We start from the raw sequence: 144,179 nt of genomic DNA on the forward strand, positions 1-144,179 counted from the left end.
GTTGCGTTTGCGTGTGTGTGTGTGTGTGTGTGTGTGTGTTATAAATGTATGTATATGTATATTATGTTATTACTTTGTACCACCCATAAAATTCGCTTTGCCAGTATTCACCTGGCTGGTAATTGATCAAGTACAAATTGTGATAGTGAATCTACTACCAGCCATAGGTCACAGTTACAATAGTCGATCAATCATAAAGTCGTCTCTTATTATTGAAAATCTCGAACAACTATACATTGTACACAAAAACAATATATGAATTATATCCCCTCTCACGATTCGTTAGTATTACAGTAAAATTATCATCTTCATCACTATCATCATCATCGTCATAAACATCATCATCATCAGTGTTTTTTTTTTTTATTTTCCATTTTACTTCGTTTTAAATTGAAACAGTTGGATCGTATTTAGAAAATAGAAAACAAAAAAAAAAAAAAAAATACAATCGTCTGCCGATCAACGCAGTATTCCAATAAATAACAGTTTTAATTTTTGCGATTCTTTTTTGTTTTTTTTTTTTCTTTTTTTTTAAATATAATAGTGTATCGTATATATACACATGTGTACGTATATATTCGTTTTTCGTCATCGCGATTTAAACGTTCGTCGTTTTACCGATCCAGATTGGGGTAAAAGTCAAATACGGAAAAAAAAAAAAACACCGGGGGACGAGAAAAACGATACAGAAGAGGTATTGATTATATTTTCCAAACCATACTAAAATCTCCATTTCTCATTATTCTATGCGAATATAACCCTTTTCATTGAAGAAAAAATCAATAAATAACAAACTGACAACGGGAACGAAAATTAAAAATTGATTGATCAACGAACATCCCTTCGGCGCTATTAAAGTAAACCGCAATACTTTTCGAAATTACGTACAAAGACTCTCGAATATATGATCATATATTTATAGAACTGAGGGACAATAAACGCGTTGAAAAGAAAAAAAAAAGAAATCTTTCTTTTTTTTTTTTTTTTTTTTTACGCGTACGGTTTTCTTTGCTTTGTCGCTGCTGTCTGCGACATCTAAAATATATACATATATATATATACACATACCGGCATATATATATATACACATAAATATCTATTCCGTACGCGTGTATATTTGTATAGTTTCTTCTTTCATTTTTTGTCCTATTCCTTACGTCGTACTCGACGTCGTACGATGTATTCAACACCGTTTACAAATATTTGATGGAATGGTTCGTGCTTTTGTGTTGTTTGTTTTTTTTTTTTTTATTTCTCGTTTTCAATGTTTTCGTATTCGTTACCAACAAAGTTTTTTGCGTCTCCTGCTTTTTCGTCTTTGTCGTCGTCGTCGTCGTCGTCGTCGTCGTTGTTACGTTCGTGGGAATATAATGTTATTGGACACGTGTAGGTCTACGTAAATCATTATAATTAAATCATTCCGGCATTATTATAAATATATATGTGTGTATACGAGTATATGTGTTTGTATATGTATATATCTACATACATACGTATACATAGACATGTGAATTTTATACATGTATATATACATATATATGTATAATAATAACAATAATAATAATAATAATAATAATAATAATTCTTTCTCTATATATCATTATTGCATGAAATAGTCTGGATGATCTGAATCCTTTTCAAACCTCTTCGCTTCCTCTTGCATGCTCTCCTTGATTTTCAGTATGGCAGCCGACTCGGTCTGATCCTGCGAACCAACCAACACCAGGCCGGTTACACGTAAGGTCAGGCAAACCCATTGACAGGGCACCTTACCAAATATGCGCAGCGTTCCACCAAGATTTCGAAACGAATTGTTATTGTTCATTTTTTTTTTCAATTTCATCTTTTCAACAAAAAAAATCACGATTTTCCCTAAAATCGGGAAAAAATTCAACGCAAGCTCGACAAAGGTTTACGAATTTTTTTTATCTTTTACTCGTTTTGATTTTTTATTTTTATTTATTTTTTATTTTTTTTTTTTTTTTTCTGCCGCGACAGAGGTGCAAATAAAAACGAAACTTTCGAGACGACGTAGAGTATCGTGTCGTGCTAAAAAAAAAATTTCCACCGACGTTTCAGCGTGGATCAATCGCGTGCTGATTTTATTTTTTATCTGTCTCGATTGTTATTGTCATTTTCTTTTTTTTTTTTTTTTTTATTTTCCTTCCAAACGTTCAACTCAATTCAATGAAATGTACTCTGTCAAAATCTTATGTTCGAATCTTGGGGAGAATGCTGGCTGGCATACGCGTAGCGTAGTGTGGTGGTGCGTTGGTGGGGCTACGTTGGGTCACGAAACAATATAAAGGTAGTAGCAGTGGTGAAATTGGGTTGGTGAAAAACAAAAAAAAAATTATCATGTATCGGGATTTCAATTTTCCAGGGTGCTCTGACCCACAACACATGGACGTTAAAACTGTGAGAGGCTTTTCTTTGTATTGTATACGCCGCACCGTTATTGAATGGTGTACTAATTAATATAAAACTTGAATACCGCGTGTGAAAACAAAAATACTTGTCATAATTTTTCAATTTTTTTTTTCTTTTTTTTTTTGTGTTTGAAAAAAAGTGAAAAGTGAAAAGAGAAAAAAAATAAACAAAAAATAAATTAAACGAATTCAGGTAAAAAAAAAAAGAAAAAAAAAAAAATAGCGAAAATCAAATGAATTGGAAACAAAACGAAGTATCACGAAAGCAAACAATCAAAAACACCTGCCCCCCACACCCACGCACACTTCGCTAAACTCGATTATAATGTATGTATTTTTTTTTTTTTTTTTTTGCGTTTATCAATTATTGTTTTTCATCTACATAATTTTTTCTTTTTTTCTTTTCTTTTGTGAACGCATTTTTCATCAATCACTTCCACACGCATCCATGTGCTACAGGTCAGTACAGGCTAGTACTATATAGCTACCATATATTTAGTTTTCCTTTCTTTTTTTTTTTTTCTTTTGGACAATATAGATATTTTTCATATATTTTTGTACTTTCGTATTGCATACCGTTTATGCTCGTTTGTCTTCGACTGAATCGCAATATTGTATCATGTGTCGAAAATATGTTACAGATCGAGTGTTTCGTGTCTGTCTACAATACAATATTATAGTACAAGTAAGCAGATACATCGGTAACGTGCACGAAGTGCGGACAGAACGAAAATCGAAGAAATTCTAATTGAAATAAAGGTGAAGAGGAAGAAATTTCGAATGTTCAAAAATCAACGACAATTTTTTCAAGTTGGCTGAAATATGTTTTTTGTTTTTTTTTTTTTTTCTTTTCTTAAAGAAAATTTACACAGCGATGTTAAGAACGAAACAGCGAAACACCCGTTCCGATAAACCGAATGAAAACCACGAACCGAGGGAACAACAAACGCTACAGAAAAAAAAAGAAAAAAAAAAGATGGTATGAAAAAAAAAAACATGACCAGCAAGAAAAACGATAGATATATATATACCGGCAGCCAGCACCCTGCGGGTTATTACAAATAAAAACAAAACGCAATATATCTCAGTGTAACATGATTACATTTATTGTCTCGATCTCCCTGGCATATATAGGCATATATATTATTATATGTCATCAGGCGTATGTAGCTTACAACGTGGGAGTATTGGAGAGTATACCATTTAAATAAAATACTATGTAAGATACGTTTACGTTACAAGATGTGCCACGATATTATTGAATTTTCCAACTACTCCGCGACTTTTTTTTTTTTTTTTTCTTTTTTTTTTTCCTTCCACCACTTCGTTGTTCACGTTTACTTTCAACGATAATATGGATCGAAAATGATTTCCACATCGCGTCGATTCGCTTCTTTTAACCGAACGTTGGGTCAGCCTCGACGAAAAAAAAAATAGAAAAAAACAATTTGTAAAATAACGTTACAACGTTCGGCAGCTTTATATTCATCAATATATCGTCCAAGGACAGATTGTGAGGAATAAGATTAATAAATGAGTAAAACGAAGGATGAAAATAAAAATAATGAATAAATAAAAGTAATTAGAAATGTCAACAAAGTCACATTAATCGTTTCTCCTTATTCCCCTCCCCCCCCCCCCCCCCCCCCCTCTGTCTATATATATACATGTATATATATATATCTTTCTCTCACTCTCTCAGTCTCTCCCTTCCTCGCTTTGTCTCTCATCATTTCCCGTTCCGTTTGGATAATATTTTCTCCACCGCTCATCAACGATGAGTTGAAAAATTTATTCTTACTACATCACGGTCAATACGAGTAAACAAACATGAAGCGAAGCGCGGTAAGGGAATAAAAAAAAAAATTTAAATAAAAACATAAGAAGACGCCATCGACAATATCGAGAGAGAATGGAAATCTTGGAACGTAAGCGTACCTTTTTTTTTTTTTTTTTTTTTTTTTTCATCGTGTACATTCGAACTGAACATGATAAAATTATGTTTCGCTATAAGAGAATCGTCATAATAGGAGATATTACGGTGATGTACCTTCGAGTACATTTTTTTTTTTTTTTCTTTCTTTTCTTTATCAAGTATCTTTTAAGTAAAAGTAACTAACAGCAGCACAGCATAGTCTGGTACTGACCTATAACCAACGGCAATAACATACATGTATACACATAGTATATATAATAATAATATACACATAATAATATGTATATACAAATATATATATATATATATATATATATATATATATATATATATATATATATATATATATATATATATATATATTCGTGAATTCCATACGTTTATAAAAGGAGAAAAAAAAAAAATTATGCTCCACGTGAAAAAAAAAAAAAAAAAAATGAACATATATTCAATAAGATTTATAGATAAAAAAGAATATTCCAGAATTCGTTGCGATTGAATTGATTTGCGGAAATTCTTTTTTAAATATACTCATCTACACATGTATTTTATAATAAAATATATCGTATATCATTCCTCAATATCTCTCTCCCCATTCCTATTGTATGCATCAATCAAGATTATTACTTTTTTTCTTTTTTTTTTTTTCTTGTTTATCATCTCACTCACTCACAGTATAATATATATTATATACCATAGGTTCAGTACTGCTCGTATCGCCTGGCAGGCGTAAAGAATGCACATCCTTGCCTTGTTATTTAATCAATACAAAAATATTTCTTCTTTGCTCCGTATTCTCTTTCGTCAAACATTTTTATGCACATATACACGCGTATATAAATAACACATATTTATACACGCGTGTAGGTATGTATAAAAAAAAAATATATATATATATATACACATACAATATTCTTTCACATATCTCCCAATAAAAGATACAATCCATCCAATAGTTTTGCCAACTTCTTTCGTAGTATTTTTTCTTTTTTTTTTCTAATTTCGTCTTTTCCCTTTATCCAAGCGTACGAATCGATCTTGGCCGTTTGAGACTTTTAATGATATATTGTATATATGTATATATGCCCGCACTATGAGTATAATTCGAACATCATGTTCCATCATACCATGTGTAAACAGGCGACGTAACAATGCGAGAATTATGAAAAAAAAATCGAAATTAGGCAAGAGTCACGGACACATACGCCTCTATGCATCGTGCATACGGTATCATATTCTTTATCTTTTCCACCATTTCCATTCCACGTGTATTCTACTCTGAGTAAAAAGGAGTACAAAAACAATTTACAGCAGGAATCGTTTCACAGAAATTCGGACGGAGAAGACGTAAAGATGAAACCGTAGCGAACATGTGAGGAAGAAATTTGTTGTAAAAAAAAAAAAAAAAAAAAAAAAAAATCCTTTTTTTTTCTCGCAAATCGGGAAATCACGGAAAGATTAATATATCATTTGCGGATAGAAACTTGGTACAGATATACGTTATTAAAATAACAATAATAGCAGTAATAATCATAATATAATAATGATAGTAGTAGCAGTGAATAGTAATAATATTATTGATGGATTTGCCATCATATGACGAATCTTCCGACCATCGATTATCGTCGCAATTCTTGCAATATATCATACATATATATATACAAACATGTATGTATAGGTAGTGATAAAAATATGTAACCGTCGTCGTAGTCGCCGCTTAAATTATGTACAAAATATTATTTCGAATTGAGCAATTTTAAACACCAAAAAACCACCCGTATTTATTATTATTATTATTGTTATTATTATTGTTATCATCATCATCATCATCATCATCATCATTATTAGTATTATTATTATTACTACTACTACTACTACTATTAATATTATTATTATTATTGTTGTTGTTGCTGTACCACGCGAGTTTTAAGTAAAAATAGGCTGCATCAGAGTGTTTACGCGTATTTAGTTATGCGCTGCGTATTGTGCATGTTATATTTATGTATATATCTACAACTTATATTACGGGTGAAACAGTGGAAAGAAAAAATAAAAATAAAATAATACCTACAACCATGTAACCTAATATGAAAAAGTGGCCATATTTTTCTTACGACATTTGCATCGCGTGGATAAAAGGGCGAGGGGGGGGGGGGGGGGGGGGGGGGGAGGAGGGATGAAAAAGTTTGAATCAAGTTCCGCTTCGCACCTGAATATTTCTCCGTTCCGACGATAACATGCCCGAAGCGTTGCCAACGAAGAGAAAAAAAAAAAAAATGGAAACAAAAATTGTACCTCCTCCGTATCAGGTTACGTTATAACTTTAAAATGTTGCCGAAATCAGACTTTATGATGCAAAATTGATAATCACTGACAAAGAAGCGAGTATACGAAATGAAAATTAATGATAATAATAAAATATATTAAAAAAAATAAAAAATAATACGTCGATCACATGTTTAGGAAATTGTGCGTTTGTTTATAACAATATTTTAAACCGCGCGGTATTTATCGTGAGCTAATATTTATATATACACATTACATATTATAAATATTATATATGCAGATGAGCAATTGAATGGAGGGACTCGTTAAATACATGAGTTTCAGTATATATATATACTGTATATATATATAAAAACGAGATATTGTTTTTGGGTATGATGTGAGAAAAAAAGGGGGGGGTGGGAAAAAATTATGCGATCAAAAGATTTTAGCACAGGATGCGAGGAGAATTTAACGGGAAACCCGTGACGTGGGATAAAAAAAGTGTACATAATTGAATAAATAACGTGCAGAAAAAGGTTTATAAATGAGTCGATATTGGTTAGAATATCTCACAATCTGATATTAACGAAAATTGAAAAGGAAAAGAGATGAAATAGTATATTGTGTACCGAATATTGCGAATACGCGAGGCGTAAAAAAATTTGAGGTTAGGTTGAAGCATGGTGCAAGGAAACAAGGTGTGTTCTCGCGCGTCACTGCCGCTTTGACCATTGAGAACGTGCCCTAAGGGACGTCACTTATATTCAACTATAATTGTTGTCACGTCACGTGGGGGCTATCACGTGACTTTGTTATCGCGGACATCTTGTTTCCTTACACGATGAGTTGAAGCGTTGAAAAATGTCCACTCGTATATAACTACACTTGGATAGAGGATGGCCTAAGATGTTTGACACGCTGGCGATTTGGCAGCCATCTTATAGAGGCACGATCTATTTTATGCGCGGGAGATTTAAACATGAGAACTCTTTGTGACAGTTACACATCCGATTTGATTAATGAATTTATTCAATTTCATTGATAATAGGAATCCAAACCGCGGTTGGACTCGTTGACATGGCGACAACATTTGACAATTTACGAAAATGACGTCACACGTGTCGTTGGACCTACAAAATGGCGGCGATTTTACTGTTTCATATTGCACCGCGCTGGGCAGCGCGATTCTCTATCTAGCGTAGCTATATATCAGTGAAAATGTCAGATTTACTCCACAACATCTGTCTGCGAATGCGCAGAATCACTTTGCCATTGTAGAAACGGGTACTTTGTGTACGCGGAACATGTATGAAGAAAAACACGTAAAACGTGCTCGCGTTACATAAAAAAAAAAAAATAAATAAATAAATAAATAAATCAACTCACGAAGCGAAGTAATTGCCGTAACGGACCGAGAAAGTGAAGAATGAAAAGTAAATGAAATATTCGAACATACGTTGAACAGGTAAGAAATTGAAAAGATGGATCCGCGAACGAATATGATAAAAAAAATAATAATATATATGTATATATGTCGTTTAGAATAGACAGGTTAACGTTTGTAAGAAAAAAACAGCCTTTTTAGTATAAAATAATTTAAGCACCGTCTATCTCTCCGTCTCGCCCCCCTCCCCGCCTATCGCTCTCTCAATTTCGCTCTCTCCCTCTCTCTCTCTCTCTCTCTCTCTCTCTCTCTCTCTCTCTCTCTCTCTCTCTATAACCATTAGTAGGTAAATTCTCAAATAAATACGAATCAAGATTATGATTAATAATATCATCGATAATAATGGTAAGAATAATAGTATTCTAATGACAGTAATAATAATAATAATAATAATAATAATAATAATAATAATAATAATAATAATAATAGCAATAGTAACAGCAATGATAATATAATAACTAAAGCGACAAATCGTTGACGGTAAATATTATGCGATTATGTTAAGATCCGTATGATATATATGTAACGAAACGAGTGCGAGAGAGAAGAAGAAATAACATAATACAAAATGGAGATGAAAATTCGAGGAAAAAAATATTCAATAAGATAATAATCGTATTATTTATATTAGATATCTATAGGTACTTTTGCAACCTTTCTGAGTATTCAATGCAGCGAAAGCAATTGTTTTATTACACGTACACACACGCATACACACATGTATGTGCGTATTTATGCCTGTAGTATTTTTTTTTTTTTTTTTTTTTTTTTTATGGCGGGATGCAGTAGTTAATTAATTAAGAAAAAGTAATATAAATATCATTGTCATTTTCAAGTCTTATATTATCTAACTGTATGTATATATACTAATTGTAAGTAACCAAGATTGACACGATTGAAAGTCAGTCGACCGATTAACGGAGCGTAATATTTGCGTGATGGTACGATGAACAAAATCTCGTGAGAGTAAAAGTGGAGAGCGTAGAATAAAAAAAAAAAAAAGAAAAAGAAAAGAAAATAGGAAAATAAATGCATGAACGTGATTTGTATCAATCTTTCGAATAAATTTATACCGATCAAGTCTAGTACCGATATTTCGACAATATATGAAAGCTAAATGCGCACGTGCCGATTAAATAATTCATAACGATTTCAAATTCGTGACGATACGTATGAGTAGAAACTTCCTAATCAAATGACTATATATATATATATATATATATATATATATACACCTTGCAAAGTACAATAATATGATTAGATGCAGCTGCCGTGAAAAAATTCCGTAAATTTTATGAAGGTTAGAGTATTTTTATTCTTTTTTTTTTTTTTTTAGGCGTTGCGATTCGCGCAGAAAAGAATTTGAAACAAAAAAATAAAAAATAATACAAAGACAATATAAAAAAAAAAGTAGAGAATAATAAGATGCAGAATGAAAAAAAATTAGCGTATATACAAATAAATCATTTGCAAAAATCAAATAATACACTCCGTTGCTCGGAGGAAAGAAATCAAATCGAATTAAGTAACCCAACCAAATGTTTTTATGCATATATACATATATACATACATACATGTATATATATATTATTATATATATGTATATATATATATATGTATATATGAATACGTTTCCTTAAAAATAAAATCTCGACTTATTCCTTCTTTTTTTTTTTCGTTTTCTTTTCTTGTAATCATAAAACTATATAGATATTAGACGTACATCTAAGGGCAAGCATTTATCAGGTAGCACCTTCTCAAGATGAGTATACAGAAATATATATCTATATACATGTATATGTATATACATATATGTATTATATACACGTGTCGTCGTTGTATTATCACTTCCGGTATATCGAAAATAAATCCCTGGTCGTATTGACGACGCATGTTTAGTTCGTTTGTTCATTCTCCTCCATCATATTTATTCACACGTGTGCGGACACAACTCGGCAACTTCTCTCGTCAAATTATATTGTGATTCCTAACCTCGTCGGTTTTTCAGTTCTTTCTTTTTTACTTTGTTTTTTTCTTGTTTTTTTTTTTTTTTTTTTTTGTTTTGTAATTTGATAATTTTTTATTTTTTTTTTCTCTCTGTTATTCTTTCAACGATTGATGGGGGGATCGGTTATGTTACGGACGTATATGCAAAAGATACGCGTAATTTGAACATGAGATCGACGTTGGCAAGAGGAGAGGTAAAGCGTCGAGGAAGAGATGAAAAAAAATTAAGATAATGGTAAATAAAAATAAGAAAAAAAAAAAAAAAGGCTTCCGACAGAAAGCAAAATACAACATGTACCAATTATATGTAAACCCATACATATACATATGCATATATATATATATATATATATATATATATATATATAGATATTATACACGTGTATATGTACATATATGTACGTATGCATGTATAAATATGATATAATTAGGTACTAGAAAACAAAGAAAGAAAATGGAGCAACGACGCGACTGTTTTTGTTTTTTTTTTGTTTTTCCGTATCACTACATAGAGTCGTTAAAGAACCTGCTGATATTACTCACATTCTCGCCTGGGCCACCAAAACCGCCGAGATTGTAATCGCCCATCCCACTTCCGCTATCCTCTCGCGGTGTTCCCGGACCGCCGTTTGCCGGACTGTTCTTCATGCCGTCCATACCGTCACCGTTCAATACCGGGCCCATTGTGTTGGGACCAATGGGACCCATAGGTCCGCCTTCGGGTCCACCGCCCATTGAGAAATCCTTTAAAACGTCAAACAAGAAGCACGTGAAACAAGTCGTTTGCATGAGGTTTGAGGACGCTCCTCGATTTGGTTTCGGAAGCAAACAAAAGAGAAGAGAAGAAAAGAAAAGAGAAAAAAAAAAAAAACGGTAAGAGTTCATTCAATTAAAAATGTGCACAAGGCGAACAATGATTCCAGTCACAAATTTTTCACACGTATAAATGAACAATTAGAACTTTTGAATGGATAACGAAAATTTGCTGTCTCGCTGTGCTTTGCTACTAATCAAACATGTAAAAAAAATAACAATTTCCCGGTCCAAATTAATTAAGAGCGACCCTAAATTGACATCTGATTGGTTTGTTTGGGCGTTCGAGTAAGCGGATGTCGAGGATTATTTCCTGGAAGAATAATCGAGGAGCTTACACCAGGCATGTTTCCTCCCGGCACGGGTTTCATCATCGTGTACATATTTTCACCACCGCTGTTACTGCTGTCTTGCGGACTCGGCATTATCGGTGTACCTGGTCCCGGGGGACCCGATGATCCCGGTGGACCCCCGTAATTTCCAGGTGATGACGACGAGTAGTTCATCGGCTGCGTAAGTGAGAAATCGTAAGGTGCGGGATAATGGAAGCGTCGATAAAAAAAAGTCACTCGTGGACCCAAAGTGGCGACATCACGAAAGCGCGAATTCCGTGTTCGCCAGAGCAAAGCCCTGATATTATATTGAATAATATATTGTTGGACATTAAGATGTTACGGGACGTATATTCCCAATCAAAAGTGAGTCTCGGTGAGAATATTGAACACTTCGCGATTAGATAAGAATCAGAAAAAATTCAATCATAATTTGTTTAATATCATATACGATACGAAGGATCATTTCGTGAATCTATGTTTTCCTATGAGATTTAGAATCCTTGTGAAAAACACGGTGCGAGCCTTGTTTGTTGGTGATGCCTACTTTTCAAAAATACGTGTATTATTTGAAATAAGTCTACCGAGAATTGTTTTCCGGTCAGATCCTGTGTTAAAATCACAGATTCGACATTCTTTCTTTGCAGTATTAAACCGGTGACTTGGCCGATGGTTTTGTACGTGTAAAGATGTAATTGTCAGTTTTGATGTATTTGAATTTAAACATGTTCTACTTTTAATGATTTCGTGACGATGCCACCGCAGGGATGCATCGAGTGCGCTGTTCGGTCCGAATCAATTAGTTCTTTTTGGTGTGTTTGTTTCTTTGTCGTTTTTATATTGAAGGGATATTGCTCTAACCTAATTGAACTTGATTCACCTTCATCGAACTTGTTCGGTATTTATTTCGTGATTTATTATTTGGGGAATTGTTTTGATTGGATTGCACACCTGATGCATGGTTCTTAGAGGTTAGTTGACCATGAATCGAAAACTCGTGTCAATTTTACTGCAAGACAGTCGTACATTGAGTAGTTGTAGAATCATTGAATTCTGAGGCTACAAAGATTTCTGAAAGAATACAAAAAAATAAAATATACCAATCTCACAAACAAGAACTTATTGTCGGATATCGATACTTCGTATCAAGTCGCCAAAGTGGTGAAAATTTAAAGAATTGAATTCGAATCTAGAAGATTTTTAACCGTTTCCCATCGATTCGAAATAAAATATCGATATCGAAGCTTTTGCTTGTAACTCCGGAATTTTCTGCTTACATTTTGTTTTCGATATTTTCAGGAAGATTTTCGCAGCTCGCGAATATAATAATAATTTGATAAATACTCAATGACCGACCATTTCGCAATAGAATTAGTCAAAAGTATGAAAAAAGTCTGTCCCCCAATTTACCGTTGACGTGTTCGGTTGCCACTGTGGCCTTCCGCCCGGTCCAGCCATGCTCATTGGTGGCATTCCTGGACCGCCGGGACCTCCTGGTCCCAAACTGCTGTTGGGCGGCGGGCCTCGCATGCTGGGTCCGTAACTTCCAGGTCCCATGGGTCCCATGCCAGGACCGCGAGGTGGGTTCATTCGCGGATTCATCGGATTCATGCCTGGAGGTCCTAAATAGAAACGAGAAACTTGGTGAAAACGCTAGGCGATAGAATTGTCGGGTAAAACAATTTTTACACAGATTATATACACACATATATATATATATTGAAAATATATATGAGAACTGTAAGGTAGGGCTAATTTTGTTATATACGATAGGCATATGCGTATAGGTATACATATACGTATTACGTGCATACAGAACGTAACGACAAAATTTTTGTCGGTTATTTTTCTTTTTTTGTTTTTTTTTTTTTCTTCATCATTTTCTCAAGCCAAGCAGCGAGAAGGAAATTCATAACGGAACCCAGAAACTTGTGTGTACTAAATTGTATAAAAAAAAAAAAGTTCGTACTACGTAATTTACTACATAGAAGACTGCACGCGATTTTTACAGATTGTAGAAATCTTCTCGAGCATCATTAAAATATGGTTTTCGTTTTCATCGTATTTGGCTTCTGATCATCGTTATTGACGAGTTTTACACCTAATTTTGTTCCAGGGACGTATTATTATGCGTATACCCATACGTGGACACAGGTATAAGTAACGCTAAGACTACATCACATTCATTCTACTATATAAATATATTAATTATTCTCATATACATTAGATGAGAAAGACTGTGTGTGCAACGTATGTATGAGAATTTTTTTTTTTTTTTTTTTTTTTCTATTTTCTGTACGCACGTACGTCGCATACAAGATGCGTTCCGAAATTAGCTCCCAGCTATGAAGACAATCTTTTGTCTCTTTTACGCTGCCGAGTCAGCGATTAAGCTCTGTCTTTGTCCTAGGGAATTTTCAACGCTGCCAGCTAGTTTCGTAACGCATCCAAAATGGCGCGTAATTTGAACACAGAGAATCGCAACTGTACATATATGAGTAATAATATACATATATGTATACGAGCGATAAGAGATAGAAGACATAGAATCGAGTTTCAGGACGTATAAGATATTATGCATGTATATTTACTCAGCAAAAGCGATCAACAACTGCAGCAAGAATGTTCAATATTTTTTTCCTTTTTTTTTTTTTTTTTTTTTTTTTACGTAAGTATTCCAATTCTTTTTCCTTATCCGCACGACTTTGATGTTATTTATTATCATTATTATTATTACTATTATCATTCTACTTCTTCAGGCTTTTACCTGCAATATTACCGCTTTGACACGAACGAAGCAAGTTACCGGTTAGTATGCACGGTAAGTTTTATGTACTGTTCTAAATTCCATTATTTTACGTTGCAACGTTCGACTAGGTATACATATAGGTAAACAACGACGGAAGATCACTTTTGTATCGTGTGAGCAACACGTTATCGAGCAGTTAAAATTTCCACTCGATTAAAACGCACGACTATAAGTGTATGCTTGTAAATGATAAATTATTACCGACGTATCATGCAATGTGACAATGCCGTTCGTTAATCGTACGTCGTTGATGAAATATATGTAATTGTTTCTTGTTTTAAATTGTCTTCGCTTTATTTTCTTTTATCGTGTTAGTAAAAAAAAAAAAAAAAAGAAAAAAATATTTTCAAGCTTGATGAAAATAAATTTACGAAAAAGATAATAAACAACAACGGTTAACAAGAAGACCTACATGCTGGAGATGAGAATGCCGGAGGCAGAAGCAATGGGGACTTTTGTGTTGTAAATAATTTATTTGTATCAATTTTTTCTCTCTTCATCTTCTTCTTCTGTAATTACGTGTATTTGATCGCAACACTCGCGGCTTTACGAACGAAATTATAGAGAGAAAACATAGAAAAAAACAATACCAAACGCTTTTTTAGAATTTCCGTTTGTTCTTTTTTTTTTTTTTTTTTTTGTTCTAGCCGTAATATCATTTCGGCTATTTTAAATCCTCATTGCGATTAAAAAACAAAGCTGTGCGATTTTGCTCCACGGGGATAAATTCCTTATGTACATAAATATGTGTACGCATATAAATGCATGCACATACATTATATGTGTGTGCGTGTGTTTCTGTTTGTTCTGTGTTTGTATGTTTGTATAATGTAACGTGAAAAAAAAAACCAGAATAATAATAATAATAATAACAATAATAATAATTAGTAAGGGAAAAAAAAGTGAATAAATGAAATATAAATGAGTATAAAAGAAAAAATAATAATAATAATAATATACACAACACATGGATGTATGTGTATAGTGAAAATATGAGAACAGAAACTAATTATGCTTGACTAAGTCATGTGAGTGTGATTTTTGTCGCTGGCTTTGCTTCCTACCTTGCCACCCTACAAACTCTCCAGCTTCGCCTGAGGAACACAAGAGCACACATTAGTATGGCAAGTAGGTAAAAAGGTCAGGTATTGATGATGATAAGCCTAATTACAGAAAAACATTGCGGCGCAAAAGATCGTTGATAAAAATTATTTTACTTTGATCAATTCATTCTCGACTTTCGACTGAAATTTCGTTGTCAATCCTTGTTTACTACGTTGGTGAAAACAACTTTGACGATGCGAAACAAAGGTGAATGAAAAATTCAGGTGAGAAAATTTTTTAACAACATTTTCTTCTACATTGTCGAACAATTCAGTTGCGCCGCCGTCGGTAATTAGACGATTCAAAAAACCAATCCAACGCACTCCACGTCACGGTGATGCAAAATCCAGATTTTTTTTTTTTTTTTTTTTTTTTTCCACCTCTCGTTTTTTGGCTACAACCACTATGATTATAAATATTATGATATTGTTATCGTTAATAATGAATTATCTTTGTTTTTTTTCCATCTATATTCATTTTTTTTCCATTACTTAATTATTGCTGTGTGCGATCGTTATTTGTTTTTCCAATATTTCTTCTGTTATTGTTTCATTTTGTATGATTTTTCGTTTATCACGTACACACATGCATCTACGTAATTCTTGTCTTGAAACGATCTTGGTTTCGCGACGACATGGAACGAAGAAGAAGAAAAAATAAAAAAAAAAAAAAAAAAAAGGTAAGACGAAGATGAAGAAAAACAACTGCACAATTTGGAAAACATCGTGTAATTAAAACTCACCTTGTCTTGACGGATCCATGTTATTCGGCATCATTGGTTGTCCAGGAGGCTGGAGAAGGATAAGAAAGAGAAGAAAAAAATCAATATCTTCCAGAGAACGTTTTTCCACTCGACTTTATCATTGTTATTATTTTTAGTATTGTCGTTATCACGGTTTGTAAATAAAATTCACAACTCACCCCATTGAAATCGTTTGCCATTTGTGGCATGCGAACGCTGGGCCGAGGTCCAGCAGGATATCTTGGTCCCATGAACTGAAATTCGAAATAGTAAAATAAGTTAGAAATATCCGTCCGTAGGTTCGGGAATTTTTCAAAATAACTTTCTTCGTATTTTCGCAATATTTTAAACACTGTTCGACAAAGAAATTCTATAACTTGAATTGAGGATAGGAGATCGAATAAAACTCACAACGGGTTTGGCTTTGTGTTAAAAAATTATTTGTAACAACTCCTCTACCCGTGAAAACCGAGAGAACGAAAAAAAAAAAAAATAAAATAAAAACAAATTGGAAAAAAGAATCGAAAACCGTAATTGAAATAAAATGAAATATATGTCGATGATCATGACGATGCGGAATATCGTCGCCGTAAATTTCGACTTCAAATTTGTTTCTCTAATTTTCATAACTCGTTGATTTGCGCGAGTAAGGTAAAAGCCGCGTGTGATTTATTAGTGATTGTCACCGTATTTTTCGTTCAACGTTGTTTTCATTCTGTTGTTATTCACGTGTATGTACATGAATGATGAGTATAAACATAAGTATAGTATAAGGTTAATAATGCACAAACTGTATGAACGATTAGCACTCCCGAAACGTATAAGTATATAATATATATACATATGTATGTAATAGTACAGGATTAGTGTAAGACAGACAAACCAGACAAAAACAAAAACGCCGAAACAATGAAGAGATGGTAATTTGACGGGGAGACACATGAAAAAAATTAATAACTATACGCAAACGAACGAATTAATTTGCGGAGGTTACAATAAATGATGCGTGAGTGATTTATAATATGTTTAATGACGAACATTACAAACAACCAGTGCAAAGATTTGTGTATAAATCTATAAAAAAAAAAATAATAAAAAAGACAAAAAAATATAGAATAATGGAAGCGGTTGAAAAGGATTTATCAACGCCTTACCTTAAGAACTCTGCTGATAAATGTTCTGGCCTATTTTTAGAATGTCTGCATGATTTTTCCGACGATATTACGAATGTTAAAATGAAAAATGATCTGTTTAAATTGTGAATACGTTTTTGAAAATCTACAGTAATTAATCCGACGCTATGAACCGATGCCAATAATATGTAGATAGAAGAATTTGTGTGTGCTCAAAATGATGGTGAAAGAGATTTGATTTCATTGATCCCTGAAACTGATATTTTCTCCAGAGAAACTATTCAAGCAGCTTACCTCAAGATTCGTTGATCACATCGTGGATTGTTGAAAGATTGTTACGTACACGTAAATCGAGGAAGAACGACGTGTTTCGTTCTTTTTGAGTTTAAAGAAAAAAAAAAGTCGGAGAAAGAAGTAGCAAAAAATTAACAAACAAGCAAATGCTTCACACTATAAAGAATCAAAACGATCGTGAATCAAAATTTATCTTTCTACGCTGATTCCATGATGAAATAAAGCACGTCGATATCATCAATTTCATCTCAGTTTTCAAGACTTTGATGTCAGTATTTTTAGCGTAATAGAATATGCGGAAATATAAAGACTATGAGGTGGCACATGATGCATTATAATACAAGTTAGACACAGAGAAATGAACGAGTATGATGAATCGTGTCGAATGAAAGCTTACCTGGGTGGACATCATCTGCGAGTGTGGGGGCGGGGGTGGCTGGGGGTGCTGAGGAGATGGCTGTGATGAGGGGTGTGTGGGCGGAGATGGTCGCATTGTCGAGTTGTTCTGCAACAAGCAACGCAAACAACATGGACATGTAGCGACATTGCGATTTCACAGGCAACAGCTATTTTTTTTTTCCTTTTTTTTTTTTTGGTTCTTTCTATATATATGATTAATATATATATATATATATATATGGATGTATATAATGTAGACTAGAAGGCACGATAGATATATGTATATAACAAATATATGCATGTGTAAGACTAGTAACAGTTATTATGCATCAGGATATTTGATTCTGGGTAGTGATGTAACGAATATAAGTTTTCATGTATTCGCAAATGCGAATATTTATCATCGACATTTTTGAATCTGGCGCCATTTCTCTGCACCTAAAAGTTGACGATTGATCGACTGACAGACGCACCGTAACAAGTAGCACGCCTTAGGTTAGAGCCGTTTGCATCTTATTCCGGAAATTGCCGAGCTGATGCGAACCAAGCCGATGGTTTGTTTGATTATTTAACGACAAATTAATGACAGAAAGGAAATTAATTTTGGCGTTAGAATTTCATTGGAACGAGAAGACGAACTTTTGTAATAAAAGTTCATTATAAAACCAATGTTTTTGGTCTCGTTTAATATTACTTTCACAATTTTTATAAGCTGAATATGAAGTATTTGTGACAATCACATTCACAAAATATTCGCAAGATTTGTGCCAAGGCGGATGCGAATATTGGTTACATCACTAATTTTGGATAACGCTGCGTGTATTTAAAAGAAGGATTATCGTCATTCTTGCATTTTTTTTCTTCTTTCTTTATGTATTCGTAGAATTGATCTTTTTCAAGCAACGCGACATGGTAGAAAAAAGATTTCGAAGTATATATCATTCAAGCTTGTCAAGAGATGGACGTTTTTGCGAAACCAGACACACTGAAAAAAATATTAAATCCGTAAACTATGGCGTGTGTGTGTATTTTTTTTTTTTTTTTTTCATAATCAGACTAGTGATTCCAAGACAGTTTTTTTCCAGTATGTGCTATCTATGACCATGAATCAGTAATTTAAATACACTGTATCTGCGCGCCATTAAATATTGGTACGCCATGGACGTTAAATTGACGAGTGGATATTAACTAATCTACATTTTAGATGCAGGCTCTGACGTTAAAAAGATAAGCCACATATTCCCAACCAAAGGTAAAATTTGTTGTTTGTTTAGATTTTTTTTTCACTGAAATTTAGACTTTATTTGATTTAAATTAGAAATTTTACGCAATGGTTTTGAATATTTTGGCGTCAAAGAGAACTCTAAACTTTTATAGGGGTATTCTAGCATCTAATAACAGACAAAATTTTGCCGGCGTGAAATTCTCCTACAGTTTATAGATTTGCTGAGCGTATAATATAATGAGTATAGAAAAATGAAACATATACATGTATATATGTAGTGATGAATGTAACGAACATAAAAAATCGATACAGTAAGGAAGAATTCGTAGACACATAATATGTATATATGTATGGACAAATAAAAAAAACTAAACACAATGGTGAAATGGTACACGAATGCACATACAAAAGTTAGACACATAGCAGAGGTACAAATAAGTACATTTAAATATTAAATACAATGTATAGAGACAAGCATAGCATAAAATGTTTGTTTAGAGTATCATGTGTGTGTGTGTGCGTGTGTGAATTTAACGTGCAGTGTAAAGTATCAAATTAATTGCCGATTTGTTTCAACGAAATTTCCAGCATCACGACTGATCAGCGTTTTAAAGCGCTTTGTTTTGGATTATTGTTCAAAAAACAAAAATAGAACCGATGAGTAATTGATTTTCGCTACGAGCGACTGGATCGACTTTTATCTTTTTCATTATTAACAGATGAATATAAATGTCATGTTATACGAATGCGTGTATTATCGTGTGTAATGCATATATGAAAATAAAAACGTCGTGCAGTTTGTCTAATATTTTATGACAACAACTAGATAGAACTGTGTTAAATTGTGTACACTATACATTCTTTTACAATAATTATTTATTCAATGAACAGATTCGGCGTGTGTGTGGAATTTTTTTATTATTATATCTCCCGCGGTTATTTCGAATTATTAATTTTTACTTTTGTCCTCATCTGAAGTTGCACGACAATTTCGGTTATATGTAGATTTTATAGAACGCGAGAATGTTTAACGCGTTTTTCCGTGCGTGTGTTCCGTACACGAAGTACCCGTATCTATGACGGTAGAGCAAGTCTGCGAATGCGCATGCGCGGAGTACTGGAAAGACCAATTTTAAGTCCTAGGAGTTAAAAGTGGTACTTTCTGTACTCCGCGCATGCGCCGTCGCGAACAAATCCGACATTACGCGACCCTGTCTTCAATTTCGTGCTTCGTGAAAAAACGAGCAACATACTTTTGTCACATAAAGAATCGCGTGAAACAAGGAGGCAGCGGTCTTTTCGCCTCGCGGATTTGCAGTATTCATCTTTGGCTCACCTACGACTCGTATTGCAAACTCACCGAGTTTTCCTGCTTGTTACACAATATGCTATTACGATGTAATGTAGTGACGCTACGGAAATGATAACACGGATAGTTACATCGTATGTATGTGGAAAGAAAAAAGGTAACCGAAACGATGTAAATAAAGATTAAGAACGAAGGTAATAAGAAAAATCGGTTACAGGTATCCGGAGAGGAAAAATGAACTTACTGGGAAAAATCCTGGGGGCATCGGGCCACCAGGCATGCCGTCGTTGGGCGGCATCTGACCGAGCGGAGAGGGCGCTGCGCCAGCATTCTGGAACGATTTATTAAGAAGTTCGGCATGGTGAACGATGATGGTAGAGCATCTCACGAACGAAATGAATTTTGCGATAATGAATAAAGAATTTCAGAGTGAGATCTGTGCCGACTGGGATACTTACGTGTGCAATGCCGTTCACGCCGTAACCGCTGTTAACGAATCCCTGTGTGTGAAAAGAAACAAAAGTATTAGTGACGAATAATTGACAAAGGCATGCTGGTATGCTAGTATCTTTTCTATCGTCTACGACTCGAATTCGTTCGAACGTTACGAGTTTTCGAATTTACCAACGAACGGAATGATGTATCGAGATTTTCATAAAAGTGAATAACGTTTCGTCGTTTATATGTATAACTTTTACTAACGTAATCGTGAAAAGCTTTGGCCTCGCTGCTATGTTCACACGTTTCGCGTCTCTCTGGTGCGGCGCAATACAGGTCCCAGAAAACACTGAAACAATAAATAAGTGATTTGCAATTTGTTAATGAAACGTCGGTTGGAGGAATGAAAAAAGTTTTGTAAGAAAACTGGCGATTTAATTGAATTCGTAGACTCACCACCACCAGGAGTGTAAGAATCCGGGAGGTTCTCCAAGGGTGATGTTCTTTTCCCATCGAATCTAGAACGAGAGAACGTTTATTATATGAAAATAAAATTTTGTATTTCTTGTATTTTTGACGCTACGTCGTATTTTAATACAGATGAAAATTTACCTCCGAAAGGAATGTCTGTGCAGCTTTTTGTGCTCCAACATGAAGGAGGTATTCGTAGACGTAAAGTGCGAGCCTGGAACAAAATCTCTAATCAAGCATTGCTCGAGGTTCACGATGCACGATGAAAAAATCTCATTATCGGATCTTGCTGTGAATGCAGGATAAATGATCAGAAGAAGGAATATAAGCACTAAATAAATACTCGTCAAATTTATTGTTTTCGACAATCACGATAATGACGTTGGTTTCGTATGATTATACGTTTAACAAAATTAACAAAAACTGTAAGTCGTTAGAATAAGTCTGTACGAGTGGTGAACATACATGCGTATCTTAAATAATACAGACCAAACTAAAAATCGCAACACCTTCTGCGTTGCAGGAGAAATCGAATCCTGCATATCTCGACGCAACATTCGACTTTGATAAATCGAAGGGTGTAAAAGTTCGGTTTGTAGAACGCAAAATAGAATGTAAACTTGTTAGTATAATGTGTAAAATTAGATCACGCGTCTCTCTCTCTCTCTCGCTCACTCTCTCATTCTTCATTCGTATATACCCGCGGCGTGTGCGTGTGTGTATGCATTAATACGCGCATGTGTGTATAATAAACAAAAGTGGACTTGTATTAAAGCATGTAAGCATGTAGAATCGTAGCCTTGATATTAATTTCTGATTTTTATCAGGTACCTGAAGAAAACTAAAACATTGTAGAAAATTTTTATAAAAATAATGTTATCGCCATTCGTCAACGTTCAAGGAGGGTGGGGGGCGATGGGTCGGAGCACGAGAAAATCCATCGGCTAAAACTCCAGCCTTAAACCGCGCCACGGCAGGACCGTCGTAATGGCATGTATATATCTCCAAATATCAAAGTCCACGTACTTCAAACGCAAACAAAAAAAAAAGACTCAACAGCCCCATTGTATACGCAATTCTGAACACAAACACTTCAACGCATTTTCATTTGAGGCATAAATACAGTAATGGCATGGTTTCTATGAAATCGCATTAGTAAATTCGGAGAATCCGTGCCATTTCTTTGTTTCTGACTCGAATGAAAATGGATGGTAGTGTTTTTGTTCAGAATTGTGTACAGAATGGGACCTTTAAGCTGTTTCAGATAAGTGGACCTCGATATTTCAAGATGTGTACGTGGACTTCGAAATCGACCAGGACACCATCTTAATAGGTAAAATTTAAGGAAAAATTGAAAGAAAAAAAAAGAGAAATACGTCTACAGTAAAACAGTGATTATTGTCAGAATAATTGTACACAGGAGGAACGAAAACGATGCTTAGAAGCAACAGACAGCAACAACAAAATACGGAGAAGCAGAGAAAAAAAAATGGCGGCTTAAGAGATAAAGAAAATACCTACTTTTCACGAGCCTGACCGTCCGAGGGTACAGTTGAACCTTTACCTTTCGCGTACATGTTCAGTTGTTGCGTGGCCGAGTTATTCTCGAATTTTCAGACAATTGAAATACAGGAAATATCGGCGGAGTACCGAACAGACTTCAACTGGTAACGAACAAAGTATTTTATAAACTCGAAGAAGTCCTGTGTAGTGAACGACCGACGATCGAATGTACTTCCGTCCCTATTTATTATATATATATGCGTATACGCGTATGTACAACATCTATGTATACATATATATATGTGCGTGTGTGTGTGTGTGTGTATATCTCTGTAGGTTTTACGATCAGTCACGGTATACAAGCCGATGATACTCGACTGTGTGGTTTTCACATAACGCGTAAGTCAACACTGGATTGATCCTTATATTTGACCGCTGGATTTGGGGCCGCTGATGGTGTTGCTGCTGGTGATAGTGACGGTGCTGTTCCCGCTGCTGCATGACTCTGGCCGAGCAACGCTCGCGATCTCTTCAACCCAGTGGCGCGTCATGCTAGAAATTCGGTCCCTTGTTTCTCTGGTGGGTGTCCGTTATTATTCAAAACTGTTCCCGGGTGTCGCGGGGCCTCCTCGGTATAACTTTCCGCTAAGCGATGTTGTGCCCGCGACAATTCATTACAGTAGTACATAAATACATACTACAATACATAAGTACAGTACTACGTGCACGTATTTTCACTCTGATATAACTCGGCGATTGTGTGTCACACACGCGCATCGAACAATATACATACACCTACTGTATTTACACCGTAGCACCGAATTTATCCATCCGCTTCTTCGCTCATTTTAATATCAATATGCGTATTTCGGAGCTCCGAGTCGCGAGTTCCCGTGTTTTGTTAACCGTTAATATAACCACGTCTGTTTGTCTGTCGGTCTACCGTCGCTCACTCTCCTTACTACTCGACGGTCTAGTCTATACCATGGATTCTAAAGTTGCTCAGTTCACCCCGTCGCTCGACGTTATACGTACGACTCGCAGCCGCGTCATTCGGCACACGTACACTCTTGCCTTCGGGTAACGACCACACGCTCAAACGGGGGGCCAGCAGTGTCGTACACGTACACCTAGCGAGCAAGCGCAAAGAGCTACGCGCACACAAACCAACCCAGCCTAGCACTACCTGAGCGATAAGCAGCTGCGCATAAACGGGGGGTGCCGTTACCCTCGTTTACAGTTAAGTACGTCCTCGCGACAAGCTCCCTTCGACCATTACCGAGAACTCCGTTCTGACCCAGCGTAGTTTCGATTTAGCGAGAAAACCGATCGGCGATAAATTCGCAGAGTCTTTACCCGGTCTTGTCTTCTCGCCTATATTCTTGCCGCTCCCGAGACAATCCGAATAACATTTTTCCGTCCACGTGTGTCGAAAAATTTTAACACCGACAATTTTTACCGGGCCCCCAGATACGCGCCCTGCTCGTCGAGCCTTGTCACGCCCCTGAAGCTTGAGGGGCATTGGAAATCGGCCTGCACACAAAGGTACAGTCACTACCCACACATCTCCGTACTTACCGGCGCGGGTACGGGGTGGGGGTTCGATTTCGTCCGAGCCCAGCCGGAGCCAGCCGAAGTTGAATAGTCGGTATAAAAGAGGGGAAGAACTGTGCGGTACTACTGCCGTGCCTGTGGCTGTGCAGCTTCCCCGTTTTGTAAATTCTTCATCGAGGTAGAAATGACGACGAATGTTATTGGAGTAACTACAAATGGAAAAGCCCGATTTCCATGAAAATTTGGAATTTATTAATTCTTCCTGGGCCCCCATTGGAGGAAATATTTTCACCTGCGAACTTATAAGCGTCGGTTTTTTTTCACGAGCCTCTCGACGTTCAGCTCAACGCCGTAGTTGTCTTCGATGCTGTTCTTCTCATGTCAACTTCCACCCGTCAATAAAGAACGACGTCCGTCAATCCGTGTGCCCAACTGCGTCTGTGTACTGTGCAGCCACGCCACATAACAACGCTCGGCACACTTATAATACCCGTTTTGTTATACATACCGTCGTTCGACGACCGCTCTCTTGACGAACGTTCCGAACGATCGGTCAAAATGTCCCAGGGAACATGACGCCGATCAATGTGCAATTGTGCAGTATCCGACCTTCTCAATTGTACGATATTTCTATCTATGTAGGTTCTATTTCGAGATTAGAACGCATCGGTGAGATTAGCGAACAGGATGAGCTTGAAAATAGTAAAAGTACCCGTAGGTTTCGAGTCGGGAAGGGCTATTTTTTTTTTAATCGTAAATTCAGACTGTCTGACTGTTGCAAAATTTGGACATGAAACTTTGATGCGAGATTCTACCAGCTACGTGATAAGGCTTCCTTTGTCTACAATGCGCAAACACGTGTGTGAATAAGATATTGGCCGAGGAATCCTCGCTGCTCTCGAAAAAGCCTCGCCTTCAAGGATACATTGGACAGAATGAATTTCGGTGTATGTAAAATGGCACCGACAGCGTTATCAAGCGTAAAGATAGAGACAATGAAGGGTATTGGGTGTTGAGCTGCGAGCCGTTCAGCCCGTCTCGCCGCAGTTGGTAAGCTGTGCTACTTTCGCGGCCATGTTTGACGATCGTAATGTCTAAGTGCTGAGCTCTGCCCTCTCCACAAGGATATTCTGGGCTTCGATATATTACGTTGGAAAGTTTTTCTCTGACTTAGCCAGTTGCTCGCCGTTACGTTATTTGTACTCTTTCAATGCCCCTGTTTCTGTTTACATACTTGAATATATTTTTCAGCTGCAAAAGTAATACACTATTCCTGAAAGGTGACTCTGGAGATGGAACCTCCGATAGAAGCTGACACTAAAAGCGACATCTCGAGTTGAAGCAGCGCGGCGTATCGACGTTGACTCTGAACTCCGTTGGTAGGTACAAACATCCACCCACCCGTACAGATTTCTATTATATCGTGATTCCACAGCCACTTTGCAAATTTGGAGCTGTTTTTTGTTTTGTGTTTCCCCGGTCTTTCTTCTTCTTGAAGTCGTTTTCGTTTTCACAAGGTCGCAAGTCGCGTGTCATCATTTCTGGCCATGGATGGAATCGGTACTGTCACGTGGGAAACCTTTATCAAAGATGCTCAAGCTTTGTTAAAGGTTTCCGACAGGATTCACGATGATTGGGAACTCGTCGGCGATCAGGTGATGAAAAAAAAGAATTTAGATAAAAACTTGATATTATACAAATGTGAACAACTGTTAAGTATTTCTTGTACTTCGGAATACGTAATTAAGCACTAAAACTTAAACATTTGAGTTTCTTACACCGATAATCAATCAGCGTTTTAACGATTACCGATCGTCACGAAGGGCGCACCCGGAATGGCGTACCTTTCACGCCAAGTGAAAACGTACGTCCCGTGCGAATATCCAATCGACGAGCCACCAACTGGTACCGACAAAGATTATTGGGCTAAAAACTTGGACGCCAGGTTGGCCAAGGACCCTTTTGAGGCGGCTTCGAAAGACGAGAGGCCGCTGATCACACTTCACCACGTTCTGTGGTCCATGAGTTATAGCGTACCAGTACTTTACTTCAATGGATGGAAGTCTGGTGAGGAGAAAAATTTTCCATTACTAATATATTTCCCCCATCCCTCGGGCGTACTCGGCGCTGTCGCTTAATTTTCACTATCGCTGATTCGTACGTACCTGCAGGGTCATGGTGCTGTCACGATTCGAAAGCAGCCTACGCACTTGACGTTGAATGTTTAGAGCGGATGTAGGTTAGCATTGAAAGAGGAAGGAAAATACGGTGGAAGAGCTGGCGTTGGTTTGCTAGGCGAGTCCCCCGGTAGAAGCTTCGGTCGTAGAAGCCCTCTTAAAAAACAAACGAGAGTCACATTAGCGCGAGCTTTTTGTCGGACAATATCAGCTAAGCTCGTACGCTCTTTTGTTTCTGGCTTTTACTCTCCGCCTCACTCACCGGTTTTCCGGGAGTCCTCTCCCCTGATCGCTGTCTCCGTTTTAGCCTCGTTCAGAGAAAGAGGCTGCCAGATCGAACGAGCAATCAGCCAACGGACGCCTCGCAATCCCGCTCTTGGGTGCGATTAAGGCCGATGCAAGTGGCAACCACGTTGAGTATTCTTTGGTTCAAACGGATTTCGATTTCTCGCACCCTCCGGCTGTGCTGGCGTTCGTTGCTCAAAACTTTACTTCGGCCTCGGTTATCCTGGAATTGGTTCGAAAACTCTACAACAACCGTTCTCATATCCATGCATCCCATATACCGCCCGAGATAGTCTCGAGGGATTACTCGAGGCACCGGTAGCCCTCAGCACAGGCCTGACGCAGCGCTTTTGACGAATTGGGTCAGCGCATATTTCACGGAAAAAAAGTCACCCTATGACTTCCTCGAAATGTTTTGATCGCCTGAAGTACTACCTCGTAGTTAAGGAGACTTATCAGGGTTCCAGACTCGTCTTACACCCGTAGAAAAACCCAAAGAATATACATATATATACATATATATACATATATATATATATATATATATATTTTTTTTTGTGTTAAACAGATTTCGCGGGCTGCAATCCGGTCAGCGCCGAGGTCGCACAGAAATTAATAAGCAACAACAACCTGTGTTACTCGGAATTATCCCAGGCAATTCATCCGATCTTAGGAACTCCATTTCTCCAATTGCATCCGTGCGGGTCTCAAGATCTCTTGAGGCATGTGTGGAAAAGGTAGGATACCTTTTATTAATTTGGTTTAGTTATTACGCAGGCATTTATTTAATAATTATTTTGTTCGTGATCCTGGAATATTTGAATAGCAACAACAAGCTTGTAAGTTGGCTGAGTGTGGCCGCGCCTGCAGCGTTGCAGCTGAAACTTCATGAGGATTATTACAAACTGACGATCGCAGACGAGTCACGTGAGCCGGAGGTCATGTATGAAGCTTATTAGCGATCCGTGATAACGACATCATTGGCGATGGCAGAATCAGGGCTGGCATTATTTGTATTGAAATAAATTTTACACTTAACTTAAAAAGTGACTCTCGTTATTCCATCCCTGTACACATCTCCATGTACCAGACGCCGAGCTATCGGGGTCCTGAGTTGAATCAATATTAAAGCGAGTAGGCAGCCGAGATAGGTATTGATAAAAAATACTAGCATTGCGTGTCCCTCGCTGAACGCGGTTCGGCTGCAATCCGCGTTCGAAAATTACAATACAAATTGGACGTCGATGCAGCGACGCGAATCACGTGAATATCGGCCACCCTCCGAGTCAATTTTCAGCGTAATATGCATGGTTGTCTATTCCAATTATCGGTCGACAATAGTGAATCTCATCGATTCGGGGGTACGTAATGTGCCTAGTGGTCGTTATTGGCATGTGGAAATCGATAATTGATATTACCCTCTCGGTACCGGTCGTGATTTACCGGAAAATTAGCAAGAGGAGGGGATGGATTGGCTTCTTAGATACCGCTGAGAGTTAATCAGGATTTCAGTGAAAATGGTGACGAGGATGGAATGAGAGAGATCCGGTTGCTATGGTAACTCAGTTTGTTGCGCCGCGACCCTACCGTCTGGCGAAAAAGGACGGAAAAGGCCGCGCCTCCATGTTACACCCCGAGATGGGGGGAAAATACCGAAAATACATTGTTGGATGTTGAAAAATCACCAGATTTTGACAGAATTTCCTCGACAGCTACGGTCGAGTATGGATCATCGTCTCCTGGAGTCCACCTATGAACATCTAAGCATTCATGTATTTATAGCACTATCTCAGGTGCCTATCCTGAAATTGAGCAATTGAGTACGATTATGGTAATTGGCACTTGAACATTGCAATTTGCTCCAAACGTACGAGTGTCGCTCGTACCCGACAAAAATATGACTCAGAATCTCTGCAGACTAGTCGAAGTTCATTCCAGAAAAAAAAATCTTGCAGTGATCCGTGCTGCAATCAGCCAAAATGAAATTTTTACTGAATCAGGAGGATATAGATGCTCGGTAATGAACATTGAACCTTGGGGATGAAATACAAATCACCGAGAACAACGTATCTGAACATCCTCTGTCACTCATGTTTCTTACATCGAGCCCAGTTTTATTTACGGTCACAGCCCGTCGGGGACCTCTGAGCGAAATTAAAAATGGCGGGAAAAAAATCTGCGGGGAATAGCGAAGGTCTGCGAGGGCTGCTCGTGGTCCGTCGTACTCATGATCGGAGCTCCAGCCCACACCACACATCCAACTGCTTGCGCGGCGCGCACAACCGCATTACCTCGTCTCTTGGTAGTCCGACTCCTGTCCCACGATCAGTGTTCATCGTCGCGTGGCACACAGAGTTGCGCCACAAGTGGTGGAGGCAGGTTCCCGCCAGGTGTTACGTCGATTTGAACGGTTCAAAGACGTACGCGACCCTAGCCATCAAAAACACAGTGCTTTGTTGTTTTCAATTACCCGCTGCAGCTTTATTCCCCAGTACGTTGAATAATCGAGGAATTGTTATTCGCTCGTCTATTATTGCGCAGAAGAGAAGAAAGGCGGTGTGAGAGAGTAGGAGAGAGGGCGAAAGAGAGAGATAAAGCGGAGAAACATTAAGAGGGAGAGGGGTAGAGAAAGCAAGAAAAGGAGAATAAGAGATTGTGGTTTGAGGAGTGCTTGATCGATGAGATTCTCTTGAGCTTACAATTGTTGAAGAATATTTGACGTCCCTGATGATAAAAGCCACGAGTGGATATAGTTGAAAAGTTTTAAGGGATTCGGTTCAATCGACGAGGAAGGACGTTCGAATCGGTAGATGAAGGGATATTTCTTGGATATCAGCGATGATACAATACGGCTGAAAAAAAAAACTTCATTAAGCATCTAAAAAACGGCTTGTTACCAGCTGAGGTGAGCTCAATAAATCACCATGACATAGTCCCATCAAAATCATGCATGAAATCGCACGGCCAATTGTTCAAAAGTCAAAACAACAACGCTTTTGTCCAGAATATTATCCATTGTATATTCATCCTGTTCCCTGCTTTTTGTTATGAATGTTCACGGGCAATCAGTATTTCATACCCGTTTCCCGTCGATCGATTGATTGAAATTAAGTTCGTATAAGCAAGATGTGACGTGAATATACCTCGCGATCTTTACATGCCGGGATTGTTTGGAAAAGAATTTGGAAGCCTCGTTTATAAGGGAAGCAAGTAATTCAATGGAAAGACTTTCTCTAAAAATCGATCCTAAGCGTTTCACAGCGCGCACGCAATCACGTGTTTTATATTAATTCCTCTGCTTTTGTACGCACACGTGTCTCTTAGTGATGTGTACGCCTTATCTTTGCATGTGCAAAAGTATTTACATGTTCAGAAGTTATAAACATTCATCGGTCCCGTGATAATCGACCGTCAGATCTTCTTTCCGGTACATGGTGCCATTTCGAAAAATTTTACCACGCGCAAACATGTGGTGTGGATTTTATTTTCCTTCCAACCCCACGCTCATCACTCACTGATCATTCCTGATGAATGATAGCGGATCAAAGTCTGGCTCGATATAGGTGAGGTTTACAATGGAGGTAATTAATGGCTGTACAGTGGTTTCAGTGGATATTATGGACACGGACAGGAAGCTATCGTAGGGGAGATCGTGTAATATGGTATGTGCCGGGCACATATCGTGAAGCGCTGTAACCTATGTACCACCCAAGGTGGCACAGATTGAAAGCTCCCTATCATCAACACACATCCTCTGTCGAGTGCGAACACTAGCTACTTGCCGCAACTGGGCTTCCACCGGTTGTTCAGATCGACCCGCTACATTGATCAGCGCATCTACCAATTGACCCGGCCAACTTCCGGTCTACCTCTCAACTGTTGGAAAAAACGGGCTACAGAACTCGGGGGATTTTCATTATCTGCTGCGTCTTTTGTGTCAACTATGGAAGTCGCCTCAGAATTGTGAGTACATTTTTTATAAAGTTTCAGCATTCATTTTTCACCAAAGCTTTCGTTCTGCGTGTTCTCGCTTTTTGCTTTGAACCACCATAAAGAAAGACTCTTTATTGCATAACCACTAACAATACATACATTTAGTAGTACACAGTATACATACACATTGTATATGTATACATATATATCCTGACGGAGGTACCATAAGAAAATCACCCGTATTCAGGGGTCGATTTAAAAACTATCCATAACTATATACACTTGCCCAAATAACATTAAAAACTAAAAATAAACTTATTTCCAATTAAACCTTTAGTCTTCTCGTGAATAACAAAACTGATTTGTATACATTTCAATTTATTCAAGTGTTTCCTTCTAACAATTTTTTCCCTCTAACTGCATTTACTTCATTACGATATAATGTTTTATGATCCATTATTTTAGTTTTTCCTTTGATAGTATGCAATTTTTTACTCTTCAATATTTAAAGTTTCTCTTCTTTTGTCTTTGAGAACTCATTATCAGTTATATATCAATATAATCAAATATCAGTTCTGAAGTATACTATAAGCGTCGCTCGCTGCCTTTGTACTCAAATTTATTTAGCTACTTTACTTCAACTCAGAACGATGACGGACAATTTATGAAAGCATTTAGGTACGGCCAATCTTTCGGATTAATCCTCGCGCAAGGAAGATGTCTGTTAGGCTAATTGAACAAGTCACCATAATTATTGTTCAACCGTCTCGAATGGATAATTCCCAAATATTCTTGACTCATTGTCTGTATCCGATGGATCTTGTATCGAGGAACAAGAAAATTTTCGTTTTTCGCACTATTTGAATTCTTACTTCGGTTTACCGTGATTATTTTCCACTGTATGTTCAGACCTCGATCAAGGATTCAATGAACATCCCTAAAGTAGGGACCCAAATTATCAAACGCTTGCTGGTTGTGATGATTCGCTTCTTCATTTGCTAGTTGGAGTAATCATGATCAAGCAAAAGCGAAACGAAATGACAGTCGGGTCAGACGTGGGCGAGTTGGTTACGGCCGTTTGTTGTTATACCATCTTAACGCACGTACGCGCGGTCAGCACAACCTATTATATGTACTACAAACTGTACGTTATGTTCAGAGAACAACCCAATATCATGCCGAATGAAAACTCAAAGAGGAGTGTCTCTTCCATCTTCAGCTTTCATCTTGATAACATTTTTATTTTCCCCGAGATGACCTCACGGTAAATTGCCTCGCAGAATGGGCGACGCTTGATATACATACATAGATATATATCTGTATAAATATACATTTTATCCATATATCCGTTCCCATGGAGGAAGTACGAAGAACATCGATTACTTTTAGTTGCTTACTTTGCTTGCTCTTTTAACCGTCGAGTCTGTTGTTGTTGTTTTTTATTTTTTTTTTTTTTATTTTTTCTTTGGTTCTTTTATCGTTCTTTCTTTATAATATCATATATCAATCAAAAAGAACTTTTGTCGTTAGCCAAAGTTACGTAAATTGTTTCTGATCTCTTTTTCTCCCGCGCAGAAACATTGATTCTTGTCGTTGAAATTGAGTAGAACAACTTTGCTCGATTCGTTGGATTTTAAATCTTGCCTAAATCTTCTGGTTCTGATCACCTGATGCGACGCGACAACTGATCAGGATAATCATTGAAAATAAAAAATTCATTTATTGTATTGTGATGTATGAAGAATTCAAAGAATTGGAATCATTTTCTTTTCATCGTGATGGCATTGGCTGTGGTCGATTGTTTCTTCTTCCTTCTTTGTTCCAACTTTCAATTAGGTCTTGAATTCATGAACCCATTCATGAGAATACCTTCGAGAGTATATAGACGCGTTTGTTCAACCAATTTCTCCCATTGTTCGACTCTCCACAATGTGAACGCTCGATAACTGGATATATCCTCTAATTATTGTTATTGACGGGCAACATAATTTCTTTGACGTGCCATTTGAACCGTGCTAATTTCCAACCGATTGTAATGAAAACGATGGGGGGTGATGGTGGTGGTGGTTATTTTGCAGCTCATGTCACCGATCATTAAGGCGTTTAACGTCATTTTGTCCAGTCAGAATGCGTACAACTCAACGGAAAACATCCTTTATCACAAGTGATAAAGTGATCGACAAAATGAACAAATTGATTTCGAGATTGTCTCTATGCGACTTCCAGCTCCCAGAATATTTTTACTGCTGTGATTGAATTCCACTTCAGTGAGTACTTGGACGACGTCAACCGATGTCGCAGACAAGTGCAGTTTCATCAAAATCGCACTCTGCATATGGCACGCAACGTGTATCGCATCTGTTACTTGATGAGTCTATATCGTCACAGTGTACTCGGTATATGAATAGGTACGTACACGTGAAATGTGCTGCATAGAGAGCATTCGTGGTTCGTTTATTCTCCGCGACGAATTTTAATTGGAGTTCCTTCTGACGCTCTCCATTCATCGCGCTCATCGCCTTAAGCCGCACGTATCGCCTTCAATCCTAGGCCATTGTGAAAGAACTATTCACATACACATCGATCGACGCGATGGCGTTGATGATAATCCCTTTTTACTTTCCTTCTTTTCCACTTCACCTTCATTACCAACCACCTTGCGAAGAGGTTTTGTAGTGACAATTCAACGACGACATATAGTACAACTCATTATAGGTCATCGTCAGATCACCTCGAAGCTTCTGAATATACGTATAATTGTACCTATTGTGCCAAAAATAAAGAGGAAGACGCGAAGCGCACAGTAATTGCAGATTCAATGCGTTCGGCATCGTGCTGGGAATGGCGATGTACACGAAAGGGTGTGACATGCACGGACGAGCTGCGGCCAACACGTGTGGAGACGATGTACCGAGGGGCGAAACTGCGGGCGGGGATATTCATATCCTGTTTGGAACATGCGTATATCCACCGCGTGTGTACGCACGAGCTGATACCACGAGTTACACATGTACCGTCAGTAAAACTGCTTGTTAATGCTCGGCGAACTTGTCAAATGTCAACCGTCGTCATCATATCGCATTTTCCGCCTCTGTGCACAGCGCGCATCCAGTCCAGAGCAGCGTTGGCCATTAGGAGACACCCTCAAAAAAAAGTCTTCACAATCCATTTCACTGTCCATTCCAATCCATCGAATTCTTCTTCGTTTCGAGTCGTTGGGTCTGTTGCACGTATCGACCGACGAACACGGAGTTAACACTTTTCGATGGTGATCAACACGTAGTTCGAAAAATGAATTTTCTCCTCTGATATGACGTATGGACACACTTTTCACACGATGAATCTATCCCAATGAAACCCGCGGTAACATGTAATTAAGTGCATTTATTTGACGCAGATCGCCGCTGTCGGATGCGGAAAAGCAAGGGCGGATCGGGACTGGGAGGACATCGTACTACCCCCAAACACCGAACAAACGACCGCCGAACCGACGGCAGCAAACGAAAAACTGCCTGAAGCACAACGCCCTTACGATACTGACGGTCCTCGGTGTGGTTGGTGGTATAATTTTGGGCCTGGTTCTGAGGAATGCACGCAGCACAAATTGGCCTTCCCGTGACATAATGTACGTCAACTACATAGGCGAACTGTTCCTACGAATGCTGAAGAGTTTAATCCTGCCGCTGATCATGGCCAGTCTGATCTCGGCTATTGGTTCGCTGGACTTGTCTTTGAGCGGGAAGATCGGGGCGCGAGCGATCGTTTACTACATGGTTACAACCGTCAGTGCAGTTATCACGGGTTTGTGTCTTACGATCAACTGTCCAGATCCAAAAAAACAAAAAAATCGAGGTTTCCAAGATCCTAGAATGGTGCTACCTTTAAGCTAACGCAGTTTCTTTGGCGCAGGTATCATTCTCGTCATATCCATTCACCCCGGACGCGGCGACGAGTCGAACATCGAACGAGCCGGAGTTTCGAGAAACGTGACAACCGTTGACACGCTCATGGATCTGGCGAGGAACATGTTTCCACCGAACTTGGTCCAGGCCTGCATATCGCAGTATCGTACAGTACTTAAGCCCGAAGCCAACGACACGAACGGTGAGCGTATATTCGTCGTTAGTCATCAACCGGCGACGATCAGTCGTAGCAATCAGTACTTATTCACTCCAATGCTCCTCATTCTCCCCAGCCAACATTCTGACCTGGAAGATCGAGCACGAATACGCCGCCGGTACGAATATACTGGGTCTCGTTGTATTTTCCACTGTGCTCGGTATCACTCTTGGTAAAATGGGACCTGACGGTCGACCTCTACTCCGTTTCTTCGAGGCTTTGTCATCGGCAATGATGATCATCACAAACTGGGTGATTTGGTAAAAGGCCTTCAGCATATTTTATCGCTGGTCTGAACGCCTTCCGTTCTAATGAAACTCAATAATCACCGCGTCATCCGGCAGGGTTTCGCCAATCGGAGTGTTGTTCCTGGTCTCATCGAAGCTCCTGGAAATGAAATCCTTCGAGGTGATAATCGGCCAGCTTGGAATGTACTTCATGACGGTGCTCGTGGGCCTCTTCATCCACGGATTCATCATCCTTCCGCTGATCTACTTTCTCGTTACGCGACGCAACCCCTTCTCCTACGTTTCGAACATGGCTCAGGCCTTGGCAACGGCCTTTGGAACCTCGTCCAGTTCCGCCACACTTCCGGTCGCGATTGGCTGCCTGGAGGACAGGAACGGCATAGACCCTCGAGTGGCGCGTTTCGTCATGCCGATCGGGGCGACGATAAACATGGACGGAACGGCCCTCTACGAGGCTGTAGCCGCAATTTTCATAGCTCAAGTCCGCAACGTGAATCTCTCCTTTGGTCAGCTGGTGGCAGTCAGGTAATCGATGTCACTGCGCTGACTATTTCACTGACTGACGAATCCTTCGCCACTGTTTCAGCATCACGGCAACCGCCGCCAGCATCGGCGCAGCCGGCATTCCGCAGGCTGGTTTGGTCACCATGGTCATGGTCCTGGACACGGTTGGACTGCCGGCCAAAGATGTCACGTTGATCATCGCGGTGGATTGGCTGCTGTAAGGATACATCCTGATATGGTGTCCAATGGTCCTGAAAATGTCCTTGAATTTTGCCTGTCCTTCAAAAGTCCTGTAAGCTCTTGGGATTCATGGTGTCCGTTAAAAAAATCCGTAACAAATCGAAGGACATTTCCAGGATGATTTCAGGTTATTCAAGGACATTAGAAATAGAGTATTTCCAAGACCCAAGAAAAATTCAAGGACAGTTTATTCCACTTGAACACTACCTTTCACCAGTTCAATGACTTTATTGTTTTCTCACGCTTTTCAGGGATCGTTTTCGGACGACAATTAACGTGATGGGAGACTCACTCGGTGCTGGAATAGTAAATTTCCTGAGTCGCAACGAGCTGCGAAATCCATCGCGGGATTTACAGCCGAAAAATGGTGCTGATCATAATACGACGCCGATATGAAGAGGTCGTATTTGAATTATCGAACTTGCGGAGCGTCGACGGTGAGAAAAAAAATTTGATGCCGTCTACTGCAAAGACGACAATACACAAGTCAACATGTATATAATATAAGCTTGTTGGCGGGTATTTCGAGTGCATATTATATATGAATAAATATACATATATACATATATATATATGTTACACGTTAAGTTTAACTGTTCTAATTTACGCTATATACATACATATACATATACATGTATGTATGTGTGTGTATACATAACACGATATTAGGTATTCATCTTGTGATAATTTATCAATTATTATATATTAAAAGATACGAAACATTGCTCACACGTCTCAAAATTATGGTTATACGCAGCTCTGTGTGACAACAGAGCCGTACACAAGTCATTATTAATGCCATACGTAAAGTAGATTTACATTAGTCATAGAATTACTAGTTAGAAAGGTGTCGTTTCGCTCTCTCTCTCTCCCTGTCTTTTTCTCTCTCTGTTTCCATTCGGACAAGAAGGATAATTCGCTTTTTTCCTAACATTTCTGTAAATCTTCCGAATTAATTCGAGTATCGGTACAACTATACAGACATTGTCATTCATTATATCAAATCGAAAACTATCCAAACGCAAGAAAGTTTTAAGACCAATTTGAATAAGATCATCAAGAATGTAAAATCAAAGAGTTTTCAACATAGATAGAAGTTACTAGAACAGTTTTGGACCAAATTCTCTTTAAACGTATTTCCCGATAGGCGTGGATTTTAGTGAAAGAAGCTTTATCGAAAGGCGTGATTGCTGGAAAGATGCGATAACGGAAAAAAAACAAAAAAAAAAAAAGAAAGCAATAAACCGGAAATTTGGGTAGGAAACATTAGATACAAAAGAGATGTAAATATTTCCGACCCGTGAAATTTATTCTCTGAATTGATTGTTCTTTGACACGAGATATGTGTTCTACGTAGAGAAAGATTTTACGACATTATGCAATAATTACCGTTTACGATAAAGCTACATGTATATTTACTGCTCGAGATCTTCGTTAAGATTTTCAGAGTCTAAGTAAAAATTTAGGTGACATTTAATATTTGGTTGCCTCGTGCCATATGTAGAAATTGTAAATTTTAGGTAAGAAATTCGACACAAATATGTCAATTTCATCTGTAGTTGATTCTGCGGAATTTTACAATTCATTCTTATCCAACAGATCGACTTCGATACCGCAATAATTGGCTGTTGAAGACAATGAAGTCGCGCAGTGTTGGAAAATGATTAGAAAAGAAAAAAAAAAATTTTAAATACGATTTATAAATTAATCTTTATGTAATGTGTGTAAGAAAATTTTGCAGTGAAGAAACGCTTCCAAATTTATTCCAGGGGCCTGATGACGAAATGTGCTCTCTATAATAATTATAACCGTACTATAGTAATAATAGTTATATCGATATATAACGAAACTATGTATTATAATATTACGTAAACGATTGTTCATTGATAGGTATAACTGTTAATTGTTCAATTTTAATAATAAATATTATAATAAATTATATAACAGAAACTTAATATATAATATATAAAAAAAAAATATATATATATACTTGTCATATTTACGATTATTGAAATTATTATTACTGTTACTGTATGCATGTATATTATATGGCGGAATAAAAAAATATGAATAATATATATATATATGTATATATCATTCGTTTACAATTATATGTATACATGTATCTGTGTGCAATACATGTATACCACGCATTACGCCGAAATAGCAAAAGTATAAAATTAACGGTATCTAGATTTTTTGTTTGACGAATTTTCTAAGTAAATAAAGAAAAGAGTATTTCGATTTATCGATCTATAGATACGCTATTTCAATCAAACAGAAGGATAACTCTCGCAAATGAGGGAAGGAAATTTTTGTCTGGTATTCAGGGTTGGAATTTTGGGGATGAAAATATGTAAGATGGAACAAAGCTGAAACCCGTAATAATTTCCAAGGCTTTGCGTGTGCCGGCGATCAGGCGGACATATATTCATACACAACGCCTAATTGGATAAACAATCGAGAAAGTATGCGTACAACGACGTTATTATTGGGTTCAAATTGATTTCGGTCTAGCTACGATAAATTCCTAAGAGCCGAAGGGCGCAATAATTGCGAGTCCCGTGAAATACTTTCGCGATTAAATTTCGCAACGGGATATGAATGATTCGTTGATTCGTATGAGGTAAAATTGAGGATCGGTTGAATAAGATTGAAAAAATTTTACAAAATTTAAATACACGGTGTTTTGAAATTGGCATTATACATGTAATGTTTTTCGATTTTTTTCTATACGAATAGCCACGATTCGATTCATGCTTATCTACTCGTGTCTATTTTTTCTCTCGATTAGCTTAATCTCTTCAATTATGATCTCACTTTCGTTTGCACTTCTCTTTAGAAGCTTTATGCCATGATGCGAAACACTCTGGTAGCTACGAAAGTCCTCGCAGAATGACCCTCGAGTACAGGGAATAGGATCAAGGATGCTTGCGGGACCCTGAAACCAATTCTCTGAATCGTTTTGAAATTGATGTTGACCAAAAAAAAATTTAAAAAAAAAAAAAAACGACGAAACTTATTGGAATTACTTCTAATCATTCAGACATTTTCAAAAACCGATGTCTCGTACAATTCGTCTTTCGTCATTTTATTTTCGCATATTTCGAAATTTCGATACATCAGCCATTCGAAATATTAAACCCTTCCAAGTTTTGATCACCGCCCGTAATTTATACCCAACAATATATCAATTACGTTAAACTCGTCATCAATCTACGGTGTATTGTAAAATTTCTTTAAACGAAGCAATAAAACTAATACTCACTTACTTACCGTGATATCTTCGTAAGAGATTTCAACTTTATTCATTTAAAAAACTTGTTTTCTCATCTTTTTGTTTCGTTCCAATTCGTCGACCGTTTTTTTTTTTTTTTTTTGTTTTTTTTGCCACCTTCTAATTATATGCTTTTCTCCCGCGCATCGTACTCCGCAATAAAAATCACACCTTCTTATTGTTATATCCGACAAGGAAAAGAGCCGGCTGGTGTTGTTGTTGTGCACATGCGCTCTGAATGACGGAATATTTCCGCGCTTCTCCTAATGGCGGTCGAGGTTTCCGTGCTTGTCGAAAGGGGATGCCAGTACGGGACGTTTTTTTGTCGTCCCCCCCCAGAGACAAAATAGCCGTATATTCAATTTTCTCCGCCGGGCTTATAATGACCACTGCGTATCGACACGTGGCTCATTACAGGCGACCGTTGTTACCGTTTTCTGTTCACGCCAATTGACACCTTACACGGACGTTGTTGTTTGTCAGAGGTCAGTTGTAAAAAAATCGTGCCGCGTTTACCGGGCAAAATAGACGGAGAATTGACTGATGAAAGAAAGGCTCAATACCATTGATAATAATGATGATAATAATAAGAGTAATAACAATAAGGTTAACGATTAATTAAGACGCGGTAAGACTGAAAATATACAACCGGAGAAATGGAAGATCGAAGAAATGTGACAACAGCTGTACGTTTTGAAGAGTATTTGGTCACTTGGAAATTGTCTACAATCATGCCTCACTTTACGGTAAGTAATTAGGTGCGCGTGATAAACTTATATTTATATACGCGGTTTACATCGTACAATTTTTTATTTTTTTTTCTTTCCAACAACTCAAAAGTGAACGGTGACGCCGTTTTTTAATTGGGTAAATGAAAAATTGATTGTTCTCGTTTCGCGTCTCACAGATGATGAACACTTTTGAATTATTTCACGTCAGTTTCTTCCTCTAATTGAATTGAAAAAAGCAACATTTTTCACTTGGTTACAATTAGTGGTTGATATTTCCTTGGTTATTGTCATGTAAACTGGAACACTGTGTTTGGCTTGTAGGTATACTGGACTGGGCGAAAAAAAACTATAAATTATAGTATATAATAACTACACAAAAAACTAACTTGAGAAACCGATTTTTTTTTTACTATTCAAGTTGGTAAAATACGGTAAAAATAAAAATATGTAGATAAAGAAAGGTTTTAGCTGGATAATATCGTAATAAATGTCGATTTTTTGAAAAAAATTTAGCCATCTGACGAGAAAAAACAAAATATTTTCAATATTTAAGTCTTAAATTTGTCAAGCAAGTGAAAAGAATTATGTCAAACGCAAAATCAACGGTTAATTACTTTTGAATACAATTTCAATGTCGAATAACTTTTAAAGGAGTGAATTTCATGAAAAATGTTAAGGGACCTTTTTTGTAGAGCATCAAATTTCCCACAAAAATAATGGTTTGATCTGTGAAAATATTGATTTTTCTGGTAATTACAAAAATCAAAAATTCAAACAAAAATTTGAAAAAACAAATCAATGTTTAAGGCACGATTACAAGGCAACGACTCGATCTACGTCAATTTAGTAGGAGAGCTTTTTTGTAGGAAATTTAATTTCCTTCAAAAATATATATTTATAAAATTTTTCAGATTGATAATTGATGGATTTTGGGTAAAAAAATGCGGTAACTGTTAAAAAATCAATAGCTGTAACGATACACCCCTTAATATTAATATCAAGGGCTCAAACTTTCAGGATAATTTTTATTTGTCCTCATGAACAATGTTTTTAAAGTACCATTAAAAAAAAAATTCTTCTTTTTTTTTGGCCCAGTCTAACGTATACAATAATAGCGCTAATATTTTCAAACTTATCTTGTGACGAAATTATTAGAGATAGACATAGGCTCTAGCGGACTTTTTTGTAAAGCTCGTCGAGATCTAGAAAATTTTTGAACGTTACCTTCTATTCCTCTATCTGTAAGAGTTTACAGGGCGGCGACAATTTTGCTCGGATAAAATTCCCTGACTTTTCCTGTAAAAAAATTCAGAATTCGCTGACTTTTTACAAAGAAACTTGGATTTTTATGATCAAAAGCTCCGGAAATTGTACGCCTTGGGTATATAAATTTGGGTCTAAAAAACACATAATATTGCTTCGTTTTAGACACATAATTAGAAATTGAACAATACCATTTCCGAAAGTCAGTTTAATTGAAATTACGAAGCGCAGCTGAAGTTTGAAAATGATTCGTAAAAAAAAAAGTACGTTTATTCCCGACTGAATCGTAAAGTTAACTTTGTTTACCTCAAAAGTGGGACGACAGTGGTATATTTTTTTCTAAAATGATAATTCAAAAGTCTCAATTTTCAAATAAACATCATGGCCAGAGTTGAGTCGGAAATAAAGTCTTACATGTAACGCAGCGTTAAAAGTCAACTTTATTCCCTTGTCACATAATGTGCTATTTTCCCTATGAGCCATCATAATTCCCTGACTTTGGCGAGCGTTTGCATAAGTTTGTGATCCCCTTTCGACTTGGCTTACAAATATCGTTACATCTCCGCAATTAATGATGCGATTGTAACGAAATACGGCCTAAATTCTAGTCACTCGCTGCGGCTATCCACAGAAAAAAGAAATAAACAAAATCGGCTTAGTAGTTACGGAGTTATAAGCGCTTGATTTCTTTGTGATAGAAGAAAAAAGGATAATATATTCTACGGATCGCGGGGAAAAAATGCATTGCAACAACTCGTAATAACGAGACTGATTTGAATAATGAAAAATTAATCTATAGCTCGAGATTCGTTATCGCGAGGCGCTGGATAAGGTTCGATTTATTATAATTTTACCACGTTTCAGAGTTCTACGAACGGTTTTAAAGCCACCCCTGACACGCGATACCACCATAATCCCGTTGCGGAAAGATATCAGTGAAACGAATAATTTAGCCATAATAATTCAGGCGCGTGTTGTAAAAGCGCCGTATTCATTTTGACGACTGGTAAAAATTGAGATGAAAAATTCGTTTCAAATTGGCAAAATTAAATTCTAATGCGATTATTATAATTTAATTTTCATTTTTTATTAATAATAAGAAAATAAATCCTCGCTGTTTGAACAGAGAATGTAAATAAGTGAGAGATATTTTGCCGCAAAATTATTCGCAACTGTAAAGCGTGACGTTTTTTGTTTTTTTTTTTATCGATGCACCGGAAAATCGCCTATTTCAAAAACACGATTACACGTCTGAAAACATAACAACGCGGAATCTTACATTCTCTAAATTCTTCAACATTAGAAAAACAAAAGTCGGCCTTCACTTTGTATCACAGATTAAAATAATTAGTATAACGTCGACTTTATTTTTATTTTTTATTTTTTTTTTTTCTCTCTCTCTCTCTCTCTTTCTCGGTGCAATTTAAACCGGTCCATATATACACGTATTTCTATCTTTTTATAGGTACGTGAAATTCAGCTTACAAATAGCTCATTTCACACGGTATATAGGAAGAATTACGCGCGATGTTGAAAACCGGTTTTATACGCCTCTGTTTGTCTTGGACTGTTAGCGTCACGATTTACCTGTTTCATTTTTATTCATAAAAATTTATTAAAGTTGTTAAATCGCACAACGTATTATACCAATAAAAAATATTAAATAATTCGCAGCAACTCGTGGTAAAAAATTACAACAATTTTTTCTACCATCATCGATCGTGCGAAGGATATTACATTGCAACGCAATACCTATAAAATCCTTGGTCAAGGGATAACGATGTAATAATCAATTCGCGTTCTTGTCTCCGTTGAATCAGCGGTTACCAATGATTCAAATTTTTTATACGCATGAATTTATAACGTATGGTTTATAAAAGTTATCGCATTCTATGCCATTATCTGACTCTGATTGAGCGCGAAGCGTTGTCGCAAAAACAGGAAGACATTTCGGTAGTGGGGTGAGAGGTCTTCTGACGGGTCAGCTAAACGCATCGCCTGCACACATCGTATGAGGAATAATTTTACAAGTCACGCGGAAAATAATTATTCGTGAAGAATTTTTTTCTTTCCCTCCATTAATCAGTTTCGTTCTATCTGTAGGTAATCGGGGAAAAAGGTTTCGTTACAAGAGAAATTCACAAATATTGAATTGGATTTTATAACGTTTCGAGGTTCACCTGTGCACTTATAAAAATTGTCGGGAAACCTTGAAGTATAAAAAAAAAAAAAAAGAATTACGGTAATATTCTTGAGGTGAATAGACGGAGGACCTAAGTCGTCTAAGAAATTGGCTTATACAACCGTCACCACTTGTTCAGTGCTAAGGAAATCGAACGCTAATCAATATATGAACTCTTGGATATAACCTTCGACAGGTGATCGGAGAACCTTCGAGACGGCGAAACTTATTACAGTTAAAAGAATTCAACGCAAATTCACGTGAGTTTTGTGTTTCTTTGAGGGTGAAAAATTTTCTTGTTACAACTTTTTTTTTTTCTTTTTTTTTTTTTTACTCATCAAATTCGGCTCTCTCGAATTTTTGTGCTGAACTAAATTAGGTTGGAAAATAAATGATCAAATCTGCGAACTCGCATATTCAATGTTTCAATACGAATTATTGCGAATATTATGTTTTCTTTTTTTTTTTATATTCAAATTTTTTTTCTACGATTTTTCAAATTAAATGTATGAATATTATACGCTGCGAACTCGTGTATTCGTTTTTCATTATTCTCGAGAGGTGCGAAATATGCGTTGGGTATAAGTAGGCCGTCAACTCGAGTAGCTTTAAATTGAAAATGGAAAATTGCTGCAGCATAAGGAGCGCGAGGATGAAGGGAAGAGAGTAGGAGGAAAGAAATGAAGACAAGTTTAGCGGTCTAACTTGTTTAGTTGAAAATTTGTGACCAGGTGGTAAATATGAAGAAAAACATTGGTCGAATGTCGGTCAATGATATAATTTACCATGTGAACATACCGACCATCTTCAAACTAAAAAAGATATAACAAATGCTTAATTAACTAGTCATTCGCTTATCCTAGACTATATCTGATTTTAACAAGATTTGTCGTTTTGTTTAGTCAAGTTAAACTTACGATCATACTTGTGATTTCTTAAAAAATATGTGTCAGTAACTAGCATGTTTACAGTACTAGAGTTTGTGAGTTAAAATTTAAGAATGATACAACAAATATCTGTTACAATATGTTATTTTGAAAATAGATTTAGATCGATTTCCGATCACTTCCTTCCTTCCAAAATGGCGCTATAATAACATCAAAGTCAGAAACGTTGTCAAATAATTATTAGTAATCTGTATCCATGTATTTGTAACTAATTTAACATCAACTCGAGGACAATGAACGTCGTTCAAATGGTAAATTGTTTAATTCACCAACGTCCGACGAATTTTTTCATAGTAGTGTAAATTATCCATCACATGCTAGGCGGTCATTAAAAAAAGCACGCGTTATTGCGAATGAAAGCTCATTCTACATCAACATCTCTTTTCACGATTCTGAACAGCGAGCCTCAATTTTAGCGTTTAAATTTCGCGACATTACATAATACAATTGAATTGTCATCAGAGTGCCATGCCGAGAAAATCTGGGGGAAGTAAATCGACTTTATGAAAATGCTAAATCCAACTCTGAGTACGTGAATGTTCCTCAAATGTCTGTACTTGAATGATTTCGTACCCGTTCAGGAATAAAAAAATTCTCACGGCTACTCTTCAATGCCAATTTAGTTCCTAACTACGTCATGCTTACGTCATGACATAGATTGAAACGTTACACCATGAATTCGGTGTAACTTTTTTTTTTTACTCAACTCGTAACGTGAGATTAGAAACGGACGATTCTGAACCCTCGGGATGCAACGTAATCGATCCTAAACGAGACGTAAAATTAATAAGTGAAAACGAAACGGTGCGAAAAATTTGCCTTGTCAGATGAGAATGAATTTTTGCTTTGACAGCCAAAATTATGTTACCGTGAGTAAATCTTGGCATTATGTTTTATACACGTTGTTACGGCGCAACGAAATTAATAATTTCAATTATTTTTCACACGAAACAAAAATATCCTGCCATCCTTTCTACACGAAGAAACGAAAAAAAGGAATTTTATTCAAAACCGCAGGAAAAGAGGGACACATGAAGGTTTTTAATAAAAAAAATCTCATTTCAACCATATTTTTTATTATAAAAGTTACAGATTTTACTCTAAAACAGTGGTTTTCACTGTTTTTTGTGTAAATTCTGCATTTTACGAAGGATATCTTAATAAAATACCTGATGTGTCCCTCTTTCCTTGCATTTTTCAGCAAAATTTGCTCTTTTATGCTCTCTGTGTACGCATAAGTGTAATCAAAAAAAGCGAAATCAATTCTACACAACTCTTGTCTAACGATATATATTTCTTTCTCTTTTTTTTTTAGTTTTTGATGTATCAATCAGTCGAAAAAGACTCTTGACAATCGATTTTACGACATAATTCTTGGGTTCCAAAAAACACAAAAATACTGAGACTTGACTCGTATGAAATTTTCTACAAAACGTGCTAGATGGATATCTTTGAAATAAACGAAAAATTATTTCCCAGTATAAGTTCTGAGAATCAGGGAAATTCGTTAAAAGTTTGCAAACTTTATAGTATTTATGCGCAAGGAATAGTAGGATCAGCCAGTTGGTAATTCGATATTTTCACACAGAAGGTCTTGATCCTTGAGAATTTTCCTTTTTGACCCTTTTCACGAAATAAATGATTTGCTTATAATTGATTAGAAAATTTTTTACGACACATACAACGAGCTAAAAAAAATAGTTGATGCAAGATTATTTATATAAAAGACCCAGCTGCGTGACGAATCCCGAGACAGGAAAAATTTATTGGAAAAATTAGACTCTGATTTCCGAAATTTTCTCGTGTCGAAATTGTTTTCCGCATGTCATGTCAATGTATATATAACGCTGCAGTATTAACCTTGCGGGGGGAAAAGGAGAGAGGAGAAGGGAGCGAGTTGCATCGATTTCTTCAGCAAATTCAAGCGAGGCGAAACCAGCCGAAGTTTTATCAGGGCCGCGCTTGGATAGGAAGCTCTTGAAGCGTTTTCTCGCAATTGATTACCTAAAATTAATGCAATGAAACAATACCGACAGGAAAATGAATTTCTGCAATTTTTGCATATAATTTCTTTCTTACTTTTATTGAGCTGATTTTAACGAAGTATAGCATAAGATCTGCCCAGACGTTGTAGCTATACGCAGGAAAAAAAATAATCAAAATCGGTTCAGTAGTTCTCGAGTTACAAGCGAACTTACGGACAGACGGAAAGATTAAATAGAATATCTATGTGCCGGATGAAAAGCACGTATTTCAAACGATAGATCGAAAAAAATGATAAAAAGCGTATTTGTCGGAAGAAAATGCTAATTCAATGTTTAGTTAGTCGTAAAATTTTCATAAATCTATAATGTAACTGATGTAGGAATGAGAATGGAATCAAGAATTGAAAGAACACAAACGAAAAAACAAAAAAAAAAATTGTCGCAGCGAGACATAAGCTTTATTTTCTCGGAAACGGCTGTCTATTTGGAGTCTCTGCTTTGGGAAATTCAAGTTCGAGTCATGGTCTAAGCGCGACCTAAGTTTCGTTGAAATCGGTAAGTGTGTAAGGTCTCCTTATCGGTAAAGCCGCTTCCCCAAATCCGTCCGCAAACATCATCCCCACTCTACCCACTCAAGACTTGTCACGACGCTTGTCGAATTCCGAACTCGACGCTCTCACGACGAAAGTTGCGCGTGGAGGGGATAACGCACTGACCGGGATTATCTTCCCCTACAGTCCCAAGAGGGACCCTACCGAGAATATCGAATGTATTATGATTATTAAGTGATGATGAGGTGTTGACAGCTGTCCGGTTCACATATATCGAAGGATCGAAGAAGAGGAACGCCACGGGTTGAGGAAATCGGTACTATACTAACTCTGCGCCGAAAATGGGCCCAATTTTTGCTGGCACTCCGACTCAACCTGCTTACCCTGTCAATTCGAGTCGATCAGTCAAAGACCCCCTGCCTTAAACAGTCACCCGAAACATTACGGCACTTCGTAAGGATCGTAGGGACTGAATGAATAATAAAATGGCGCCGGCTGATGAGATCACCCCATCACCTGAGGAATTAGCTTGTTCCCAGCGCTTAACGGTTAATTTCAAATCTAACGGTTGATTTGAAACCGTCGAACGTCAGTCGGTACAAAGTAGCGAGTGAGTTGGAATTGTAAAATTGCAAGTAGAATATAATGAGACCACGATGTTGACATTACTTCACCTATTAGTCATGTTACAGAGCGTGGACTTTTGGCGTAGGACACAAATGTGCGAAACTAGAAAGACGATACTGACAATGAGTGGCGAGTCCCGCTATCCCCACCCGACCCCCACCTCGCCCGAACATGCGCAATGCTGTGTCGATCTCTCGCCGGACAGAGTATAGATAGGAGTTGGAGGGGCCTTATCGTGGCGGGAAACGGTGCTCGATATGAACATGAGCTGTAACTACGGTTGCCGGAATCAGGAGCAGGGATCGTTTCGTTGTTAGAAAAACTCTCGGTGGACGTAGAGAGGAGATGATTGCATAATTACACCGCGTGGCAAATTGGGAGCATGGAAATTAAATTTGAAAAAAAAAAAAACAAAAAAGAACAAGAAACAACAGGCAACAGACAATGCTTCGTACGCTAGGTACAGAGATTTGAGGGGCTGCAATTAATTTCGTTAGCTCAGCGTAGCAATTATTATTAGTGTATAATTGCAGCGAGCTGTAAATTAAAACGCAGTGGAGAATTTTCAACTCCTGCATATACATTAGGAAACGTGTTGACCTTACCCAGGTATGCTTTTCTCCGTCGTGAGTACAGTACGAGATAAAAGTATACAGTGTTATAAGGTAAAGAAGCAATTAGCGGCGAAAGATTTCGAGCGTGTTTTTTTTTTCTCTCTCTTTTTCATCCCTTTAATTACGACGAAAATTATTCTTTCTCACAATCAGTTAGAAACAGATCGAATATATCTCTTAAGGCGAATAGTGACTAGAATCAATTTCTCAATTTTTAGTCTCACTGTAATGTGAAAGTAGAAAAGAAAAAGAAACTTTAAGTTATAGCTCTGCAATTTCATTGTACATAGCTGGATCGGTATAAACGAAGAGAAAAACTGAAATAAGATTACGGGTATTCGCATTTCGACGTATTTAATTACGCGTTGAAAGATGTAGGGTTGGAGAGACGCATCATACGGGTATCATATGGATATAAACTTGAGCACGATAATCACGATACGGCTGACGATGAGTATAAACGTCTTGGTGGATGCAAGAAAGAGATGAGGTGACACCTACCGCGGATTAATTCAAGGATATTGTCGCAGTAGCTTCTCTTAGAAATACTTGGGAAATTTGTTTCCCTCGGCTACCTGCACAATTCATCCTGCAACTGTGTAGGTACGCGGATACAGTCTGATTAAAAAGTAAATTGGATGCAAAACGGAATCAGGGAACTGACAGAATTTCAACGTGTATGTTTAACTTGATTCAACTGAAAGTTGCTAAAACGCCAATTTTGCATTTTAACAGTCCGATAGTGAGTGGTTAAAAAATCGGACCTGTTTCAATTATAAATGTTATCTATTATGAATGTGTGTAAATTACCTTCGGGTCACTAAAGTTCTTCAAACTATTGTGATACATGAAAGTGGGAAAAAATAAAGGAGAAAGGAATAAACCCTGTGGTAGCAAGGTCAATATCCAAAAGTGTTGACAATTGGTCGTTTTTTTTCTTTTTTTCTTTTTTTTAATTATTATTTTTTACTCTTCACATTCAAATCAATCGTTTCGAAGGAAACTTTTGATAACCTTGATAGGTACCTACGATAATAATTGAATAATTTTTCGTGTTGTTCGGAAAAATTTTATCGCGAACTGTACAAGTTGACGCCACGGGATCCTCAGCGACGGGTTTAGGAGAAAACGGATAATTGGGTCTATGCGCAAAACCAAAAACATCTCATTTTTCTATGGGTATAAAGCAGAGAAGCACAAAACAATCTCATGATGTTAACGCACTTTTTTTACATAAATAATCGTGTGCAACAATGAGGAAACGTTGCTTTCGTCACGCGTATTTGCAATATTCGTTTTCGGCTCACCTACGACTAATATCGCAAACTTACGCTCGGTCCGAAAAGATCGAATTTTTCTCTCGCTACAAAATATATAATTAGAGGCTTTTTTAATTTTCCTCTTCAATTAAGGAAGTTGCTTGGCCGAAAATCGGTACTTTTTATAATATATTGTAACGAACTTGGCGTTAGGAAATAAAATATGGGTTGGTTGAGCATAAAGAAATGATCCAACAGGTATAAATAATTAAATTAAGCAGTGAAAAATATTTTCATTAGCGATACGCGTTCCTTGACGTAAGTCAGAAACAAGACTGTTTTTACAATAAATGTTGGTCGGCGCATCAACTTTACATCATTTTGTGAGATGTGAAAGCTCTTACGACATCTCTTGTCTATGATAATTACTATGTCACAAAAACGGGTGATTTCACCCTTCGTAACCCAACATCTTCCGTTTTTGATATTTTTTCAGACATCTCCACAGGTTACAGGAATCGAACGATTTAAACACAAATGACTCATACCTCCGAACATAATGAATATAAATTATAATCGATTCCTCGCCAACTAGGCCGGTTAATTGCTTCATTCGAACACGCATTAATCCATAATCCGAACACGTAGAACACGGTGTATAGCATTAGCGGAGTTTCTCCTCACCGTCGAGATCAATACCCAGTGGGGGGGGAAGGGGGTGGGGGTGGGGGTCGAGGGGTTGAGGACGTGGAGGGGAGAGCGGCGAAAATGCTGAGGATGGAACACATGGTGTCTGCCAGGACGGAGGGTGGGGGGATCGATCGAAACGGCGCAGCCAGAGCCTGCAGCAGTTTCGCGTGTTCCAGAGAATCTCGTGGCCGATGTTCCTCCGCCGGCGTTGCGTTTCGTCGACGCGTTTCTCGGCCTGAATCATGATTTGTGTACTTGCACCGTTTCCCGCCGCCACGACGACACCGTCGCAGTTCGAAACGAAAGGCGGCACTCGCCGCATTTCAGAGCCCCGTTTCAGCCGTCCGATTGCCTCAAGCCGGTAAAACGACTGCCTCCTGAGGTTCTAGGCGTGCGGTCAGTAAGTAGTCAGTACCGCCACAGCTGGTCGGGTAGCGTCTCGTCGCGGCGTCGCTCTTTCGAGGTTTTCGGTAGCAGAGCCATGCTGCTGGCAAAACTGCATCGCGAAATATTTTTAGAGGCAGCGTCGTAGCGCGAGAGAGGCGATCTTGCACTCTTTTCTTTCTACTGTTAATAAAATTGTGAAATAGAACGTTGGAATTTGAGGTTTTGTTTTAAATGATTCGTTGACAGATTATACAAGCGTTGATCGAAATAACAAGCAACTGCACCGTTATACCGGGAGAATTGTATCGGGACATTTAAAAAAAAGAAAAAATAAACAATAAAATAAATAAAGATAAAACGATAGCGGAAAGGGTGGTTAAATCATTTTTCAGGTCAAGGGTGTCTACTTTACCGCTTCCTTTTCTCATGTTTCACACGAACAGATGTACCGTGTAAAGTTATTAAATTAGCTTTGATCCGGTGCATTGCGGCGAAGAGTCGTGTCGGAGGTTCGAAGTTATGTTCCACCGATCTGGGAACGAGTGTTTTTTATTTTATTTTGTCTTCTCGCTCATGCGATGTATCGTATACTATCACGACGGATGGTATTTTTATTGATTGTGAGCTGGGCGGTATGAGTTATCAGTTTCAATTCTGTTTTGGTGATTTTGTCTAATTGTACGCCAGGCAATCATGTTGCACGAGGTTATCGACGGACTGAAGCGGTGACCTTACAGGGAAATCACAAGAAATTATGATAAACGAATTTCAACTGGTATAATTGAGACAAGTGAACTCGTTCAAATTCTTGGCGAAAAGTTTAGCTGCGCACGTGAGACGTTTACGCGCAACTTAAAAACGTCAGATGTAATGCTGCAGGACTGACACACGCATGTGTATTTTGGTAATGCTGCTCATCGTTGTATAAGTTTAGTGCTACACTGTCGATACGCTGAAATCTGAAACAACTATTCTTACACTGACAAAAACATGATTCAAATTTTTTTTCCAACGCGTCTTTTGATCGAATTTAGACAATTTTATTTTACAGCAATGCCTCCGAAACATACTTATGAATTTTTCTGTATTATTCCACCAGCTTAAATATCATTTCATTCTTTCACTGAACTTTGGTCTTGAGTTATATCTTCCACTGACTCACCCTTATTATCTTTCATCTGCCACACTGCTACTGTATCCGAACTGCCTACGTTTCCGGAAATGGTTATGTGCCAGCAATTATGTTCTATGTCTATTTCAGAATTACACTACAGTTTCCAAGCTTGATTCCGACGTCCTTGGAATACGTCATCGTAGAAAGTAGTGGTTCTCATTGGAATGCAACCTGATCGTTCCACGTCCTCGAAACCTCCTTGAACATCGTAATTCTTTCAGGTTCACGCACGATGAAACCGGCTCTTAAGATGGGCATGATTGCCCTCGTCGGTATCTGCCTCGTGTTTTACCAGTATCACCTGTCCTTCGGGATTCGAGTTGATCAAATCCCCGCATCGAAATTTGATTTGAATGCCGGGCAACCCCCGGATGGTCCTGATGGTATACCGGTAAACAGCGACACCTACGGTTGCAGCATCGCGCACCAGAAGCTCACCGAAGAAATGGTACGTGAATTTTAGCACGATGGATGCCCTGGTAAGAAAAAGAAACCAAAATTTTCCAGGGACATTTGTAGAGGGACCAATCGCCTGTTTCTACAACCGTTTGTTCCTACGTAAAAAATTATAATGGACTTCATTTTGTAAAAATTATGTCAGAGAATTTTGAGATTAATGTTTGTTACGTAAGATTGTCCGCAAGACTCTCTGATAATTCAGGCGAGATGAGTTCAACGATGTAAGACAGATTCTATGAATCCGATGAAATCATTCTCAAAAGATTACAAAAATTTTTTAATGCAGATTCACTATTCGATTTCGATTGAATCTTTGCACATTCGTTTATACATTATTTCGTCATTCGCGGCATCATCATTTTCGAATTGACGAGGTTGAAGTTACAAAAGTTATCGTAACGAAACATTGGGCATAAAATCACGATTTTCTTAATTTTACAATGAACTTTAAGGAATTAAGATTTCGAAATATGAGTGTATTTTACATTATTACGGTCCACTGAATTTCAGACAATTCCAAAATGACGAAATTAACAGTGTGTCCTCAGCATGAATCATTACAATAACGTTACCAACTTCAATATGATCCGGATTGCAGATTCGACACGCGGTGGACGCGGTCAGAAAATCGAACGGCCTCGGGCCCGAAATCGGAGTCCAATTGACCGAGGAAATTCTGAATCAGCTGAACAAATTGACGATCGGTAATCGCGGAAAGGACAGGCTGCTGTCCCAAACCCCTGCACAAACCACCATCAACAGCGTCGTGGCAGCCGCAGATAAATTCGCCGATGAAAACCCCCTCTACGTTATCACCCCGACGTATCGTCGTCCGGAACAAGTCCCGGAACTTACGAGAATGGCCCACACTCTGATGCTCGTGAAGAACGTCCACTGGCTCGTCATCGAAGACGCTCATACCCCCACTCAACAAGTCACTGACCTCCTCCGAAGGACTGGACTCAAGTATGAACATCTCGTTGGTGAGTTTCTCTTCTGATTGTGAGTTATGGTTCTGGCATTTGCTTTTTTCATGACTTTACCCCAGGTCACGATATCAGGTTCAGATCCGAATTAACTTATCGCTACGACATTTGGACAAGGGGGCAACCACTCCTGAACTTAGGTATACAGCGTAAAAAGAGTCCTGTGAAATCGCACAAATTCACTTGAAGTCGTGAAATCATGATGTTAATTAAGGTCACGAAAAGTCACGTGGAGTTATTCAAAGTCACTCGGAATCACTTGAAGTCACGAAACGTCACATGGAGTTACTTAAATTTACTTGGAATCACTTGAAGTCACGTGGAATTACTTAAAGTAAATTGGAATCACACGAAGTCACGTGGAGTTAGTTAAAGTTACTTGGAATCACTTGAAGTCACGAAAAGTCATGTGAAGTTGATTATAAAGTTACTTCGAATCCCTTGAAGTCACTCGTTAGGCGAGTCCAAGTCATGAAATCCGGGCGCCAAGTGTCCATGCCCAACTTCAGGAGTGTTCAGACTTTACTCATTCGTCAAAAATATACTATTCCGATAATCAAGGTGTTTGTTGAACCTGTAACAAATGAGTGTGATCAAATCGAAGTCATCGGTTGTGACTTCGGACATTAACCCCCACTATTTTGCCTGTCCAGCCCCGATGCCCGAGCAGTACAAAAAGAAGAACGGTGCAAAACCTCGGGGAGTTTCGAACAGGAATCGCGGTCTTCAATGGATTAGAGCAAATGCGACGAGTGGAGTTTTTTATTTTGCCGACGACGACAATACCTATGACATTAAGCTGTTCGACGAGGTTCGTATCATATAATGTCGAAAAGATAAGATGGTCTTTCTGTAGAGTATAAAAAAAACTTCATCGAACTCGTCCCATTTATCCGTTAATATTACGCGAACTATCGAAAACTTTCGAGCAGCGGTTACCAATGAAATTACGAATCGGATCCAATCGATTCTAATGCAGGACTCGCATGCAGTTGCATTGTTGATCGTACCGTTCGATATCAGTTGTTGCTATGGAGAAATACCGAAGGTCTTCCAAACCGTGAATCATTCATGACAAAAAACATACCACGTCAGGTGACGACGAGTAACCCTTATTTTCTCGAACCGTTTATTTCCGTGCAATTTACAGATAATTACAAGCTGCTTTGATTACAATTTCGTAATGGATTTCTGATAAAATAAGTATGATTCACCAGACTGAAGTTAGTAACGTTAACGTAACGAAATATTGAAACTAAGATCATTGTCTCGAAAATTTGGAACGTCTTTAAAAAAGTTTAATTTCCAAAATCTGAATGCACTCCAGTTTTTAAAAATAGATTACTCAATTCGAGACGATCCTACAGTTACGGAATAATAATTTTTCTTCAAATTTAATCGTTACATTAACGTTACGAACTTCACTCTCATTATGATTCGATTGCATAATTTCAGATCCGCACAACTCGAAAAGTCTCGATGTGGCCAGTTGGCCTTTGCACAAAGTTCGGTCTAAGTACGCCGATAGTGAAGAACGGAAAGTTCATCGGTTTCTACGACGGTTGGATGGCAGGACGGAAATTCCCCGTTGATATGGCAGGTTTTGCAGTTAGCGTCAAGTTTTTGCTTGAGCGACCAAAGGCCAGCATGCCGTTCAGGCCCGGGTACGAGGAGGACGGATTCCTGAAAAGCCTGGCGCCGTTCAACCCGAGCGAAATAGAGCTTCTGGCTGATAACTGCAGCCAAGTTCTCGCCTGGCACACGCAAACCAAGAAGAACGAGCCGAGTGCGGCCCTCGACAAGGAGAAATACGCTTCGACGAATTTGATCAAATTAAAGCAACAAATAGTATGATAAAATGTGAGGCGCGGTATAGCGATAATCGATATCGGTCTCAACTAGACGACGCCGTCTTTGATCACTTTTACACAGACGCGTCGTAAACCTAGTGCCTAAGCTGTATCTTCCTTACTCAAGATATAACGTACCTACACTATAGATACCTAAAAACGAGCAGTGCTATTATTATTACTATACGTTATAATGCTGACATACTGAAATCAGGGTCGACTTTACAATTTGTCTTTAACGAGTCACGCCAACATAAATTAGTACTGACAATGGATACGTTACTATTTGCATGTTGTTGGGTCAAAATGATCGGAGTACATATATATCGCGGGATTTAATCTCATTGTCAGTGTTAGAATATTCGATTGACGATAATACGCTAGTCGATTTTCGGCAAGTACCGGATGGCTCGATTATTTGTTTTTCTTGAAACTGACTTGTTTTAAATGTTGATGAAATTGATTATAATAATATTTCAAAAGTGATTGCCTGAGGTAATGATGTATCAGGAACACTTGGACTTTGCCATATGGGTATTACATTCTATTACTATATTTTTATACATCTATTAGTAAATTTAAATTCGAAAGCAATATGTTGAAACAATCAGCAACGGTGAGAAAAAAATCGGTGTAATTGATTTTAGCAAAGAACGGCGATAATCTTTACAATACGTGATATTTCTATGAAGCTTTAACAAATCGTGATTCGTTGTACGATTTTTAGAGATAAAATTTAATCGAGAGGAGATACTAATTCAAAATTCGTTATTCGGTGCGGTACGAATTGTGTTTTATTTTTATTTTGTAAATTAATACCGCGGTTTGTATTTTGAAAACGTATCTAACGGTTAGCCAGTTAACATTCAATTCTACGTACCTATTTATGATTTCATTCCGTCGTAACGTCGATCCTGCTTAGCAAGACCTCATTCGACGCGAGTCATTGCGCATATCAAAGATCGTTTCGTCGGTGAATGCGAGGTTGACGAAGTCAAAAGTGAGCGGATAGATAGGTAGACAGATAGATGGAAGAGGAAATAGATAAATATAAGAGCAATGGTATCTCGTTTTTTCTTGACGAGAATAGAGAGAACAGGACAAAGGGCGCAACAGCCGCGTAACTAATTATAAACGGTAACAATAATTCGATAAAAAAAAGGTGCGATCTAATTGCCTGTAATTTGCGGTTTACATTGGACATATCCGTATAGTATTTATTGTCTGAGAGATGAAATTCGAAGAATAGAATTATGCGTGGTATTAAAATATTGGTAATATTGAAAACGGAAAACGATACGAGAGAGGAAAGTAAATGACAAGATAAAAAAAAAAAAAAATAAAAAAGAGTTGAACATTTTTTAGCATTATATTTAGGTAGTTACGCGACGTCAGCGTCGAAAACTCTGAAATTTATGAATTTAAATAAAATAAATGTAAAAGTTGAAAAGAATGTTCAATGGAGCGCGATTATGAAATTGGTGATTAAGGGACGTTATAAACTAACCCCGGTGCATACAAGTTACGGACACAATAATTATTTGTAGGTACGCAATGCTTCAGATTGAAAACCATTTTGATTATCGTAACGAATACCTAGTTGAAAATAAATAAATGAGTGAATTAATAAATAATTAAGGCCTGAGAGTAAATAATTCGCCAGCTGCAGCGAATGGAAAAACAATGAATATAACATATTGACGATCGAGTTAGGCGAAATCCAAAGTAATATTATAGGAGCGAGGCGTGTATTATATTTGTACATTACATGATAAATCTTAACCTAATATATAGGTAAAACCTACCAAATTATGGTGAGATTGTTACATACTATGTAAAAATAAACGAACAAAAACAAAATGAGAAGCAAAAAATTGCTACGAAGGAGGAAATGAAAATTGGAAGACGTAACGTAATAGCAATCAAATAAATATAATTATCGAACTTGGATTTTCTTCTGTTCATTTATTCCATTTCACAAATGATTAAACAATACAGTTTACGTACATAAATGCCTAGAATCAGTCGTTTTCGAGAGCTGTTTCCCCCGTTTCAACAAAAAAGACTAGTTTCTTTTCCAGGTGAACAAGATCGCAACTACCACGAGATTCTTTGCGGATACTCGTCGTCGTCCCAGTAAAATACTTTGGTCGAAAATACGTAGAATTGAAAAGCATTGACTAGTAGGGTCGTCAATGACTCGGCGAACAATTGCCACGGTTTAACACTGTCGATAGAATTGATACGATATATGATGTAGGGAATGAAGAAGTATCTGGGCTCCAGCAGGAGCTGGGGAACGAGCACTATGAACGTTGCGATAAAGTAGCCGATCTGGGAGAGAAATCGGAGATGACGAAGAGCCCGCCAAGTGGCGAAAAGACAGAACCCGTAAATCGGGACGAAGAGATATCTGGCCAAATAATATCGTCCGATAGTTTTGTTCCAAACGTAAAAGGTGTAATGCCTGTTGTCGGCGAGGAGGTAGGGATGCACCAGGGTGTTGTAGCGGACAATTATCCCGACTAGAAGCAAGGCAAGAGTGGTGAGGCCCCAACGAGCCTTCGCGAATCTCAAGAAGTCTATTACGTGACTGATGAAGTATGGCCAGGCGAAAAAGGCGAAGAATACCGAACAGTAGAAGATTTGAGGCACGTGAAATGTGGCTACATGGGCGCTGCGGTCCCCAAGGACTATGCCTTTGTTCCAGAGAATGAAAATCGCGAAGGATAAACCGATTAGAAGGTACGGCAACAGTACACCGAATATTTCTGCCGCCAAATTGGTAAATCTTCCACCCAGAATTTCTTCCTTTGCATTATCCCAGAGAAGCTAGAAAACAGAGGAAAAATGCCGTTCAGCTAGAAAGTTGTAAACATTTGATTCAAATACTTTTCTCCGATGTTTATTTGCGTTGTCTTCTTACTGAATCGTTTTTTTTTTTTTTTTTTTTTTTTTTTGCGAAGGGCCAATCAACTCACCTTGACGTATGCTGGAGTGTTTTTGAAGCTTTTGTGGATTCGGTTCGGATTTTTTTTCTCCAGTATGTCCATTCCGAGTTCGAGACAGATCCACGCAACCCAGACGATATTTGTCTGTCTGAAGAGTACGGCCAAGACACCTTGGGAAATGAAAACCAGCAGTAAATATGATGCGAGAAAAATTGTTGCTTCATTTTTTTAAACTCATTTTAGGTGATTGATTAACTTACCCGCAAAAGCGGATGTTTTGAATCGCCGTTTTATGTAAAACAGGTACATGAGGAGCACCAAATTGGTGGAAATGACATCGGTGTAATAAAGAAAAAGAAGGAAGTACAGGGGTGGTAAAATAGCGATGTTTAAGCTGGCTATGAGGATCGTCCATTGTTGTCTCTGATCGTGTGATTTTTGTTTAGCGCCATATTGCCGCCGTTCAATACTTGACGTTAGTATTTGATACACAACGAAGAAATTTGCGAACGTCCCGATCAAGTTGATCCCCCGCAAAACGATAGTGTTGCAAAGTTTGAGTGGTGCGAAAAGTACGACGGCCATCAGATAGAGCCCCGGAAGTGTGGTGATTTTTTGATCCCACTGAAATTCGTATGTTTCTAATATTTGTGAAAGACTGGCACAAATTATATTTCATATTGACATAAAAAAGAGTTACCTCGAAAAAATTTCTGTTGCAGAAGCGCAACGTTTGAGGCACGTGGAAAATCTCATCGATGTAATAATGCGGCTGCACTTTATTTAGGTAAAAAAAAAGCCCGATACTTGCTACCACGAATATCAAGACAACCAACTGTCGAAGCATAGTGTGAGAAGAAGTCGAAATTGTGATAGATTTATTAAAATTCATCATTTAAAGAACTTATTTAAACTTAACCTGTTCAAATCTCCCGCGATTGGGTAAGTGACAGTTGCACGACCTCTCAAAACGAGCAGACAACGTTTGTTTCGAACGACTGTTACGTTTAAATGACAGCAGGTACCGTTACAATGAGAATCGACGCGAAATTTGAAGCTTTATTTACTCAGTTACCGAGGAATCTTCGACTGCGTATCGAATTCTTCGAATGGTCGGCATTTAGCGTTGTAAGCGATCTGCCAGCACGTGTTTCACACCGAGACGCCACATCATTTCAGTGCTGCCAATTTCTTAATCGAAGATTGGATTCTATGCAATTGCATTGTTTACCCAAATCGAATAAACAGTGTAAATTACATTATTGTATGAAAAAAATAATTTGACACTGTGGAATGCAAGAATCCTCGACGGATATCTAAAAAAGTAAATAACCGAAGGCAAGAGAAAATAAAAAAAAAAAAAAATACGGTACATTAGGGTACCACTGAACGATTACCGAGTTTGGCAGCATAAAAAGAGCGGGAAATCAAGGATTATCTGAATGTATGTAATGAAATTGTATCATCCTCAAACAATACACGAACTGTAAAAGAGTAGGATGAATTGCTCAAAAGATGGATGATGATTAGTCAAGAACAGAAAGCAGGGGTCCAAAGACAGAAAATAGATAATACAAAGCTGAGAAATACCTTTTTTGAAAAATGGTTGTTAACATGGCTGCAGACAGCCAATCCGATTATTCCGAAGGCTTCGTTCGGTACAAGATGGTAAACAAGATGGCCGTAATTCATAACTCATGTTCGTAACTTTCAGGGGTCGTAGATGGCTGCACCGAACGGAAAGCCTAATTATTACCTGGAACACGAGGCAGACGGCTGGTAAAGTGACTGTTTTACGCACATGTCTGGGGATTGATTCTGTATTTTCACATTAATTAAAGAATCAGCCCACTGAAAACTCATATGGTGGAGGGTGATTCACTTGGTGAAGCTCATTTTCTTAGTTATTGGCCTGGCCGGTAGGATCGTTGTAATATAGGTGTGGTTTTTTTCTCGTGTAGTTTCCTCGATTATATATCTGTACATAACACGTCCTAGAACGCAACGACTCAGGTGGTCATAACAGGAACTAAATAACCTTGCTTTTGACTTGCTTCACCAAGCCATACACCCCCCACTCCAAAAAAGTTCCCTACTTTCCAGAGACCTGTATGCGTGGTGTAAGGAGTCCTATATGTAAGTCCGTGGGTAAAGTGGTAATATTAAAATGGGTGCTGTTGACCATCGAGCGAAACGTCAAACTTCAATTGGCTGTCATAACCTGCAGCTAGATGTGTAGTAGTAAAATTTAATAAATCAAATTACTAGTGTTAGTTAAAGAATCCGAGCCATTACGGTCGAAACATTAACGCGAACAAGAAGATGTTTGCATTTACTGAAAGAGGGAAAAATGCGTCCTCTATTTGACGCCTAACCTATAACCTGTAGTAACAAATAAAGCAAATAAACAATTTCAGGACAAGAAAATAAAACTCGTGATAAGACGAAGCGAACAACAACATAACAATGTTCAATAGATTCAAATCTGCGCTTCTCACTGCCGTCGGGGCCAGTGAACTAGGACTCGAGTATCCGCCTGAATCGGACAGTGAAATTGGAACAGATTTTCTCAACTCTAATCTAGTCTTTGAAGTTGAGACTAAACCTTATAGTAGACCAAGTTTCCTGGGTCTTACCAATGAAGAGACACAGGTTTTAAACCTTAGAAACATATAATATCGCACATGTTCCCACGTTCCCTTGTTATTTTAACTCTATTTTGAAAGATAATTTTTTTTAGGTAAGCGCTGACCATCGAGTGCGACCTATAATTGTCCCGAGAGATTTGAGTCGGTTGCCTTGGTGCGCCGGCTATGCAGAGTGCATTAATGCTGGTAAGAGTACTTGGAATGAGGATCAAGCAACTGCGACCCGTGGGGATTTAAAGTTAGTCGATTCGAACATCACGCTGCCCTACATAATGTTTTCAATGTTTGATGGTCATGCTGGATACCAAGTGGCCTTAACGGCAAGGCTACATCTCCACAGGATAATTTATGTAAGTTACAAAATCTTTGACTCACAGAAACATGATGGAATATTAGTCTGTACTACTGGTGACTTATTTTATTTCCAGGAAAAGCTCGCTTCCATACCTGGCGAGCATCTACTCAGCGAGAAACAAGGTGGTTTAGTCAATGGCAGGGATCTGGTTGTAGGTGCTATTGAGCTTGCCTACAATCAAATGGATCAAATGGTGGAACTGCAATCACAGAAAGGAGGTGGCGGTTGCACAGCCATCACGATACTCTTTCTCAACGGCATTTTGTACGCAGCTGGTGCTGGTGATTCCAGGTAGAGAATTACGTTCTTCCAACGCCATATTTTTCTGACAATGTCCACATTAAAGAACCTATTAAAAACATTTTACAGAGCAATATTGGTGGTTGGTGAGCAAGAACGTGCGTTGACGCGGGATCATACACCTGATTCGGAGTCGGATCGTGTAAGAGCCCTGGGTTCTTTGAGGGGAGGAGAATTGCTGAGGGGCCAATTTACCGCGCTCGAATTCCGTAGGCGTCCACTAGAGCGGGAACTGGGCTCTCACGTCATTTACAGAGAACCTTACATGACGGGCTGGGCCTTCAAGACACTGACCCACTCAGACCTGAAACTGCCCCTCATTTCTGGACGTGGAAAAAGGGTAACTATCAATTTATTTTGCATCCCTCAAGAACGGTTGAAAACATTAAAACGGAAGAAACAAGGCGTATACACTAAACGCGGTGCAATACTTTTCCACAGAGCAGAGTAATGGGTACTATAGGCGTGACTAGGGGCTTTGGAGACCACGGATTAAAGGCTGCGAACACGGGAGTGACGATAAAACCGTTTTTGTCATCCCAACCTGAAGTGCAATCCCTGAAACTCGAGGAATATGATCTCAGCGAGAGAGATTGCGTAATCATCGCCACTGACGGACTCTGGGACGTCGTTTCAGACGAGGAGGCAGCTAACATTTTGAGGAAGACGGTCGCTCCCGATACTCCGTCGTTGGAATACCGGTACAATTAGCTCCATTATTTGTCCAAATTTTATTTCATCCGCAAACAAAAAACGTGTTTTTTTCTTCTCAGTCTGACTATGGGAGCTCAGGAGCTGGTGCAGGCTGCGCGAGGACGATTGGTGGGCCGCGTGTGGCGAGGGAAAGTTGAAAATCCCGAAGATAAAGAAATGAAAATATTGCCGATGGCGTCAGTCGACGATATAAGTGTACTTGTTGTGCCGTTGTATCCTTATCTGTGCGAGCATAAGCAATGGTTGAAGACTATTCAACAAGATCAGAGGCACGCTCTTGACACGATGCAATCCTCCGCCACGAACTAAATCCAAAGATCGTTGGCGCAAGAAAATGTTATGAAAAGACGTATTACATAGAAATAAGTGATGATATAGCAAATTAAGGAAAAAAGAAAGCTAATTTAGAACAATTTTCCTACTAATCTTTTATCAGAAAAACTTGGAACCCCATGAGATGAGGGTCCCAAGGGTTAGTGAAATCCACCTTATAGGTGGTTAGAGAATAATGCGTGTCACGTAATGGGTTGTTAATATTGTTAATGATAGGTTAGCGTATACAAAACGTGGAATAGTATTTTTTCGTCTTTATTTATTACCACGTTCTATCGTATGTTTTAAACATTTTCCATTCGGTCTCGTATAAGCATTCGCATGTGCGATCTAGGTACTAAGGGCATATTTTTTCAAAAATTTAGGTACACACACGTTATAGGGTAAATGTCGCAAGGAACATTGGCAAATCACAACTTTCGAAAATAACTTTCGAATAATGGGAAGATTAGCAACAATGTTGATAATAATTACGATGAATTTTTATGCATACATGAACCATGAATACGTGTATATCGCCACGTAATTAGGTTTATATGACCACCCATTAATGATATTTTTGTGGTTTTTTTTTTATCCTATATAGAGTTGTTACTCAATAATCGACATTCCAATAAATAATACAGGTGTAAATACGTATAACCTGTATTCGTAGGTGACAAGGTTTTTTTCTCGTAACAGAGAATGAACGCACTTTCTGGGGATTTAACAGAATGATTCTGGAAATTGGAAGTATTTCCAATAGTGAAAATCGTGGCATTTGCAATGATTTTATTTATTATGCCGTATGGCACTTGAAATTGGTATAACCAATTGAAACACACAATATTCCTATCTTGCTGCTGTGCACCGTATAAGTATTTATATTTCTGTACATGAAAACTAAGAATTATAATTGAATATCAATGCACACAATTTTTTTTTTATTAATATTAGTATTCTTGTACAATTTGAATATAAAATATTATACATTTCAACTACTTAAAATTAATTCTTGTGTACGAAAGCGCTGATACTTTACGATATATACGTATCAATTCTCAACGATCAAATATATGCAACCAATCGTGGAAGCTAACAAAATGAAACCGACATTCATTAATGTACACGTCGGCGTAGTTATGTTATGTCAATATATAAAATATCACCAGAACGATTACTTGTATTACATTTTTTTCTCCATTATTTACCTTTATCCGTATTTCGCAAAGAGAAAATGAAATAGAGAAGATTTCTTGTAGCAACTGATGTTCATTCAACTTGGCTGAATACTTCGGAAAAAAAGTATTATTCACCTTGTTGGAAAAATTCTCATCACTTGATGAAGGAGAAGCAGAGTTTTGGGTGTTAAAATTTGCATTGCCAAGTCGAATGCCATTTACGACAATTATCATGTAAAAAATACCTGGAACGAATGTTTTTTCTAACCAAAGAATTTCGGTTATTTCAAAAAAACTTTTCTTTTTTGCTTTATAAATTACTCACGCCCTGACAACCATGTTGTGTTCTTAGAAACAGGCGTTGCGAATTTAGGTTAACTCGGAAAGTGGCGCTAATTTCTATCCGTACCTAATTTCTAAGTTACTGATGGTTATGGATTACAGATAGAATTAAATTAGCTATAAAACTTTTCTTCAGTCCTACCCTGAATGCTTGAATTGCCCATGCAACTTTATTCTGTTGCTTCGCTGCTTCTTTTCTTCGGATTTGATTCCGTGTAAGAGGAAGTTCAGTACAACGCGCTAGGCTTGTTGCATTTTTCAAACCAAGAATTCTCACGTGCTGTCATCTATTAATGCGATTTCATAGTCCGTGGCATTATATAACCTACAAATTCAAAAATACCTGGTCTTCGTAACATACATACATCTGATTTAGACACAGTTTGCATGATGTCAATTGCGTACCTCATTTTTCGAGTAACCTCAGACATAAAATCCTCGAAAACGATAAATTTGCCATTTGGTAAGCTCTGGAAATGATCGCATCACCGAAATAAAATCGGAAGTGAAGCGATAACGAAGGCGGCCATATTGAATTCAAGTATCAATTACTAATCGACAGTTTCGATACGCTTAAGAAGTTATACGTAGGTGGTATTTACATTTTGTACCGAGACCTCACTTCCGAGCAACGACTAAATCCCATTATTCTGTCACTCTCTTCACAATTAACCTTAAAGATCAGCCCGTAGGTACAGTGTCACCGAAGGTAAAATATAGTCTCTATTCTACTGACTGAAAGCAACGTGACGCAATGCCGAAATAGGTGAGTGTCTAAAGTCGCCTAACGATGATGTATCGCCTGGCTATGGGACTCCTGTACCAACTTGCGGCGATTCTGATGTACAGTAGATGTACGCAGCAGGGACCCTGGGCACCTATATGCATCCACACATACGCACACATATATATGGTTGAGGATATCTAATCCGCACCTCTCCATTCCTTTAGCCTCACCATGACAACGAGTCTTCTCCCCCTTCGGTGATCGGATACACCGTGACTGATCGCCCGTCACGCAACTTCTCACCGTGAAAAATATTATTTGCCAAGGTATAGCAGGTAGGTGTGCATGCGTGTAACTACACATATCCGTGTCTACATGTATACCTATAGTTTTTTTACTCGAGATCTCATCTCGACTTTTCTTACCCACTTCACACTCACCAATACCCTCATACATTTTCCACCTTCGCATTCAACGTGCAGGTTGGTATGGTATACAGATATGTAATACGTATCTTTGCTGCTGATTGTAGAACGAATATATTCATTCGCGACTTCATTTATCGCCAAATTGAACTACTTTGCGATAAAAGTTTGCTCTTCATGGAATCTGTATCTGACTATATTGTTGCAAAAGGTGAAATCACCCGTTTTACCCCCTTTCTAATGATCTAGTGGTCATCATAGATAAAAGATAGATAAGAGCTCTGATATGTTCTGAAATGGATGAGGCCGCTACGTCAACCAACATTTATTGTAATAAACCGCCTTGTTTCGCATTTTCCCATCTTTTAATCTTTGTCTGTCTTGTTCACTTCTTGATTACTCAACAAACCCGTATTTAACTTCCGTAACACCCGAGAGTGTTGCAATATAAATACCAACATCTAGGCGATGAAATTAACCTTCCAAGAACTTCGAGATTGATATTTTCAGTACGGTTTAAAGAAACACCGTCAACTCTGACCATAGTTCTACCATTACGATACAAAGCAACTAATGCGGAATTCGACATTGAGGGTTATCCGAGGAAGTCGGAATACTTCCGCCGTTCGATCCTCGAGAATATCGTCCTCGGCGATAGCCTCCAGGTAGACAAGAGGTTGTAGGTAAAATTTTGTTAGGCAGTTATCGTTGTACTCATCCTAGTCCTCGTCTTCTTGCTCCTCTTCGTCGTCGTCGGTGAAGTTTGAAACTCGGTGGAAAAGCTTAATGAAGATCAGACGTCACTCCCTGATCCCTCAGCCGCGCAAGCCCCTTATTGCGAACCACCTCTCTTTGGCTTGTCTCTATCGTCAACGTCTCAGTTCCACCTGCAGCGTCTCCCTATCTTCGTTAGCTCAGTCACCCGCCCTAGAATATACCTACTCGGCCCATCGTCTTTCTCGTCCCTCCAAGAACATAAAGAGGGTAGCTAGCTGTATACATACCTATACGGTACATGTCAGACACCTCGACGTAACGTCTCGTGGAATTCCGTCAGCCCCTCTCGCCAGCTTGCTAATTTTTACGATAAATACCCGTCCCGAGTCATTTTCTCACAGCTGTCTCTCGGTTTGCTCGTATCTTTATTTTTTCATTCCATTTTACAACCCCCGCTTGAAACAGCTTCTTTTATACCTTTAACACGGCGTGCTTTTTGGCCACCATTGACGAACCCGTCCTCTGCGTTCATTTTAATAATTGGATATGGCGAAATTGTTTCATAGCGAGAATAGGCCGGAAGTGAGTTATTCTTCGGCCAACCTACCCATGGTTTAATGGGTAACACGATGGGGGCATTGGGCGTTTGCAAGCACGTTCTGTGTGCGCTTCTCCTTATTGTTGCCAGGCGCTTTGGTCCTCTGTTCCTTTGGTTTGTCGACGGAAATTGCTTCGGGGATGTACCTACATTATACGGTGCGGAGTTTATCCACCGTGCGTTTAAATCAACCTCAAGAAACCACACGGCATTGTGCTATACGGTCCTGTTCCAAATCGTTTTAAACTATCTTCAAACTATCGAGACTTGAAGGCAATAAATCCCACTTATGTGCTCCGCGTCTCCTTCTTCAGCTCGGTTAGTTTTCAGCAATTCCAGCTCCATGTCTTGATGCGAGCACCGGAAACTCCGGTGGCGAAGAAACTGTTCAGAAACCGGAAAGAGTCAAGCAGCCATCGCGGAGAAAAATTATCCATCAATTGGTAGCTCGCCAAGAAATTATGCTCGATTCCCATTCAAAAATATACAGGTACTTGTTATGGTAATGGACGCCGTTTCACTAGAGACGTGAAAATAACCATTTATTCATCGCAAAGTACCGGTGCAGGAAAATCTGACGACAGATCTTTTTCGATCTGTGGTGCTCGATGTAAGATTTGGTCGACACCTTGAACTCGTTATTCAACTTCAAGTTCACACAATTCTTACGTTCCCCTTGGAGTTCTTGAAAGGTAATTTTGTTCATTCCCTTCCATCAAAAGCAGTTTATTTGCCTTTGGGCAGCGGGGCGACTAGCAGGAAGTTAGAGATTTGAAGTAAGAGTTTTTCCACCCAGCTCACTGCCTGTATACTTCAGCTACGTTACATAAGCAATAGATATTGTAGTAATAAATAGGCATACTGTACGCGTGCATAATTAACGGGTCTGAATGACTGAAAATCGATCACTGACAAAGGTTGTATACTTTAGACTCACTCCGTACACAGCTCGAGTAAACTCAACAGTTTGGTTAGCCGAAGAATAGCCTTCCACCTCGTGGTGTATTTATAGAAAGTCTCAAGGGAGTAAGCGTCAAAGTTGCCGGATACTTGCGGCGTGAGATGGACTATCTTTCTTCGTCACTGTCCGCCGACCAGGGGTGGACCGAGACGGGAAAACCGGCGTTTCGGAAAACCCAAACAAAGGGAGAAGTATAAAAAATCGTTGAGACCATTCCTGAAAGACGCGACTCTGTGTTTTCGTATCGTTCTAGACGAACCTGACTGAGTTGACTTATAATCGATGCTAATGGACGTACAGTTCTTATCCAACCCACCCGATGTAGTTCACCTGCAGTGCATCAGTTGGCCCACGTCGGTGAAATTTGGACAGGTTCTAAGCTCGGTGAGCAGATTGGGAGGGAGGGCAGCGGGGCGGGGGGGGGGGGGGGGGGGAGGAGCCGACGTTAACTGACGTGACGGCCCTGTCGCTATCGGATGACAAAGTCTTTGCAAAAACATAAAGCTTCTTATCGATCGGTCGAGGATGGAGCTTTTCTCTTACAGGCTTTGTCCCCGCGTGTCGCCTTCGACGAACGCTAAACTTTTTCTAACCATTAACTATTTCTTTTTAGATAGGAAGGTAGGTACCGAGAAAAAGCAGGTACGTACCTTCGGTCATGAGTTTTTTCACATATCTCTTGGCCTTGACGTGATATCAGAATCGTAAGTTCACTTTGTACGCTTTTATGAAATGAAACGTCTATTTTCTCTACTGTACCTCGAACGATGTATAAATGTCACGTCGGTGGACATCCGTGTCTTCGGTCACGCCACAGTGCAAAATCGTGGGTTTCTGACTTTTTTTTCGCTTTTGACGTGTACCTGTAATTAAATACCATCGACTCACCCCTGGAGCCCCGATTCCTCCCGCTCAAGTTAGACATGAAAATTAATATACCTTCGTTTGAATAGTGATCAAAGCAACATACGGAATATATGTAAATAGAATTTTGCGGTCTAGTCCAAATGACTGGTGTTCTGAACGGTGAAGGAAAGAAGTAAACTTAGAGGTTCGATGTATGAAAATAAAGTTAGCTTTGAATTTACGTGTTTTTACTTTGACGCATTTTTAAAAACGTTGTGGTATTGAAAAGAAAACGGAGATTGACTGGAGAAAAAATCGAAAAGTTCTTCAGGCAGCCATTTAAGAGTTGTTTGTAATCTTCAAATCGATGTACGGCAACTTACAACTCAGCTGCTATCTGCCATTTATATACGATTCACAAACGGCATTCGTAAGGACAACTGATGACAGAATGGAAATAAGCCTTCAGAGGGAATACCATTTATCGTCACGTGTCCGGAATGCATGAAAGTTTGAGTATGGACTAAGTGCAGTACAGGCTAGTTCGCTCGTTCAATACAATGCAAAAGGTTCTGGATCACGAACATAATTCACAGCACTGAAACGCATCCTGATTTTGTCAGTTTTTTTCAAAAGGAATCTACACACGCATACACGAAAGTGAAGTGATACTCGTATGATTTGCCTATATGATCACATCAGCTACCACCTATTGGGATTTTATCTTTCGGGAAATATATTATTGAAGTGTCGAAACGTCCACTTGGCGTATAAATTGCCTCATGTCAACCCAAGCCTTGTACCGGAACGGGAGTGGACTTCTTTCAAAATCACCCCGAGCTTCAAAATTTCACGCAAAGTGTGCGGAGCGGTCGGACACTCTTTTAAATTTAATTCAAACTCCGGAACTAACTTGACCTTTGTTTCAGACAATTCCATCTGACCCCTTGAATTCACGGTCTCGCTTCCAACCTTGCTTGAATAGGAATGGCACTTTGGTCACATTTCTATGGGATACGTAAATTAATGACACACCCTGTGCTGGTTTTTTTCCTAAAGAAATAGAAGCGATAAGCTAAAACTGAGGAATCGAGATGCGTGTATGGCAATGTACAGGTGATTCAAACAATCATTAAAAAGAGGCTGAAAAAAACAAGATTTGCAATATTGTGACAATTTTTTCATAGACCAACTGATAAGGAACTCACAGACTAAACCATGTGTAAAAATGCAAGAACAACTGGTATTCACCATAATCAGCCATCGTAAAAGAACGCTGAGTAAGAAACCTCGTCCAGAATGAACATTTTCTTCTGCGTAATAAAACCCGCGTTATTTAAAGAGTGACTCGCCATTTTTTCCTGTATCAAAAATATGCAGAGACCTGCCCTGTCGACTGATCCGCGATGAGACCAACATTGTTGGAAGTAGTATAGGCACTTAAATGGTCAGCCAGCACGCCTGACGTTGGGCAACTCCGCATACTCGAATGCAAATTCGAAATTCCCATTTTCATGTGTTTCCTGAAACACTGCTGTGATATTTCTTTTTCCTTACTCATGATGAAACATTTTCCCGAAGCGGCATATTTTTTTTTGCTATTTGGACCCTGGGAGGAGCGCCTTAGGCTTGCAGGCTTAATTCTGTACGGCTTAAAGTGCGCGATCTCGTACTTGGTGTTCGAACACACCGCAGAAGAGCATCATTCACAGCCTTCCCCATTCACCGAGCATCACTTTACTCCATTTGCTCCATTCGTAGCAGAGCAGTATAGTATAACGTAAGGGTGCTTCGCACTAAATTAGTGCCAGATTGAATAGCTGCCTGAGCAGTAAACAACCGGGCTGCCCACAGCGTTAATTATCACCAACCCCTAGATTAGGTTACAGGCAAATTGTCCGGTATTAAGATGCGCGATTATCGCGAAAATGTCTTAAGCTTCAGGAGCAATCATGAGATCGTAAAACCCACCCAGCAATCAGAGGATTCAAAAATGCACATGCTGTAACCTGAATTTCAAATAGCGAGACTAACAAAGTAAGTCTCGATGGACAAGTTAGACACACAGTAATGTGCGTGAAACGCTCTCTCTAGATAAACAGTTTTCTATGGCCAACCGGCGTCAGTTCGAGGGATGAGCGATGTTCAGAAAATAATCGATACTTGAAAAAACAAATCGATTATGTAAATAGATGAGCTTCAAAAGAAAAAAATCACGGAAAAAAATCGAATTCATCCAAGTTTGAGGAAACAAAATCAAACATCGAATTATCAATGAAGAAAACATCGGTGTTCTCGATTAATCGGAAAGAATCGCTCATCCCTAGACATTTCGTACGGAAGACGCGTAATGTCAAGATATGTAAGAGTTTGATATTCATTAATAAGTATTATTTGACATGATATCAACTCGTGTGAATCCTTATTTGGGCCAGACGGGCGATCAACCTTTTAAGTATACGACACACCGGCGATCGATCGTCCGTGGAATCTTTTCTTTTATGGCTTGAGGTGCTTTTTTCGCCAAACTTTAATCAGATCACTGCAGGACGCGAATCCATGGGATCGGACAATGATAACGGGACAGTATCGTTTCGACCAGAGATGATGGGCGCAATTTTCGACGTATTGCATATTTCCTTGGATCGTTGAGCACCCGGTATGAAGGCGTATAGTTTGGAGAAGAAGGGCCGAGGCTATCCAGGTGAATGCGCAGCCTGTTGTACACGTGCGAAGCATATCTGTAACGGTGTGTGGCGATCTTGGGTCTACACACACGCGCCGGGGGTTCGCATTAGATGGACTCGGGTTAGCTCTGAATTATGGGGGTCCTCGTCTATTACCAGATTGGGGCCAGAAACACCCTACCAGAAACCACGTGATTCTTGGACCAGCCTGATCGCGTTTCGCCGTCTATCTAAACCAACGACAATGATTATTATTGATTTGACCACCACCTAGTGGTTTTCATTTTTCCGAACCATAGTCAGCAATTCGATCGATTGATAAAAGCGGAACCTGCATGTCTGTGTACAGATGGTCCGCTTCTTTAGATAATCTTTGCGACATTTACCTCGTACCAAAGGTACGGTGTAATGTAATATGAATAAAAATTTCACCTACTTGGAATCGTCGCGAAGAAACGTACGCAGGAATTTTATAGGTGTTTATAATTAAGCAATTAACGGAGGCTGGTACGACGCGAGAGGTATAGCAGAAAAAGAAGCCTCCAAGAATTTACCATTGGAATGCCTTTCTTGTATCTGTTAATAAAGTTCGCGGCTGCTCGCGTACTCGGAATGTTGAAGAGTATAGAGAACCCTGCGAAAAAAGTTAAGACGAGGAGAAAACTGATGAAAGCGAAATTAGGGGAAAAATCTGGAGCTGTAATTGGGTACCGGAAATTGATTTAAAATCGGAAAATCGGTGTACACCGGTACAGCTCGAAAAAAATCGGATTACGAGGTGTATAATCGTTTCAAATATTTCAACTGTCTTGTTCAAATTTTTTTTCTTCTATTCATCGTGTGAAACGTGTGACTGAAAATCCTATCGAACAATTTCCGATATGTATATAAGTAGGTGTAACGATGAACAAGGAGACACGCACAACACATACGGTTGTAGGCAGGCAGCTATCTTTTGGAGCGTCACTCTTCATTCCGTTCAATGAGTAGTCATTTTTTCATATAACCATCAGCATCGCGATGAAACGTCAATCACCGATACGTATAATATTTTCGGGAACAATTAGTTGGCTGAAGGCTTTTCCCGTGCTGCAGAGTGACTGTTCGAATATCGAAACGGAACCTTTTAAATTTACCAACATGGCGAACCTGCATCACGCATGGGCGTGGAACCGCGTGATTTCGTCTCGCTCCAGCGTTTCGCGTAGATTTTCGTCCAACGGACTTTGACTCGGCATCGAAATCGACGTAAATTCAAATTCGTCGACCGTTACGAGTCCGATTTTTCAAATTTCCAAACCACAGGGTGTCTTCGGTGAAGGTGACCAAGCGCGATTTGCTTTCGAGCGTTTCGTACGCCTATGGCAGAGATTCGATCGCCATAGAATACAAAACCCGCGGAAAGGTTCGGGCGAAGGGGATCTAAAGGGACCCCCGGTCGCTCCCTGAACGTGAAGTAGCGGGAGCCCGTGTTTTCGGTGTTATACATCCCATTATACGGTGACTCATGTAGTTTCCTGTGGTGAGAACACCGGAAATATCGGATGGTTGGGTCTTTCACGCCTCGATTCAAAATCTAAGAACTGCATACTGGGATACCCAGCAGGGGAATGTAACTGGAACGATGTAAACGACGCGGGTAAATTTGTGACGATTACTAAGGCGCGGAAAAGGAGAGAGAGTGGAAAGAAAGAAAAAAAAACAGACGCCCAAGAATGTCCTTCCGCAATCATTACTTCTCCTTGCAATCCTTGCCGCCGTCACGGCTCCATTTTGCCATCACTTATTCAAACACACCCGTATCCCTCTGTCACATGTCGAACCTTCGAATGCATGAAATTAACCGTGGCACAGATTATACCCAGGCGGTGTATAACACACTCACCGAAACCATTCTTACCTCTGTCCCTAGGCGTTTGCGATATTTGCACCGGTGTATAATTTGCACAGAAATAGAGTCCGGCAGCGTTATCGAGCGTCGGAGAGTCCATAGTTGGAGTTTTATCACGTATTCATAATGTCTGCGAAAGTGTTTGCAGAATGTCTACTTGGAAAGCAAACAAATTTTTCTCTCCCCGTACTTGTTTGTTCGTTTCTTTTTTATTCACCTCAAACAATGAAAACTGATAACGGATGTACGTGTAATTAGGCATAGAATAACGCTAGCGATGGAATTCTGGCTTATAGATATCAGCCTCTTTGATCAACGTGGATCGAATATCCTGTCGCAGTATACACCGTTTACTCATGCACACATACATCAGGTCGAATTAACCCTGCAAGTTACCGTCGACGAAATAATCACGGGATGTTCGTCACTGAGCTTGAAATAGGAAATGGGTAACATAATTTCAGTTATTCTATCTAATAATATCACCCCGTGGGATATAACCCTTTAGGAATAATTTCATCGGAGACAATTATTACCGCGGTTGTCTTGTCCCACGCTACTATTCACGGTGCCTGATATTATAAGCTCGTCCATGATGAATTAATGATGCCAGGCAGACGGATATAGCCGAAGACAGCTTCACCGAGGTTTTCGCTCAAAAAATTCGAGCGAAATTCAAGTGAATGACAAATTATTCTTTCGAGGGATTTAAGTGAGATCCAAATAGTCGGAAGATACAGAAATTGACCCCGATCAATGTGAAGAGGTGAGTTTGTGTCCAATGCCGGAAGTTCTTCATAGAGCACAATGTGCAGTATGGTAATCACTGAAGTTTGTCAATCAGCAACCAACCGCGGACGATAATTACGGCGAGCTGTTACGTCGTGAGAGAATTTCTTCGGATCACACCGGTTCCATCCATACGTCACATGGAAATTGTGCTGCCTTTCACGACGAATCCACATGCTTGTGTGGCTGGTCTTGTATCGACCGTAGAATGACGCAGGAACGGACACTCGGTACTTAGAATCTATGAATAGATAGAGTTATAGTGGACATTCGTCTATTCGTGGAAATAGGACCAGGAATTCATTGTCTCCGATTCACCATTTTCCTCGAGATATAAACGTTCGATGGTCAGGTTAAGAATAGTACAGACCTTTCAGCGTTCTTTGTTGCGAAGTGAGGTCATCTATAACCAAGTTTATCCCGTCATTTTACTCGGCACCGGTTCGTACGTTCTAGCAATCGATGCTAATCCACCAGCTCGGACTCCGGATCGTTAGATGTACACGAAACCGTTTCGGTGTCACTCGATTTTGTCCCCTCCAGATTCAGCCGAGGTCCATCCTGCCATGGTAATCGTCCGACCTGCACCACTTCGAATGGAATATCGCTTCAGAGTGACTTGTGAAAGGATTAGGGAACCCGGTCGAGTCCGCCGGGTCCTGACACCAGTTTACAGTCCCTCTTCTCCGTCAGCTACGCTAGTTTTCCAAACTCCGTCATCGTGTGCATGAACCTTCGCAGCCGTGCACTTTCGCCCGGAGAACCGCATCACTCCGTGCGGACAATTAGTCGGCTTGTTTGATCCGCGGATGACAGCGTAACGTACATTCTCAGAAATCCGGCATGCGCAGGGTAATAAATTAGTGTCGGAACGCTCACAATGGAGCCATTCAGACCGAGGAGCTTGATCCGACAAACGATACTTCAGAAGTTTTGATTTCGCCAGTGGGTGGCTAGACGGAGCAGTTCTGTATAATAACATTGAAGGTTAATCCTGAATCGAGACTCCTTGACGGTATTTTAATAATGTCGAAGACTCGCTGACGGTTCGAGTGGCTCTCCGATCAACAAGTCGGAATCGGTTTGACTCTGTAATAACTCTAACATCCTTTTCAGCTGCTAGTGGTTCGAACAATGATTGTCGTAGTAGTAATTGCGACTCTCTTCGATACTGCTAGGAGAATGGTGAGGCAAGGTAGGTAGGTAGGTAGGTAGGTACATACCTATGTTTCAGGTATCGATCAAATCTCTTCCGCTTGTTTGCCGCTGCACAAGAGGCGTGTTTCATTCATCGAAATGATATCAAGTTCTTCGTTCTAATTGATTGAACTCCCAATGAGTTACGAGGATCTCGCGACAGCCGCGAGCTGCAATTACATTACTAAAGCGTAACGATCGCCTATCGTCGCGATCCTAATGCATGTACGACGTTATTTCAGATCGTTGCTGATGTTAACTCGTGCGATCATTATTGCGAACAGCTTTTCTGCCTGCAATCTCCCAGCAGTCTGCAATTCCCGTAGGTTGTTATAACATGATGAAAACACGCGTGCTACTTGTGCATTAGTGAAGTGGTTTATGGAGGGCCGGTGATTATAACCCGCAGGAAGAATTAATGTATGTACTACGCGGAAATTTGCGGAGCAGTTTATTCATCCGCGAACCAGTAGAGAGTTTTATTTCCGCATCCATATCTCCTTGCATTCCGCTGCAACTACTGCGGTTTCACAGTTCTGTAATATGGTAAAATGAATCTCGTGTAATAACTGCGCCAATACGACCATTGTCAACATTCTTTCAAAAATGCTGGTTTGCCCACCCAATTGAGCAAACAGTGAGACGCGAAAGCGTTTCTTTACCTCCGAAATGGGATCACATTTGCCGGTGAGGTATCGAAGATGGAATAACGCGGCCGAGACGAGGGAAATATAAGGATAAGGTGAAATCTGGGAAAATACCGCATTCAACGTTCGTCACAATGCAGCACAGTGGAAACGGCAGTCTTGGTGAATAAGCGATTCTGGACTCGGGACCAACGTTCGTGTGGGTTTTTCCTGATCGAGATTGACATCTTGATATATTTCCATGCTCATGGCTGATCGGTCTAACAAACGACGCGCGTTATCCATCCCTTCGCGAGATTGCAGCGGGATCAGGTTTCTTCGACTTGGTCAAGTCTCGTCTCAACGTTGAAATTCTTTCTACGCTTCGCTCCATCTTTCGAGACTGTTGCTTTTCGGGCGGTTTTCATCTCACGACAATGCGACAAGTGTGACTTTCCTATTTATATATCAACTTCCACCGCACTTTCGTATTAACTTAAACTTATCACGTACCTCTCAACCTACCCTGTACTGCGAAGTTCCCGGGTGGCTGATAACTTATTCACAGCGTCGCTCATCCGCTGTATACTTTCATGTATAGGCTACGTACCTCTGTAGCTTCACATCGAATCAACCAGCCGCTGCCTTCACCGTTCGAAACGGTATTGGAAAATCGGACCGTGAAAAAGTTACAATCTAATTTCTTGGTCATTACCGCCGGATTCCACAATCGAGTTCGAGGCGCCAGACTTCGGACCTAATCGAAACTCCTTCGCGTCATATCTGTTCACCTGCTCCTCGCTGTCTTCGTTACCCAGATAAACGGGAAGCAACTGCCTGTATACTTGGGTATGAGAGTTCGAAGAAAGCTTGAATAAAAATCCAACGCTATTCCGTGCCATCGGGAACAACCACTTCCTCTGAATACTATGTTTCTCACCGATTGAAGGTCCTTTTTCTGATCTCCTATCTCCAACGTTTTGCAGCAATTCCGTTTGCATAAAAATTCACCTGCCTTCGGTGAAACCACTTCTTTGCACATTGTGCTGCAGTTTTCTTTTCCAGCAGGGTACGGACACTTACTAGTCCACACGTTATTCAAAAGGCTTGAACTAAGGCGATATCACAACAATGGGACAAGAGTGTGGAACGCAACAAGTTTTTTCGTTGGATTCTTCATTTCAAGTGGCGCCTTCTGGTGTCTTCTTTTGAGATAAAATTATTCACGGATCGAATTACACGGATCAAAACATTCGTACGTGTAACCCATAGCATCACTGCTATATTAACATTTGAGAATGACAGTATAAAAGTAATTCATAAATTGTTAAGAGAGGCTTGGGTAAAACTGTCATTAATCGGCAAAGGTCACGACAAATACTGAATTACCAACTACTTGAGTGATGACATAAAATATTCTATAACATCTTTAGTGGAAATCATTATTATGTTGGCTAAAGTTTGGTCGAATACCCTGCTTTCCAGTGAAGGGTTGAAGTCTTTCCACTGAAACTTCAGCTACAGTGTTTCACCGACATCGATGAGTGGAGGAAAAATTAGTTTCTTCGACGGAAGGTCACGGCCATGGAGTGAATATTCGACGCGTACTAAAAATACCTCTAAACATACTAGGTAGTCAGGAAGCGCATCGCACCGACAAGTGAATGTTGTTCGTGGGTTAGAGACACGGATGCGGGGTATAGTTGAAGGGTGGGCAAAGGTAAGGCACGTAACGACAAGACGCGGTATCGATCGGGGTATTTAATATTTAATTGAAATGGGAAAGTTCAATACGCGAATGGCCGGTACGATGGGGCGTGGGTGAATAGGGAGAATTCCGAAGTCACGTCGGTCGAGGAACCCGACCTAACTCTCAAGGTACACGAGAGGCTCTGTGAGAAACATGTAACTTTTCGCTGCACTGTATTTGGGCAGACGGGATGTTTGCTCTGAATTATTTAACGAGCTGCCCTTACGTCATATGTACGATGCAGTGAGAAAAATGACAACAAACAAGGGACCAAAGTGAATAAACGTGGAAAAGACGCGGTATACGTGTCAAATTTGACACAAGCCACGTCTCGCGACTGACGATTATATCAGGCTTGACAATTTGTACCCTGAAGTCACACAACCCGTCGCTTGTCACTTGTTATAATTATTAGACACGCGATCGCTGCGTCGATAGCTGCGGAATAATTGACTCCTCCAAATATAGAACTTATCCGACATATAAGACTTATAAGACAGAGAGAACATTGTATGCACAGTGACGTTAATTGATGACTTCCCCTTTCGGCTCTTTTGTTTTTGGTCCAAAACAAAATGCGAGTTCAATTCTATACGAATTATGTGACAATGATTTAAATCTCTCACGTCGACTGCATTGCCAGTCATTTTCACATAATTCGATTAGAATCTAACTCGCATTTTGTTTCGGATCGAAAACAAGGTAGCTGAAATGGGAAGGCATCAATGAACATTGCTGCACATACATATTTGTGTAAGATGTCTGTCAAACTCAGGTGATTTTTTGTATCCAAGATGGCAGCCACCTCGACTCTAGAAAATTCGATCAATTCCAAGTTTCTTGAGAAATTTTGTTGAAATTTCGTGGGCATAATTTTGCCATTGAAGAACATTTTTCTGAATTTTTTCAGATATTTTCGGTTCCGAATTTCAGAAAATTGGCTATTTGAAATTTCGAGGCGTAACTGTATTCGAATTTCATGGATTTCGCAGCAACAATTCAGTGCAGAAAGTTTTATAACCTAGAAAACGAAAGATTCCGGTAAATCAGCAGTTTTGAAAATTCACGGATAAATTGAATGATAAAATTATGTAACGATCGAAGAACAAGGAGAGACTTTTCACAGGAAATTGTATGTGAGGATTGAAGTTGCGAATGGCTTAGAATTTAGAGATGGGTTGGCGGTGCATGAAACTCGAGGCATTCCCGTGGGATGTTCAGGCACCAGCCACTATCTCCGGGAGTTAAATCTTTGAGCAAGGAAATCGCTGTTGGAACTTTCAGTCGATCTTTGATGGTCGGAAACTAGCAAATCATTCCATGAAGCTCTTGATTCATACTCATCCAGCTGTGCCCATTACGTTATACTTGGCGTCAATCAGGTTAAGAATTCGCGATCATTTAATTATTCCACACGTTTTTATGATCATGAAAATACTCGCTATTCCCGGCATATTCAACGTAAATTCAACCAACCGCACAAGGGAAGGCAAACATAGGTATAACACGTATGTTGGCGAAAATTTCAACGCAGTTGCAAATTTATACCGATTGCACCGGTCGACACGAATTTTGAGTTTGGACTCTAGACGTCAAATATTGATTTTTTTCACGTTACTAATGAAACTATAAAAACAGTTTTTTTTTGGATAAAGTCTGCTTTTTATTTCAAGGTCCTGTTATCTGCTGCTTATACTATGAACCAAAAATTTCAAGTCTTATTTATCGATGTAAAAAAGAAACAACAAAAGCAAACTTTGCAAGTATTAAATAAAGATTTTGGTTATTATTTGATGCATTGATATAAATTTAAAAAAAAAAATTTATTTTTCGTTGACCCGTGTTATAAACTTGAGACTCGTACGAGAGATCAGATCCCCCGACCTCATTCAGTGAAATAACCAACTCCTCAGGCGGGTTTTAATTTCTGCATCGCACTGCCGGCTGCGCCGTGTTTAAATGTGAGTCTATATAGCCATATCTTTTATTCGGCGCGTTACAGTTTTAAAAGAGTTTTTAGATAAGGGGGGAGTTTAATAGCTGAAGCTATTCCCTCGTTCCCCTTCGCGTTTAAGTCGGCGCCTCTGCGACGCCTGGCGCGGGGGGGCGGGGGGGATACTACCTTAAATGTTGTATGTGAAAGTGGAAATAAAAGTCGTTTAATTCCCGGTTCTTTCTCATTCCGGGAATATCATTTCACGGCCTAAGCGTATCGCAGTTATACCGTGCAAACCGTTCATGTATTTATACATATATCTGCGTGTGTGCGTGTCTCATGCTCGGATGTGTACAGTATTCTGGAAACTGTCGCTTCATCTTTTATTCGACCGCAAAAAAAGTTGTCCTGATAAGAATCTATGCGTACATATATGTATGTGTATATAGATACATACAGTATAAGTATCCATACATACCCCTGTAGGTATATGTGCTTCCTCCTTTTTCTTTTAGTTCAGAAAACAACGCGTATAAATAACTGTATAATACATATAAGGAAGAAGAAAAAGAAGTATAACAGTATAAAAAGAGAAACAACAAATTTCGTAAAATGTGTACAGTATTTCACGACAAAACTTTTCTCTCTCCGCAGGTAATATCCATGTATCGCGAGATAAAACATTACAAGGCCATAGTATTTCACCGGAATGGATTCATTGATTTTAATTTCAATTTTCTTGTTTTCTCTCTTTTTATTTGTAAAGTTAAACCGTATCCCGCCTACGAAATAATGGTAAAACCTAATCGTCGAGAGTAAGAAATTATTCAACTTCAAAAGCTTTCTTGTTTAGCGATTAAAAAGATGCGAGAGAAAAAATCGGAAAACATGAAGCACAAAAAAAAAAAAAAAAAAGCAACGCTCTAGTGGGAAAAAGCGGATTTTGTTGAGTACGGGATCAGCTTTTAAATGCGTAAGGATAAAGTCTGTGCGGTGGTGAAGGGAGTGCCGAGTTTCCCTTGGAGGAAAAGGTGCTCTGTTTTATACGTGTGCATGAAAAATGACCTTTATGGCATCAAGGTTAAGCTTATTTCTGCGAAATACGTTTTCATTAATTTCGGCAAACTTCATGCGGTAAAATTTACACTATCGATCCCTGAGGGGTTGATATTCGGTAACAAAATTTCTACCTAATTGAATTCATCTAATCGTTTTTGTCTTTTCATTGCATACTTTTGCCAATTTCTATATCCACGTCAATAGTAAAAACGGAATATGAAAACCTACGACGATGACGCAATGGAGTTTCGTAATATTTTTTTCTGTTCTTCGCAATCACGTTGTTAAGTCAAATATACACAATCTAGTAGATTATTAGTGTAGAATTTTCGGTTTTGTTCAATCTTGGAGCGGAAATTAAACTTGGATAATATCTCAGTGAAATATGTTTGTTTCGCCGGGTAAAAAGTGCGGTAAAATCTATTAAGTAGCGTGTAAGAATAACATATCTGTGTAGGAATCTTGAATACTCGGATCTGCGTTTGAACCAGGTGTTTAAAAAGACGTCTCACACTGGCATTGCTACGGATGCATAATTTACGTCGTCGTTATGTTGTCACACACTTCGTTAGGTAGACAGGAAGAAGGAAATAATAATTATGCGCATTGGTGTGAGGGTTCTTAATATGGTCATTATCGAATTTCGTTGGGCTTACGGGCTGAAATATCTTGTAATCCTATCGTGATTCTAAACTCTGCCGCTGAGCTTTCGGAATTTCCCATTCGAATAACAGGATTTTTGGCATTTCGTGGTTATGATTATTTTTTTACTTGTAATCTTTAATATCCATATCAAACACCCACAGTCGTAGGTGCAAGAAGTTTGGTGAAATTTAACATTTTTTGAGCTCACATATCAATAGGAAAAAAACAATAAATCAATCATCAAGTGTTAACCTTTTGAAGCATCCATTTTTACTGGTAGGCAAATTCCTTGAAACTGGGTATAAAAGGGTTCTCGAGGTCACTGACTTGAAAAATGGGATCAAATCTGAGAAATTTTCAAAATTTAAAATGGCGGATCTAATATAAGCGAATAGGATCAATGTTGATATTTTTGGTTCGCGATATTGGATCCGTCAGCATGAGTTTTGAAATTCTGACGTCTGATTTGTTTTCAGCGACCCCGAAAACCCCCGAGTAACAAATTTCAAGCGAATCGAATCAATTTAAAAATTTGGAGTCCACCATATCGGAGCCGCTATTTTCAATTTTGAGAGTTCGACGTCGGATTCGTTTTTAGCGACCACAAAAACTCAAGTTTATCGAGTTCCACTTTTATAGTCCCCATAACCGTTCCACAATTACATTTATTTTGTAAAACCAGGCATTTTCAATACTTTGTTCATTTATAGCGCTCACTATATTCGCGGAATTATCATAATCCCTCGTAAAACATCAACATTGATATCTTGAATCTCTGATAATGCAGAAAAAAAAAAAAAATGACAGCGATGTCAAAAAAATTGAATATAAATCCTGAATAACCGCCGTGTCGCAAAGGTTTAAAAATCCTGTGCTATTCGTATACGTATAGAAAAATTCAAAGAAATTGCGACGGAAGTTAGATTCGAGCCATAAAGAGCCTGAGATTTTCACTACATTCGACCAAAATTAGTTGTAGAAGACATTTGGCACGTAGTTCAAAAGATATTAGTTCAAAAAACGGTAACAGAATATAAGCTTGCAGTTTCTTAAGATGTTATTTTTCCGGAACAAGTCACACGTAGGCACGGGGTGAACGCGCCCCGCAGCATGCAATCAGCGCATCCGCACCTCGTATTCGTGGGTGCACAGAGTGCGAGGGTTCGGGGATACCTGTAACGAGAAGGCGGAGAAGAATTCGGGGCCACCTGCAACGGGCGGCGGTTCAGCGCGGCGCCTGCAAGAGTTCGGGTCAATTCGCGCCTGCGCCTAACGACCGCGCGAGCCAAGCGTGTGTGCGCCTATGGCACGAACCCCGTATGACGCGGCGCAGCGCGGCGCAGCGCAACGTAACGTAGCGTGAGCGCAGCGCCGCGCAACGCAACGTAGAGCAGCGCGCGAAGGCTCTCGCTCATCTCGGCTGGGACGCGACGCGACGATCGTCCCGCGACTCGGGCGCCTTCGTCCCTCTCCGTTTCTCTACGTAACGCGCGCCGCGCCGGGCCGTCGAGACGCGGCGGCGTAAAGCCTCCGTGTCCGTATAACGGGGGACACCCGGCGTCATTCGAAGCCCGTCAACGGACGCGCAAGGTTCACCTTAGTGCCGGTCTGAACGGGAGAGGCACGCGGTTTTCCTCGCGATTAAAATCGTGCACGAGATATATAAAATATATATACATATATATTTATATGTATATACATATATATACATACACACATATATAGTATATATACAAAAAAATATTCATACATAACGACGAATACGGTGGTTGTAATTACTTTACTTAACCACAAATCGTACGCCAATTTCACCTACCAGCTCCGAACGAGGGAACTTAACCAACCAACTAACCAACTAACAAACAAATCGACGCACACGCAACGTGTCACCTCGCGTTTTAAAATCCCCCGCGTGACGGAGAGAGAAATAGAAATAGCGGGAGAGGGGAAGGAATACGGAAAGTAAGAGAGAGAAGGTGCGTGGCGAAATAAACGGCGAGAGGGGGGGAACGACGCAAATATATATATATATGTACATACATGTATGTATGTAGGAAAAACAACAACAAAAAGGGTGACAGAGAAGGAGATTGATGAAAGAAATCTCTCCCGCGATAACGAGAATCTTTTTACACCGCGCGAACCGAGTAATAAAAGATAGTGTGAAATAAATTATTATTATTAATCTTATTATCATTATTTTATTATTACTACTACTACTACTATTATTATTATTATTATTATTATCATCATTATTATTATTATTACTACTACTACTACTACTACGATTATTATTATTATTATTCTCCTCATCGCATGTACAAGTCGACAATTACTTTTTAATTTATTTATTATCATTTCATCGAAACTTCCTTGTTTTGAGAATACTTTTTGTTTTTCTCCTCTACAATAATCCCTCACACGGTACGTTTCACGTACGTTTTTACGATTATTTTCTGCACACCGATATTTTCTTCTGTTCGGTACATAATATAATATAATATAATATAATACAATATAATAAATCGTATTACTTTGTGTGATTGTTATATAGTTGTTCTTCTTGTTGTTGCTGTTGTTGTTGCTGTTTTTAAATCGGAAGTAAAAGAAAAACAAAGGAAAATCATCGCAAGACGGAAGGAAAACGTCGTCGGGAAGCGAAGGAGGAAAAATCTTCGCCGATCGTCTCTGTGGCAAATAAACGTTTTTCCGGAGAAACTTTAACTACACCGCGGAGATAATGATTATATAATAATTATATCATTCCGTAATAAAAATCGTGTGGCATAAGTTTTACGATTAATAATATTATACACGAGTGCAGAATCTGTGTTCATATTTCTCTGGATGCGAGCTCCAAGGCTGCCCAAGTTAGTTTTGCTTTTTGTGTATCCTTATTTAAAGAAGAGTTTGTTTGTTTTTTATCTCTACTCTCTTCCTCTCTCTCGTCGATAGGTCCTGATGATTGTTAATGTTCGGGACCCGTTGAGTCGGCCTGTACAACGTCTCGTACTATAACGAATACATCCGGCTGCACGGTAAACCTGGAATCTTCAATCGCTGCAGATCCCGGAGGAACGGAATTAGTGTGGTTGGAGATATCGTGAAAAACAAAAATAAGGATTAAAAAAAAAAAAAAAAAAAAAACGAAACGTGATTAGAAGAGAAAGAGAACGAGAAGAAAGAAAACCAAAACAACGTTGTAACACTGTGAAGTTTGAATAATAAACACCCACATACGTATAATTCTAAACACCCAACTTTAACGTAATATTGTATACATATGGTATAAAATAACGTATAATATAATCTAATAGTTTATATAATATACGATAATAAAAGTGTTGTTCAAATGATAATCCCAATTGTGTGACCCTATAAACCGTATATACATTATTATACACCGAAATATATACGTGTGTGTGCGCGCGTGTTTCTTGTATGTTTATCAAGCATACAGGTAGTTTGGCCACTTCGGTAATACGATAAACATCGCCCTGAATGCCTACGGAACTTAGTGTTTGTGCGAATGTGTTGCAACCAAAATCGTTTTGTGACCGATTCGACGTTATCATAAGTTCACGCTGCCGCTTAATAATCACCGTTTAAAACTCGTGGACGTAGGTATAAGTACGAAAAAACGGTATATAAGCGTGTAACGAAGTTTGTGCTTCTGACTAAAAACGCAATTAATCAAAAAAAGCTCTGCAAACCTCGGTGAAATCATCGAGGTAAGAGAAAGAAAAGAAAAAAAAAAAAAAAATTACGAACGCACAGAATTGAACGTTTCATTTTTCAAATTAGCTGTGGAAAAACGCTGCGCTGTTATAATTTTTTTTCCACAATTTCACGTCTTGAAACTTTCCCGAGGGACTGTGAAAAACGGAATATTACATTCCGGCATAGATATCCGTATACGAAATTTGGTAAAACACATGCAAGCTTATTCAAAAACGATTTCAACGAAGCTTGTATAGCAGCCTGCAGTTCGTTTATTTCGGAATACAAATTTCCATCCGTTATCATTTATACGCATCGGAGAAAAACTCCCCCTCTCTCTGTCTCTCTCTTTCGCTCTCTCCATCTATCTCTCTCTCTGCAATATTTATACATGCAGATATTTTCGTAGAGACGTATATACATTGTACGAATATAAATATATATACATATATGTATATATAAAACTATAGTTATATATACATACATATATATATATATATATATATATATATATATATATATAATCCTCGAGCGAGTATCAGTCGGGAAATTGGTTTTTATTTATTTTATTTTTATTCACGTGGCACGCAACGAAAGCAGCACGTGCGGATATTCATCGGTCTTCGTGTGGCGTGGGATAAACGGTGGGTAAATTTTTAAAACCCACCCTGCAGCTGCTGCAGAGGTTCGATCTCACGGGATAAACGCGAAGCGTTTCAGGTGATAAGTGATAAAAAGAAAAGTAAGGAAAATAAAATAAAAGAGAAGGAGGCAAAAGTTTGAATATAAATTTGAAAAAAAAAAAAAAGAAAGAAAGAAGGAAACGTGCGATTACGCGATTGAAATATTAAACACGATAAATTGAAAAGTATCAATAATAATAATAATAATAATATCATACCTAATTAAAAAAACACGTGATTGTTCTACAGAGTGCTTAATACTGAAGTGCGGATATACCGACTTCCTGGTCACTTTCCAAAAAGTAAGTACACACACCAATTCGATTTATACATCTGAAACGGAAACGATCATTCTTCTCCCTCTGAGATATATTCCACGAACTATCGTAAAAACGCTGAAATACAACCGTTTCACGTTTTTTTTTTTTATTTTTGTTTTATTTTTAATCTCTGCGAACTCGTTAACGACAGAGAAAGGCTGCTTTTGTACGATTTTTGATCACTCATCGCGGTAGTCGCTTCTTCTTTTATTTCGACGAGAAAAATTGGAATACTCGATTTTGTGGTTTTAAAATATGACCATCCAAGTATACTATAGTTGAAATAAATATTAGACGTACGGTGAATCGAAGGGATAAAAAAGAAAAGAAAAAAAAAAACGATGTCAAAGGATACCGTACGGCGAAGAAAGAAAAACGAACAGTCTTGTAATCTCTCTCGACGGCGGAAGTTTAGTGCCTGGATCGATGTGTGTAATGTGGATACCTGTTGAAATGGTAAAAGTATAATCTGTGCTCTCAAGAGTAACGACGATTTACGTTCGATGAATCTAAACGGCGACTTTCAAACCCCGTGTTGAAAAACACCCAGTATTTTTGAATATAAGGGTTTAACCGACAGTAAACATTAACGGACCGACCGACCGACGACGTTTATTTTCTTTATCTGGACGTATATTTATGTATATATACATATACACACACGTCACACATTCACTCCTCTACCTTTGTGCATACATACACGTGTGCGTAAATGCGTTTCGGAGAGCCCGAGAGCGCCGGTCGGATATTTCGGTGAACGGTCGTTTAGATCTTAAGCAGTCTTATCCTCTTAAGAGAGAAGAGCAAAGTAGGTAGGATAGGATAGGGTATAGGTGGTTAGGTATAAGGCATATATGCCCACCTTATACTACACACTCCGTTGTTACATCCCGTAGTCGTTTCACTCGCGGTGTGTTTTTGTTTATTTACTTTTGTCTCGTTCTTCCCGTCCTTTGTTTTCCTATTTTTTTTTACTTTTACTTATTTATTTATTTTCAGTTTTTTTTTTTTTGTCAACGATTCTTTTTCTTTCTCGTATTTTTCTTGCACGTCTACCCGAGAGCCTTAAGGCGGAATTTTATTTCACCGTTCTCTCTACGTCTCTCTCTCTCTCTCTCTCTCTCCCTTTATATATATATATATATATATATATATATATATATATATATATATATATATATATATATATATATACATAGACATATATACATATATGCGCATAATACGCGCCTCCGTCAACGGATTTTGTACAGATTTTTGAATTTCGAATATAGCCACACACCCGCCTCTAAGGGGCTCAGGAACCTCAAGTCTCTTCCTCCTCTGCTTCGCCTTATATACGTATATGGATATGTATAATACATATAACGTGTTATGAAGATGAAACATTTCGGGGAGGGGGGAGGGGGATGAAGATCAGTCAGTTAATATCACTCCCTCAGCCTTCCGCGTCCGGGACACACTTTTTCTTTGAGTTGAACGATATTATGGTCTCAAAAATTGCAATTTTCGTACCGTCACACTTCATACCTCAAGCACCTTGCAAACTGGTTTATTTTCGTTGCCTTGTTCGGCAGAAATCACGAAGCGGTAGGAAAAGTATGCAACATCGAAAACAAGAGTTGGTACAGCGAGGGAAAGAACCTAGTGAGAAAAAGTTTTACTCTGGAGGGGGGGGGGGGGTCGGATGGAGAGAATTAACGGACAATAAACGACGACTCGTCTAGTCTCGGTTTATCAGCAAACTTAACCCTGATCGTGATTCTATATATATATATATATATATAAAACGACAGCGATATTAGTTTCCGCAAGTCTAACTGTATCATGGTCACTTTGCTTTACATCCTCCTCCTCCTCCTCCTCCTTCTGCTCCTCCGAGTCCTTCTCCTCTTTCTCCCTTCCTCTGGTCCTCACCCCGTGGAAGTTTAGCTGCTGAGCTTGCGGTGTCTCTGCAAAGTCAGCAACTACCACCAGAAGACAAGTCAGCCCCAGGCGCAGAGTGTTTCCGCGAGTCTTTCCATTTTAAATAACTACTATCCTACTACTACTACTACTATTACTACTACTACACTACTGCTACTATAGATCCCTGAGGCTACTCCCTCTAACCGTCAATGGTGATGGGGTATTTAGAGACTCGGATAGATAGGGTTAGCCGACTGAGTAAACCTCGCTTGTTATTTCGATCTTTTTCTGCTACTCAAAAATCTTGAAGGGACTGGTACAGCTGCTTTAGTAGTACATTATGTAACAAGGGAATAAAGTCGACCTTTATTCCCGTGTTACATAATGGACTTTATTACCGATTCAACTCTAGCCGCAATATTTATTTGAAAATTTGTTACTTTTAAATTGGCCTCCTATTTCCCGCAAATGCGTTTTAGGGAAAAATATGCCACTTCTGTCCCGCTTTTAAGATAAAAAAAATTCAACTTCATGGTTGAGTCACGAATAAAAAAAAAAAACATGACGCTGTCCAAAATCGACTTTTTCCTCAACTCCATAGTTTCGATGCCTCGTATCCTTCTCATCGTTCAAATGAAGGAAATCAAGAGAGCAAAAAAATGTTTCTTTCGACCCAGTTATTTAAAGGTTAGTGATTTTTTTCAATTAGCTTAATTGATCGTAACCACTGGTATTATTTTTTGTTTTCGAAATCCTATGTTCAAACCATGAAGAATGATTCATTAAAGGATACGAGGTGTCGAAAGGATGAAATGGGTCATCTGCATCGGCGTGAAAAATTCCTTTCGACACGAATTTCTTCTTCCACACATTATTTCGGTGTGAAATGAACTTTGATCGAGAGATAAATCGGTTTCGGACCGTGTGAAATTTTTGAAAGTAGCTGTCCTGGTCCTCTCGAACCGCAGGCTTTAAATCAAAGGTCCCCATTCATACTTGATAGATCTCAAGTAAAAGTGATAATCGAATGATCAGAGTTCACGTCTGAGAGTGTGAAGATATTTTTGACGTTTCGTGATAACTATCCAACCTATTGATATAATTGCATCAACCTATGCAAAACAGACGGAAAATGATCAATTCAATCGCTTATCCCAGCGAATTGAACCGTCTCTATTTCATTTGGAACACGTCGAGGCTTAAAATCGTGTGAATTTCTATTCTGAGCAGTCCGAGAAGTTGAAATTTTCGCGAAACACTTCAACCCCTCTTCTTTTCTGGAATCAAAATCAGTCCAGGTCAATTGTGCCTCGGCGCGTAGATCTGAATCACATCGGGCACAATAGAAGAAACACGTTCAGTGCTCGTTTGTAAATACGTTGTACGTTGTACATCATGTAAACAAGGTGTATCTGTAATATACCTTCATCCATCCCCTTGTGCAAAGAACAGTGACGTGTGTATACCGTCATGTCTACACACACCATGGGAGGGTTTCATGAGACGTGGTACTGACAAGATTGCTTGCTGGATTTCCCCGTCCTGGTTTTCCCTGTGTTTAATGGGATTTCGCTCAAACAGATTCACTCTGCCTTTCGTTCTCTGACCTGAACAATATATGGGTGGGTCAATTCTTTTCTCGAAAATAGAATTTTTTACGTCCTTGTCAAACGTTCTCTGTTTAACGATTTTTCCTCCTCCACCATCTCAGTCAAAGGTTCGAAATTATTGACCTGGATTTGATCCGATCCTTCGAAACGCATCGTGACAACATGTTGCAGGCTTCCATTTTTGTTCAAGGGTTGATGTTGGTGACGTTGTTGCAACGATGCGTGTCTGGACTCCTTCAAAGTCTTTCTTAGGTTTCAAAACAGTATCGTTTTTCTACTTTTTTTCTAAAAATGTATCGTTACTATAGCTTCTACCTCGTGTTATTGTTCAATGGTTTCAGACGGCCCCATTCTCTGTAACATGCAGTAATAGTGTTTTTCTATACTAGTGCGCGAAGGTGGCAATGCCCGCACAAGCGTGAAGGCGCAGCACAAGCCCGGAGACGAGTTGAAGGGCGAGTGTGGCGCATTCACGCGAGATAGGCATTGCATATTTTTTGCTACACCTGTAATGGAAAGTCCGACATACACGATTATTTTTACACGAAACCACGGCACGATGTCTGTTCAGTGACGATGCCGAGCACGGCAAAGAGTGACAAACTATTCCGTCGGTGGCGCTAGTGCAGCTGTTTGCGAAATGCGCAACTGTGGATAAAAGCGCGACCGTCTTTTTCGCACACCGCTAGCAATGTGCGAAGGTTTATCTTATACCGCCGGAAATGTGCGAAGGTTTTTTTTTCACACCGCTAGCAATGCGCGAAAGTTTTTCCCGCACATGTGTATAAAAGACTACTTTCGGTGCTTGTAAATGGTGCATAAAAATGGACTTTCCATGCAGGTGTTGCAAAATAACTAATTATTCAATTGCAAAGTTACATTTACATTATACGGATTGAATGATTCAATGCTTGTAAAGAGGATCAAGATCGCGAAGAGAAGAGGAAACATCGAGTACCTATAAGGATTCGTTCCTAATTGACGATGAATTATTCTTCTTCTACGGTAAAAAAAGAAAAAAAAAAAAAAAAACAAATCTATACAACATCTTCAGCTCTGCCTTCTCGCAGGTCCATCTTCCACGCTAGTAAAACGTTCGCTACACAGTGTATTACGATGCGGATATTTGTGCCGTGGCGTATATCAGGGAAAATAATGTCGGTGGTTGTGCAACAAGGGGGTCGGTAATGCCAGAGTACCCAGACTCGTTGCATAAGAAATAGATAAATAAGCGTTTTAAAATTATATTCCGATCCGCTGCGATGCACGACGAGAGAAAGAGGGAGAAATTAAAAGAGAAAGACCGAGGGGGTAAGAAGTGCGCCGGTATTTTTCTGGTCCTCCAGGATTCTGTACGCATCTCTGGGTTGAAACACTCCTCTCTTCTCTCTCTCTCTCTCTCTCTCTCTGGCTACCGTGGTGCAGTAAGTCTTACAATAGCCGGGCTCCGCTATATCCTAAAAGCAATCCACCACTTGGCAGAGCAAAACGATTTACCAACACAAATTGCAGCCGGAAATTGCCACGCCCGTCAGATATTACGCAGAGAAGAGACACGTGTGCAGGAGTCGCCTGCCTGCCTGCCTTAAACCGTTATACACGTATGAAAACACACCGCGCAGGATCTACTCGCGATCTTTTTAACGCCCTTATCGAGAGTCGGAGAGAAAAAATAGAGAAGGAGAGATTGAGAGAAATGGGTTGGGGATGAAAAAGAGGGTCGGTTGTAGCTTCTGGAGGAAGTGGGAAAAGAGGGACAGCGAACTAAGGAAACGGAAATTCTTTAAACCCCTCGTCAAACTGTTGTTTTTCCGAGGAAAATTACATCGGAATTTCATGCGCTCCACACTCCATCCCCTCGATCCTCCTGAATAATAAATTACCGACATCCAGCTTCCGGTTTGTGCGCCTACTTCGTGCGCCTAGAGAAACCAAAAAGTAGGGGGGGGGGGGGGGGGGGCGGGGAGAGAATCGATTTCCTTCTGTGTTTTATCCTGATTTTGTAACCGCATTTTTGAACCGGAAAAATCTATTCCGGAAGCCGTGCACCCCGATTTCGCAACTAACGAGACACGTGGTATTTTGCTTTTTTTCAGGTGGCCGCTGCAGTGATACTAGTGTCTTTTTTCCTGGTGTTAAATAGACGGCCTCAAGATTCAGCTCGATATTATGCCCTGGTTCATTCTGTTCCTGCTACTCCTAGCAGTGATGGAGGCCTTCCCTCGGGAAGCAACCTGTTCCCGGCTTCCGGACATATACTGGAACTCCACCAATCCAATGTAAGTCACGTTCTATCATTCGCACGTGTGCCATATCCCACCACCACCACCACCAGCACCAACGTAAACCGACCCACTAAATATCAGGGTTTGTCTGCGGTTCGCTTTGCGGATTGTATGAATTTTCGACATGGAGATTAGTCACTCGCCGTAGCAACGTTGGCACAACGAAACATGATGGAAAAAATTGTTGTTGTAGAATTTAACAACTACTTTAGAGGAGTTGAGTTCTTTCGAATATGAACATGTTTTCTTCGTTACTACTCACCAAATGAATTTCAGACAATCCTAAGAATTGAAGTAACGATTTTTTCTAAACTTGCATCGTTAGGGTAACGTTACTACTAACTTCAACCTCCTCACTTGCGCAACTTGGACTTTCCTGCTTTTCTTCCATTCGTTGTTGTTTGTCCTGACGAAATAATGTTCAAGGATGTTGTTTTACCGAACATCGATACTTTTCATCAATTGTATTTTTACTTCTCATCCCGTTATTCTACTCCCAAGATATCTTGAAAAACACAAAACATTGAAAATAGTGAAATTCTGAACATAGTAGCTTATTATATTTTGATGCTTTATTTTCAAACGCTTTACAATGGTTAACCCCAATTGGTTATACTTCAGTAGAATCGCATAACGTTTATACAGGGTGAAATTCTCCCCAGCTTTAAAAAAGTGCAACAATGACGTCTAAAAATCTATGAAATAATATCTAGTTATTGTTTAATGATCAGTTTTCCTAACCAAAATTGATTGTTTAAATATTGTAAAGCATGGGGAACGTTGAAGTACTAAAAGAAAAAAAATATGTGGAGTAATATTTACCCCAAGTGACCAATTAGGGTTAAGCAGTGAGTAGAATCGTTCGATTTCACTTTATGATGGCTCATTTTGTACCGAACAATATTCCCCAGAAATGGATTCACTCCATTTTCTTCTGCTTTTTTAATAGTCGATTCAATATTGGTATTCATTGATTACGATAAACGTCCGTGCAACCATCTAAGATGAAATATTCATGCCAATAACAATAAAAAAAATTGTTTCATCAATTTGTAGAAAATATTCTTCTCAACAAAATGAGCTGTTCAGTAGAATAACATCGAAATAATCTGTAACTAAACTTGTAACCATTTCGAACCGATTCGAACCAAATTATTATCGATATCCAAACTTTCGTTCACCTAATTCCAATGTTTTCTATTTATGAATATTCAAAGAGATCCTCGTAGCTTGGCAGCACAATCATTCGATGATAACTCAATTCGCGACTTTTACCTTGTAATAAAGTAAATAAACGGTATCGATTTCTGATCAATCTGCAAGCTCTCGGAGAGAATTCGTATTTGATTTACCGCCAGTTCATTTCTCTGCGAAGATACGATTGAAGATTTTTTAGAAAAAAATCGGCTAGACATTTAGTATATAATAAAAAGTACGTAATCGTAGTTTCAATTTCCGAACCTTATTTTTTTTTTTTACTCAAGATATGGAGATTAATAGTTTTTTGAGCCCGGTATAGAGGCGATCGTCCATCGGTTATACGCTTCAATTTTTCCTCCACTTTCTTGTCCGCCGTTCGTTTTTCCTCTCCGCATACCGAAAACGCTCTCGCGGTTATCGCGTGATGTTTTTTGTCCGAGTCTTGAGGAGCTTGGCTCGGATGATGGAGGCGCATTTCTTATCTCGAGACTCCGGTGGAGCCTCGAGAGTCTTTAAGACCGTTGTAAGCCGTCCGATAGGCGAGTATAAATACACACTTAGACATTTCGCCGGTCTCTTTGGATGCAAAAATGAGTCCAACCGCAAGTCGGAAGAGGAGGAAGTTCCTTGTCGTCAGACCGGATGTGCAGGGAGTTTGGCCCCAGAGGCGATGCGATGCAACGCGACTCAAGATGCGGCAAAAATAAACATTGACCATCTCTTTCCCTCAGCTGCACCTTTTGCTTTTCCAGAAAACAACATCGCGGTTGTTTCGTTCACGTTTATGCTACCTGCATAATATTCCCGCAGAAGCGACAACAAACGGTAGGATTTTTCTTCCTCTCTTACTTCCTCCGATGCGGAAAAAGAGAATATCCTCAGGCTTTTAGCGTTGGCAGATAAGGGGATGGAAATAAACAGGACAAATTCATTATTGCGCGGCTTTATTAGACCGTTTCAAATTAGGGAAATAGTTTTTATACTCTTTTCTTTTTTCTTTTTTCTGTCAGAGGTAGCCTTCTTGTTCTTGGGTTAATAACTACCCTTAAAAGTTATGCGACAAGCGTGATAAAATTGATTCTGAATAAACTGAACAGATTTGAGTAAGGTTCAGGACCATCTTCCACTTGCGCTTCGAAATTGTTAGATTATCAATAAAAATATGCGGTCAAAGCTGAATCCGTATACAATTATCGAATGTTTTCTGAAGGGGACCAAAGCGTTGGAAAATCCTGTTTTTTTTTCCGAAAGTGGAATACTTTCTGGATATTTTGGAGTTTCAATTATTGAAAAATTGAATTATTAGACCGAATTAGGCACTGGAAACTTCGAATTACAGCGCAGGGAACTATCAATCGTTATAAGTACTGGGAATCGAAACGAAACGGCATTCAAAATTTTGAGAGCATTTTTCCGCTATTTCATTTTGTTTCAGCAATTTTGCACGATTTCTCGGAAACGAAACTTCCGATCGACTTGGAATTTGGACAGCATCTTTATTACGCACGGTGATTTTCGGGCTATGATCTGAAGTTGCTGGGAAAACTTTGGTTTCTTAAATATTGAGCAAAAAAGCGTCGAATTCCAATGAAAAATCGATGTTTTTACAAAAACGGTCGAATTTGATTCAATTTTGCTTTTGCCTCCGAGTATGGCCCGAGAACTAAAAGTTCTAGGAGCATTCTGGTAAGACTTGACCGAAATCGGTTCGATAGAACTCAAAATATCGTTGCAAAACGAAGCATAGGTATGAAAAAAAAAAAACGAAAAAATATTCAACCTTTGACCCCACATTCCGACAATATTATGAATTTTATGGGATCGATGAAATTTGTTCTATACTTTTCAAACCATTAATAAACATCGTGCGAAAGGATTTTTTTCTTACACTGAGAAAAATTTCATTTATTACAGTAACTAGAAAAATTCTGTAAACCAGGTACCGTTAAAAAACTGTTTGAATATTGTTGGAATTACGAAAAAGGAGGAACGCGTAACTATTTTGCGCTATCGTCGTTTCTTTTTTAGTAATTGCGACGCAAAATCAGTTTTTTCGGTTTACTCTACTTTTTTAGTTAAACAAGGCTTTAACATCAATTTATCGTTGCACACTAGATACTAGACTTTCCGGTAACAGCTAGAAAACTAATTTTCATTTTCTACCTCGAACTATATTTTTCGATTGTGATAAAAAATGATAATATTCAAGGACCGAGCGGTAAACGAAACCAAAAATTTCTCTCAGTGTACCGGAATCCATTTGCTTCTAATCAATTCACGGAAAAAAGTGCATTTTCGACATTTTCACCGCTCCAAGTCCCCTTAAAGGACCTTTCAAGCTGATTAGGCATCAAAAATAGCGTGAAATCCCCCATTACTATCCGTGCCTTTCACGCGATCCTTTACATCGTCGAGGAACCGGGATATCCTGAACGCAGGATCGTAAAAAAATTGGCACTAAAAATTACGTGACTTGGTTTATGTCTACCTAGGTTAGCTATTGCTGCAACCGGTGTAACAGGCACATTTCTAGAGTACCGCCACCTATCCTACCTACACACTATATTCATACGGTATAATACAGCGGTATAATGTCCGCAAGGGCGGAATGATATCGAGGCTTGTTTTTACCCGTCGTAAAATTCGCCGTTTATACCCCGCCAGAGTCGGACAAAAGGGCGGGGGGGGGGGGGGGGGGGGGGGCAGTTTTACGGTGATACAGATAAAACAGTCGTCGAAAATTGGTAAGAAAATAAAATTACGCCGTCGCGGAAGAGGCGAGGAAAAAACTGACGACAAGTTGAAGTTGGTAACGCGATCGTAGACCGAGAAAAGAGTTTATTTTACCGTCGACAAACGTATATTTAGACACGACGAGATAAATTTTTCAGTCGATCGATACAAATTTGTTAACAATTGGCGAATTACGTTTGGACTTGACTAAAATTTGATAATAATAACGAAACATTTGTTTCGCAAATATCGAAATCAAACGGTTGTTAACGGTAAATGAGTAGACTCCTTTTCCCAGTTTAACGAAGTTTTGAGAAAAAAATGATCACTAGTTTCTTATTTTTAAAAACGATTTTGAAGGAGCCAGGATAATATGCAAAATTTAATTTTTAATTTACCAGTTTTTCAAATTTATATCTTCAATAATATGCAAAATATGATTCAGTTACGGTTTAACGAAATTCAAACAGTTCCGATATTGCAAAATAACGGTTTTTTTTCCACAACATTAATCGATTTATTCACGATGACTTTGCTAGATTCAAGGCGATAAGAAAAAGGAGTCCAACATTTTCGCGGCAAAACTAAACCGGAAGCGCGATATCACCCGAAGTTCAAAGTAGTCGGGCTCGATCGACCGATTCCCGTTTTCCCGTTCCAACCCCCGGTTTCGAGCTGGATTACGTAAATTTATTCCCCATAGGGAGGAGAGGATATATGCCTCCATGCGTATGTGAGGGAGTGAATATAGGTTTGTATAAACATTTGCGTATTATATGTACCTCCGTGTATATCGCCTCGCTTTTTTCACTCTTACTTCAATTTTCTTATTATTATTGTTGTTGTTATTATTATTTTTATTATTATCTTTTTTTCCCTTCTATGTTATTTTGCATCGCTCTCCTTTACAATTTCGTTTCCTTTCCCCCGAAGGGGGAATAAGGAACGAAAAATGTGGATGTACGGAGAGAATTAATTAAGACCTCCCGATGATATATCCCCACATCGGGCAATCCGCGAATATCCATGAAATCGCGTGAGGCAGGACAATTGGTTTTTCACTGCCGACGTAATTTTAGATATGTCCTGCAGGGACCTGGATTTGCAAAATTTTATAAGTAATTTCGATGCGGTGCGATTATATATAATACATGTGTATATTTTTTTTTTGAGATTTTCACCTCATTTCTTTTTTTTTCATCGTAAAACGACAAATATCATTCAATAAGTTCGGTGGATTCAGTAAAAAGAATTGAGTCTAATTTTTTTAATTTACAAATTTTTCGAGAATAATAGATAAGAATAATAGAGAATATATTAAACTTGAAGGTGAGTTTTCGATACTGCAGCGAAGAGATTTCAATTAATGAGACAAAGTACTTGATACTCGTATTTACTTAGCCTTTTTACATACGTGCCAGAAATTAATTGTTGCTACTTTTTATTTTATTTAATTTTTTTTTTTTTGTTTTTTTTTTTGTTTTTCTTCTTCTCTCCCAACTAATCCTGATACACGGGAACGTACGTTGCGAGTTTAATCGTGGGTATCCATTACAGCTGAGCGATATTATACACGCCGTGGGCTCTCAGCCAGATTGATAAGTTGTTTAAGTGCCAACTGGTTAAAATCGTGCAAGTGTACAGGATATGCCTATACTACCTACAAGCTGCATATGGGTAATTCTATGCGACCCAACCAACGTCTGATGATCATCGTTTCCGATTTTGTTGCAAAAAATTTTCTGCAAATGCTACCCTGAATTTGTTTCAGATTTTTCATTCAACTTGTCAATTACTTATAAATATTGAGAGTGATTTTGAAAAGGAAGATTCTTGAAACACTCGAATATTCTCATAAATTGTATTTTTCTTCCCAAACATCTCAAGACTGAGTCCGTGACGGGCGAATTTTTTATCCATATTTTTTGGTACTTTTAATTTTTTTTGTTCGACTGAAACATTTTTTGAACTGTCGGAAAATTTCCAAAAAATTTGCAAAACTTTTGTTTTTTACTCGAAACATTTCTAGACTGGTTTCATTACGAAGGTGACAGAAAAAAAAAAAACCTGAAATGTGCTAAAAAAATTGCTCGATAATGGAACCATTCCAGAAATGTTCCAAGTGAAAATTAAAAATTTGAGAATTTTCTGGGAATTTTCAAACCGTTTAAACAAAGTTTCAACTGCTGTAAACAATGAAACTGCTGAATGAAAGAAACTAAAAAAAATCGGCCAATAGAAAATACTGTTCCTGACAATTTTTCGAGTCTTTTAAAAAAGGTCCTTTTAAAAATCACTTTCAATATTTATAAATAATTAACAGTTGATAAAAAATCTGAAAAAATCGAGGGTGCTGTTTCAGAGTTTGGACGATTGCAGAAAAAATTTCCAAAATAATCAGACATGGTAATTGTCGGACGTTGGTCAAGTTCGTATGGAATTCCCCATGTGTCTGTGGGTATAACATACGTGTAAGGAGTGAGTTCGTAACAACTGCATCGTTAGTCATGAGCTAAAATTTAATGCGCATGCGCTGCAATCCGAGAGCAACTGTAAGCCAGGGTTACCAACCGTCGTAAATTTAGACGACAGTTGGCCACGATGTACGTGAACCTGAAATATTTTGACAATTGTTGGTGGTATTTGTGTTTGATTCGAAACTGAAAAAAATGTTTTCGTCAGAGACAGTTGGTCACACTGGAAAACAATCGCACTCGGATTGTAGCGCATGCGCGTTAAATTTTTAGCAGAAGACAGACCGTGCAGTCGGTGGGAATTCACTCCGTATAGAAGGGGTGTACGATTGAAATCGAAAGCGCGAAAATGAACGAGGTTTATAGCTGTGTATACCTGTATACATATTTAATTGAACGCGCGATGCAGATGTATAGAATTATTTCAATCCAGAAAATCGTCGAGTTCAGCGTAGACGGAAAATTCGACGCGTATGCGAACCGTGTGAAATTTTTGAATTCGGTTACGGTGCTCGGTGCTGTTGTTTAACGGCATTAGAGTGCATTTCTATCGCTGTTACCTCGCGTCAATGATTATAGGCCCGGGTAGCGACTACCGATGTGTTTGCCCTCTGGGGTAATTAATGGATGACGATGCAGTAATTAATTTAATTAGATTCATTCAAGCCGCGAGAGAGATCAATGCGGCCAATGCTGAATAATGGGGAACGCGATAAAGGTGGCTGAATAACGCGGGGCTGTGAAAAAAGTTAATGAAGAAAAAAAAAAAAAAAAATGACGGAAAAAAAAAACAAACGAGAAACACAGACAAGAAATATAGGGGGAGGGGAAAAAAATGCGGCTATCCGAGAACAAAATGGTACACGCAGCAGTCTTTAGGGGATCCCCCGGCTGTTGCTGGTTCTGCACAGTTCTTTGTATGAGAGATACTCGTAAAAGTCTGGCCATTTTTTTTTTTTTTTTTTTTCCTATCGCAAGTGACGCATTGTGTATATATTTTGGCGAAAAATCAATTGAATAACCACATGGTAGGAAAATTGTATCACAATGTGTTCAAAGATCGTGTGAAAATGTTTCCAAATTTATTATAAATTTGAAAATGAAGGATGGTCACACGATAGAAGGAATTGACAATATCGCGTATTCGAAAGATTATGCGAAGACCGAATTTGTAGAATCCTGAAATGTAGAAGGGTAAAAATCACAAGAACCACGTGGTAGAAAAATTGGATTACAGTATGTTCAAAGATCGTACGAAAATCTTTTTTTGTACAATTTTAAAATGTAGATGAAGGGTAAAAATGTACGAAACCGATGTGGAGAATCGTTTGAATATTAATATTTTTGTATGTTTCCACATTTATTCTAAAATCAAAATGGAGGATGGCCATACGATTGAACAAATTTACAATATCGCGTATTCTAAAGATCATGCGGAGATCGAATTTGTAGAATCTCGAAATGTAGAAGGGTAAAAATCACGGACGTGAAATACAAAATCGGTAGAGTTTCCATACTTTTTTATGCGGCACTACGTTTATTCTACCGATTTCATACTTTGGAATTCTAGATTTTACCCTGAATTAATGCGATTTCCTATATTTCCACATTCGTTCTGACGATTTTAGATTTCGATTTTTCTACATCTTTACCGGAATTTCTACATTTTTTATAATTCTGAATTTTTATTTTTTTTTTTCTCAACGATTCTACATTTGGGCGTTCTACACTTTTTCCGTTTGTTCTGACGATTCCATGTTTTGGCTTTGTACGAATTTTCACCCGAACGCTGATGACGCTACTCAATATTTCTGAAATTTGTACAACGATGATTCATTCTGGCTATTTGTATTCGTACATTTCCACCTTTTGACTTATCTAGAATACTTCGACTTTCGATATTCAAGAATTCTACGAATCAGATTACAAAGTTTTCCAAAATTAAGTAAGGCCTCCTTTTTATACACGATAACGGTATCAGTTGGAGTTGCGTTTCAAGTCGACCGAATTACGCGATCAGAAGTAATTCCAGGGGACGTTAAACCTCCTTAATCAAGTCACCTTTACCGAATTCACCATTCTAGGGTAAAACTTGACCCGGTCTACTAATCTGGCCCGCCTACAAACCACCGGCAGCAGCTATACTTCGAGGCTAAGTTTCCTCGCGGGGAATCTCGAAGGCTCGAAATACCTTATCGACGATTCTACTGTCTCCTAATCTAGATTAAACACTTTCTCTGTATTCTCGGCGCGCGTCGAGAGCCGACTGCGGCTTTAAGGATGTACGGGGTGTACAGTCCGATTGAAAAAGTGGTGAAACAGAGTTTTGAACAGTGTCACCGAGGCCAATTTGGTTACATTCAGTTACAAAAGTTACCGCGATGGAAGAGAAAATGTTAAAAAACTGAAATTCTACTATTTAAACACCTCGTTCTTGTAACTAAATCATAGAAATATCGTTATTTTGGTATTTTTTTTTTTTTTTTTATTTATCAGAAAAACTAAATTGCTCGACTGATTTTAATGAGCAAAAAGGGATTTTACTCGTAACTGAATTCCTTGAGTCAAATTGTGATTATTAACAACGTGCTTCACAAGGTCAACGTTTGTTAATTATTACGATTGTACATATCGTATATTTATTTATTTTTTTTTTTTTTTTTTTGCGAACCAACGAATTCGAAAAAGAATTTCTGGTCGATTCATGTACAAATAGAACAATCTACTTTACAATAGAATCAGACGAGCTCTACGCATTTTAGTGTATAAAAAAAAAAAAAAAAAACCGGATAAGTGCGAGTGGAATTTTTTTTCTATGTGGTATAACTACAAATTATCTATTTCTGGACTTTTCCCTTTACTTGTGCTGTGAGACTTTGCTCCTCGCCAAATTTCATGGTTCTAGGTCAACGGGAAGTACCCTATAGGTTTTGATGAGTGAGCTTGCGAGTATAAAAATATGTGACATAAATGGTCGTATCTTTTGATTGCGTTGATTCAGAAGCTTGAATTTTTTACACTTTCAAGGGACCGAAGACCTTAGTATTTAATATTAAGTTCGACATGATACCTCTACCTGTTCCCGAAAAAATGGGTCTTGACAGACGGACAACGAAGTTATTCTGTAAGGGTTCCGATTTTTCTTTTGAGTACGGAACCTTAAAAACAGTGAAATAAGGTGGTTCATCTGTTGTTGTTAATCCGTTCACTTTGAAATTAAAATATTGCCTCAAAATGCCTTTATTCTAGTAAAGAAATAATTTTTGGTCGATTATGAGATGTTTTGGACATGTTTCCGAAATTCGGTTTTTTTTTCTTCAAAACTAGCGTTTTTGCTCGCTATGTGAGAATAATTCTACAAAAAATAAATAGCGGTAATCGAATTGTCAGAAAATTTTAACCCCTATCTCATATACTTGACATTTATTTCATACGCAGTGATATCTCGATAAAATCTTTAAAAAAAAAATCAAAAAAAAAAAAAAATGAATGGGTTGACAACAAAAGAACGGCTTCGGTTGTCATGTTTAACTTTACTTTCGTTATATTTCTGATTCGCCACATTTCTGACCCGACCACACGTCCTCGATACGGTCTGAAAGAAAATTTCACCATACCGGAAAATTTCTCCGGGTCACCGCAGCGGCTTCTCGTCCACCAAGTTATGACCCCGCTATCGGACAGACTTTCATGTTCATATTCGATACGGAGCTTTTTCTTTGCCCTGCAGGATCAGTGGTACTGATAGCAAGGTTGAACGGGCGTTTATTGATATTTATATGCCAACTTTCGGGCCGGCATATACAAGATACACAAAGCTGATCAACAACTCCCGTATGCCAATAGAAGGTATCCATCCTCGGAAGTCGCTAAAACTTTATATCTCTCTTTGGGAAACTTTGTTTCGCAGATTTCCTCCCTTTTTGCTTCCTCTCTTTATTTCTTTCTTTCTTTCGTTCATTTTCTTTTTTCAACATTTTTTTTTTCCTCTCTTGCCGTCTCTCTATCGCGGGAACAAACAGTTGCACTGATTGTATCTCGTATTCACAAATTGTATCACGTCGAATTGTTCAATTTTTGTTTTGTCAGAATAAAAAGATTGGGTCAGGGTCGTTTCGCTGAACTGTACAAGTCACCGAGTTATAGAAAATTCTTTCTACGTAATATGACAAATTTTTGTACCTGTTGACGGTTTTAGTCTTCTCTTATTACGAATTTCGTATTTCAGCCGAAGTAAAAAAATACCCTCGAAGTAACGGTACAAGTTTTAAAAACTACCAGGTTGAAGTTAGTCGACGTAACGCGAGGTATCGAAAGAAGGAAAAACCTAAAATTTGGTACCGAATATCGGCGTGGCAGTGTTTTTTGTTTTTTTCTCTTCACTATTGAAAACTCCACCAGCCATCATTAATGCAAAGTGTCAAAAGTCTCGGACCATCCACGATTGAAATTTCCTGGCAAAACTGGTATAAATTTGAAAGGGGTTGATTAACGAACCCTGCACCGATTATCGAAACAACCAAAAACGTTGTAACGCAAACTATTGGATCATCAAGTAGAAATGTTAAACTGATTTCCTGAATTTTTGTACAATTTTTGGACACTCCGAAGCGGGGTGAAAAATGGCCAAGAACGATATCGCGATACATGGCCAGCGGCGTAGTAAAAAAACCCGTTAGGGATGACAATTTCCCTTACTTCTTTGTATCAAGGAGCAGGACGAGTATGACCGTCTTACGAATTTTGTTTGGGGTGTACAATATTGTGAATAGTCCACTACTTCTCAAACATGCAGTACCTACCTACCTACCCTGCTTAAAAATGTAAGCCATGCTGCACGGAGTTGTTGGCGATAAAGTATAAGGGTAGTACACTCAGGTTAGGCACAATGGGGATAATATAACTGGGTTGGTACCGAGTAGCACTACACCCGTCGATCCGTAAGAAGAGAGGCATGTGTAGAAGCTTCTCGAACTCTGCTATGAGTCCTCAACTTTTCTCTCAAAACCCTGCTAACCAGCCAGTCCACCACCACCACCACCACCACCACCACCACCAGAACCACCTTCCATTAAGAAGCGTCACTTAAATGTTCATGAGACCTCAGATCCTCATCGTCCACCGTCGTCGTCGACGTCCCCCGTTTTCTCCTCCCTCCTCCTCCTCCTCCGACACTCCTCTTGGGTCTAAAATCGTACCTTAATCGTTAATTATATTTTCTTTCATCCCCCTCTGCCGTTCCTCGATCCCAAGCCCCGTTTTCGTCCTTCCTTCTCTCTCCCTCTGTAGATTGCTTTATACTTTTTCCAAAAAATTATCCCCCAGTGACAACATCGTCTGGTTTATCCCTCCATCCCTTACCCGTCACCCTGCAGGAGCTTATGGTAACTCCTCGTCAGACGTCGAGATTAATCCACGATTGCAACTTCATCCCCATTTATATTAGTGGTGCAGGTCTCCGCAGTTTCGAAGAAGATTTAATAATCACCTCTAATGTAGCAAATTTCAGCTTTTATGCGAGATTGGAACAAAAGAATAAAAAAAAGTGACGGCTAGATGCTGTTCAACCATTTCTTTTCGTTATATCGACGAATGTTAGTTTTAGAGTAGCAGGGGAAAAAAATAAATTCCCGTCTAGACGATTGTCTTACATTACGAGGTGGCATTGTCACGTAAGGGCGGATTCTGTATTCGCTAAAATTTTGTTTTAATCGTATTTTCAAACATCAAAAGAGTTGAGTAATGCTTATTAATTTGGTTGCTAAACTCATTTGAAAACTGTTTAATTGTCTCAAGCTTTGCAAGTTCTTCCAATTCACACGAAAATTGTGTGCAAATCACTTGTCATGACCTCATTTTTTTTTTTTTTTTGCTCTTAAATTGAATACTTTTTAATATCATTATCGGTGTCCTGATTTTTTTGTCCATAAAATCAACATTCTTTCACACAATGTGAGCCTGTTTTTTTTTAGTGATTGCACTTTTTAAAAATATGTTCGTTGATATTAGTTCGTCCGTTAGATCCTATTTTAAGATCAGAATCTCAATATTCCTTCTTTGTACCATGTGGACAGTGACGACTCGTCTCTAAGTCACATCTTCGACTTATCTTCATAAATTTTTCCAACCCGAGTCCTGATCAAGTCACAGAATTCACCTGTGAAATCAAAATATCGTTTCTCTCTTGCTGTCCGAAAATTATAGTTCTGGGTAGAAAACGATCATCAGTTTTGTAGCTGTAACGAAGCGTTTTTTTTTTTTTTTTTGATTCTGGTCAATGTTACTACATTTTGAAGTAACTATTGCGAAAAGTACAGTAAACCAAACCAGCTACTTTTATACTGCAATTATTGAACAATGTAGCTATTACAATTATTTAATCGAATAAAATAGTTACTCCCACCCTGTTTTCTTGTAATTTTAAGAATGTGCAAACATTCGTTGTAACGATGCCTATGTTTCATTGAAATTTTCTGCTGAACGTAACACGTGAGGTTTTTCTGTGTCCGGCTTCCAAGCTCCCATAAAGAAGAAGATAAGATCCTTGTTTGCGGACATCGGGATAATTTCAGGGGTGGTTTTTCCCATATAACATTGCGATTGTCTAAAAAAACTGTTTTACGCAATTCCAGAAACCATATCAGGCGAAATTTTTCTCTGTCCGGCTTCCAGGCCCCCATAAAGAAGAAGATGAGATCCTTGTTTGCGGGCATCGGGATAATTTCAGGGGTGGTTTTTCCCATATAACATTGCGATTGTCTAAAAAAACTGTTTTACGCAATTCCAGAAACCATATCAGGCGAAATTTTTCTCTGTCCGGCTTCCAGGCCCCCATAAAGAAGAAGATGAGATCCTTGTTTGCGGGCATCGGGATAATTTCAGGGGTGGTTTTTCCCATATAACATTGCGATTGTGTAGAAAACGGTTCGAAGCGATGCCGCGTTTTTTCAAGGGTGGTTTTCAGGCTCGGGGCGTTTCCTGCGAACCGAGATATTCAGATATATTCCGAATCATGGGGTCGCCGGTGGTGGCAGTGCTGCAGGGCGTGCGGAGGATGGAGCAGCGCGAAGCGATTGTGAAATTGGTCGTGGATCGAAACTGTAAGGGCCCGGCACTCGAGGGGTAGCAGATGCATCCTACACGCGGCATAAACTGATTACCTACACCGTGATGCAGCCTGATGCCTCGGCTATAAAGTACAGCTGACGCGGTCTAATACATTCTTCTCTCCTTCTCTCTCTCTCTCTCTCTCTCTCTCTCTCTCTCTCTCTCTCTCTCTCTATATCCCTCTCTTGCCTCGTTCGCCTGTGCTTGGCGACTGGATAAACTAGTCAGGGTTGATCGCCGGAGGAATTAGACCGTTTTGATCAACGATGCACCGCTGGATCGGGTCTCCAGCTTTTCCTCACGACTTATTCAAGTCTCTCTGTATCGTACAGGGGGTGCTACCCTGGTTGTTGAAATTTTTCACAGAATTGGATCGCGGAATAATAGACCACGCTAAATCGTAGAGAATTCGAGACGGTATTTAAATGGAAATTTTTACGTTTCAGTAGCATTTTTTATATTCTCTGTTAAAGTTTAATTGTTATATGAGATTTCAAACGTAGTGCAGGTCAAATTCACAACTCATACGCTTAAAAAAATTCGTGTTTCACTTTATGCTACACTGAACGAAATTTTATTTCGTTATAATTTGTGGTAGGAAATTATCGTCAACCAGGTATTGTCGGTATGATTTTCGGATATTGTTAGATTTGGAAGAAACTGTGGTATGAGTAACCGTAGAATTTTACTTTTTTTTTTGGTAATTATAAAATCGATTCGTCTGTTGACACTGAAGTGTTTTTTACAGTTGATCAAGGTCACAAAAATCGAAATAATTGCTTTTCAATGATCATGAAGTACAAAAAGATTAGTAATACTCTATAATAATTCACTTTGGAGAAGATCGAACGTCGCGTTGTAAAATTTTTACTCAAGAGTGTAGTCTCACGTCTCTGTGACTATTTTCTCATCATTTTTTTTTCCCTTCATCATGCCAAAATTTATTTAACAATTTAAAATTTTTCACACAAAGCAGAGGAAGTTATAAAGTGACGTAGGAAAAAATTTTGTTCGTTTTCGATGGTAAATCCCGTTGCTGTGGCCATCTGAAGTTACCCCTGCTTAAATCTGGCTAACACGATATTTTTGTCCCAATTATTAGACTTTTTGGATTGTATCTGTTTGATCCTCAGTTATAAACTAACCAAAAAATAAATATTCAGTGTCTATAACCCTCTAGCAATTGTTCTTAGTCATCGATAAATTTACAATTTGGGCCGTCAATTTATAATTTTGTAAAATAAGAGGGTCAATAATTGGATCTAACCGTGTCGATATCTGGTACATTTACCCTACTATCAAAAACGAGCAAAACTATTTGCTGAATTACTCGTTAACCTTCTCTGTTAGGTGTAAAAAAAAAAAAAAAAATTTGAAATTATTAAATAAATTTCACAATGAAGACGACGAATAAAAAATAATAAAAAATTTATTAGAAAACCCCCGTAAATACGCCTGGCGAATGGATTTGTGAAAAAATAAGAAGAATCAACCTGACGATTTTCGTCGGTGGTGAAAAACTACCGAACGGTTCGAGCAGCTACCAGAGTGTGGAATAATAGATTTTCGAGTGCGGTTATGTTGTGTTTCATTGCCCCAGCGGTCATGGGACACGGGGATATAGGAACCATCCAAGTGGAAGTGTGCATCTAGTGCACGGCACATACATATATATATATATATACCTACGTATATACGTATTATTTACGCACAGGGTGAGTTTGGGGTTGGTCGATCGGTCTTCGGGTGGGTTTCCATTGGTTATTTTACGAGTGTCGAATGGAATGATAGGGGAGAGAAAGGTGCAGGCAGTCCTGAAGTGTTGCACCCTGCATCAATAACGACCACCTATCCATGCACTCGAGAAAAGCACGCAGCTATAACCGATGGGGAAAAGCTTAACGTCGTCGCTCGGTCATTTATGATTTTTTTATTGACCTCTTTTTTCCATGCGGTGAACCTTTACCCCGATCTTCAGGATTATAGAGGACGAAAGAATCTCTCTCTCTCTCTCTCTCTCTCTCTTTCTATCTCTCAAGTCCGAAGAATCTTCGAAGAATCTTTCATGTTCCAAACTATTGTCCGAACGGATTATCGTGATACCCGGGATATATATATGTATGTATGTATATGTGTGTGTGTGTGTGTAAGAGACTACAGGCTGATATTTTACGGCATGCACAAAGGGATCTTCGACTCTATCCTCGGCGACTCGAACATCACTCTTAGTTGACTAAATACGAAGGTTTCAACGATTAAAGGGTTTCTTGTGTACCTGCACCTTTCTCATTCGGTTGTAACATCTGATTTTTTGCGATTCCGTTCACAGTATTTTGAGTAATAATAATAATCGTAGGTAAGCAAAATTATTTTTTTTCTTTCTCGAGTTTCTATTGCGGTAAATAAATTTTGATTCTATTCGTCGAATAATATCCAAAACCCTTATTTATGACTTACAAAGATTGTTTTTGTCTTTCTTTACGCTGACAAATAAGTCTTGAAGTTTTTGGTTGATAGCTAATATCGGTGCATGTTTAGAAGAAAAAAGTAAACGTTTTCACCAAGATGCGATGGACTTCATGGTTATTAACGTTATCAGATGCAGTGTAATGGGAAAATAATGGGAGGTTATGCTTAGGGTTTGATACGAGGTAGTATATACGAAAATAAAAGAAGCACGAAAAATATTTATTCTTAAACTTTGTTTATGGGTTATTTTAAATTTTTAGTATTATTAATTATTATTTTTGAATAAAAGTGATTTGAATTTAAAACTGAAGTTTGTTTAGTTATTATTTACAATAAATGTTTGAGAAAATAAGTAATCTTGCTTAAAATCGAAAATATCATTCTGATTTCTACAAGAAACAAACTTTTTCCAATAAAACAATTTTTTCATTTGTTAGCTACGCAAAAAAAAATCAAAATTTGACATCTGGAATACAGACCAAAAATTCTTGTTCACCGATGTGATCTGTGCATGGATTTGACTGATTTTTGTTTTATTTTTGGGCAGTTTTTATTCAATCGGTGTGACCATGTGTTGTGCATCGATAAATTTTGCGGGAAGGTTAAACGATACAGAAAACCGTGTTCGGAACGAAAATCACAATTATACGGTTGAATGAAGAGGCTTAGAACCGATATTATATTATTTATTACACCGGAGACTTTTTCGTTTTTGTAAAATCCATAGAAATACGATATATATATGTGTGTGTGTGTATAATCTGGGCAGCTACATCATTTTCTTGTATAATACACCGTCCGAAGGATAAAAATTACGAAAGAAGAGAAAACGAGAAATTCGGTTTTCACGCCTTTATTGGAAGCTCCGCTCTTTTTCCTCTCCCCCTCTCTTCTGGTATGCGTGTTACATTTGTGTGCTGGTGTACTTATAACTGTATAGTGTACATGTATAGTTAGTCATATGGTTATACGTGCACGGAGGAAAGTCAAGTAGCGTCGATCAAACGCAAAAACAGGCGTTCGAGTTCCGAGCTGTGACCGTAGACGATGTTCCTTAACCGGTTATACCGAAACTCGACTGGACACGCTGCTGGTTTCAGGAGTCGCGATTACTGGCCCGGGACTAAATAAGCGAGGAAAAAGAGTGAGGTAGAAAAAAAGGGACGAAGAAGGGAAGTGAAAAAAAAATAAATAAATAAATAAAAAAACAACACGAAACGGCGCGTAACAGGACGAAAGGGAAACTTTTGACATCGTGTCGGCGGCGTTATTTTCATCTGAATACGTATACGTATACGTATATATTCGACGACTGGCTTGCTGCAATGTTCACACTACACCGCATTCACTAGGCGGTAAATGTTAAACCGAAATCAATCAGCCTGCTGTTGACGTATTATATTACATTTATTGACAAGTTCGCATTGAATGTAACAAAAGTAACGTTGTTGAATTCAAAAGCCTCGATGATTCAATGAGCATAAATAAATTGTTTTACAAGCTGTATATACCGGGCATTCAGCGTTGATTCGGTAAATGGTCGACAATGACATTTTTTTAACTTCACCAAGGATTTTTCCCTACGTTAATACGACCGCTGAAAAGGTTCCATCAAAATTTTGAAATTTTTTCAATGACTCGTCTTTACCCTATGATCATTTAAACTCATCTCAAAAATACCAAAATTAATTTTTATGCAGCAAGAAAAAAAAAAAAAAAGAAAAAAACACTCGGATTCCGAAATGAAGCATTTTCACGTAAGATTCAGAGTGAGACCTTGTTTCTTTCTATTTTTTAAAAATCATTTTATATTTTTTTTTTATTCGCTTCTTCTGTTTTCATACCTATTAAAACTCTACTTTAAAAATTTTGAAACAATTCGTGAGTTTATTTGAGAACCAGAGAAGTAATACAAAAATCGATAGTCAAATCGGTGATGCGGTATTTATTATAATGGATCCTTAACATGAAAATTGAAAAAAATGAATTGAAAAACTGAAAAAAAGTGATAAAAAAAAAAAAACCAAAAAAACTAGGTCTCATTCTGAATTTTGCCTAAAAATGTTTTATTTTGGAAATAAAACGCTATTTTTCCAGCTTCATAAAAATCATTTTGGGTGTCTTTGAGATGGGTTTAAAAAATCATGGGGTAAAGACGAGTGACTAAAGAAATAAAAAAAAAATTTTTGCAAGCCTTTCAGGGGTCGTACTAACGTAAGTAAAATCTTTGGTGAAAATAAAAAATGTCGTGGTCAACCGTTCACTGAGTTGGCGTGGAATGCCCCATAAGTATGTATACATTACATCATTTACAGCACTCGCGATGTACAATGTAAATAATTTCTTTAAAGTAACGTGTTGTCGCACGGCATCACTGCCGCTTACATGCATATAATGCATCACTGTACGTACATGCATGTATTATTATACTATACTACAGTAGGCCGTATCAACGGAAATGTCAGGAGGTGAATTTAAACAGATGGGAGTTTTATTTGATTGACTTATATGGTATAATGTGTCGTACGTATGTATGTCCAACCTGCGAACCGCCGGAGCTGCGGGATTACTTTGCACTGTTGTTGCATCGCAAGACATTATGATGTGATATGGAAGTTTTTATTCTTGCACTTGAAAATTGCACTGGCAAAGAAAAGTAAAAAAAAAGGATTTGACAAAAAAAAAAAAAAAAAAAAACAAAATCGTTTTTATGTAATATTGTCCGGTAATTGGTTCCCCCTGAAGCTTTGATGTATAATTCCTTTTTAAAGAGAAAGTTTGAAAAAAAAGCAAAAAAATAAAAAAAAATAAATAAAGTAAAAAGAAACAAAAAAGCGAGACAAACGAAATTCACCATACCCGTCAAACATCGGTTATTATTATACCTTCGGCGTATTAATAACCCTCCTCGTTTTCACGGTCGTATGAATTTTTCCGCTCAAATCCTTTGTGCGCCGTATTGTTTTGCATATTAATTGCGAATAGTGTCTGCAGATGACGGCTCTCTCTGCGCAGCTCTCTCGCCATTTCACAAAAGGTTCTCTTTCCCTCTGCACAACTTGCATACATATTTTAGAGAGTGTTATATGTACACACGCGAAGCAGTACCGCTGCACAGCCATTGGCAAAAATTCACAAATTCATCAACCACGTGATCGAATGCATTCAGTCCGATCGGTATGTCCAAATGCGTCGTTAACATGTGTGGGTAAAACAGGTATGACTGCCTAGTCGATAATCGACAAACATGACAAGAGCGTCAAAAACGACCGCAGACCGCTCTAATAATTACAGAAGAAAACGAAACAAAACGACAGATAAAGAACAATCGAAACAGACAAAAATTCAGGACTATACGCATGGTTTGATTATTATACGGCTTCGACGTAATTACCGCCCGAACGCTGCGCAACTCGTTAGTAAAACGGAGAAAATTTTAAACGACACGCTTTGCGGCGACCCGTACTCGACATAATTTGCGTCGAGGTATAATTGTTGGAATTTCTCGCGTCAAAATTACCACGTTGCCAATGCTGACTTTACGGTACTATACACACACAAGTACATATGGACGCCAATAATATTTTTCTCGTAAATTTAACATTAAAAAATATGTCATTTTCAATGGAATATTTGAAAAAAGAAGAAAATAAAGCAAAACGAGAATTATATCCAAGTAAAACAACATCGAATCGCACAATTTCATTCCATCAAAATCCGTCGCAAGTGGGTATAGTTCTTCGGAATGTATACATATAATATGCAAGGAGGTAAATGGATTTGACATTAATGGATTCAGAAATTCACCAGAGAGAAATGCGGCATGTTGCACTGTGCACCGCGTCGTGTATCGTCGTCGGTAGAGCATCAGTTGATTTCCGTTTACTTAATGTGACGGTTGGGAAATCGATTGCTACCGGTATGTATTCCCAGAATCCTGCATTATTGATGTCAAGTAGATTTTGTCACGGTCTGATTGACTCGGCGTACTTCAACACCGTGCCGGGAGCGGCTCCACGATGCTGGTTTTCTCTCTCTCATTATTAAGCGAAGGTACAACGCACTTTTTCTCCCTTCACCCTCGCCCCCCTTCTACATCGCGTGATGATCAATTGACCGTGATTGTGGTAATAGGGAAAACAATTTTCGCATACAACCGTGCCTTCTACGCGTATAAACCAACCTCTGATATTATGCAAAATATCACTTGAACGTTTGCTTATAAACTCCGCCCAGGGAAAACTCGTCTGAAAACACAGACTGAAAGCTGGTGTTTTCGCTGAACGACGTCAACCACTGTGATCCACTGAGTCTGCAGCCCGGTACTGTGTTCAGTGTTGGCAGAACTGCACTGATACTCTGTTATACGTTGGTCGAGCTTTGGCGTTGTATGAAAAACTCGTTAAATCCATTGAGAGGAGTTACAATAAGAGAAAGAGTACTGAAAGGCAAAACTGGACGAACAGCAAAAATTATGCTTCTTTTTTTCTCTGCACCTGCGTAGGGCGAACAAATATCGTATAAACCTAACGCAGAATGTACTGATTTTGTTTTTAAGGTTTGAATGATACCCAGTAAGCAGAAATTAAGGTGGGGTACAGCTTCGGCGGTCTAAAATAATAACAATCATAAAAACTCCTTTTCAATTTTTTCAAAATATAAACAATTACGAAGAAAAAATTGTTTAAAAGAAAATTTTACTGAAAAAATTAGGGATCGAAATTCAAAAATCTAGCCACGAGCTTGAATCAATAAACACGTTGCATAGATTGTGTCAAAATTTTAAGTGGATCGAATAAAAATTGATCCAAGATTCTGCTCCACCGGATTGGAAACGTAGCCATTCGCTTCTTATACGCGCCATGACACCATTTTGTCATCAATTCCAAAGAAAAAATTCCAAAATGTCCTAGAAACTATAAATAATAAAGCCATCAAACTTAAATTGTTCCAAGTGTTTTCATTTTTCCATAAAAAAAAAAAACTCCTAAAAATTGGTATGATCTTAGACGGTCCAAGCTGTACCTCCCCTCCCGCAAAGTTATTCCTCAATTCGAGGTACTACGGGGATGAATCGCACTGATCAAATGTCGGTCGTTTACCGAGGATGAACAGAGTTACAGGTATCATAATGATTAGTGGAATCCCGGAGAAACGATCAACTTCATGTTCCTCCATTTATCGTAATCAAATGCAAGGCTGAGCGGGTCAATTGACGCATTGAGATAATCCAGCTGCACAGTTATCGGTAATCCACGATTCGCCGGATGAGCATTCGGACTGATCCAGAGTGCAGTGTGCAGCGACCCCTGATTAGCACCTTGTCACTAGACGCCGTGGCGGCTGTTTGCCTGCATGTTCGTTACCAGAAGTGTCCTTCCACAGCTGAGAGAGGGTTGCCAGTCGAACCCGAGTGACCCGAACCTCGAGATGAGGTCAGGGCTCTCCATTCTTTGTCGTTCGCGGTGTTTAACTACGGGTTTAAATTTTCATCGACGCTCACATACCATATGAAGGGCAGATTTAAATACCGTGTCGAACACACCGGACTGATCCATTATTCATTGGTGCTTTCCGCGGACTTAGCGCCAACGTTATCTACGCATTTGGCAGTCCGTCTCGACGCTCCATGATCAGCCAGCTCAACCCCACTCCAGTACTGTTTCTCTAATCGCGAATGGAACTTGTTGAGCACCGCTGATCGGGCACCAGTGGCATCATCGAGAGGTTCCTGCAGGAGTGGCTATTAATTCAGCACACTCTTAGTTCGCGACACAATACGTGTGAAACGCCATTTCATACCCTCCACATGCAAGTTGCTCGTACGTTCTGATCCCGGAGTCCACGGTTTTTGGTATGAAAAGAATTATTACTGCACCCTCGGTGCGCGAAATATGTTCGCACTGGGGAGATTTCCGTTCGATGCAGCGGAACCCAGAGCTCGTGATGATGATCGATTGCTTTCGCTTTGTTAAGAACTCGGAGTGCGGAGATCGAGACAAGGCAGAATGGAAGTTTCGGGCAGATACTCCTCATCCTTCACCACCAGACTCACCTACGGCAAATTGATACCTGCGGAGCACCCCGTGCACCACTAAAACACCTCTACGCTGCTGTGGAAGGAGGGTTGGGTACCTTATAGCTATTGAACGTGACACGGAGCAGACGTACGCGAGAGGGACACGCAGGGTGTTGGTTTTGTGAGGTGCGCCGAGGCGAGGTGCAGAGGGTTTTTTGTGCCACGAAGTGCATTGTTGGTTGGTATTCATTCATTGGTATCGAGTAACCAGGGTTCGGTTTGCCTCTCCTTGGAAGCTCCCTCCTTCTCTCTCTCTTTTGCCTTCCATCTCTCTTCCGCACGCTTGCACATCCGTGAAGAACACCGGCTCTACTTGCCTCTAGTCATCGTGGACCAGAGAGAGAGAGAAAGAGAGAAAGAGAGAGAGGAAGAGAAGCGGAAAGGCGTAGAGAAGGGGAGGAGAAAAAAGTGAGAGCAGGACGGAAGAGACGGGCTGAGTATGATGGAACAGTAAGAGACAGAGAGAGAAAGTGGGGGGAAAAAAAACTGAATCAAAAAGGAGGAGAAGAAAGAAATGAAAAATAGAGGATAGGCCGGTTAACCTGCAGTTCACAGTCAGTCACGACGACCGCTTAAATCCCGAACGCAGGATCTTTCACGTCACTTCAAAGACCTCGAAGTGCGAAGTTTATAGCAGCTGAGCTAAAGAAAAAAAAAAAAAAAACAAAAAAAAAAACCGCCTCTTCGTCGCTCTCCACACGCGTTTTATCTTGTGTATAAACCCTTTCCGTTCTTCTCTTATAAACCGTTGTTTAGCAGCTGATGTGTTGCGGGAGATATATAATCAGAAAAGTGTGAGGGTGAAAAAACGAACGAAAAAAGAAAAATAAAAAAATTAGAAATAAAAAAAATAAACGTCTGGCAGCCACAACGCTGAGCTCGACTCCTTTCGCGATCCTGTTTATTTTATTCCTTCGTTTCCTTTCACTATTAATTGCGAATTAAACGGGCATGACGGGAATCGCGATGGCGGCTTTTGTTCTCCCTCGCTGCGTGCAAGCGTGAATGTTTTGGGCCCTTGTGATCACCGCCGACCCTCGTCAACGGTAGCATACCTAGTGTGCATTCTATAATCCAGCTACCAACTCTTGGAAACTTTGGCAGCGGTTCGGGCCTGAAATACATGCCACATGGAAGATCAGCCGTCGATGCATACCCAGTGTCCACTCAGTTTGGGCCCAAAAATCGCCCAAAAATCGCGTGCATCGCGTGCGCAGTTCAGTTTAGAAGTCCGAAGAAGGTTCGCGAGTCGTGACTGACTCTCCTAATTTGATAATGGCGAGCTGGTCCAATTTCAGTCGCGGATCCTCATGCGTTTAGATCGATGGACGGCAATTTGACTTCGTTATAACCGAGGATGAAGACCGAAACGCGGATTATCGCCTTTGGCGTTATGAAATATGAAATTGAGAGCTTAAATATATCTGGGACGGCTAAAACTAGGGTTATGTTTGAGAATTTTTTTCGTCTATAAAACTGAACGAAAAGTGAAAGAAAACTATGTCAGGTATGTAAAAAATGGTTCAACAAGTATTAGATTATTATGTGGAACATGAATGTGCAAAACTCGATCCCGATCGGTCCAGTAGTCGCGGAGATATCTCTGATACCGATTTTGAAAACAGTGTTTTGAGAAACCTCGTTTAAAGTTTTGAGTACAATTTATTCCGACAATGAAACAATTGGTTTATTTTAAATTTACACGAAACCTTCGATTCCTGGGCAATATGACGGATCTTCCTGAGATGTCGAAGCTTCCATGAGATCTTTTTTTGCTTTGTCAACCTCTCTCTTTCTTCTTTTGATGTCCTTGTCGCTGCTCACTCGGTCGGTTACAAAACACTATAACTTCATATTAGTGTGAATTTCATTACAAAATTTCCAGGGTAAATACTCAAAGAATAGTACGTTCAAATGAGCACCTTTTTTTAAAAATCGATTTGTTTTCACCTACCCAGGTATATGTAACCCCTTAAATGGCAACTCCAGAGCGAACTCCTTTCATTGTAACGTCACTCCGGGAGTTTACACGTTTCCATCGACCTCGTCTGTATGAATACATTGCGGGGGTTTTCGGCTCCCCGATTTTTGGGGTGGGAACGAACGTACCGTGAGCGTGACGGTGGCATGAGGACAGCGTATTAATTACTGGCTCTGTTTGCCTATATTGTTGCCTAATATTTGTTGTACGATCAATAGACTACGCGGGGTTTTGGTTGTAGGCAAGCGGGGCAGCACGTCTCTCTCTCTCTCTCTCTCTCTATACCTACTTTGTTCCCCCGACTGTTCTCCCATCCGTTCCATTCCGTCCCGCGAATCACCGGAGCGAAAGCTTTGTTCTATTCTCTTCTTATTCTCATCGTCGGGGCAACCCGGTTCCGCGAAATTGCCAAGGGCTGACCAAACGACCTTATCGCGATTCGAGATGCGCGGCTAGGAGTCAAACTCGCTGACCGACCGACGAGAGATGAAAGGGAAAAATATCGGGTCCGTCATTTTTCCCCATAGTTTTTCTCCTTTTATTTTTTCATCACCGTTATGCTTCGCCGAATCATTCCTTCAGCAGCTACTGTACCAGCCACGGCTTATGCTCTTCGACCATCTGATCCGCGTGCACGAACTGATTGAAATTCCACATCGATCGATCCACTCCTCACACTTCAACATTATACAGAACCGCTAGTTAGTTTCCAGTTCAAGTGAGTTTAGTTTCGTTTCGTTTCGTTCGGTTTCGTTTGGTTTTGGTTTGCCTAGCCAGAGCGCTAAAACCACCCCAGCTGCAACGGCAAGCTGCTTAAAACTTTTTCACACTCCGCACTTTAAAACCTGTGCAGAGAACCTCAACTGCACCATGTTTCAAGTATGTGTGTGTCTGTGTGTGCGTGTGCGGCTTACCTGACTTTGAACGGTGTCTGGGCGATTTTTTCTCCTTTTATTTCCTGTCTTCTTGTATTTGCAACACTCGTTTCTTACTGTGTATATCGATTGCCAGCATGCTCCTCGGAAACAGAAAAGTGCGGGACCATTCCTGTTCACCCGTACCTAAAACTGCTCCTGAATCCTGCGCGTCCCCCTAATTTGAAATTAGGTAGAATTTTCAAGGCATATAATGTCTCCAAGGTAAGAGCAAGGACGAAGGAACGAAGGAAAGAACGGCTTATCATCGAGAAGCCACGACGATTTCTGGGCTAACGACTAAAATTAGCAAAACTCCCTCGCCCTGAGCAACTCGCTGGCGGAGAAACTGTTCACGCAAAAAGAAAAAAAGACCTCGAGTATAGTCGGAGTCGTATTCTGATGATGATCGTCCTTGCATAATAACATTTCGTACCGTGTAACGAGCGATCTTCCGAAACCGGTTTCCGAGTATTTGCATACGGTGCTGACGGTCGGTACACTGCCTAGGATACAAGTGACTGCCTAGATCATGAGCCATGACAACCCTTCCCAGTTACTACGAACCCCCGCTGGCTTCCTTCCTTTTTATAATTACATTCCCCTCCCTTAAATTCCCTCCCTCCACCTTCAGCAGCACGCGCAGCTTTCCACCCCTCACGATTCACTTGCATCGGCAACTCTCGCGCCGTTCTCGTGCAAGGATAATCGCAACGACTAGTCGCTGTAGTGCCGATCCCCCCCCCCAGTCCAAGATCAAACCGGCTGGGGGAGATTAAAACTTGTTACAAACCTGGACGACGCATAACTTTTTTAACCCCCCCCCCCCCCCCCCTCCGCCCCGCGCCTCTCTTTATCGTACCGTTTATTCGCGGGAGCGATTTATACCGTCATTGGGGACTGGCCGATCAATCGACGAGGCAGATAAGAGCTTGGACTGTGGAAAGCGATGTTACGGCTTCATAAACCCCCTCGAAAAGCAAATTAGGGGGCCGGTTTATAGCGAATCTCTTTTGCTCCGGCAAAACTGCAGGTTCACCTGTACACAAACTATTCCTTATCTATCATCAGCCCCACTGACTGCATGGTCGACCGATCAGGAGCTCGCGATTATCCCGAACCGGTTTATCCCTCGGAAAAACGCGGCGAGCGACGTTTGTTCCTCCTCTGTTTCGCGTTCGTATGGTATATGTATACAACTAAACCGTTGCCGTATTTCTTCATCGGGTTCTCAAAGCTGTGTTCCGTTCCATTCTTATATACTCGCGAAACGGAAAGCGGGATTTGGCTTTTGCCATCGGAAGACGCTTTCGTCACATCAAAGCCTTTCCATCTCCTCGTTCTTTCCGGATCCCGACTTCTTCCTCCTTCCGTCAGTGTTTCTGTTCTCCCGTGAAGCGGTAACCTGTTGTTTGTCCATCCAGCGGCAGGTTGCGGGGAAACCCTTGTTCCGATTTTCTATCATCTCTCCACCGTTTGTCCGTCGGTTAATAGACTTTACCAATTGTATTAACGTGCTTCGAGAACGAAAGATTTGGACTCTTTGAGAAGTTTACCTCAGCAGCAATAGAGAAGCGAGATGTTGAAAGAGCGGAAACGACGGAGACGGAGAGAAAGGCGAACCGGGATGAGCCCCCACCTAAAGGGGATGTGTCTAGGGACTCGTTTGAAAACTACGGTGATACTTTGTCAACCGCTAAACGCTGCCTCTAATCCGATTATCAACTAACGGCGACCACACTCCAAGGTTATCAATTGGAAGACCGACTTCTTTCCACAAATCAAAAACCTTTGCTTAACCGGATATACATATAAAGTGTGCACAGCCGAGACTTTGCGAACTACGTTGATTGGATTCAATCCACACGAACTCGAACCCGAAGAGAGAGAGAGAGAAAGAGAGAGAGAGAGAGGGAGAGCAGTTGCTTCAGGTTCTACTAATTCTAAATTGTATCCGGGTTCTCGGGATTCGGATTGGATACAGACGACAAATATACCCGAAACAGGAATACACGTTATATATCACGACCTTGTTTTATATAATCGGCACAATTTCAAAAGGCTAGGGAAGAGTTTCGTCTTCTGGATAATTATCCCAGGGACCGTTTCCTAAATTTTACTCCGTACGCGCCTACCTCGACGGTTTTCCTCCCCTCGTTACAAACTACATCAAAGGACACTCGGTTTAATGCTGTCGGTGAGATGAGTAGGCACACGTATTTAACCTCTGATTTTTCAACAGCGTTCGCGATTAAAGGGTTCCACAGTATGGAGTGCCGGTGTAAAGACCAAGATCGGCAGATAGGCAGATGGGAATATTGTCCTTTGGGGAGTTTTGAAACGTCAAAAGGCGACCGACCACCCATCAGATAACCATCCTACACCCGGCCTTGGCTTCCAAAACCATCGCGAGTCCCTCTGACGAATAATTCGTGGCCCAATCCGAGTAATCAAAAGCCTCTGATTCTTTTCCCCCAGTTTTTACTGCACGCCATTAATTTGAGCTTGAATAAACAGAACACGATTTACTTGAAACTCGAAGCTTATCGCGATTGTGAAAGATCTGCAGTTAGATAAAGCAAGAGAGAAAGAAAGAGAATGGAAAAAGAAAGACTGTGTTCTTTTATTTTTTTTTTATTCAGATAAATGATCGGGGGACGTGGGTAAATCTATTTTTCAGAAGATAAAAATTGCGCCCGAAGAACCGGCTCCATCGCTAATTACCATCGGCATTAGTGGACAAAGGTCAGTCTCTCCGTAATTGGATGCGAAAATTGAATCCAGGTCATCAAGATACACAGAGAAACCACCGTGCGCGGTCTCTACGGAGCATTGCGAACGTGATTCGCTTCCGCGTAGGGTATATATCGCACCTATATATCTACCCGCCGACCATATATTCGCGATGATTGATACGATCGTGAATTCATGCGGAGGTTTGCACTGCGGCTCAAGTATGTGCGTTAATGATGAAAAAAAGGAACCGCAACGCGAAGTAAACGCTTGTAGGTAGCAACCCTCGTTGAAGAAACCTTCAACTTGGGTGTGAATTCGTAGCCTCAATTATTTTTTTATGGGATTTTAGCATTATCTATGAGTTGTGGAGGGTACGAATTTACACCCAAGTTCAGAGTTTTTTCCACGAGGAAACTTTCGTGTCGTTGGTTGACTTAATGGCTAGCTCCAAGCTACAAATCTCGCTGATTCTCTGAGACAATCGAGAAATAAGCTGGTATTTCCCGGGTGCTTTTCTCCCTGGTATTTATATATCTAATATAGGGGTGATTCTCGGTCTCTCGACTTCTTCCACGTGTCATCTAATTTACACCAGTGAATCTGGCTGTTGTTGTTTACTTCTCTTTGCTCCTGCTGCAGCGACAAAGCTGCGCACCGCCGCTGCATCGTTTTGTTGATGCGCGGCTGCGGTCGGTCGGTTAATTAGCTTTCCTGAGCTGCTGGGTGACTTTTAAGATGGGACGTTAAAATCGTGAAACTTTTATAGCGAGAAAGTTAACGCTGTACCGACTGCATTGGCTTATGTATTGCGGCTGTCTAGTGGCCTGCATCCGCAATGTCGTATAACAAGAATTAGCGGTGGTTAACTAGCGATGGACGTCAGGGCAAGGTGTCGGATTGGGTTACGACGTCATGAAACAAATGGAGAACATGATTTTCTTTGTAACGTAACTCCCGGCGAAGTGGGTCAAGGGTGGGATGATTGTCGGGAATAAACTTTGGGAGTACGACGAACTTCTGATTTTGAGGAATGATCGCTTCCTTCTTTCTTGTCTTGTGCAACCGCGTCCTCAAGGCTGCGCGTAATTCGAAACACAAGGGAAACCTCATCCTTAAATTCTACGTTATAGTAGTGTGGATATAACTCGGCCCTCTTTTTTCTCTTTCTGCTAGGCTTTTCGTACTATAGGCACTCGGAGTATTTCTAACGACGAAAACAATCTTTGAGGATCAAAAGCCCTGTCTGTAAGAAGATGATGTTTTTCGACGAGTGGATGAAAACGCGGACCGAGCAGTCCGACCAACCCCAGGGGGCGAACCAATAGGCACACAAGGGTGCCCTTCCCAGGGTTTTCCTATACCTACCCCGCAGGATATCCTAGGGGGTTGGACTCTGTTTACAAGAGGGTTCCTTGAGTTGCCTCATACCCATCAGGGACCAGATATTAAATTTCAATCGATGCGTCGACGTACATCGCTCATCCATCCTACGCTCGTCAGAATCCCCCGGAACTTGGTTTCGCCCTTTTCCCGACATCCCCAAACGCGTCGTGCGATATTTCCAAATCCGTTCATTATTCGATTGGCCGTACACATTTTGTTAGAAGTCGAATGATTTCCTAGCTGTCAGCTGAGCTTCAAGCTCCGACGAATATCGCTTCCCGATTCATCCATTTTTTCGCAAATTCCTGAGGAACCAGCGTGCTACCAAATATACAATATAAATTTATACATCCTGTTGGCGGGTATCCCGATTCCGCGACCTCCCACACACCCGCCTTTCATGTACATATCTACCTATATGTGTACTTACTTGGCATGTCCTATGTGCTGATAACGGATGACAGATGTGGGTCATTTCTTACGATTCACGTGAACGTAGACACATATATGTATATTAAACACCTGCACGTACACGGTATACATTATGGAGTATATAACGTGAGCGGGTAAATACACGACTCGATGTATACACGTTTTAAATATGACATTATGTTTTCTCCTACCTCACCGCGTTCCACCACCATATCTACCGTTCAACCTCATCTTCCCCCAGAAAACAGAAGTCTGTCTCTGACGGTTTTGAAAGATTTATTTTGGCCTAGTTTGAATAGCAAATGAACCAGACCTGACTCTCGCTCTTTCTTCCGCACTTTTTTAACCCCATGTCAATTTTCATTTGTCATCTAGGCACTCCTTCCTGCCATCTCATTCACAGCTTCTGCTACAGCGTTTTCAGTAGCGAGGCTATAAGCTGTAGTAACGGACAACACGCTACGACATTCTATTCGCGTCAAACTTTAGCAGTTTCTGGACCCTCGGAAGGACGGGTTTGGTCGCCTAGAACCCTTAGGCGCGGGTGGAATAGTCTCCTTAGTCGAGCTTACAAATTTGTAGGTATCGTTGTGATCATCAAGCGCCATGCTCAAAGCCACCGCAACACGTACAGCACCTTTAACCCATTCTTTCCGCAATAGTTGAGAAAATTGCACGTAGAAGAAGTAGGGGCTTCGCATTTTTGCCAATTTCGGGAATACCCTTCGGCCATGGCTCGTAGGAACGCAAAGAAATAACCGCAACCTAAGAAGTGACCGTGTAAAAATTTCTGGGGGACATATCACTGGAGTAGTTTCACCGCATGTTAGGTATGGTTAGGTTTGGTTAGGTTGGGTTTCGCAGAGAAGCGGTACCGTCGGCGCGTAGGTAATGTATGTGAACATAACGTATATCTTGGGGTTGAATTTACCCGCGTTAGTATGCGTGCAAGGGTGGGTTGGCGAGAAATAAGGAGAGTAAATGCGGGACGGCGAGGGAGGGGGGAGGCGTGCATGAGTGTCACGCAACAGTCGGCGGAGGCCTACATTAGTGGGAGAGCTTTTTCGGCGTGACGATATTTCAGAGCATAGTTGCCAACCTGGAAGCCCCTCGTGCCCCGATCCCATCCTCGAAGTACGTGATCTTACCAAGATGCGGGACTCGGGTTCTCAGGATGAATATGAACTTCCTTCGTTAGTTCGTCGTTTGGACTTTGCCATTGTCAATGCGGAAACCCTGTTTTTCTAACTCATGAGTGGCTGGAAGGTAACCCAAGTAACACACAGTTGAAACTTGTCTGACTCATGGCAGAACATGAAGTCAGCTAATCGGAGACTCATGAGAAGCCTACTTTTTGAATCCAATTGTGGATTACATGCCAAACTGCAGTTATTCGAGAATATCTGATACGTTTAAATTTTACACTTAATATTGTACAATTTGACTAATCAATTGACTTGTCCTCATGAAAGAAACAGTCGAGCTAAACTTTGATATTTAGATGATTAACAGATTTTGTTGATTCTGCTACATTCACTGTGGCAAGCTCCAGATGATATCCATGTTTTTGTTTCAACTTTGTCTCTATCCTGACAGTTTCGAGGACAACGGTGAACACAGTTTCTCATTTCGGCCCATTTATAAAGTCGTTACAAGATCCCAGGCGAATAGTCACCGTTTTGCTGATCTTACGCATATTTTGAGACAATATTTTCATGTGGTGACATCATGCCGACCTTTATTGGACGAATCGTACTCGGCATTTCGGCAAGCGTGCTGTCTTAGAAGCAAAATCAATCCACGTCTTGGAACCTGGACTGAAAATACCGACACGAAATCCTGTCGGACTGATTTTAGCAATTAGCGACACCCTCTCTTGCCTACTTAATCAATAAGACGTGTGTTCCGAGTTAATTAGGAAACGCTTATTACGTACTTTGGTTAGGATTCGTTGCCTTTAGGCGTCTTCACTCTGCACTTTCCACCCAACTTTGCCAAATTGCTCCCAGTGATCGCTTTTCGAGGGGTTTGATTTTGACGAATATATTATGGGGTGTTACGCGTCACTTAGTCTCACCCTGATCCCGCGGTCTTCTAACCCTTTGCGCTTTTGGTATCGATTATTCAGCAAACCGCGCCAAAGTCGAAAGGTACGGTGACCACTGACGAAGATTTTGTTTGAGTGAAATCAACCACGAATAGCCGAAAGGGCTTAGGCAGTCATTTATTCCTTTGAAACGACTGTTTTGTTGACTCACGAAACTAGGAAAACTTTCATTTTGAATCGTTGTATACTGTAGAGTAAACTCCTCGTGATCCTGTAATAGCATCCGTAACTGTCTCGCCTTATTCGTTGTTCAATCGAGATCGCTTATTCTTTTTTTCTTTTTCTCCTTTCCTCTTTTCCTCTGTTATTCTTTTCCTTTACTTTTTGCCGATTTTTTTTTTTTTTTTCACTTCAAGGAGCATCCGAAGGTCGCGCCGGTTAGCTCGTGCCACTTTATCCTCGTCCTGCCTACTGCCTTATACCCTCGCAGCTACCCCAAATACAATTTTTATTCTTTCGAAGTGGTTTTCTTACCAGGATTCTTTGTTCTTCACCGGAAAGGTATAAGGCTGCTTGCATCTGCTTGCAGCGAAGTGGATTTTTCATTTAATCATTGTTTCGACCTCTTTTTTTTTCCCGTTTCTACCATTGATTTTATCCAAAGAGCAGCCGGTCGCAAGTCTCAACACGAATTAACTCGCGAAGCCGTAACTCATCTATCTCGTACGGTACATTAGACGGAGCCCCCGCACCACTTGCCAGGGCTTTTTCATACCGCAGAACATTGCATAACGACGTCTGCAGGGCTTTATGTTCAGTAGGGAAAGACATTCTGGGGGGTTGGTGTATTTTCCTTTCGAAATGAGGGTTCGGCGTTGCTGGAGGTGGGCAAATTTCCGTCAACCCTTGCTTCGGCGAATCTACAGGATAGCTGAGTGTCGGTAGGGATATTGAAGGAAAGATACCACTCCTCGCTTGCCACTCTACTCCGTTCCTTATTTACATTTACTCTTGCCTCGTGTTATTCTTGAGGTCCGCCGCTTGCTACTCGTATCTGTGCGGGGAATTGGTTTCCTTCGAGCTGATGGAAAAGGAGGAAGCAAAAAGAAAAATTGAAGGAAACACAATTCCCCCGACGCTGCTAATTTTCTTTACTCGGTAAAACAAGCTGCTTACTGACGGAAGTGAGTGAGTGAGCTGTTCGAGTTGAGAGGTGGAATGTAAGGCTGCAGAGAAGAAATGCAGGTCATATAAATAGTATGGTAATGCGGAGTCGAGAGCTTCTTATGGCATAATTATGGTAATTTCATTAATAAAGGCGGCCGAGTCTTGGTTCGTCACGAAACACACTCCAGCTTTATAACGAAATGTGAAAATCTATTAAACCGACAGTTCTGACCCCATTTATTTCCACGCCATTTTTCATCCAGCTGCGTGGATTTGTTATTTTTCTTTCGTCTCGTAATAACTTTGTACGAAAGCCTTCGTTCCATTCACCATTTTTTTGCTTTTAAATATCAAGCCAAGAAAGCTCCTCCGTTGTCTTTCGTCGATTTGTTACGTCAGTCAGATGACACCTGAACCCCCCATGGGTGAAGATTTTTGGAAGCTATTTTCGAAGACAAAACCCCCTGTATAAATCAATTCCCTACTTATCATTTATCAATGCTGCTTTATTATTGGGTAACGTATTTATCGTGTTGGTATTGTAATATCTGCAGTTTATCGAGTCGAAAAACTCGGTAAACCTAGTGTCCACAGGTTGGAAACTATTTTGACGGCTAAGCGGTTGAACGGGCGTTAAATCCTGGAAGGTTGAAATAGAAACTAGCTGTGTCTGGAGTTGAAAAGTTAGTCAGCTCGGATCAAACGCCTAGTGGCTATAGCTCGCGGACTTGTTGAAGCGGTTTAAACTTCGAGTAGAAGCTGCTGCAGGGTTATTAGCCTAGTTTTTTCCCGTCAAGTTGGCCCTGGGAGCTAGCAGGAGTTCGCAAGAGAGAAAGCGAGGGTAGCAAAATAAGAGGAAGAAAGAAAGGATGGTAGAGAATGAGAGAGAGAGAGAGAGAGAGAGAGAGAGAGAGAGAGGAGGGGGGTGATAAGGGCTGGTCGGTTTACGGTTATTCCGTCAATTAAGACGATACAAGCGATACAACCGCGGCACTTGACTCTGCTCTTTCCCTAACTTGCCTCGTCGTAACCACTGCCATCACAAAACCATTCTAACTCTTACGATTAGTTAGTTCCAACTCCCAAGGAGCCTAAAACCCGGAATTGGAATCTTTCCTCAGCTCTTGCATTCTTCAACACCAGGGATAACGAAGGTGATTATTTTTCCCTCATTTGCTAGTTAGTCGTCGCACTGAATTATTTGCGAAATATTTTCCTTGCGCCGAGCGCGATCGGATTTTACGACTTCGCCTGAGTACCGCGAATGCTTCTAGCCGATGGCAGTTTGCGAAGGAGTCATGATAGGGGAATCTGGAGACTCCAGCCGGGGGAACACGGAAGATATTTCTTTCGCAGAGAGCGTTCGGTCAATCGTCCATTTCGTTGCAGGATTATTTTCTACGTAAGAAAAGATAGGAACATCAATGTACAGGGCAAGAGGTCCTTGAGAAGAGATCCGAATCGGAAATCATTCGCATTCACTTTCGTCGTGCTTGGGATATGATAAAAATAGAGCCAAACAACGAAGGGATGTCGAGACTCGTTTAGGGTTTGCGCAATGAATAGAACCGGGGATTTCGTGCAAGGACGAAGGGTCCTGCTGAAACTAACCAGCGACGGCAGGACGTCTGGATGCTTGGAAAGCTGGGAGAGCCTGGTTTCCATTTTATTTCCTTCCCCCGCGGTTTCCTTTGTGCCGAGTCGCGGTACACGGGACATGAGGATATACCTTCTTCCTGAAACCAACCTCCGTTTCTTTGTCCATGACTGCAGTACGCCAGAGTCGAGTGCGGACAGTCGGACGGTGTTCCAATCTTCCAGCTTCACATAACGAAAATTTCTCTCTCTCTCTTCCTTGCTCCAGTCCTTTACTCATTTCCACATTGCTCGAGTCGTGTCAGGATATTCATTTTCTTTATCTCTTAGCCGTCATTTCTCCTTTAGAAATCGGGAAACATCATGAATCTAGCACAGCGCATAGTGACGTAAATTTTTTACTCATACTTCCGACGCATGCACGGATTTCATCTGAGACACGTTCATCTCGAGAAAAAATGATTCATCCATCAGGCATGAAACCTTTATACAATGTGCTTGTTGTTGATGGACTGTGTAAAAAAAATTAACAAACACATGCGAGTATCGAGGAGAATGTATTCGCGGCCCTACTATCTTCTTGACTTGTTAGCGAAAAAAGGTGGCTCAGATGACGCGGCTCACGTTTTGTCGAGGGAGCCTTGATAATACAGCAATAGTTATTCATGCGAAAACGCGGCGCATCTATACCCGTCTACACGTGTAGGTGCTACCGTGGTGGAATACCATCGGTTGGATGGCACTTGACGGGGCATCAGCCGTTAGAGGTTTAATGGATCGTGAGAACTGAGCGAAGGCGAAGTCGAAGAAAAATTGTACCCAGACTTTAGCCGTTCACCGTATCGCGTTACACCGCTATGCAAAGGACTAGCCTCGTTATGATATCAGGGGCGCAATCTTCTTCGGCTTCATATAATTTATTTAAATTTATCAGCTTTTCACCTCGAGCAGTTTTAAAAATTTCCTGGTAATCGTGAACTCAAAGTCTGATGAAATACTCGTCTCGCTGTACCCATTCGATGGGTTCCACATATTTTGGAACGTGTAATCCAGCTGAGATGCAGATTTGAACCCTTTCCTGATAAATTACAGAACGGCTGCAGCGTCTGATGTGTTACTCTTATAGGTTTTTGATGAGTCAATCTTCATAATGCAGAAAGCATGCGAGGCACTCTCGGGGTTCTTTAGATGTGGAAGAAACCTCTCCTGCCGTTCCATAGTCCCTTTGAAGGAGGGTGTCTTTTGTGCGAAAAGTTTCGAACGAACCTTACTAAGGTAAAGATGTGAAGATATTGAATGTCGCGCGAATTCAGTTGCCGGTACCTTTTCTCTCAGTCATTCATACACGTGATCGATTGAAAAAAGAGTGAAAAGAGCGTCGTCCCAAATAGCGTGGAGAAGAAAAAAAGTTGTAATGCACGATGCGCAAAATCCATGTAGATTGCATCAAGTAGTTGAATAGCAGCGGTTATCAGGGCTTCAAGTTTGCGGCAACGTTCATACCAGTTTATCCATTGTTGGTGGGCGACGAAGCGGACCACTTGGCATGCAGAGTGGAAACTAACGCGTCTTTTGTCGCATGACTAATTGAGGCAATGAATAACCACACCCGTGTAAAAAACGGGGCCTGTTGCAATGGCGCGGAGATGCAACTTCCCCTCACGTTTAGACGTAACTGCTGTATGCATTCAGGTGCTGGACACAAGGAGGATAACGGATTGGACGGTTCGGTAATACCGGAGCTTATAGACGTCAGGCATAATCGTCGCATCCCATATGCGGATGGACACCGTTTGGGGTGCATGGAGATGAACCTGAGGTTCGAAGCTCGCGATTTCCTCGCCCTCAATCCCCCCAGGATCGACGAGAGCTGACTTCCCACTTGTTTGCGTCGCTCCCTATCTCCTTGGGCAGACCTCCATGGCGTTTCTCACTCCCGGTGCAAACATAATCATGCTGTTAAGAGATTCTATGCATTCCTAAACGCGATACACCACGCAACCATCGTAGCGACGAGTATTGGCACCGGTGTTCGTGGGTAGTTGATCAATCTGCGATTGCCCAAGTCCTAGTTCAGAGAAACTTGATGACTCTCGAGAGCTGTGAGATTAACAGTTTCAATCGAAAACGATGAGGTGATATCGAAGCTGTAAGCTTTGGCAAGTTTTCTCCACACTGCATTGAAGAGATGGTAATAGCACTGTATGAATTCCTAAAATTGATACGTCACGCTACCATCGTAGCAAGGGTATTGGCATCGACATCAAGGGGTTTGTTGATCACTCTTCGATCACCCAAGACCCAGTTCACAGAAACTTGATAACTCTTGAGACTCGTGAGATCAATAGTTTTGATCGAAAATGATGAGGTGGTACCAAAGTTTTAAGGCGTGGCAAATTTCCTCTCCATTGCATGGAGAAGACACATTCGAGGACTACACAGGTTGCCGTTTACTCTGCGCGGTAAGGAGGTGAAGGAAAGAGGAGTCGGAGCGAGAAGAAGTGGCGAAAGAGGAAAAACGTGGAAGAGATTTAAAGCACTTGCCTCCGCAAAGGTGGAGCAAGGAATTTCACGCGTTATGGGGCGAGTTAATATTGGGCGGACAGTAGGTGGGGTCCATCGCACTAAATATACCCCTGACTCTGGTCCCTTCCTATCCTCGACCGAAAATCCTTTCAACTCCCAAAGTCTCAAAGCCCGTCGCCTCGAGCGCCTAACCGTTTTATCGGCTGTGCGCTTTTCAGTGCCTGGACCTCAATCCTTCAACCGTGCTAGAAACTATGAGCATTTCCCCGGGGGATTTTACTCCTCTGCCTTTCTTGGCGATCCCGGCGATCCGCAATTTTTTAATAGTGTTTCTCTTCCGGCGTTAGCTCGTTTCGTGTTTTATGGTTGAGGAGAATCATCCGCTCGGCGATGCGTATTTCAAGGAAAACTGGGAGTATGAGAATTTGTCCTTAATGGTAGATTTAACCGCGGTGATCTAGCCGCGTTATTTTGCTAGTGGGAAACTGAACCATCCTGCTTGCGCTGAGCTGCAGCGCCGTCGAACGAGTAACGTTCCAATGTTCCGGTATTCCGGAGTTTTATTGACGCTTGGAAACCACATTCTGTAAAACACTGTACCGGCGGAGGGGCGAGGCGTGGAGGGTGGAAACAGATTGCGGTTGCGAAACCGCCACCGCCGTCGTCCTTTTTATTTCTCTCTGCGTTTTTCCTCAACTAGCCTTCGCGGAAGGTGTGTTATAAATTGAAGTACTTAATCGGATTGTAAACTGCAGCTGCTACGATATGAGTCTCTCTTCTTTTCATACTTCAAACCGTATTAGCAATCTTGTAATCAACCGGGGCATTAATTACCAAGAAGAGCGGTAAATAAAAATCTACACAAAACTGTTCATCAGCCGCAGAATTTTTCACCGCTCATACTTGAATCTTATATTCCACCAGAGAGAGAGAGAGAAAGAGATGATTTTCGGTCCTGCTGGAGAGGTGGCCACGTTAACCCGGACAAATCCGGAGGGGATTAAACACGAGAGGTGGTTAGACGCGTGCGCATGGTCAATGTTTCATAAGCCCATCTATGCTTTAATATTTCAGATGAAGGTTAAGCCACGGCTCCCAGGGCTTCGGTGAAAACGTTTCTCTCATACTCGAGAGTCCCGTCTGGCGGTGCAAAGATCGTGTGCATTTTGCGTCAAAGTCTTTTCTCGCGGGGATGATTTTAACGCGAGTCGGACATCAAATATCCAGTAGTTTCGCTCCTGGTCTCGTTGCACTTCGGCTCCTTACCATGGATCTTTTTTCGTTTTTCACCACGCATAAAATAAATACAAACGTGAAGAGTATTTTACAGTGTGTGTGTGAACGGAAAAAAGTGTAATGTAGATTTTACATCTGTTGTGGTCAGTATATGGACAGTACTTTTTTGAAGTCAAATCTACATCAATTGTGGTAGATCTACCCAAGCACATTGTAACTCTAACTATTGGTATTGTAACTCTGACTATCGGATTTGTAAATCCTTACTACAATTACGGTAGATTTAACTCTAAAAAAGTTGTGTCCATTTATTCACCATGGAAGATGTATCAGATCTACAATATCTTTCTTTCCGTGTGTGTATTGATGTAAATTTCACATGTACACACGGTGGACTGCCAATCTTCCAATTTGAGTCGCCAACTCTCCGTCTTGTTTCCACTGCTCAATTTAACTTTCAAATGAAATTTATTCAATTACGAGACCAGGGTTCCGCGGATTGTATATTATGACGTACACATCTCCCTGTCCATAAAGTAGAATACACCGCCTTGCCTACAGAATCTTGTTGTTATTATTTCCATTTTCAAAGGCTACCAAGGACTCTGCAACATCATTCTTCAAGGATTGGCGTATCCTCTATCACTGTTCGTACGAATGAGCGGGCGGAATTTTATTATTATACTTTCAACGTTGTTAATTCAGCTTCCCTTTCAATTCATCCTTACATCTTGCCTACCATCGAAAATTCTTCCGCGAAAAAGAGCCTCCACTGACTTGACGGAAAAAAATTGAGGATAAATCGCGAGAAAATGCGGGACTGAATAAAAAAATCGTGTAACTTCTCACATAGTCGACTTTTCCACTGCTGCAGAAATGGAACACCCGCAGGTTTTCCGACTCATATTTTTCTCGCGGTAAATTACCCGGGATCATTGCGGGGACTGCAGCTGCACGGGGGGGTTTAAGGAGAGTCTCGAAAAGAGTTGAAGAAGTTTCGGTGTTTCAGGTCGTTACAAAGGTCCGGTCAGGGCGGCGTTGATAGCTGTGTATGTTTCTCGTGATTTTTTTGCTTTTCGCGCGAAATTGGCCTTTATGATACAGTAAATGCATTACGCCAAGATCCGAGAACCGTAGAGAAGTTTGCCCCAGTTGAGTACGGTAGCTGTACCTACCTACCTAACATGCGCACCAATGCCTCGTCTTCGCCCCGGGACGAGTCCGGGAAAAATAAGATTTACGAGTTACTTTGAGCTGTAAACGACCACAAGTTTCTTGGACTGCCGTTACTTCTTCCGTAGCGTCAAAGCTGCTCACCTTTCTTTTTTATGCCTTCGCATTTCTTGCCACCCTCCCCGAAACCCCGGACGTAATTTATATGCCTCGGGTTAATTCGGTTAAACCAGTCTCGTCTCTGCTGACGGTAGGTATTTCAAATGTACTTCAATCTCCCAGTATCATTTCACGGAGCTAGTTATCTCAACAAACAGGAGGTCCTTTAATTCCTTATGCATACACAACCTGCAGACATTTTCCGACAGGACAATTAGCCCGCAGAAATGTTTTAAACCTTCGTCCCGTCCAGGTGGAATAAGTCTGTTACATTGTCGACCCTGGTGACAAATTACCCCCGTAACAAAGAAAAACAAAAAAGACCCAATAGAAAAAAATAAAAATAACAAGAAGGAACGGAACAATTTGTAAAAAAAAAGAGCACAGAAAAAATATCTCCTGCCGCTCTCGTTCGCAGGCAGGGTACAGCGAGAGTGGTGTGGGGTTCCTCTTTTCATTTCTAAGGCGGTTAATGTAACGTGTCCTGGGCCGCAAGCTCGTAGAGAACGACGATCAATCACTGGACAATATTTATTTATATGAAACGGGGAGGGTGAACCAAAAACGGGGGATTTCCCCCATCGACGAAGGTAGTCCTGCGGTGTTGCTGGGGGAGTCTGGTATTGTTGAACGATGAGCGTTATTTGATTGGAGAAAAGAGACGGCCGTCTTCCTACGCGGCAAAAGCCCGCAGAAACACACCATGCGAATGACACACTGTGTATCTGATCCATTTTTCATTGCCGCTAAAGGAATCACGAATACTTCAACGTAAGATTAAGTCGCTGCGATCAATGGTTTCGAAGCTACAGCAGAAAAAAAAAACACATAAACTTTATCATACGTTTTCAGCCGTCAATTCCATGAAGTTCTTGTCATCCGTTTTAATTTCCTAAGGGGCTAATTGATCGAAAAAGACTCCCATCAATCGATTCGGAAACAAAAAGTTTTCGAGCCTAAAAATTGCTACATAAAAAAAAAAAAAAAAAAAAAAACGAAGCTAACGACTTTGGATTTTTGTGGTCAGATTTTGATCGATTTTGAAAGACGCTAGAATCAATGGCTTCTGATTGGGCAATATATTGATGTACTTTTGGGGAGAATATCCAAACGGATTCACAGCGTACTTTTAGAGTCTAATTTGACGTAACCATTTTTTGTCCTCTCCTTTTTAAATACCATTCTCATTCACATTACGACCCCCGCAGCGCCGGCTCGCTGCATCAACGCCGACGAAATATCCACCGCCAGCGGGCCTCGGTCCTGCTCATTATTTCGTCGGTCGCCTATACTTTACGTCATGCCGGCTTAATGACTGGGTAAAGGTGACACAAATTACTTGGGATTAAGAGCCAAAGGCGTATGTCACGTGTGTCTACTACCCTGGGTCGAGGTAAAAGGCGCCGTTCTACGTTTCGTGTGGCGCCCACTTCCGAGCCCAGGATTAAATCATTTCACCTTTTGGCATAACAAGGGCGGAGGGCTTATTTTCAGCGAAATTTTCATACCTATCTTAGACTGCTAACTAAGTTTAATCGGCGCTCCGAGCGCCGCTGTTGGAACTGAGATAAAAGGAAGCATTAATTGAAATTTATATTGAGAATCGAATGTTATCTCGTTTCTTTTATTCTTCTTCTACTTCAGACTTTATGATTTTTCACTTTTTCCGTCTACTTGACGAACGAAATGTTATTATCACCGGTTATTGATATTCTAACTTTTACGAGAAGGTACATGGTTATCACGTATAAACGTACATTTTACAATTTTTCTCTCAATCGTTGCGGTGAATCAATCAAAAACGGGTTGTAATTCTTCGGTTATACTGTCAGCTTGCAAATTCGCAAATCAGATATACATTTACCCGTATGTTACGCTTGTCGACCGCTCGCTCTGCCCTGCGTTGATTGACCTCAAAATGTGACAAACGTCAAAATATTCCGCTACACAACACGAGGGAGGGATTATGAGAAATTTCAGTGTGGGACACAGAGTGCTGGGGTGAATCATCGCCCACCGGCTATCAACATAGAGAACAGGAGAAAGAGGAAGAGGAGGAGGAATGAAGGGGAAAAGTTTACTACGTACAAACAGGATATTGCAAGTTTTTACTCTCGTTCACATTCGATTCATTTTCTTTTTTTCGATCGAATTTGACGTAGCTTTACGATGTTTGTCAGTGATGAATGAAACAAAAAATAAATAAAAAATGAAAAATACAATATAAAAAGTGCTCGCTTTTATCTTGTTTCACCGTTTCATATTATTCTTCAAATCAAAAAATCTACCGAAAAAATTAAAAAATAAAATCCATCGCACGGGCTGAGTTACCAATAAACAATATAGATGGTTTATTGTTAGATATCATTTTGACGAATTTGGATTTTGAAGCACGTAGCTGTAACGCGTCACGAAGGGAGCCAGTTTTCACACTTGCTTGGGCGTCATTCATCGGTGGATAGCACTCGGTCAGAATCTGTGCCCTTTGAATAATACAGCGCGTCCGTAGAGGTCTCAGTTCTATTATCAAGCCGACGAGAGTTGCAGGACGACGGACGACCGAGTTACAGTAAAATCTCACCGGTCCTCGAGTCGAGGCAGCGGAACTCAGCAGGATCAGCATCCCCTCTAACTTTCGCGCCCAGCTGGATGCGCAGAACTTTGCGCACTCGACACTCGGACCCTCAAGATTGGGTCTGGTGGGGGTCGAGGATTCGAGATCAAACAAACGAGGCACTGTGAGCAGTAAAAAGTGTGGATTCGAGTGTCCTTAATGCACGCCTCTGACGCTAAGTGTTGCGCAATTTGAAAAGGTCCGTGTTTCAGGTCGATCGTCGCCGCCATCGCTTCTAATGATGTTGTTCCCTTGGTGAATTTTTAGTTTTACAACGGAGTATCGGGCCACGGGAACGCGGCAAAGAATGATTGCGCTAATTAGGCGTCTTCTTGTACCGGTAACTGTTTCCTCCACCCGGCCCATAATTCTGTTCCTATATTATAACGAACGCTACCCTACCGCGTCTCTTTATTACAGGACATTTTTACAACTTTATTATATACTCCTGCTCGTGCCCGCCGGCCCGTAATCATAACCTCTCATCAGAACCCTTCGACGATTGCCTGATTTTTCCCCTTTTCTGGGACAGGATATTTTTTTTCCACTTGAAAGCTGCTTCCCAGACAGCAAAAAACTGAAACTTGTCAAAGTGACGTGTTTTTTGATCTCTACAAGTCATCGTTTGGGTTTGAAGATATCTGTTTTAGGTCTATCAAACGAGTCATGTTTCAGTTATGTCTTTATGACTTTCAGTTTTGTGTATTCATGCATGCAACACGTGCAAATAGTCGAATTGGTCATTGGAAATCACTTGCACATTTCTCATACGTATGTACCTATTTCGTCCTGGCGACATCCAAGGACCCACTTACGCCGAACGGCCCCGTGGACATGAAGATGTTCCACCTTAACTTTGCCTAACTTAGTTTTAGCCCGTTCAACCCTCCGCTTTCGCTGCGCTGAGCAGGTCTGTAATTGCTGGACCAATTACTTGAATGGAGAAATATATGGTGCCACAACTCACTCCCGGATCCTGTTGCCCCGTCTTCTCCCCTCTTGGTGTGCCACACACCGACCATACCCGACTCATAGAGGCGCTGGGATCCTCATCCTTTATTTTATTTGCGCGGCACATCGCACCCTCCGTTAAGCTCGACTAACTGCTGCCCCAAATTTTTCTGCTTCAACGTTCATATGCAAGGCTTGCGACCTGCAAGAAGAAAGGGGGAAACTTTCGGCGGAGAGATTTTTGTGGATGAATCTGATTAACGCGTAGCAGTTTTCAGAGGAATAGTTCGGGGATTGACTTTCCGGTCGACTGTTTCGTCTCGAAGAATCTGACGAGTTTTATTATCCCGCAAGCTCGTTCCGCGTCGAGCTTACAGCGTTGATGTATATCTCACAGTATTCTTGGAAGCTCTGATATCCACGGTGCAACGCGTTGCGAGCAATAAAAATAACTAAAGTTCTCGTGAACCTGTAACGTGTTGCTCGGTTCTTTCCAGTTTTTATTCCCTACTTCACGGTAGATTTTTATTTTTTTTTTCTTCCTGTTGTTGTTTTATACAAGCGGGTTAGAAATCGGTACTATACAGCAGTGGCCGGTGTTTGAGTGTTACAAGTTGAAGAAGGCATCCAAGGTATGCTTCGGGGTGTATAACCACCTTAGATATTTATCGGTGATTATAGTCGGTAGGAATTTTATGACCGAAAGTTTAACACTTCCGCTTATACACCATGCCCCAGAAAAGTTCACGGCTTCACCGAGCTGCGCAATAATCCACAGAATTATCAGCTTCATTCATTCCGTGAAATGATTTGTTTCCTTGTTTAATTGACAGTAACCTGACTCACATGTACGACATTATTATTCCGTATACAACAATGCAGGAATTTTGGCTAATGCGTAACGTTATCGAAAATCTGCCTGATTCCATCCGAATGAGAGAGAGAGAGACAGAGAGAGATAGAGCTCGACAAACGGGACAGCAAGTAATAAGTCCAACATGAGCGATATGAGTAGTGGTTAAAATCCCCGTACCGAATTCACTGCGGCAGGTTGCGTAGATGAGAAAATTCGGGATGTGAGTATAGAGCATGGAGAGACAGACAGCGAGAGGAAGGGAGGGTTGCAAGTCGCGGTTAGTTGCTACCGTGGAAATCGTAATGAAATTCCTATGGCATTATATTAATATCGCCGCGCAGGGCGGGTATAAGGGAGATAGGTAGCTACGGGTACCTACACATAGGTTGTATCCGGCGAAGCTGAAGCGACATTGTCGTCGAGGCACCGCGACTTGTGCTACACCAGATTCTCAGCCAGCTCATCCGGAGATCCGTAAGCACCCTTCATTGCCCCTACAGTGTTTCCCTCGGCCTTTCGATTCCATTAAATGTAACCACTTGCTCGCTCCCTGTAGGTCTGGCTGATGCTACTGCTAGATATGTATCGCTGACAACCGAACGGGCTTCCACGATTCTGAACACTCTCAATGCTTGCCAATTTTACGAATCCATGGACCTACAATGTCGATCCTATGTTCTCTGCATCCTCTGTCCAATCGGGATGCCCGGGCTTCAAGCCTTAGGCATAAGGAACAACGTTGGAGGTACATTGGAGACAAGTTTGAGCAAGGAATACTCCCATTAGGCGAAACTGATTCTTTTTGTGGATGAGGTCGACTTTCAATCTTCTATTTCGGGTACAGAGAAACATTGTACTAGTTATGGTTATTAATCGGTACATGAGGTACGCGTCAAGGAAAGGTGTTTTATGATCCAAACTTTGACGTCTTTATGTTTGAATGATGTTTCTTCGCGGCTTTTAGATGTCAAAAAACGGATCGTAAGGCGCCATTTTGATGACTTTCAGCATTGTACTGTCTGCGAATTCATTAGCAACTTCATCTTTGCACGATCTTGTAAATTTTTTGAAAATTGAACAAGTCAGGATAGGGTGATGTAATTCCTCGGAGCTGGAAGTATTCAACGAGTTTAGACCCGCGAATGAATAAATGAATGAATGAAGGGGCAACACGATCGTCTAAAACGACGTGGGAATATAAAAATTATACCTCCGAGAATGAGAATGATCTGTGCAGCGCCGCAGTCCTTCGAACGAGGGAACCATCACTCGTTCTCAATTCCTGGAGCTTAATTGTCGCTCGTAAAACAGTTAGTAAAAGATCGTTGTATTAATTTAAATTGCTGCTCGTCTCGTTACGAGGGTGCTTTAGGAGCGATAACGGATGCTCAATTATATCTAGTCACTTGGGAGAATTCCAGGATTACACGAAGGGTCGAGTAGTGCGTTATACAAATCATTATCATCGTGACGTTTGACCAACAGGTATGCATCATGGGTGTATAATCGACATGACGTGTGGTTTTGTACAGTTCGGTGAGGTTTCAGAGTTACCAGTATATTATATAATGCACATAGTTGAGAGAGTGCAGCACTTGAAAAGGAGAAATTCTGTACCGAAGGGAGCAGCGTGCGAACTGGAACGTTCAGCGCAAAACGCTAACGATAACCCGAACGCGAACAACTGTTAGCTCGAGTACGGCTCGGCGAGATATGAATGCTAATAAATGCAAGAATTTCCATAGCCCAAGCTACTTTATGGATCCTGAACAGGAATAACTTTCCTGATGTAATCAGGTTGTCTGGTGGTGCGAGTCTCCGGTGAAGGAGCAGCGTTGAGGGTTTGCCAGAGCTGGTAGCTGGTAGCAGCAGTAGCAGCGGGAGCAGAAGCCGCACCCTGGCGAGAAACCCAAAACTCGTACAACTTAAGAAGAGAAATCCCAGATGTCTTGCAGGGCGGCGTCGGGTTTATTCTCCCTAAAACAGCTACGCTCGCGAATTCTTGTCATCGCTTCAGTTAACCCAAAAACTCCTCCTCGAGGTTCGGCCAAACCTGAAGCCACGCGGCAATTCCACACCCTGCGTAAATTGTTTATAATTAGGTTTGAGTTGTTGCGCCGCCGGTACAGAATTGCCGCCAAAAACGCGTTCCCATTGGAGAAATGATCGCCTTGAATTCCGGGGAAATCTTTCTCGACTATCTAACTACGACCATTTAATTTCACGTACAGCGACCTCAGAGGACTCGAGGTGCGAGCTGCTTAAGCGGTCGCCCATAACCGAACGGAAGTTATTGCAATGAGACGTGTTTCCTGGTGAATAGGTACATGCAGTTCGATTCCAGGCCAGGCTAACGGCATAAATTTCCAATAATTTGTCATTACCAGTAACTATCGATGCGAATTATACTCCGGAGAACGGGAACCGCCTCGTGCACAACGCGTAGATGAGAATCGAATAACTGACGACGTTTCGTCCGAGTGTTTTATTCCTGAATGTGGGTAAAGCAGCAGTAGAAAAGAAAAGGAAACAAAAAGAGAATAACTGTCGAGGTAAGAATTCAGAACTTCGCCGAGAGAAAGGAATCTCGCCAAAGCTTCTCGTCGCGCGTGTTCGACTGACGTTTCTGGGTTGAAATCAGTATAAGAACAGCGGTACCAACTCTGCTGAACACGGGGGGGAAATGCAAGAGAAAAAGCAGATCTTGCGGAAGAAGGTTTGGAGAACAGAGAGTGCGAGGCAGACGGAAAAACAGAGAGTACAAGACGAAACAGCGAGGCTGCGAGACAAGAATGTTGATTGGTCTCAAATTGAATCGCGTCCATTTATCACTCCGAAGACCGCCTCGACTCGCGTCGGCCCATACAAAATAATACACGTCTCGGGGTGTATAGACGTTATACTGTACATAGGTTTATATACGAGATCCTCGGGGGCGAACTCGATGGCACCTTATGCCAGGCTCGTGAGAGTGAATTTTGTCAAAAAAAAAACAAACAAACAAACAAATTCTTCAACAAACTCTAAAATAACATTTGATGTTGTAAATTAAACTTGTTATTTTTTCTTCTGTTTCAGGTAAGTTTTATCATCGACTTCCACACGTTTCTGGTTCCTCATTGAAACTCGATGGAAATCTGACCGCGAGCAGATAATTAAGGTACTATCTCTTTACGTGAGACTGCACGGTTTTTGAAATTGCCGCCATTAGTCTTCCGCTTCGTGGACAGACCATGCGGAACAGGGCCGAACCGCATATCGCTGCGGTGCACAAGCCTAGAGTCAAAGTTGGAACTGAATCGTCCCAGCGATTCCGATTAGCCGAACTCTGCGCCAAGCGCTTGTTTGAGGTTTCGCTCAAGTCCTGCAGGTGACTTCGAAACTGTTTGCGACGGCGTTGCACCCTCGGGATGCGGTTCGTCCTGCAGCAAATCCGTGGCTCCGTTGTAAAGGGATGACCGAACCGGGTTGTGAAACTTCCATCAGAGACAATTAGAGCCTCATGCGTCTCTCGGACCTGCGGGTATCATTATTTCGCAGCCAACAATTAATACCTTTTAAAGAATTTCTTTTTTATCCCTAATCATAGTACCCAGTGACTTTTAAAAGTATAGATTATATCGAGACGAGATAATTGTCCACCCGTGAATCGCTTTTGTGCCGCAGTGCAGCTGCTCGCTCTTCTAATTGTAGGTACCGCTCTTTCGCACCGCGGGCCACATGTGCGATCCTATTTACGAAACAATCTATATAACAATAATAACAAAAATAATAATAATGGATCCTTTTCGTTCTATGATTTATTATATCCTTGAAACGTTATACTTATTATTACTCGTGCTTTTCGTCCAGACAGCGGATACACGTAGTGTATAAGTCTACTTCACCCTCCAGGATCAGCTAATCTTATGCTTTTTTCTTTCACCCTTGATGCGTTTTGATCATCTCTCGTCCTCTCAGCGACATGTTTCATCTTTTAAACTTTAATTTCAAGCCATAGATTACTTTATTTACTGTTTACGGCGAAAGTTCGTTTCCTCTAACTTATAGGATGACGAGGATGATAGTCGCCGTTACTGTGCGAGTACAGCGATCGTGTTTTACTATACTTATTTACCATATTTTGCATCGCACGGAAAACCGGGAAATAAAATTCTTGTTACATAAAATATGACTTCGCCTTGCGGCGCGGCGGCGGGAAGTCGACGAGGCGGTGAAGAGCGGCAGCTGATGGCGGAAATCCAATCTACCGTGACGGAAAACCCCGTGGAAAATACCCATGATGCATTTTCGAGATTTTTCAACCCCCAGCCAGGGGCTTGAAAGTCAAATGAAAACAAGACGGAGAACTGAGGGAGGTAATAAGTCGATGTAACTCGTTCCCTTCAATCAGTATAGTATATATATAATTCCTTGTTATACATATTCACCTTGCTTTGAAAATGTCATCTGCTCATGTCTGCGGATATGTACGCGAATATATATTTCATTCCTTGCACGCGTTCAGTGATCCGAAATCTGATTTACGCGGAATGACTTGCCGAGGCAGGGGGTATTCCTATATGACGTCGATCTGTAGGTAGAGGGGAGAATCAGGAGGGGCCAATTATTAGTTGGCGAACAATCTTTTCAATATTTTATTATTTCTCTCCTTCCTCTGCTGCCTGCCAGCACCAGCTTACACACACATACACACCTCCTTCCGGACTATAACTTTGAATTGGCTATTCGCAGGTCCGCGCTTCTGCCACTGCGCGGGATATGACTGGCTTGTTTTCGTCCCTCCGTTTTCTACAATGTGAATATAGACGTTCACACACACGCGCGAAACACCCGGACGCCATCCAACTCATTTTCTCCTAATTGGCCGGTCCGAGTCCGCGTGCAGGGGATGTTCTTTCGCCTATCTTTCGGGATTAGGAACTCCAGTGAAGACGATGAAAATTGCATCACGGTTCACCTCATTCTCCCCGTCGCAGTTCACTTGACGTCTTTATTGTCCCATTATTCTCGTCCACTTGGCGTTGAAGCGATTGAACAAAAAAAAAATTTGTGCATAAGGTTTGTTTTACTCTGACGCAAAGTAGCCGGAACATCTTGTCGAGGGTTGAAAAATTTCACGTATATATTCCCACACTATATCATGCATCGATGCTGGGATGATTTGTAAATTGCATAAGAAACGAATTGGGGAAGGATACACGTTTTGTTATGGCCTTTTCACCCTTTTCTGCATTTCGAAGGGGGGGGGAGGATATTATGTTTCGAATTTCGAGCGACTTTTCAGCTCGCCGTTTCTCCAGTTTTGTTGTGTGTATTACGTGAATTTCGCCGTAGCGTGCGTCCCGCTATGATCCGGACCAGCTAGAGCAGCTTCGCCCATTTCCAGCAGACAATGCTTCCATGGCAGTACGTTACGACCTTGTTTTCCGAAATCCTGCCTGGTAGACCGAGACCCGAGATTTCATTACAAGCTCAGATATAGTTTCCGAACGGGGCGTAGGCGAGTCTTACCGAGAGCGAAACGAGTCGTTATTGCTGTTTTTAACCTCCCTTTTCAATCCCCTATTCTTCATCCAACGATTCGCGATTGTCGTAACACGACGAACGAAAAGTTTATCAGAGCGTGTCCCAAAGCCAGGCGACATGCTTAGTCCGACCGAAATTACGCAACTCGATATGTGATACTTATGCGCTTTTTCATTCTCTTCTCGAAGATTATTCAGACCGAGAAGAAAAAATTTCTACTCCATCGACTTGAGGGGGGGAGGGTGGGGGGTAGTACAGCTTGGACGGTCTGAAATCATACCTATTTTTAGCAGTGTTTTTTTGAAAAATGAAAACACTCGGAGTAATTTGAGTTTGAGAAATTTGTGATTTGTAGTTTCAAGAATATTTTTAAATACTTCATCGAATTAATTTAAAAAAATGGTGGCATGGCGCATATAAGTAACGAACGACTCTGAACTCGTGGGCTTTTACGGTGGTGCATCTCCTTACATCACTGTCCAACTTTTAACAGATAGAATAATTTTTTCGAGGCGAGCAAATTTTTTTTTAAATACGTACCATTATGAATTAAAAAATTCGCTTCTTGACTCAAAAACTGTAAGAATAAAGTTTATAAAAAATGAAGGGATTAAAATTCAAAAATCCAGCAACGAGCCCGAACCGATAAACAAGTTTTAAAGATTGTGTCAACATTTGAAGTCAATCGGTTGAAAATTGACTGAAGAATCTGCGCCATTGGTTTAAAAACGTGGTCGTTCGTTACTTATGTACGCCATGCCGCCATTTCGTTATTAATTTCGATGAAATATTCTAAAATGTTCTTGAATCTACAAATAAGAAATTCCTTAAACTCAAATTGCTCGAAGTGTTTTAATTTCCTTTAAAAAAAACTCCTAAAAATATGTATGGTTTTAGACCCTCCAAGCTGTACCCCCCCCCCCCTCAATCACGAAGACCATGGTTTCATTATTTTTCAAATATAGACGATTTTACTGACATTCGATTTTTCACGTTATCTTTGCGTCGAACCCAAGGAAGGTGGTCCAGACTGGTTGTGATTTGAAGACGTTCGAGATTCGAGCGCCTATATCTCATCAGCAAACTCGAACGTCAACAAGGCTGTTTTTTTTTGCGCTGACGTAAAGAATACATTTTCAAAGTGTGACTATCCTCGATATGCCGCGTAGTCGTTGGCTGACGTTCGGAAACAGGAGTAAACACGTAAGTTAAGCTAACCCAAGCCCAAACCCTAACCTAACTTTTATTCTGGTATATCTAAGGGGAGCGAACGGGTACGGAATTTTAATAGAATTTCAAGCGGGATGGTTACACTTTTTACGGACGAACCTGCGTAGATATATATATATATCAATCTGCGTAGATTCATATATATATATATATATCAATTTAGAAAAGGTAGGATATTTTTTTCAACGGTAACCCTCTGCGAGTAGAATCATTTTTTCCTTTCGTTTGTACGTATACTTTATTACATACAGACCTGCGTATATTCTTTTACCTCCTCAACGGCGTGGAAATAGGCCAAGTACAAAAGTGGGTATAGGTACACAACGCCCGGGCATTCAGCCTCGTCTGTACTTGGCTCAGGTTGAGTTAGGCTAGATCCGATGTATACGCGCCCACACACATGAATTCATGCATCTTATTATACCGGGTGGCTTCACGGCGTTAGCGGATTCAATTTGTTTTTGAATACCGCCGTAAAACTTTCTGTGAAACGGAACCACCCATTCCTCGAAGGTCCTTCTTTACCGCGCGAGTATTGTGAGCTTGCAACCGAATTTCCTAATTTCCGTGCCTCGACTTGTGCAGTAGATTTAAATTGACCACCCTTAGAGAAAGGAGACACCTCTCAAACTGAGAGAGATAGAGAGAGAGAGAGAGAGAGAGAGAGAGAGAGAGAGAGAGAGAGAGAGAGAGAGAGAGAGAGAGAGAGAGCTGTGGTAGTCAATTGATCGGTAAACTCAACCAGCTTTACCGACAATTTTATTTGAATTTGCGTGCAAATGAGGTTACCTCCGCCACTGCCTCGAGCTTTCGCGAGTTTAGGTTAGACTGCGTTTGGTTAGGTTAGACAAAGTTACGTTCTCCTCGCTGCTCTCTGATCTCCGAGGTGCAAACGTACGTCGGTGCATGGCCAGCGGGGTATAATATGAACCACTTATGACCTCAACATGTTTACGACCTTTGTTCGGAGCATTGTTATCACCTCGGAAAAAATCCTTGCATATGCTGTCGTAGCCCAACAGAAAGAGAGTACTTTTTGTGACTCGGATGTCCCGGGGACAAATTTGGATAATTAAATACGGAGATTAATTCAATCGTTGGACATGAACGAAGAATGGAAGTGATAACGGTTTTAACAGGGCGCTGCTTCAACTGTGGAGAAAAAATATTATGTTTATATGGATACGTATGCATATATATCGTATGCATATACTCGGGCAATTAAGTGAAAGCTCCAAGCTACCTACTCCAGTTCCGTGAGTCCGGTTGGCGGCGGGTTTAGCCAGCCAGCAAACGTGGAGTAGCTAATACCTGAATAATTGCCGGCTGAACTTGATATGATTTAGTGGCGTCTCTTTGGAGGGTGTAGAAAAAGTGAAGAAAAACGAGGAAGATAAAATTAACGGTCGGACCGGTAACCATTTATATTTTGAACCAACGTTTGGAAACTCCGTGACACTTTTTAATCCTGAGGAAAGACTAAAATGGTGTTTCTCACTTTATCTGCTATTTTACTGAACAACTTTCGGTGCGAGCAGCCCTCGGGCTTTTTGAATTTTAAAAATTCATCACTGGTATGGCCTACGCGGCATGAAGCCAGCACACGAGAGCAACATCTGCGAAGAGTGGTTCTATTGTTGAAAACAGCACGATTGAAACCACGTTCGAAAACGACTGTTTCCGTCCTTCTCTTTCCTCCATTCGTCCTGTCAGCTTCGTATTTTTCTTCTACTCCTGCCGGAAATTATAAGCATTTGAAGGCCACAAGCTTAGAAACTGAACTAAGTACAGACCCTTAACATCGACTAAAAATATTCGTCATGATTTCACTGTATAACTGCTTGTAAACTGGTGAGCTTAGACCCGTTTCATCATCGGAATCAACACAAGGGTGTCTGACCTTGAATGTCACCGGGGTGATATCGATCTGTAGTTTGAAACATCTGCTTAATTGCGCGAAGTTAAATGGAACAAGCCTCGTCATCCGGTTGGTCAAACCGGCCACGGGATATAGGGCCACGGTGGATAATCCAAAACTGCTAATTGCGGATGATCAAATCAATTATCAAAGTGGACGCGTGCAGGGCCGAGGGCTATCCGAGGGGCTCTTCAACTCCGTAAATAGATACCAGCGACAATCATCCCTCCGCGTGGGAAAATTGAATTTCCTGTAATCACGAAACCGTGCAGTTGTCGCCTGCAATTCCGACTGTATAACGTAAAGCGTTTCTCATTTTCGGAAGGTCGACTTGGGTTTTGAGAAAATCGACCCTCCTGTTGTTCTTGACCTTTCGTTGACCCGGCAAGATGGTCCGACATCTGCTGTTTCCTAGGGTTTGATTAACCGTGTTTCGCAAGTCAAAAGTGGGTTGTACCTACATTGTGCGTTTCGAATGTGGAGAGGACAGTGTGTGACCTCTTTAGAGTAGGGTACACCTCGGCGATACTTGAAATGTAAGATAAAACATTGAAGGAACTGTTATTGCAGGTAGTTAGGCAAGGTGGAGGATGACCTGAATACTTCGTGGTTAATCCTCGTCAAGTTAGTACTACCGACGGTCAGGGCGGGAACTCGAGATTACTGGATGTTCGCCTCCGAAATTCCATGACTTTGAAGGGTTTTGAGTCGGGGATCTCTGCCTTCGTGGTGACGCTTCTCAGTCCTGCAATTAAGCAAACTTGGTCTCCGGAGACCCATGAAGAGCC

The 144,179-nt window shown here is 40.0% G+C and overlaps 6 protein-coding genes and 1 long non-coding RNA gene across 24 annotated transcripts; 5 read left to right on the plus strand and 2 right to left on the minus strand.

The window, feature by feature from the left end:
• Nucleotides 1-1,222: 1,222 nt before the first annotated feature.
• Nucleotides 1,223-22,815, minus strand: Ssdp (Sequence-specific single-stranded DNA-binding protein). 7 transcript variants are annotated; one of them, XM_046629841.2, is made up of 14 exons: nucleotides 22,675-22,815; nucleotides 21,295-21,367; nucleotides 21,139-21,200; nucleotides 20,947-21,031; nucleotides 20,703-20,744; nucleotides 20,489-20,575; nucleotides 17,709-17,816; nucleotides 16,064-16,138; nucleotides 15,885-15,933; nucleotides 15,103-15,132; nucleotides 12,640-12,851; nucleotides 11,236-11,406; nucleotides 10,628-10,828; nucleotides 1,223-1,705 (listed from the first exon to the last, which is right to left on the minus strand). In XM_046629841.2, the coding sequence occupies exons 1-14, from the start codon at nucleotides 22,728-22,730 to the stop codon at nucleotides 1,601-1,603; spliced, it is 1,356 nt and encodes a 451-aa protein (XP_046485797.1). In that variant the 5' UTR covers nucleotides 22,731-22,815; the 3' UTR covers nucleotides 1,223-1,600. The 7 variants fall into 7 exon arrangements, with proteins under 7 accessions (XP_046485797.1, XP_046485798.1, XP_046485800.1 ...); XM_046629842.2 differs by having other exon boundaries at nucleotides 1,223-2,280; XM_046629844.2 differs by lacking the exon at nucleotides 20,489-20,575.
• A 278-nt stretch (nucleotides 22,816-23,093) lies between these two features.
• On the plus strand, nucleotides 23,094-27,718 carry Atg10 (Autophagy-related 10). 4 transcript variants are annotated; one of them, XM_046629849.2, is made up of 7 exons: nucleotides 23,094-23,235; nucleotides 24,127-24,201; nucleotides 25,462-25,589; nucleotides 25,728-25,865; nucleotides 26,034-26,277; nucleotides 27,241-27,409; nucleotides 27,499-27,718. In XM_046629849.2, the coding sequence occupies exons 4-7, from the start codon at nucleotides 25,758-25,760 to the stop codon at nucleotides 27,629-27,631; spliced, it is 654 nt and encodes a 217-aa protein (XP_046485805.1). In that variant the 5' UTR covers nucleotides 23,094-23,235; nucleotides 24,127-24,201; nucleotides 25,462-25,589; nucleotides 25,728-25,757; the 3' UTR covers nucleotides 27,632-27,718. The 4 variants fall into 4 exon arrangements, with proteins under 4 accessions (XP_046485805.1, XP_046485804.1, XP_046485808.1 ...); XM_046629848.1 differs by lacking the exon at nucleotides 24,127-24,201 and having other exon boundaries at nucleotides 23,099-23,235; XM_046629852.2 differs by lacking the exons at nucleotides 23,094-23,235; nucleotides 24,127-24,201 and adding an exon at nucleotides 23,706-23,900.
• Nucleotides 27,719-28,917: 1,199 nt separating this feature from the next.
• Nucleotides 28,918-36,994, plus strand: LOC124220647 (excitatory amino acid transporter 1). 3 transcript variants are annotated; one of them, XM_046629837.2, is made up of 8 exons: nucleotides 28,918-29,577; nucleotides 30,273-30,635; nucleotides 34,003-34,406; nucleotides 34,515-34,709; nucleotides 34,801-34,984; nucleotides 35,069-35,497; nucleotides 35,559-35,693; nucleotides 35,968-36,994. In XM_046629837.2, exons 2-8 carry the CDS (start codon nucleotides 30,616-30,618, stop codon nucleotides 36,110-36,112), a joined length of 1,512 nt encoding a protein of 503 aa, XP_046485793.1. In that variant the 5' UTR covers nucleotides 28,918-29,577; nucleotides 30,273-30,615; the 3' UTR covers nucleotides 36,113-36,994. The 3 variants fall into 3 exon arrangements, with proteins under 3 accessions (XP_046485793.1, XP_046485794.1, XP_046485795.1); XM_046629838.2 differs by having other exon boundaries at nucleotides 30,282-30,635; XM_046629839.2 differs by lacking the exons at nucleotides 28,918-29,577; nucleotides 30,273-30,635 and adding an exon at nucleotides 33,718-33,920.
• Nucleotides 36,995-39,262: 2,268 nt separating this feature from the next.
• GlcAT-P (Glucuronyltransferase P) lies at nucleotides 39,263-56,090 on the plus strand. 3 transcript variants are annotated; one of them, XM_046625668.2, is made up of 6 exons: nucleotides 50,223-50,242; nucleotides 50,917-51,133; nucleotides 51,625-51,851; nucleotides 52,461-52,845; nucleotides 53,502-53,659; nucleotides 54,304-56,090. In XM_046625668.2, exons 3-6 carry the CDS (start codon nucleotides 51,636-51,638, stop codon nucleotides 54,700-54,702), a joined length of 1,158 nt encoding a protein of 385 aa, XP_046481624.1. In that variant the 5' UTR covers nucleotides 50,223-50,242; nucleotides 50,917-51,133; nucleotides 51,625-51,635; the 3' UTR covers nucleotides 54,703-56,090. The 3 variants fall into 3 exon arrangements, with proteins under 3 accessions (XP_046481623.1, XP_046481624.1, XP_068992710.1); XM_046625667.2 differs by lacking the exons at nucleotides 50,223-50,242; nucleotides 50,917-51,133 and adding an exon at nucleotides 39,263-39,739; XM_069136609.1 differs by lacking the exon at nucleotides 50,223-50,242 and having other exon boundaries at nucleotides 50,256-51,133.
• Alg10 (alpha-1,2-glucosyltransferase Alg10) lies at nucleotides 55,785-59,557 on the minus strand. Of its 3 annotated transcripts, none has more exons than XM_046625665.2 (4): nucleotides 59,240-59,557; nucleotides 57,910-58,273; nucleotides 57,680-57,819; nucleotides 55,785-57,530 (listed from the first exon to the last, which is right to left on the minus strand). In XM_046625665.2, exons 1-4 carry the CDS (start codon nucleotides 59,339-59,341, stop codon nucleotides 56,796-56,798), a joined length of 1,341 nt encoding a protein of 446 aa, XP_046481621.1. In that variant the 5' UTR covers nucleotides 59,342-59,557; the 3' UTR covers nucleotides 55,785-56,795. The 3 variants fall into 3 exon arrangements, with proteins under 3 accessions (XP_046481621.1, XP_046481622.1, XP_046481620.1); XM_046625666.2 differs by having other exon boundaries at nucleotides 57,910-58,290; nucleotides 59,240-59,335; XM_046625664.2 differs by lacking the exon at nucleotides 59,240-59,557 and adding an exon at nucleotides 58,350-58,849.
• A 229-nt stretch (nucleotides 59,558-59,786) lies between these two features.
• On the plus strand, nucleotides 59,787-63,155 carry LOC124218818 (protein phosphatase 1H). 3 transcript variants are annotated; one of them, XM_069136608.1, is made up of 7 exons: nucleotides 59,787-59,884; nucleotides 60,067-60,301; nucleotides 60,390-60,647; nucleotides 60,726-60,943; nucleotides 61,022-61,292; nucleotides 61,394-61,653; nucleotides 61,726-63,155. In XM_069136608.1, exons 2-7 carry the CDS (start codon nucleotides 60,116-60,118, stop codon nucleotides 61,973-61,975), a joined length of 1,443 nt encoding a protein of 480 aa, XP_068992709.1. In that variant the 5' UTR covers nucleotides 59,787-59,884; nucleotides 60,067-60,115; the 3' UTR covers nucleotides 61,976-63,155. The 3 variants fall into 3 exon arrangements, with proteins under 3 accessions (XP_068992709.1, XP_046481619.1, XP_046481617.1); XM_046625663.1 differs by lacking the exon at nucleotides 60,067-60,301 and having other exon boundaries at nucleotides 59,792-59,882; XM_046625661.1 differs by having other exon boundaries at nucleotides 59,803-60,301.
• Nucleotides 63,156-81,935: 18,780 nt separating this feature from the next.
• LOC138190979 (uncharacterized) lies at nucleotides 81,936-90,871 on the plus strand. Its single transcript, XR_011177157.1, has 4 exons — nucleotides 81,936-83,225; nucleotides 83,311-84,086; nucleotides 84,676-85,060; nucleotides 90,693-90,871. It is a non-coding gene; the product is annotated as an uncharacterized lncRNA (long non-coding RNA).
• The last annotated feature ends 53,308 nt before the right edge of the window (nucleotides 90,872-144,179 follow it).

The sequence above is a fragment of the Neodiprion pinetum genome, chromosome 5 (genome assembly GCF_021155775.2).
Source record: "Neodiprion pinetum isolate iyNeoPine1 chromosome 5, iyNeoPine1.2, whole genome shotgun sequence".
Classification (NCBI taxonomy): domain Eukaryota; kingdom Metazoa; phylum Arthropoda; class Insecta; order Hymenoptera; family Diprionidae; genus Neodiprion; species Neodiprion pinetum.

Bases quoted from the DNA above. Each gene is read 5' to 3' on its own strand.
- Ssdp (XM_046629841.2), bottom strand. From the start codon at position 22,730: ATGTACGCGAAAGGTAAAGGTTCAACTGTACCCTCGGACGGTCAGGCT. The intron at 21,368-22,674 runs GTAGGTATTTTC...ATTTTGTTCCAG, and splicing joins GACGGTCAGGCTCGTGAAAA to GCTCGCACTTTACGTCTACG. The intron at 17,817-20,488 runs GTAAGTTCATTT...TGCTTGTTGCAG, and splicing joins TGCCCCCAGGATTTTTCCCA to AACAACTCGACAATGCGACC.
- Atg10 (XM_046629849.2), top strand. From the start codon at position 25,758: ATGGATGGAATCGGTACTGTCACGTGGGAAACCTTTATCAAAGATGCT. The intron at 25,866-26,033 runs GTGATGAAAAAA...ATCGTCACGAAG, and splicing joins GGGAACTCGTCGGCGATCAG to GGCGCACCCGGAATGGCGTA. The intron at 27,410-27,498 runs GTAGGATACCTT...ATATTTGAATAG, and splicing joins TTGAGGCATGTGTGGAAAAG to CAACAACAAGCTTGTAAGTT.
- LOC124220647 (XM_046629837.2), top strand. From the start codon at position 30,616: ATGGAAGTCGCCTCAGAATT. The intron at 30,636-34,002 runs GTGAGTACATTT...TATTTGACGCAG, and splicing joins ATGGAAGTCGCCTCAGAATT to ATCGCCGCTGTCGGATGCGG. The intron at 34,985-35,068 runs GTAAAAGGCCTT...GTCATCCGGCAG, and splicing joins ATCACAAACTGGGTGATTTG to GGTTTCGCCAATCGGAGTGT.
- GlcAT-P (XM_046625667.2), top strand. From the start codon at position 51,636: ATGAAACCGGCTCTTAAGATGGGCATGATTGCCCTCGTCGGTATCTGC. The intron at 51,852-52,460 runs GTACGTGAATTT...TCCGGATTGCAG, and splicing joins AGAAGCTCACCGAAGAAATG to ATTCGACACGCGGTGGACGC. The intron at 53,660-54,303 runs GTTCGTATCATA...GCATAATTTCAG, and splicing joins ACATTAAGCTGTTCGACGAG to ATCCGCACAACTCGAAAAGT.
- Alg10 (XM_046625664.2), bottom strand. From the start codon at position 58,544: ATGATGAATTTTAATAAATCTATCACAATTTCGACTTCTTCTCACACT. The intron at 58,274-58,349 runs GTAACTCTTTTT...TACGAATTTCAG, and splicing joins GCAACAGAAATTTTTTCGAG to TGGGATCAAAAAATCACCAC. The intron at 57,531-57,679 runs GTGAGTTGATTG...TCTGTTTTCTAG, and splicing joins ACACTCCAGCATACGTCAAG to CTTCTCTGGGATAATGCAAA.
- LOC124218818 (XM_069136608.1), top strand. From the start codon at position 60,116: ATGTTCAATAGATTCAAATCTGCGCTTCTCACTGCCGTCGGGGCCAGT. The intron at 60,302-60,389 runs GTTTTAAACCTT...AATTTTTTTTAG, and splicing joins TTACCAATGAAGAGACACAG to GTAAGCGCTGACCATCGAGT. The intron at 61,654-61,725 runs GTACAATTAGCT...TTTTCTTCTCAG, and splicing joins ACTCCGTCGTTGGAATACCG to TCTGACTATGGGAGCTCAGG.